Source organism: Dipodomys merriami, unplaced genomic scaffold (assembly GCF_024711535.1).
Source record: "Dipodomys merriami isolate MVZ:Mamm:240054 unplaced genomic scaffold, mDipMer1.0.p SCAF_427, whole genome shotgun sequence".
Classification (NCBI taxonomy): Eukaryota; Metazoa; Chordata; class Mammalia; order Rodentia; family Heteromyidae; genus Dipodomys; species Dipodomys merriami.
The window spans coordinates 129,631-252,755 of NW_027205904.1; the positions used below are offsets into that span (position 1 = coordinate 129,631).

Consider the following 123,125-nt stretch of genomic DNA (forward strand, 5'->3'; position numbering starts at 1 on the left):
GGGGCGGAGCTGACGGCCGAGTTCCTGTATGATGAAGTACACCCCAAGCTACACGCCTTCAAACAGGCCTTCGCCAAGCCCAGGGGCCCAGGAGGCAAGCGGGGTCACAAGCGCCTCATCCGAGGCCCGGGAGAGAACGGAGAAGACAGCTAGGCATCCAGGCCTGGCTGTGGACTATGGAGTTGTCTGTCCCCATCCCCCTGATCCCCCTCCACCCCCCATCTCCCTCTTCCCAACCTGGCTTTCAGGAAGTCCCGCCTTTGGGGGCGGGGCCAGGAGGGCTGGGGGCCACTGGGCTGGCATCTGTACCCTATCTCTGTCTGCGCTGTCCCCTGCTTGTCATCTGTGTGCCCAGCGCGTCTGTGTAGGAGCCCTGCTGGCTGACTAAGGAGCCTGGTAGGGGTGAGGTACAGAAAGCGGGGAGACTCTGACATCCAGGGGGAGAAGGGATGGAGAATGGAGTCTGGGGTCCTGGTTCAGGTTAGAAAGCCCAATTTGGCAGTGGTGGGGTGGGGTCAGTTAAGGGCTGGGCAAGGTCCTTGCAGGACAGGAGGATGGATTGAATGCTGTATTTTCTAAAGAATAAAGTATTTTTAAATCAACATCTCAGCCTGGCTCTGAGTGGTGGGACCGCACCTCTGGCCCTGAGAATTAGGGGGGACGGGGGGGGGCCTGTGTGACATTCCCCCAACGCACCCCCCCACCCCCGAAACACAGCCTGAACGCAGACCTGCCCAGGTCCCGAGGTTAGTGGGAAATCTATCCCGGAGCACCTGTGCACTTCCCGCTCATGTCTTAGTTTTCTGTGATTACGGTTTAAAACAACAACAACAAAAAAAAAAAAAAACACATTTAGAAACTTTTTTTTAAAAAAAGCCAGGGGCTGGGAAGGTGGCTCAGTGGTAGAGCGCTTGCCTTGCATGCCTGAGGCCCTGAGTTCAATTCCTCAGCACCACATAAGCAAAAAGAAAAAAGCCGGAAGTGGCGCTGTGGCTCAAGTGGTAGAGCGCTAGCCTTGAGCTGAAGAGCTGAGGGACAGTGCCCAGGCTCAGAGTTCAGGCCCCACGACCGGACCCCAAAAAAAAAGCCAGGTACTGGTGGCTCACGCCTGTCATCCTAGCTACTCAGGAGGCTGAGATCTGAGGATCGCGGTTCAAAGCCAGCCCAGGCAGGAAAGTCTGTGAGACTCTTATCTCCAATAAACCACCCAGAAAACCAGAAGTGACGCTCTGGCTTAAGTGGTAGTGCTCGCCTTGAGCTGAAGAGCTGAGGGACAGAGCCCAGGCCCCGAGTTCAAGCTCCATGACTGACAAAAAGATAAAAAGTGGGCTGGGAAGGTGGCTCAGTGGTAGAGTGCTTGCCCAGTATGCATGAAGCCCTGGGCTCGATTCCTCAGTACCACAGACACAGAAAAAGCCTGGAGTGGCGCTGTAGCTCAAGTGGTAGAGCGCTAGCCTTGAACCAAAGAAGCCCAGGGACAGTGCTCAGGCCCTGAGTTCAAGCCCCAGGACTGGCAAAAAAAAAAGGAAGGAAGGAAGGAAGGAAGAAAGAGAGACAAGTATGCCAGGCACTGGTAGTTCACAGCTGTCATTCTAGCTATTCAGGAGGCTGAGATCTGAGGATCCCAGTTCAAAGCCAGCCTGAGCAGAAAAGTTCATCAGCCTCTTATCTCCAATTAAAACTACTTAGAAAAAGCCGAAAATAGGGCTGCCTAGCATGCAGGAAGCCCTGGGTTTGATTCCCCTGTACCACATACACAGAAAAGGCCAGAAAGGGCGCTGTGGCTCAAGTGGTAGAGCACTAGCTTTGAACAAAAGCAGCTCAGGGACAGTGCCCAGGCCCTGAGTTCAAACACCAGGATTGGCAAAGAAAAAGAAAAAGCTGAAAATGGTGCTATAGCTCAAGTAGTAGAGTGCTAGGCTTGAGCTAAAGCAGCTCAGGAACAGCGCCCAGGCCCTGAGTTCCAGCCCCACCTCCGCCAAAGAAAAGAAGAAGCCACACAGAGTCAGAGGATGGAAAGGGCAGATGTCCTGACAATATGAACAGACCAGAAGGCCATAGAGTCCCTTTGGGGACAGGGGAGGGACCCAGTATGTGCTTTAGCACCCAAGTCCCTCCGAAACCTGATTTTCAGTGAAACCTAAGCGCTTGTTCCTCTCCAGACTTCTCCCCTTGCCCCCAACAGATGTGTGAAGCCTTCTTGGGGCATGGGCTATCTGAGGGGAGGCGGGACGGGGGGGCGTGCATGTAGAAAGAGGAAGGGGTACCGAGAGTATCCCTGAGCCAACTAGCTATGCAAATGGCCCTGTGATTCATCATTGTAGGACACCTGCTCTGTCTGCCAGCCTATGTGTGTATGGCGGGGGGTGGGGGGGTGCGGGGGGGGGGGGGCCAGGCGGCTTGTGGTAGGGAAAGCTAGCGTCTCAGTTTATAAGAGAAAGTCTCACTTCCTTTATCTGAGGGACCCTAGTGGAGGAACCAAGTTTTCTGTCACTGCTTAGCCAGCCTGCCAGCCGGACCCACCATTATCACCTCTCTCTCCACTACTGACATGGTAGGTGGGGCTGCCCCTCTCCCCCCGGATGATCGTGGTGGGGGGACTGGGGGAGGGAGGGAGGAGATGGAGTTGGAGAGTTGATCTGGCAGCGGAGGACAGGAACATTAGTGACTGTCGCCTGCCTCCCTGATCGCTGAGACTCTGCGCAGTCAGAGGCCTGGGATGTTCGTTGGTGATGGGATCCGGGGTTCCGTGGCCAGATGTGGCTGCCCAGGGCTAGTTGGGGGTGTGTGTGTGGGGGGAGACTCTGCCTTTTGCTGCCCGTGGAACCCACCCTCTGTTCTCTTCTGGCCCACAGTAGATTGGGGCCTGCTCTGGGCTGGGGACAGGAAGGGAAAAGCCCAGTAAAGTGCTTCTAGCAAGAAACACCTGCTTGTTTCTTGGTCAGGGGGAAGGAACGCGGAGGGATGAGAGGCTGGGGGCAGGGGCGGAGGATGGCAGTAGAGAGAGGATTTCAGGGGGGCCCTAGAGAAGGGAAAGGTGAGGGGGACCTGGCTGCTTTCCTCAGGAGGAAAGAGAAGCTGCCGTGAGGAGAGAGACGGAGCCTGGAAGAAGCCAAGACCTAATTCTTGGGATAAGGGTTTGAACTCAGGACCAAGAGGTTGTCCCTTCGTTTTATTTGTTTTTGTCAGTCCTGGGGCTTGAACTCAGGGCCTGGGCGCTGTCCCTGAGCTTCTTTGGCTCAAGGCTAGCGCTCTACCATGTGAGCCACAGCGCCACTTCCGGCTTTTTCTGTGTATGTGGTACTGAGGAATCGAACCCAGGGCCTCATGCATGCAAGGCAAGCTCTCTACCACTGAGCCACATCCCCCAGCCCCCTTTAGAAGGTCTTAAAGCATGGGAAAGGGGTTCAATTGCCAGGAGGCTCAGTGGGGAGGAGGGACAAGATTTATTTAAAGACACCCCCTACTTCCCTAGGAGATGGTGCAGGTCCAGGTGGAGCTAGGCTGGGTACTCACACAGTCCCTGGCCCTGGCAGGATTCCTGCTATGGGGTCCAGTTCCCCTTGTCTCTCCTAGTACAGGCTGCAGTGCTGGCACAGGCCCTGGCTTTGGGGTCCCTGCCCGCCTTCATCCCCTGTGAATTCCAGCCCCAGGAAGGCCTGGTGAACTGCAACTGGCTTGTCTTGAAGTCTGTCCCCCGCTTCTCTGCCACAGCCCCCCGCGACAACGTCACCAGCCTCTCATTGCTCTCCAATCGAATCCACCACCTGCACGACTCCGATTTCCTCCACTTTCCCAGCCTGCGCCGGCTGAACCTCAAATGGAATTGTCCCCCGCGGGGCCTGAGCCCCATGCGCTTTACCTGCCATATGACCATCGAACCCCACACCTTCCTGGCAGTACCCACCCTGGAGGATCTCAACCTGAGCTACAATGGCATCACCACCGTACCCGCCCTGCCCAAATCCCTGGTGAACCTGACCCTGAGTCATACCAACATCTTGGTGCTGGATTCATCCAGCCTGCCCGACCTACCAGCCCTGCGCACCCTCTTCATGGATGGTAACTGCTATTATAAGAACCCTTGCAGTGGGTCACTCGATGTGGCTCCTGGAGTCTTCTTGCGCATGAGCAATCTCACCCAGCTGTCGCTCAAATACAACAACCTCACCCAGGTACCCCGACTCCTGCCCCCCAGCCTGCAATCTCTCCTGTTGTCTTACAACCGCATTGTCCAGCTGGGACCCCAAGATCTGGCCGGTCTGACTGCCTTGCGCGTCCTGGATGTGGGGGGCAATTGTCGCCGTTGTGATCACGCCCGGAATCCTTGCATTGAATGTCCCCATGGGTCTCTCTGGCTGCACAATGACACCTTTAGCCACCTGAGTCACCTCGAAGGCCTGGTGTTGAAGGACAGCTCTCTTCACAAATTGAACCCCCAATGGTTCCAAGGGCTCCCTCGCCTCTCCGTGTTGGATCTGAGTGAGAATTTTCTCTATGAATCCATCAATAAGACGACGGCTTTCCAAGGCCTAACGAAACTGCGGAAGCTCAACCTATCCTTTAATTACCGCAAGAGGGTATCCTTTGCCCAATTATGGCTGGCTCCTTCCTTTGGGAGCCTCACATCGCTGCGGGAACTGCACATGAATGGCATCTTCTTCCGATCGCTCAACGAACACACCCTAAAGCCTCTGGCCCAGCTCCCTGACCTCCACACTCTGAGTCTACAGATGAATTTCATCAAACATGCCCAGCTCAGCATTTTCCAGCCTTTCCGACACCTGCGCTTGGTGGACCTGTCAGACAACCGGATTAGTAGCACGAACAAGATGGTAGCCACCACTGGAGAGATCGAGGCTGGAGAGCCATTCCAGCGGGGGTCTGAGAACTTCCTTCCAACCCCGCTGGACACCCTCAAACCTAAAACCTTTATATCCAGCTGCCAGAAGTCGAGATTCACCTTGGATCTCTCTCGAAACTATCTGGTGACAATCCAAGCCGAAATGTTTACCCACCTGTCTTATCTCCAGTGCCTGAGCCTGAGTCACAACTCCATAGCCCAGACAGTCAATGGCTCCCAGTTCACCCCTCTGGTCAATCTACGAGTTCTCGATCTGAGCCATAACAAGCTGGATTTGTATTATAGCCAGTCCTTCAAGGAGTTACCCCGATTGGAGGCCCTGGACCTCAGCTTTAACAACCAGGCTTTTGGTATGCAAGGCATAGGCCATAATCTTAGCTTCCTGGCCTTCCTACCCCATCTACGCATCCTCAGCCTGGCATACAACGACATTAACAGCCGTGTGTCACCCCAACTGCGCAGCACCTCGCTCCACACCCTGGATTTCAGTGGCAATGTCGTGAGCCGTATGTGGGCCGAAGGAGATCTGTACCTCCGATTCTTCCAAGGCCTGAAAGTCCTACAACAGCTAGATCTGTCTAAGAACCAGTTACACACCCTCCTGCCCCGTACCTTGGACCATCTCCCCAAAAGCCTTAAGGTGCTACGTCTTCGGGATAATTTCTTGGCGTTTTTCAATTGGACCGGCCTGGATTGTTTGCCCAATCTGGAAGTTCTAGATCTAGCAGGGAACAAGCTGAAGGCTTTGTCAAATGACACGCACCTGAATAGCAGCCATCTGCAAGTATTAGACCTCAGCAACAACTTAATCACGTCTGTGGCCCCCGGCTTCTTTGTCCTGGCTGTACAACTTCAGAAACTCAATCTCAGCCACAATTACCTCAAGACGGTGGAGGCTTCCTGGTTCGGATCTTTGGCGAAAAACCTCCAAACCCTTGATGTACGCACCAACCCTTTGCACTGTGCGTGCGGGGCCTGCTTTGTGGAGTTCTTATTGGAGATCCAACACGCTGTCCCGGGCTTGCCCAGTCAGGTAAAATGTGGCAGCCCCAACCAACTACAGGGTCTTAGCATCTTCGCGCAGGACCTGCGTCTCTGCCTGGATGAGACCGTCTCTTGGAATTGTTTTGGCTTGTCCCTGCTGGCTGTGACTCTGGGCATCACAGTGCCCATCCTCCAGCATGTGTACGGATGGGATCTCTGGTATTGTTTTTACCTCTGCCAGGCCTGGCTTCCCTGGAAGAGGAGATCTGGCGCTCACGCCTTGCCCTATGATGCGTTCGTGGTGTTTGACAAAGCCCAGCCCGCCGTGGCCGACTGGGTGTACAATGAACTACGGGTCCAGCTAGAGGAGCGGCGTGGACGGCGGGCCCTACGCTTGTGCCTGGAAGAACGGGACTGGGTCCCCGGCAAAACTCTCTTTGAGAACCTCTGGGCCTCCATCTATGGCAGCCGCAAGACCCTCTTTGTGTTGGCCCACACCGATCGCGTCAGTGGCCTCCTGCGTACCGGCTTCTTGCTGGTCCAGCAGCGCCTGCTGGAGGACCGCAAGGACGTCGTGGTATTGGTCATCCTGCGTCCCGATGTCCACCGCTCCCGTTACGTGCAGCTGCGTCAGCGTCTGTGTCGTCAGAGCGTCCTCTTCTGGCCTCATCAGCCCAGTGGCCAGGGCAGCTTCTGGGCCCAACTGGCCACAGCGCTGACCAGGGACAACCACCATTTCTATAACAGGAATTTCTGCCAGGGACCCACGGCGGAATAGTTCAAGGCAGGTGACGATCAAGGGACAGTCACCCTTCCATGCTGGGACACGTGCAATGTCCAACTTACCTTGGCCAACTGCTCTACTATTTTCCCTTCCCACCCCTGCTCATGCTTAGTATACTGCAGGTGCTTAATAAATGCTCCCAGACTGCTAGCCCTGAGTTTCCTGGAGGGCTGGGTAGGAGGAGGGAAGGGAGAATTTTTTCGGAGTGGAGGGTCGTGGGGTCTTGAACTCTGGGCCTGGGCGCTGTCCCTCAGCTCTTCAGCTCAAGGCGGGTGCTCTACCACTTGAGCCACAGCGCCATTTCCGGTTTTCTGGTGGTTCATTGGAGATCAGAGTCTCACCGACTTTTCCTGCCTGGGCTGGTTTTGAACCGTGATCCTCAGATCTCAGCCTTCCTGAGTAGCTAGGATGACAGGGGTGAGCCATTGGCACCTGGCTAGGCTGTGGGGCTTGATCTCAGGGCCTGGGCGCTGTTCCTGAGCTTCTTTTGCTCAATGTTAGCGCTCTACCACTTGAGACCCAGTGGCACTTGTGGTTTTCTAGTGGTTCATTGGGGAAGAGAGTCTCATGAATGGCTGAGAAGTGCTTGCCTAGCAAGTTCAATGTCCTGAGTTTGATCCTCAACACCCAAAAAAAGAACAGGCAGAAAAAATATATAATAAAACAAGGGGGGGGAGGCTGGGAATGTGGCTCAGTGGTAGAATACTTGCCTATCATGCATAAAGCCCTAGGTTCGATTCCTCAGCAGTACCACAGACACAGAAAAAGCTGCAAGTGGCGCTGTGGCTCAAGTGGTAGAGCGCTAGCCTTGAGCCAAAGCAGCTCAGGGACAGTGTCCAGCCCCTGAGTTCAAGCCTCAGGACTGCCTCCCACCTCCAAAAAAAAAGTCTCATGAACTCTCCTGCCTAGCCTGTCTTCGAAACATGATCCTCAGATCTCAGCCTGCTAAGTAGCTAGGATGAACAGGCATGAATCACCCGTGCCTGGCTTCAGTACCCAGATTTGAACTCAGGGCCTGACATGTATCTGACTTTCTTGCTAAGCTGTTGCTCTACCAATTAAGCCATGCCTCCGGCCTAGCTTTGTGCTAGTCATTTGGGAAAGAGTCTCAAGGACTTTTCTGTTTGTTCTTTCTTTTTTTTTCTTTTTTGGTCTGGTCGTGGGGCCTGAACTCTGGGCCTGGGCGCTGTCCCTCAGCTCTTCAGCTCAAGGCGAGCGCTCTACCACTTGAGCCACAGCGCCACTTCCGGGTTTTTTTCTTTTTTGCTTATGTGGTGCTGAGGAATCGAACCCAGGGCCTCATGCATGCAAGGCAAGCGCTCTACCACTGAGCCACCTTCCCAGCCCTGTTTGTTCTTTCTTTTTTGTTAGTCATGGGGCCTGGGTGCTGGGCCTGAGCTCTTCAGCTCAAAGTGAGCACTCTACCACTTGAGCCACAGCGCCACTTCCGGTTTTCTGAGTGGTTCATTGGCAATAAGAGTCTCACCAACTTTCCTTGCCTGGGCTGGCTTTGAACTATGATCCTCAGATCTCAGCCTCCTGAGTAGCTAGGATGACAGGTATGAGCCACCTGCAACTGGCTCAAGGACTTTTCTAATCAGGGCTGGCCTCAGAACTGTGATCCTCCATATTTCAGCTTCCTGGGTAGTTAGGATTCTAGGTGTGAGTCAGAGATGGAAACGCAATGTGAACTTGGTCTTGAAGAGAGTGGGGGGGGGGGAAGCAGAGGGAGGGGGGCTCTTGCCTCACCCGATTTTTTTCCCTCCCTTAGCCTCTCGGGAAGAACCAGACAAACATTCCAGGGTTGGGTCTGGAAGTCTGGTAGCAGCTTCCCTTCTTCATGGGACAGAATATCCTTTGAGGGCGGAGAAGCTGCCATTCTAGTTCATTTGTAGCCATGAAAATCCCAAGAGGGCTTGGTTCAGGACAATGTTGACTCCACAATATCAAAAAAGGAAAACAAAGCTGGACTGGATGCTAGTGACTCATGCCTGGCATCCTAGCTACTCAGGAGGCTGAAATCTGACGATCCCGGTTCAAAGCCAGCCTGGGCAGGAAAGTCCGTGAGACTCTGATCTCCAATAAACCACTCAGAAAACCGGAAGTGGCGCTGTGGCTCAAGTGGTAGAGCGCTGGCCTTGAGCTGAAGAGCTGAGGGACAGCGTCCAGGCCCTGAGTTCAAGCCCCACAACTGATTTAAAAAAAAAAAAAAATAGAAGAAGTCCTGGCATTATGGCAACTTGTTGGCCATGTCACACCTGGATCGTGAAGACACCTTGTTCTGGGATCGCTGTCTTGGCACCACCACCACCAAACCTGCCCTTGGAGCAGCAGAGGGCAAACTGGTCATCTGCCTCGCTGGGCAGGAGAGTCAAACCAGTTTGTCTGGACCAGGGAAGCTTGGAGCCTGGGGCCATTTATGGCCACCAGGGCTGGAATTGACCACAACATTGTAGCCTGGATACTGTATTTCCCTCTGTGTGTGTGTGTGTGTGTGTGTGTGTGTGTGTGTGTGTGTGATTTTGTCTTCCTCCCTCTTCTGAGGAAACAGTTGGGAAATATTAGCCATCTTCCTCTTTCTGTTTTAGGCAGCCGGGGCGGAGCTGGGGGAGGTGGGGATCATGAAAGAACATAGAGTGTATGTTTTCTTTCTCAGATGAAAGACAGCAGGATATGCACCAACCTAAGAATCACAGGAAGGCCCGCGTGGACTCTGACCTGTTGTACTTCTTTGGCTCACCTGGGAGTCAAACCAAACACGAAAAGACCTTTCCCCTAGGCTGGAGGCCTGGGAGGAAGGGGAAGAGGGATGAACTCTCCCTGAGATTGTCCAGGCCACGGGCAGAAGCAGGAAGTGGAGGCCCTGGCCAGTACCCTAGATTTGTCTTTGTAGGAGACACAACTGGCCACTCCCTCAGGACCCCAAGTCTACCCCAGAGCAATCCATTGTCAATCCACTTTTACAATACATGCATGTATGCATCTGTCCATTAATGCATTCATCTATCCACTCACCCATGTATTTATCCATCTATCTATTCATGCATCCATCTATCCATGCATGTATACATGCATCATCCATCCATCTATACATGCATCTACCGTTCATGCAGGTATGCATCTATCCATGCATTCATTCACCTATCCATGCATCTATCCGTGCATGCACACATTTATCCATGCATCCATGTACCATCTGTCCATGTGTGTATCCATGCATCCACACATGCATCTACTCACCCATCCATGCATGCATCTACCCATCCATGCATGCATCTATCTATCCTTGCACCTGTCCATCCATGTATGGATCCATGCATCTAGTCATCTATCCATCCATCCACACATGCATCTATCCATCCATCCATTTATACTTGCATACCTCCATCTAGCTATCCATCCATCCATCCGTACATACATCTATCTACCCATCCATCTATCCGTGCACACATGCATCCATTAATGCATTCATCCATCTATCCATGCATCTATCCACCCATCCATCCATCCATGCATCTATCCATGTATCCATGTATGCATCTATCCATTAATGTATTAATCCATCCATTCATCCATCCATCCATCCATGCATCTACCCATCTATCCATGCATGCATGCATCCATCCTTCCCTGTCCTGGCCACTGGTAGCACTTGGTGCGGGGCTGATGGTAGAATCTGGTCCTAGAGGTGTTGGGATCTGGGCCACAGTGGGGCACGATGGGGTGTGCTGTACACATGGGGCACAGTGGTTAGGAAGGGAGCTGACAGCTGGCTTTGGGCCTGGCCTCCACACTACCACTCATTCTAATTAACATGCCATTGGCTGTACCAGGACAAGAAAGAGGAAGGACTCAGGGCAGAGCACCAGCAGCTGTATTCTAGCTCTGCTGTTTGTCTCTGATTGTCTTGCACAAGCTGGCTTTGAACCATGATTCTCCGATCTTCAGCCTCCTCTTGAGCAGAATAGCTAGAATGGCAGATGAGAGCCACCAGTGCCCAGCTTTATTTTATTTTGCCAGTCCTGGGACTTGAACTCAGGGCCTAGGCACTGTCCCTGAGCTTCTTTTGCTTAAGGCCAGCGCTCTACCACTTGAATCACAGCGCCATTTCCGATTTTCTGGTGGTTCACTGGGGATCAGAGTCTCACAGACTTTCCTGCCCAGACTGGCTTTGAACCACAATCCTCAGATCTCAGCCCCCTGAGTAGCTAGGATGACAGGTGTGAGCCACCAGCGCCCAGTCCCAGCTTTATTTGCTTAAACCGTTTGAAAGGCCCATGGAAATTTCCACATACGCACCTTTTCTCCCAGTTAACTCTTCACCCAGTGTCTCAGGCTTGTGAATATTGTTGGAAAGGCCTTGTGACGTGGCAGTTTGCCATTGGACTTGCTTTTTTGTTTGTTAATGGTACCAGGCCTGAACACAGGACTTCACAGATACTTGGTAAGCACTCTGCCTGGTGAATGAGGATCCCGCAACCTTTGCCTTTTCAGATAGATAAGGTGTTCACTTTGCTCCACTCACCTTGAACTCCTCCTGAGTAGCCAGGATTACAGGAGTAGACTTGTTTGCTCAAGGCTGTGTGTAAACATGCCAGTCCCTGGGCTTGAACTCAAAAACCTGAGTGCTGTCCTTTAGCTTTTATTTGTTGTGGTTGTTGGTCGTGGGGCCTGAACTCTGAGCCTGGGCGCTGTCCCTCAGCTCTTCAGCTCAAGGTGAGTGCTCTACCCCTTGAGCCACAGTGCCACTTCTGGTTTTCTGGTGGTTCATTGGAGATCAGAGTTTCACGGACTTTCCTGCCCAGGCTGGCTTTGAACCGGGATCCTCAGATCTCAGCCTCCTGAGTAGTGAGGATTATAGGGCTCAGCCACCTGTGCTTGGCTAAACTCCTTATTTCTAAGCATCTTCCGTCTACTTTCTGCAGCTGTGGCCTGTGTTCGCCTAACCCCGTGAGGCAGGGAGGGAGAGGCGCATGGGGGGGGGGGGGGACATTTTGACCCTGCAGGCTCTGCTTCACAAAAGAAGTGTGTGGGGGTTCCTTCCCAGCATCCAAACACTGTCCCCACCCGAAGCAAGCCCTCACCAATCCCAGTGGGAGGTGGAGGATGTTCCAGGCATGGGAATGTGAGGGACAATGGAGAAAGTTCTGGAAGGAGGCCGGGAACGCTGAGCAGGAAGAACCATTTCCTGGCTCCCAGATGATGTGATTTCCATTCCACCACTGGCTGCCTTCGTGAGTGGGTTTTATCTGATGGGAACAAAGCTCTGTGGAGGACTGAGTCTTTCTCAATACCATTCCCCCCAAAAGGCAAATGACCCAGACCATCTCAACCAACAAACCGAGTGTAGTGGCTCATGGCTGTAATCCCAGCCACCCCATGCATGTAACTCCTCGGCTCCAGCTGCTTGGCATGTCTTTGGCCCACTTGTTCTCTGGTAGGCTCGGAGGGGGAGAAACACGGGGTCCCCTTTCATTCGTTCAACTCTAGTGGTGCTGCGCCTGCCTGGCAAGTGCCAGGTCCTGAGTTTGAATCCCAGCACCACCAGAAAGGAATAATAGGAATTTACAAAACTGAATTAAAGTAAAACCAGATGCAGGGGAGGGGGGGGACCATATTGCAGGGGTGCCACAGGCTGCTCTGGGCTCAGGAAGGCGGTCCTGGCACCCCAGTGGGTCTGGGTATTCTTATACACCCCCATAATAATAATAATACCATCAATGCTTTCTCATTCAGTAGGCAAGAGCAGCAAACGTCCATCACTTAAACAAGAATTTATTTCCAGGACTATGTTATTCACTATAGATTAAAATTTAATATAATTTAATTCACATATAAAGACAACTGTGGGGACTGTGTGGATATGATAATGGCCTGGGGTCAGGTGGGATAAGAGGGTGGGGGGGGGAGGTCAGGGTCAGGCCTGGGCAGATACCATCTTGCTCATGCCTGAGAAATAGGCTTTCTCTCGTTCACTCATCACTTCGAAATGCAATGGTCTCCTGCAGAAGTTGCACTCGGCCGAGGAATGTGGCTTGAGTTCCAGGCCTACTCGCTTCCACGTGGCCAGCAGGTTCTCTGTCAGGAGAGACAGGGCTGCCGTGTTACAGGGAGTAATATTTCCTGCACCTATGACCTGCACCAGGGACATGGTAATGTTACGTCCTAAGCAGAACACTGGTAGCTCAGTCTTGTAATCCTAGCCACGCAGGAGGCTGAGATCGGAAGATCATTGACGTTTGAAGCCAACCTGAACAGACGGATCTATGAGATTCTTTTTTTTTTTTTTTTTTGTCAGTCGTGGGCCTTGAACTCAGGGCCTGGGCTCTGTCCCTCAGCTCTTCAGCTCAAGGCGAGCGCTCTACCACTAGAGCCACAGCGCCACTTCCAGCTTTTTCTGCTTATGTGGTGCTGAGGAATCGAACCCAGGGCCTCATGCATGTGAGGCAAGCACTCTACCAACTGAGCCACCTTCCCAGCCCCTCTGGGTCTTAACCACTTGGAATAAGAAACTCATCTAATGGCCTCTAAGGGCGCCATGGGCCTCCCGTCCCCAAGAGACCCCTGCTACTAACTCTGCAGAACTCACCCAGGAAGTAGTTCATCATCTGCGGTGTGTGGTGGGGTGTAGGGGCAATGCGCAGAAGCTCATCTCCTCGTGGTACCGTGGGGTAGTTGATGGCTTGGACGTAGATGTTATGCCTGCTCATGAGCTCATCACAGACTTGGGTGTTTTTAGCTGCGTTGGCGACCTGAATTGAAAGGCAGCAGGAGAAAAGATCAGAACAAGATCAAGATCAAAGGGCGGGGCAGGTGGCTTAGTGGTAGAGTGCTTGCCTTGCGTGCATGAGGCCCTGGGTTCGATTCCTCAGTACCACAGACACAGAAAAAACTGGAAGTGGCGCCGTGGCTCAAGTGGTAGAGCACTCGCCTTGAGCAAAAAGAAGTTCAGGGACAGTGTCCAGGTCCTGAGTTCAAGACCCAGGATTGGCAAGATCAACATCAATATTGCCAGGTGCAGGAGGCTGAGATCTGAGGATTGCAGGTCAAAGGCAGCCCAGGCAGAAAAGTCCACAAGACTCTTCTCTCCAATGAACCACCAAAAAATCGGAAATGGAGCTGTGGCTCAAAGTGGCAGAGCATTACCCTTGAGTTAAGTTTAGTAAAGCCAGGCACTGGTGGCTCCCGCCTGTAATTCTAACTACTAAAGAAGAAGAGATCTGCACAGTTCAAAGCCAGCCCAGATAGGAAAGTCTGTGAGACTCTTATTTCCAATGAACCACTCACAAAACTGCAAGTGGCGCCGTGGCTCAAGTGGTAGAGCGCTCGCCTGGAGCTGAAGAGCTGAGGGACAGCGCCCAGGCCCAGAGTTCAAGCCCCACGACTGACAAAAAAAGAAACAAAAAAAAATACCAGTAGTGGACAGCTGTTAGGCTGTGAGTTCAAATCCCAGTCCTGGCACAAAAACAAAACAACTAAGCTACACTATGCTCAGGCTTCTGGAGTGTTCTGGGGCCTAGCTGTGTGGTGAAAGTCGGTGTTTGGGGAAAGGCTGGACCATCACGGTGCCCTGTCCCCTCATCTGTCCCCCCCACCCCCACCCCGACCCGCAGACCTTACCCGCACGGGGATGATGTGGCTGGGGCAGTGGATGACCGGCAGGCCAGCGTCCATCAGCATCTGCCTCATGAGTTTGACGTTGCGCTGGTGTTGGCGGCGTAGTGTCTGGCCCTCGGCGCTCTTCAGGACCCGCACGGACTCCAGGGCTCCGGCCAGCAACATGGGTGGCAGCGACGTGGTGAAGATGAATCCGGCCGCGTACGAGCGCACCGTGTCGATCAGAGAGCGGGTGCTGGCGATGTAACCCCCCACGCAGCCAAACGCTTTGCCTGCGGGGAGACAGCGGTGGGGTAGGTTCAAAGCCAGCCTGGGCAGGAAAGTCCCAGTGACTCTCATCTCCAAAGAACTACCAAAAAGCCAGAAGTGGCGCTGTGGCTCGCGTGGTAGAGTGCTAGCCATGAGCACAAGAGCTCAGGGACAGAGGCCAGGCCCTGAGTTCAAGCCCCAGGAGTGGCACAAAGGAAGAAAACTGAACCTGTTCAGAGTTGGTCTTGAGCTACAGTTGTTTTTCACTTATAGAATGTGTATCTCGGGTTTCAAGAGGAATGACTGAAGAAATTCAAGAGAGTCCCACATGATCGTCTCTAGTGACCAATTCATATGGGCCCAAGTGGAAAATTCATCCCAGCCTTTTTGAGCAAACAAAGTGCCAGAGCCATATCAGCCTCAGATTTTTTTTTTCTGTCAGTCGTGGGGCTTGAACTCTGAGCCTGGGCGCTGTCCCTCAGCTCTTCAGCTCAAGGCGAGTGCTCTACCACTTGAGCCACAGCGCCACTTCCAATTTTCTGGTGGTTCATTGGAGATAAAGAGCCTCATGGACTTTCCTGCCTGGGCTGGCTTTGAACTGCGATCCTCAGATCTCAGCCTCCTGAGCAGCTAGGATGACAGGCGTGAGCCACCAGCACCTTTTTACATTTCTTTAGGGGTTCTAACAGGCCAAGGCGATGTCTAGAGTAATGATGTACGGATGACTCATTTAATTATCTTCTTAATGAGAATTCACATGTAGATCTGATGGCTCTTCCCAGTGGACGGATGAGGAAACAGAGGTGTAGAGAGATTAACTACCAGTTGAAGGGCGCAGGGTGGGGGTGTGGCCTGTTGAAGGGTGCAGGGTGGGGGTGTGGCCTGTTGAAGGGCGCAGGGTGGGGGTGTGGCATGTTGAAGGGCGCAGGGTGGGGGTGTGGCCTGCATGAGGGGTACGCTCAGGCCGCAGGACGGCTTCTGGTCACCATGAGACACGGGAGCAGAGGAAAGCAGGAGGATCTGGAATATTAGGATTTAGCAACTGTGTTGGAAGATGAGTACTGGCTGCTTCTTTTTAGTTTAAGAGGACAATCAGAGACTTTTATCCCAGCCTGTCAAGTTAGAGCCAGAGCTACGTCTGAAACCAGCTAAACAGCAGTAAGTTACTACTGTCATTTCATTCCAAGAGGTTCTGCTTAGGATGGCCTAACCACTCACTGGGGCATAAAAATCCACCCCAAGAGAGCCGGGCGCCGGTGGCTCACGCCTGTCATCCTGGATACTCAGGAGGCTGAGATCTGAGGATCGTGGTTCAAAGCCAGCCTGGGCAGGAAAGTCCATGAGACCCTTATCTCCAATGAACCACCAGAAAACCGCAAGTGGTGCTGTGGCTCAAAGTGCTCGAAGAGCACTAACTAGCCTTGAGCAGAAAAACTCAGGGAGAGCATCCAGGCCCTGAGTTCAAGCCTCAAGACCAATCAAAAAAAGAAAGAAAAATTCACCCAAAGACAAAGAGGCCTGGGCTTATGGTCCCTGAACATGATGGCAATCAGAACGGCGTGTCCTTGGCTGTGCGAAGGGAACAAACTATACTCACCAAGCGTTCCGGAAATGATGTCCATTTTTGGCATAACTCCATCCCGGTCGCCGATTCCTCCACCTCGGGCTCCGTACAGCCCCACCGCATGGACCTCATCCACAAAGGTGATCGCTCCAAACTCATGGGCCACATCGCACAGCTCTTCCAAGGGACACACTGCGCCTGAGGGAAGACCAAACGTCAATCCCAGGGGCTGGGAAGGTGGCTCAGTGGTAGGGCGCTCGCCTTGCATGCATGAAGCCCTGGGTTCGAGTCCTCAGCACCACATATACAGACAAAGCCGAAATTGGCACTATGGCTCAAACGGTGGAGTGCTAGCCTTGAGTAAAAGAAGCTCAGGCTGGGCGCTGGTGGCTCACGCCTGTAATGCTAGCTACTTAGGAGGCTGAGATCTTGAGGATCCCGGTTCAAAGCCAGCCTGGGCAGGAAAGTCCGTGAGACCCTGATCTCCAATAAACCACTCAAGAAAACTGGAAGCGGTGCAGTGGCTTACCATCCATTGAGTGTACAGTCTCGAACGCAACGATCTTGGGGACCGAGGGGTCGGACCTCTGCAGCAGTTCTCTGAGATGGCTGACGTCATTGTGCCGGAAGATGTACTTTGGCACCCGGCTGTTCCGGATTCCTTGGATCATGGAGGCATGGTTCCCAGAATCCGAGTAAATCTCACAGCCTGATGTGAGGAAAAGCTATTTTATTGCCATCTGCGTCAAAGACGACTGACTTTTCTTGACAGAGACAACAGACCTTTTTCCTGACAGTACTGCCTTGAATAATAAAAAGGTTCACTAATAAAAAAAGCTTTCTTGCTGGATGCCGGTGGCTCACGCCTGTCATCCTAGCTACTCAGGAGGCTGAGATCTGAGGATCGTGGTCCAAAGCCAGCCTGGGCAGGAAAGGCCATGAGACTCTGATCTCCAATAACCCACCAGAAAACTGGAAGTGGTGATGTGGCTCAAGTGGTAGAGCGCTCGCCTGAGCCAAAGAAGCTCAGGGACAGCACCCAGGCCCTGAGTTCAAGCCCCAGGACTGCCACAATACATAAATAAATAAATAAAAGGGATATGCACCCAGACAAGATCATTACTCTCATCTCTGAGGTGGTGTTTGGCCCTCATGATTAGTCACCATAAAGAACCCCAAGCCCCCCGAGACAATCATATACCAGGCTTCCTTACCTGGCATCATCTTGGCCAGGGTGAAGAGGGTAGAGTCATTGGCCACGAAGCAGGAGGAGAATAAGAGGGCCGCGTCTTTGCCATGGAGGTCGGCCAGCTCCTGCTCCAGGTCCACGTGGAACTTACTCGTTCCAGAAATATTCCGAGTGCCACCTGCTCCAGCACCATGTTGTTTCAAAGTCTCCCTGTTGGGAAAAACAAAACAAAACAAAAAAAACACATAAAACTCCAACTCATAGTTCTGAATGGGTGAATGGCTCCGCTGTGTAGGATAGAGAAGACTGCAAACGGGCATGGTCCAGCCCCGCTCACTGTGAGACAGGAGGGCAGGAATGGCCGCTGACCTCAGCGTCAGGCTGGGTAGAGGAGCTACCGCCCACGGGAGAGGAATCTCTAGGGACCAGCAAGATCGAGAGTTTAGAAGGGGCTGGGAAGGTGGCCCAGCGGTAAGAGCGCTTGCCTCCCGTGCATGAGGTCCAGGGTTCAATTCCTCAGCATCATGTAAGTAGAAAAGACCAGAAGTGGCGCTGTGGCTCAAGTGGTAGAGTGCCAGCCTTGAGCAAAAGAAGCTGAGGGACAGCGCCCAGGCCCTGAGTTCAGTCCCCATGACTGACCAAAAAAAAAGACTTTTTTTTTTCCATAGACTTTCCTGCCTGGGCTGGCTTTGAACTTCGATCCTCAGATCTCAGCCTCCTGAGTAGCTAGAATGATAGGCGTGAGCCACTGGTGCCCAACTTCAATTGTCTTTTTATTTAATTTAATTTAATTTATTTATTTTTTGCCAGTCAGGGCCTGGGCAGTGTCCCTGAGCTTCTTTTGCTCAAGGCTAATGCTCTACCACTTGAGCCACAGTACTACTTCTGGCCTTTTCTGTGTATGTGGTACTGAGGAATCGAACCCAGGGCTTCATGCATGCTAGGCAAGCACTCTACCACTAAGCCATCTTCCCAGTCCTCAAATGTATTTTTTTTGTCGGTTGTGGGGCTTGAACTCTGAGCCTGTGCTCTGTCCCTGAACTCTTCAGCTCAAGGTGAGCACAGAGCCACTTTTCAGTTTTCTGGTGGTTCACTGGAGATAAGAGTCTCACAAACTTTCCTGTCCAGGCTGGCCTTGAACCGTGATCCTCAGCCCTCAGCCTTCTGAGTAGCTAGGATGACAGGTGTGAGCCACTGGTGGCAGGCAATGGTCTTTTTAACATGTCCCATTTAGTAGCTTTTCCTGAGACAGCTTACAGTTGTCTTTCTCTACCTACAGCCACAACCCCAGATATCTGCACAAGGCTGCATATTGTTCAAGCACATTCATGGTTGTACTGAGGGACGGGAAATGACGCACTTCATCACATGCACTCTACCACTAAGCCACCTTCCCAGCCCTGCGATTGCACACTTTCCTTGCTCAATATAACCCCCATAAAAGAGCCGACCCATATAAATCATCCATGCCTTGCCACACCATGCTAGTTATATGTGAAAGCTAAGCACTACTTACACAACTGCCCCACACACCCGTGGGTGGCGACTCATGCCTAGATAATCGTTACTGCACCACACGGACACCTGCTTTTTGGTAATCAGGGAATCCGAGTAGTCGTCCGCCATGGGGAAGATGTGTGCCCTCCGGTTCACCGTCTTAAAAACCCGATAGGTGTGGTCATTTTTCTTCTCATCGATTTTCTTCTCGAAGAAACGATCATACTGAAAAGTGGAAATGGCTAAAAACCAAACAAAAGCCGGTAGGGATGATTATTGGGGAAGGATGAGCCTAAGTTTAATTTTTTGCTTTGCCATTTTCTAGCAGGGGGAGTCTAGGGGAGTTTCTTTTCTTTTTTTTTTCTTCTTTGCCAGTCCTGGGACTTGAACTCAGGGCCTGGGCACTGTCTCTGAGCTTCTTTTGCTCAAGGCTAGCACTCTACCAACTTGAGCCAATGTGTCACTTCTGGTTATCTGGTGGTTAACTGGAGATAAAAGTCTCACAGACTCTTCTGCCCAGGCTGGCTTTGAACCTTGATCCTCAGATCTCAGCCTCCTGAGTAGCCAGAATTACAGGTCTAAGCCACCAGCACCTGGCTCTCTCTCCCTCTTTGTTGTTTTGTTTTGTTTCCTTTCAGGGTCTTGTGCTCTTGTTTTTCTTGCTCATGGCTGGCACTCTACCACTTGAACCATACCTCCAGCTTTGAGTCTTCAGTCATTTTCTGTCCTAACTGGCTCTTCACACCTCACCCTCCTGAGACGCTGGGATTATAGGCATGAGTCACTGGAGCCTGGCTTTAGACTAGTTCCTTGATGTCCTCATATTACGTGTCAAGTACCTGGCACAAGGCCCAGTATGTAGGCCAACAGTATTAAAAGAAAAGGCCCAGGGTTGGAGGCGTGGCTCAGATGGAAGAGCGCCAGGCAATGAGCAAAAAACATTAGGCACCAAGTTCAAGTCTTGGACCAAAAAAATAAAGAGAAAGGCCAGCTATCTAGGGCAGCTATAGTCGCCGAGACTTAAGTGCACCTGCTTGGTAAAGCAGGGGGCGTGGTTTCAAGTTAACTCACAATGAATCTTCTATTTGATTGGATGAACGCTTCAGTGACAGCCTATCACCTGCCTCAGGCAAGGAACAGGGAGACTCACTCTTGGGCAAGTTGTCCTGGAGGAGGTGAGACACTCTTTCCGGCCTTTGCTTTCGCATCAGATCTTGAAAGTTCTTCAACAGCCCACTCGGATCCTCTCCCTCACTCTTCACCGAGACCACATCGGTGTTCACAGAGGCTTGCTCAACTTCTGTAACCAAAATGACAGGAGGCAAATGAGATGGACGTTCTATTCTGAGTTCACAATACCTTCCAGGCAGGGGGTCAAAAATAGCTCATTAGCAGCCTCAAGGAGCCAGTGGCCTTGCCAGTCCTATTTGTAAATGGTCATCATATAGACACATAGCTACATCTCCATAGGGATCCCAGACAGCTCGCTTGCGCTTTCCACTGAAAATACATGTTGTACTCACAACTCTGAGATCAAATAATAAATGTATGCATTGAAATAAAGCTGAGTGCCGGGCACTGGTGGCTTACGCCTGTCAGCCTAGCTACTCAGGAGGCTGAGATCTGAGGATCATGGTTCAAAGCCAGCCTGGGCAAGAAAATCCATAAGACTCTTCTCTCCAATGAACCACCAGAAAACCAGAAGTGGCGCTGTGGCTCAAGTGGTAGAGCATTCGCCTTGAGCTGGAGAGCTGAGGGACAGTGCCCAGGCCCAGAGTTCAAGTTCCATCACCGACCAAAAAAAAAAAAGGAATAAAGATGACTGTATTAAAAGAAAAAGATGGCACTAGGCACTAGTGGCCTGTAATCCTAGCTACTCAGGAGCCTGAGATCCGAGCACTGTGTTATAAACCAGCCCATCAGTAAAGTCCCTGAGACTCTTATCTCTAAGGGAGTGTGTGGTTCAAGTGGTAGTGCACTACCCTTGAGCAAAAGGAGCTCAGAGTTAGTGCTCAGATCCTGAGTTCTAGCCCAAGGAATGACACCAAAAGGAAACAAAGGGGCTGGGAAGGTGTCTCAGTGGTAGAATGCTTGCCCTGCATGCATGAGGCCCTGGGTTCGATTTCTCAGCACCACATAAGCAGAAAAAGCTGGAAGTGGCGCTGTGGCTCAAGTGGTAGAGTGCTTGCCTTGAGCTGAAGAGCTGAGGGACAGCGCCCAGGCCCCACGATCAACAATGACAACAAAAAAGCTCATGGACAGGCCACAAGATCAGCTATGCACACACATGCACACATCATACATCTCACTTACACACCACATCCACACACAAATGGCCTGTTAGAGCCAGACATAATGGTGTACACCTATAATCCCAACAGTTAAGAGGCTAAAGTAGGAGGATCTCAAATTTGAGGCCAATTTGCAATTAAAAAAAAAAAAAAAGGCTGGGAATATGGCTTAGTGGTAGAGTGCTTGCCTAGCATGCATGAAACCCTGGGTTTGATTCCTCAGTATCACATACCCAGAAAAAGTCAGAAGTGGCACTGTGGCTCCAGTGGTAGAACACTAGCTTTGAGCAAAAGAAGCTCAGGGACAGTGCCCAGGCCTTGAGTTCAAGCCCTAGGACTGGTTTAAAAAAAAAAAAAGCATATCTAAAATACCATAGTAAAACCCCTTGGTACGATACACACACGTGCATGCACACACACACACCAACAGAAAAGTAAAGCAGGCTCTATTAAGAGTAGTACCAGCAGAAGAAGGGTGAATGAGAATAAATAGGATCAAAGTAGTCTATTCACCTGGACGTAAATACAATGAAACCTACTGATACTGTTTTAGAAAAGGGGGCAGAAGGAAGGGAGAGGAAGGGGGACAGGGGGAGGCTGACTGGGGTACCTTGTACGCGGGTATGGGAATGCCACAATGAGACCTTCCTTGTCCAAAAACAAAAATGAACAAAAAGGCAAGTGAAATAATACAAAGAAGGAAGGCTTATCACCTAGTTCATTTAAAAAAAAAATGATTTATGACTAAAGCAAGTTGTAACTGAGTACTCTCTTTTAGTTTACTTATTGCTACGTTTTTCTTTTTTTCCTCTTTGTCTTTCTCCTCCCAATTCCCCTTTCCTTTTTTTTTCTTTTTGCCAGTCCTGGGGCTTGAACTCAGGGCCTGGGCGCTGTCCCTGAGCCTCTCTGTGCTCAAGGCTAGCGCTCTACCACTTGAGCCACAGCGCCACTTCTGGCTTCTTCTGCTTATGTGGTGCTGAGGAATTGAACCCAGGGCTTCATGCATGCTAGGCAAGCACTCTACCACTAAGCCACCTTCCCGGCCCATTATTGCCTTTCTTGTTGGCCTGTTGGAGGGCCAGAGGGCGGCTCAAGGCTGCTGGTATTTTCAGCCATTAAGCAGGTGACATCTTACCCAGGGAACAAGGGAAGTCCCACATTTTGCAATCCAGCTAGCTCTCCCTTGGGGATCTTGCCCGTTGGCCCGCAAAGGGGAAGGCGTTTACATAACTACCGCCCTAATAATAGCTCCTCACACAAGTCTGAGGGACCTAGGGGGCCCAGGGGATTGTGGGTCTTTCCTGGGCTTACCTTTCCTCACGGCATGCATTTCCTGCACGTCCTCTTGGAGCTCCAGGCTGGCTCTGCGAAACACGCCGCTGCTGCCCTGCTGCTTCATCTGGGCTGCCAGGAACGGGCACCTGCTCACAGAGCCCTGGTTCGGGGCAGGCAAGGGGTGCCCGGACGGCAGCTGTGGGCCGTCTACACTCAGCTGGCATCCCTCAGGAGCTGGCTGCTCCTTGGCTTTGGTGGTTTTGTCAGCTGAGGGAGAAATGGAAAATGTGAGCCATCAGTTCTGGGTGAACAGGACACTGACTTTTTTACTCTCTTCTTGACTTCATGGATAAACTTGACATCTATTCCACCCATGATCACGACCCATTGTTTACTTTTATTAGGTTCTGGGAACCTAACAAAAATATTTAGGTTAGCCAGCCACCGGTGGCTTACACCTGTCATCCTAGCTACTCAGGAGGCTGAGATCTGAGGATCATGGTTCAAAGCCAACTGGGGCAGGAAAGTCTGTGAGACTCTAATCTCCAATAAAACCATTCAGAAAACCGGAAATAGCGCTGTGGTTCCAGTGGTAGAGCGCTAGCTTTGAGCTAAAGAGCTGAGGGATGGCGCCCAGGCCCAGAGTTCAAGCCCCATGTGTGTCTGCCAATCCTGGGACTTGGACTCAGGGACTTGGTGGTGTCCCTGAGCTTCTTTGCTCAAGGCTAGTTCTTTGCCACTTGAGCCACAGCTCCACTTCCTGTTTTTTGGCGGTTAATTAGAGATAATAGTCTTATAGTCTTTCCTTCCTGGCTGGGCTAGCCTCAAACTGCAATCCTCATATCTCAGCCTCCTGAGTCACTAAGTAATTAAAAGTACTTATTGCACTCTTTTTTTTTTTTCCCCCTCTGATCATGCTTTCTAAATGGAGTAATAAAGCTCGGTGTTGCTTAACATAGAAACTACTAGTTTTCTTCTAAACAAAAGAAATCAGACTGGGCTGGGAAGGTGGCTCAGTGGTAGAGCATATGCCTTGCATGCCAGAGGCCCTGGGTTCGATTCCTCAGCACCACATAAGAAAAAGAAAAAAGCCAGAAGTGGCGCTGTGGCTCAAGTGGTAGAGCACTAGCCTTGAGCTGAAGAGCTGAGGGACAGTGCCCAGGCCCAGAGTTCAGGCCCCACAACCGGACCCCCCCCCCCAAAAAAAAAGAAAGAAATCAGACTAATACTTAATCTTTAGATTCCTGTCTAATAAGGTTCAAACTATTGGTATACTAGAAAAAAAAATACCACAAAATCACAGGTAAATCATATCCACACACCACCCTACTTTCTCCCTCAATTCTACTAAGAAGGTTGCCTTGTAATTATGTTTCTAGTTTCCATGAGTCTCCTCTCCTCTCCAATAAGCAGGTTTGTTCACCTTTCTTCTAGAAAAGTCTTTTGTCATTTTAGAATCCACCTGTGAGTCACTGGCTTGCCTTTCTTACAATGTGGACTCATGAATTTTCTTCAAGGTGATTCAACACAGTTTTTCCTATTTTTTTTTCTAATTTTCTAATGGAAGTTCCATACTCACTAGATACTTATTCACTAGAGAAAGAGCAACACAAGAGTCTTAGATTGGGCTGGGAATGTGGCTTAGTGGTAGAGTGCTTGCCTAGCATGTATGAAGCTCTGGGTCTGATTCCTCAGTACCACTTATACACAGAAAAAGCCAAAAGTGGCGCTGTGGCTCCAGTGGTAGAGTGCTAGCTTTGAGTAAAAGAAGCTCAGGCCCTGAGTTTCAGCAAGCCCCAGGACTGGCAAAAAAAACAAAAGTCTTAGGATTTAACACAGCACCATTGCAAGCATGCCTCTGAAGACAACTTACTCCTAACCCAGGAATAAGTCCTTCCTACTTCAAAGAAAAATACACCCCTTTCTTACAGGCCCACACCTAAGCAAAGTCTGTCACATGAAATGTTCTCTGGGATTAAGTGGAAAAGGAAACACCTCCTTTCCTGGCAGAACCAGACCTTGACAATTCCCCTCTGATCTGCTTATTAAAAACAAACAAAAGAGCTAATGTATGAAATTGATCCCTGAGACTTACAAAACAAACAACCAGACACATTCAATTTACAGGAAGCCCCTCTCCCTGACCCCGGTGGTGGAAAGAACTGAAGAAAGAAAATGGAAGTTAATGTTTAAATGTGTAGAGTCTTAGTTTGGGGAGACACAGAACATTCTAGAGCTGGCAATGGTGGTGGTGGTAGTTGCTTCACAATTTAAATGTACTTAACCATGGAATGATACACTAAAAAATGGTTAAGATGAAAAGATTTTGTGTTGTGTGTATTTTTTTTTACTGCAATGAAAACCAGAACAAATCACTCTGCCTAGAAAGCATGAGGCCCTGGGTTCAAATCCCAGTATTGCAAAAACAAAAAAAAAATGAACAAAGAAACAAAACAACAACTCCCACAGTATTTTCAAAGCAAAGGTCTAGCCGGTCAAGGTAGTGAATGCTTGTAATCCCAGATACTTGGGAAGAAGGAATTGAAAGAAAGATCTTGGTTAGAGACCAGCCCGGGCAAAAAACAAAAACAAAAACTTATCTCAAAAAAGCAAACTGGGTGTGTGTTGTGTGTGTATGTGGTGATATGTATCTATAATCCCAGCTATTTGGGAGGAGTTAAGAGTGTAGTCAGAAGCCCATGCAGGGGGGAAAAAAAAATCACAAGACCCCATCTAAAAAACAATCAAAAAGGGCTAGGAACATGGCTTTAAGTGGTACTTGCCTAGCAAGAACAGAGTTCTGAGTTCAAACCCAGCATTGCCACCAAAAATAATAATAATAATAATAATAAAGTTCCCCTTGATCCTTTGCTGCCAACACTACTTACTGTCTTTAGTCGGATGAGTCTCTTTGATCTGCTGGCCCTGTACTGCTGAAGTGGACAGGGCCCTCTGGACTGGCTGGACCCCAACTTCCATCATCTTGGGGCAGTTTTGGGCATAGAACAGCAGCGATTTGCCAGCCTTCTGTAGAAAGGCTTGAGAGACACGAGATAAGAAGGGGCACCGGCGAACTACAGTCTCCATCTCCAGAAAATGTGTTCGTTCCTGCGGAAAGAGGAAAGATCTTGAATGACAGCCCACAATTTTTGTTTTGTTTTTTTGGTCAATCCTGGCACTTGAACTCCGGGTCTGGGCGCTGTCCCGCAGCTCTTCAGCTCAAGGCGAGCGCTCTACCACTTGAACCACAGTGCCACTTCTGGTTTTCTGGAGAGAAGAGTCTTATGGACTTTCTTGCCCAGGCTGGCTTCGAACTGTGATCCTTAGATCTCAGCCTCCTGAGTAGCTAGGATGACAGACATGAGCCACTGGTGCCTAACCCAGCCCATGATTATTAATAACCAGGCCTAACACCACCACAAGAGGTTTCAAGGTTCTGATGGCTCTGGCAGCTTTATATCTAATGTAACTAACATGTCACTTAAATCAATCAATCAATCAAGGACAGCTCTGATATCTACCTCAGTGAGGGCATGGTGATTTATCCTCTACCTAGCTCACCAACTTCATTCTCCTGCTCCATAGAAAAACAGCTATAGGGCTGGGAAGGTGGCTCAGTGGTAGAGTGCTTGCCTCACATGCATGAGGCCCTGGGTTCGATTCCACAGCACCACATACACAGAAAAAGCCAGAAGTGGTGCTGTGGCTCAAAGTGGTAGAGCGCTAGCCTTGAGCAAAAGCAGCTCAGGGACAGTGCCCAGGCCCTGAGTTGAAGCTCCAGGACTAGAAAAATAAAGAAAGAAAAAATGAAAAAGAAAATAAAAACTCCTATAGGCCAGGTGCCAGTGGTTCACACCTGTAATTCTAGTTCCTCAGGAGGCTGAGATCTGAGGATCGAGGTTCAAAGTCAGCCCAGGCAGGAAAGTCCGTGAAACTCTTATCTCCAGTAAACTACCAGAAAACCAGAAGTGGTGCTGTAGCTCAAGTGGTAGAGTGCTCACCTTAAGCTGAAATGCTGAAGACAGTGCCCAGGCCCAGAGTTCAAGCTGATAGCTGAGCACCCAGCTAATCAGGGGGGGGTGAGATCTGAGAATCACAGTGTCCAGACAGACTGGTTGGGCAGGAAAAGTCTGTGTGACTATCTCCAAATGTCCCACCAGAAGCCAGATGAGAAGCTGGGGTTCAGGTGGTCAAACACTAGCTTGGAGAACAACCACCTGTCAGCGACAGCGCCCAGGCCCCCCTTAGTTCAAGGGCCAGGATTGCACAAAAATAAATAAATACACTTATATAAGCAAATATAATGTCCCCAAGTCGATATGGACCATTCACCTTCCCCCCCAAGGGGAGGTAGAAGGGACAAAGGACAAGTCAGAAACAGGTCTGGGAGCCCAGAGGCTCCCGCCGAGATGCACAGTGTAGTTAAGAACCCTTACACACACACACACACACACACACACACACACACACACACACACACACACCTAGGTGGACAGAAGTGAGGCTCAGTTCCACACACACACACACACACACACACACACACACACACACACACACACACACCTAGGTGGACAGAAGTGAGGCTCAGTTTCCCAGAAGGCAGTGTGAATGTCCCTCCAGGCGGCTGGACCAGGTACTGGTGGGGGGGTGTCGGGGAAGGGGTGGCTTTCTCCAGGGTCACCATGCTTTGCCCCCCCCCTCCACCCTGGGAGAGTCCCTGAGGCTTGTCTAGAGAGAGGTCTGAGCCCCTAAGCTCAGGGTGGGGGGGGGGTAGGGGAGGGCAGGAAGAGGGCGATGGAAATGTAGGGGTGTCAGGTAAAAGGCCAGGTTGAGGGGAGAAGGGTGGAGGGAGACGTGTTGTGGCTCATCGGACACATCCAGGGGCTGTGAAGGACCCCCAGACCCTCAGGAGAGCCTGGATGGAGGTGATGGGGGGGGGAGGAAGGGTTACAGGGGAGTGGGGGGGGGGCTCCCCAGGAATGGAAGGCAGGAAGAAGGGGAGGGGGGGAATGGGAGCTGGGGAAGGATGGACGTTGGGGAGGGGGGGGTCCGGGGCGGGATGGGGGTGGGGTCCCCCCCCCCGATCCCGGGGTGTATGGGGTGGGGGGAGGGGACAGAGGGGTCCGGGCTGGGGGGGGATGTGTCTCAGGCTATCCCTTTCCCCCCCCCTCCTCCTCTCCATCACCCACCACCCCCCCGGGGTAGGAAGTGCCTCGCCCCCCTCTCACCTGCACGGCTGAGACGGCGACGGGACGACCCAACCGTTCGTCCTTGTCCTCGAGAAGCCTCCTCAGGCCGCGACCCCGCCGGCGCCTTAATATACAACCCGGGGCGACCGGCTGCGCATGCGCGGCGGCGGGTGGGCGGGGGGAGAGAGGAGGAGGGAGGAACAGGCTTAGGGGGGTTGTGGGCGGGGCCCGGCTTTGCGCCTGCGCACGGCGCCACGGGCCAAGTGGGCGGGGCGGGGCTGGCTGGCTGGCTGGCTGGCTGGGAGCTCGGAGCTGTGTTGCACCCCCAGCAGATTCTGGTTTTCAGAATGTAGCCGAGGCCTGGGAAGGGCGGGGTCAGTGATCGAGGGGTTTAGCCTAGCATGCATGCAGCCCCGGGTTCGATTCCTCAGCACCACAGACACAGAAAAAAAGCCAGAAGTGGTGCTGTGGCTCAAAGGGGACCATGCTCACCTTGAGCACCAAGTAGCTCAGGGACAGTGCCCAGGCCCTGAGTTCAAGCCCCAGGACTGGCAAAAAAGAAAAAATGGCTTGCACATGCAACAGGTTCCCTGGCCAGGGTCTTTTTCTGTGCTGCTGGATGTGCTGAGAATGGAGTGGTCCTGGTAGTTTTTGTTGTTGTTTGGTCACGGGTGCTGAACGCAGGGCCTGGGCGCTGTCCCTCAGCTCTTCAGCTCAAGGTGAGCACTCTACCACTTGAGCCACAACGCCACTTCTGGTTTTCTGGTGCTTCATTGGAGATCAGAGACTCACGGACTTTCCTGTCCAGGCTGGTTTTGAACTGTGATCCTCAGATCTCAGCCACCTGAGTAGCTAGGATGATGGGCATGAGCCTGGCTTTTTTTTTTTTTTTTTTTGCTAACTTTTTAAAGTCAAGTTATACAAAGGGGTTTCAATTCTAAGAGTCATATGATGAGTATAATGCATTTTGATCCATATCACCCCTTCCATCTTTCTCCCCCACCTTTTCCCCATCCCCTCCACTACCCTCAAGTTATATAATTCCAGTTTTACACCATTGACTATAATGACTGTGGAAGGAGAAGAGCCAGGAGCCCTAGGTTTGGTATTTTCTGGTCCAAAATTGAGATATACAAAGAGGATCAAGGAAAACAGCTAGATGGAACCCACTGCTCTGAGCTGGGGGTGGGGTGGCGGCATGCATCCCTACAGTTTAACACTTATATTATTTTTCTTTTCTATCATTCGTTGTCCAAAGTCTTTGCTGGCTACCCCGGGAACCAGTGAGGTAGCTTAGAACTCCAACCCAGAGTTCAGAATTGAGCCCAGGCCTTCTTGGGAGTCTTCCAAGATCATACCTGGACTTGGTAGGGCCTGGCAAACCCCTCTCAGGAATGCCAAACTTGGCCTTCTTGCTTCACACCCTTCCCAGCTTGGCCCAGACTGGGCTCGATTGGGCCTGTGCCAGGCTTCAGAACTGCCCTCCTCCACCTGGAGAAAAGAGAGAGTTCAGATTGTCTCCTTCCTCGGCTAGGCATTAAATAAGAGGAACAAAGTCCAATGTAATGGAGATCAAGTGCCCAAGTCCTTCCTGATCCCCTCCCTCTGAACTCCAGCCACCCGCAAAGCTGGCAAGGTGAGTCTGCACCTGTGGAGCAGGTCCCTGAGGTTCACAGTGACACTGAGATCGGTCCAGGATGAAGGATGTGGAAGTCTAGACCATTGCCCTCCCCCATCTTTCGAAAGTGTCCTGGGCAGTCACCACTCACCAGAGGGGAGGAGAAAGGAGGCAAAGGTCACCACTTGAGCTCAGACTCAAAAGCAGCTAGAAGTGGGAACAAGATAGGATAGTGTAGAATGCTCTGCTCTGTGCCTTTTTTTTTTTTTGTCAGACATGGGGCTTGAACTTGGGGATGGAGTGCTGATCCTGAGCTCTTTTGCTCAAGGCTAGTGCTCTACCACTTTGAGCCACAGTGCCACTTCCAGTTTTCTTAGTGGTTCATTGGAGGTTCATCATAGACTTTCCTGCCAAGGTTGGTTTTGAACCAAGATCCTCAGATCTCAGCCTCCTGAGTAGCTAGGATGACAGGTGTGAGCCATCAACTCCAGGCTGCTTTTTTTTAAAAATTTGAATCTGGGCAATGAGGCCTTTAATATCCGGCTACCTTCCTTATAAGGCTGTTTTATGGGTGATGATCAACAAAGCAGAAAGAGAAAGAACTCAACAACTGAAGTGATATGGAACATGAGATGTAAAAGGTCAGCAGTAGGGGCTGGGAAGGTGGCTCAGTGGTAGAGTGCTGGTCTAGCATGCATGAAGCCCTGGGTTCAATTGCTCAGTATACCACATACACAGAAAAAGCCAGAAGTAGCACTGTGGCTCAAGTAGTAGAGCGCTAGCCTGGAGAACAGAGAAGCTCAGGGACAGTGCCCAGGCCCTGAGTTCAAGCCCCAGGACTGGCAAAAAAAAGTCAACATTAGATTTTGCTTGGGCAAGTTACCACTCCCAGACCTGTCACTCACTGGTCACCGGCAGGATGAAGTCATCGATTACAGAATCTTATTGTTGATGTCTCCAACCCGTTGGGAATTTCCTGTTTAATTGTAGGGAAAGGCTGGGGGTGGGGAGAAGTCCGACTCAAAAGGAAACTGAAATCGAATGTGGGAAACAACTGCAGATGAAGTTCTCTAACAAGAACTCCGGAGGGAGATGCTAACCAGGGAAGACATCCAGAAAAGATACGGATGCTATCTGGCTGGAAGGGTGGATCCAAATAACACTGGGAAACTTCTGGATGCTGTGTGGAGAGGGAAAGGCCCAGGTCTGCAAGGGTGGAGTAGGGGATGGAATGAGTCAGCTTCAACAGCTGAGTTAAAGGAATCCAGCCAGAAGCTGGGGCAGGAAGTCAGACCAGAGAGGCAGTACATGAGTAACACAGGCTGGTCCTGAACTCACAGAACCATTGCCAGGATGGTACACATCCAGCCAAGGTACTGTGGCCTGGTACCTCAACCTGTCATCCTAGCTACTCAGGAGAATGAGATCGGAGGATCATGGTTCAAAACCAGCCTGTGCAGGAAAGTCTGTAAGACTCTTTATCTCCAAATGATCAACAAAATCCAGAAGTGGAGAGGTAGCTCAGGCAGTAAGAGTACCAGCCTTGAATGGAAGAGAACACCCAGGTTCTGAGTTCAAACCCCAGTACCAGCATACAAAAATGCAGATTCGGGGCTGGGAAGGTGGCTTAGTGGTAGAGTGCTGGCTTAGCATGCATGAAGCCCTGGGTTCAATTCTTCAGTACCACATACACAGAAAAAGCCAGAAGTGGCGCTGTGGCTCAAGTGGTAGAGTGCTAGCTCAGGGACAGTGGCTAGGCCCTGAGTTCAAGCCTCAGGACTGATTAAAAATGCAGATTCCTGGGCCATGCATTTATTATTCTGGCCCTGGAATCTATATTTTCCCCATACTACTTTTCTTCTGGTATAGTAAAGGTAAGGTATCTTTTTTTTTTTTTTTTTTTATGTCAGTCCTGGGGCTTAAACTCAGGGCCTTGAACTCAAGGCTAACACTCTACCACTTGAGCCACAGTGCCACTTCTGGCTTTTTAAAATTTTTAATATATTTTTATTGTAAATACGCTGTACAGAGAGGTTACAGTTACATGAGCAAGGTAATGAGTACATTTCCTATCAAGCATTGTTGTCTCCTCCTTTGATTTTCCCCTACCATCCCTTCCCTCCCACCTCCACAACTGTACTCCCCCCACCCCCGTTTTCCCCCTTTCTGGCTTTTTGTGTGTATTTGGTACTGAGGAATGGAACCCAGGGCTTCATGCATGCTAGACCAGCACTCTACCACTGAGCCACCTGCCCAGCTCTCTGCTATATTTTGGGATCTTGAGGAAATGACCCTGTCCCCCTTAGACTTTGTATCTTTGGAAGGAGCATTGTGAGTCTCCTCTCTTGAAGACTGAGAGGGGAGAGGTATGTAGGGACCAATTGCAATCCCTCCCAGGACTGTTGCTTCTCCTTCCCCTCCTGTCTTCTTTCTTGCTCTCCCTTTCCTTCCCTCTCTTCGCCTCTCTGTTTCTCCCTCCCTCCCTCCCTCCCCTCTCAGAACTGGAGCTATAAACTCATCTGATTGCCTCTTTGACCCTGGGCAGGGGAGTCCAAACTACTGGGGTTCAATCAAGGTTATTCTTCTTCTAGGAATGATACTGTGGGTTCTTTCTCCCTCTCATCCGGTCTGCGTCATCATCTCGGTCACAGCTGGTCAGTCAAGGCAGATGGAAAATGTCAAGCCTTGCTCCACAAAAGCTATTTCTAGCATGGTGTGTGTGTGTGTGTGTGTGTGTGTGTGCGCGCGCGTGCGTGCGTGTGTGTGTTCTCAAATTCAGGGCCTGGGCACTGGCCCTTAGCTTTTTCATTCAAGGCTAGTGCTCTCTACCACTTGAGCCACAACTCTACCTCCAGCATTTTTGTATGTGGGTGTGGGTGTGGGTGTGTTCATTGGAGATAAGAGTCTCACAGGCCACATGCTGATGGCTCATGGTGTAATCCTAGCTACGCAGGAGGCTGAGATCTGAGGATCGCAGTTCAAAGCCAGCCCAGGCAGGAAAGTCCATGAGACTCTGATCTCCAATAAATTGCTCAGAAAACCAGAAGTGACTCTGTGGCTCAAATGGTAAAGTGCTAGCCTTGAGCTAAAGAGCTGAGGGACAGTGCCCAGGTCCAGAGTTCAAGCCCTACAACCAACCAAAAAAAACCCAAAAGTGATTCTTGCAAAGTTTCAAAGCAGAGTCAGGATTCAAGCCAAGCCAGCCTTCCCACGTCCAAACCACTCACTGCATCTTTGTCTCCTTGCCTCCTGATCAAAGTATCCAGTGAGCCATGAATGTCTCTCCTCCACCCCCATTTCTGTTTCCTTTGGGTTTAATGAAAGCCTTTAGGCCCTAGTGCAGGACGCAAGACAAGAGGCCCAGCTTCTTGTGCAAGAGCAGTTGGTTGAGACATGCCAACTGTTCTCAGATAATCATGGTCCTAAAGCGGGCTTGGAAATATAGCTAATGTGGTTGGGCACCAGTGGCTCACGCCTGTCATCCTAGCTACTCAGGAGGCTGAGATCTGAGGATTGAGGTTTGGAGCCTGAAGAAGACAAATCCTAGAGACTCTGATCTCCAATGAACCAGCAAAAAAGTTGAAAGTGAAGGTGTGATTCCAATGCATCAAGTGCTAGCTAGCCTTTAGCAGAAGAAGAGATTAAAAAACAAAAAAGCTAAGCAAGAGCACAAGGTCCTGAGTTCAAGTCCCAGGACTGGCACAAAACTAAATAAGACATATTAGCTAAGTCATGACTTTTTTTTTGGGGGGGGGGGTGTCAGTTGTGGGTCTTGAACTCTGGGCCTTGGCGCTGTCCCTGAGTGCTTCAGCTCTAGGTGAACGCTCTACCACTTGAACCACAGCGCCACTTCTGGTTTTCTGGTGGTTTATTGGAGAGAAGAGTCTCACAGACTTTTCTTGCCCGGGCTGGCTTTGAACTGAGATCCTCAGATCTCAGCCTCCTGAGTAGCTAGGATGACAGGTGTGAGCCACCAGCACCCAGCTAGTCGTGACCTTTAACCTTTGGGTTTCCTTAACCTGCAGTCTTCAGCAAGCTAAACGCTTGGAGTCAGACTGGGGAGAATGCACATGGGGAGGTGGTGGGGTGGCAGGTTCCTGGGAGCACCAAGCTTCTGGCCTCAGAGATCGCAGAATCTCGCATGGCTGGTGGAAAGGAAACAGAGGACAGCAAAAGGTAAATGTGGGACCAAGGAAGAAATGGGAGAGCCAGCCAAGAGGTAGGCTGACGTTCTGTGGGGTTTGAGATGCCCGGACCATTCTGAGATCTGGGGATTCAATCTTGGGCTTCTGCTGGAAGATGATGGGATCCATTCCTGGAGTCTCTTTTGGTGGTGAACAGCCACAGATTTACCCAACTTTGAGAGTCCATCCGGCTTGGTGCAGTAGCCTGGTTGTGACACAAGTTCTGCTCCACCCCCCCCCCCCCCCCCAGTTAACGGCTACCAGCCTACTGGGCCTAAGGTTCCTCTTTGATGAAGCCGTTCATGTGAGGTCTGTTGAGACTCTGACTTGGGGAACAAAGAGAGGTCAACAGGACTGGTGAACCCCACAGAAGGAGTCAAAGAGCACTTACTGAATGCATAAACGAAGGCATGAAAGTTACCTGCAGAATGTGCAGGAATCAATGTATAAAGAAGTGAGCCTAGGTTGGGCGTGGTGGCTCACACCTGTCATCCTAGCCACTCAGGAGGCTGAGACCTGAGGATCGAGGTTTGAAGTCATCCCGAGCAGAAAACATTCCAAGAGTTTGTTTGTTTTGTTTTGTTGATGTTGGTACTGAAGCTTGACCTCAGAGCGTCATGCGCTTTGCTTTATCTTTCTTGCTCAAGGCTGAAGCTCCACTGAGCCACAGGCCCAATTCCAGCCTTCACTGATGGAGATAAGAGATAAGAGTCTCTAGAGTTTGCTGGCCTCAAACCAAGATCCTCAGATTTCAGTCCTCCTGAGCAGCTAGGATCATAGGCATGAGCCAGCAGCACCCATAGGCTCTATGCTATCTGAAAAATCTGTCTGTCTTCCCTGCCTGCTCTGTAGCTACTCTGCTCAGGGCTGTCTGTCAGCCCTCCTGAGTAGCTAGCATGACAGGCATGAGCCCAGCTTTCCATGAGACTCTTAGTCTCCAATGAACCACTAGAAAACAGTAAGTGGTACTGTGGCTCAAAGTGGTAGAGCACTGGCCTTGAGCAAAAAAGCTTAGGGATAGTGCCCAGGTCCTGAGTTCAAGCCCCATGACCAACAAAACAAAACTTCCAAACTAACTACAGTATAGACCCAGCGGTATTAATAGTCAATTTGACCTTTTTCCTTTCTGGGACTCAGTTTCTCTCTTTTGTTATTGTTGATGTTGATTGTGGGACTTGAACTCAGGGCCTGGGTGCTGTCCCTGAGCCTCTCAAGGATAGCAGTCTACCACTTAAGTCACAGCATCACTTCCAGTTTTTGAGTGATTAATTGGAGATAAGAGTCTCATGGACTTTTCTGGCTGGGCTGGCTTTGAACCCTGATCCTCAGATCTCAGCCTCCTGAGTAGCTAGGATAATAGGTGTGAGCCACTGGTGCCTGGCTCTCTACTTGTCAACGGGGCCGTGGAATTGGTGGTTCCAGGTTTCTTCTAGACACTAAAACAGGACTGCAGCCAGATGTTTTGGGGCAAAGGAAATGAACTATTTTCAATTCCTCAGGACTCACCCAAAGCTTCTGTAAATGACCTATCAGCTCGGCCTGCAAGATAGATCTCAAGGCAAGACAAAAACAAAAATGCCTTCTAGAGAAGGTATCTTGGGCTGGGAGGGTGGCTCAGTGGTAGAGTGCTTGCCTAGCATGCATGAAGCCCTGGGTTCGATTCCTCAGTACCACATACACAGAAAAGGCCAGAAGTGGCACTGTAGCTCAAGTGGTAGAGCACTTGCCTTGAGCACAGAGAGGCTCAAAGACAGTGCCCAGGCCCTGAGTTCAAGCCCCAGAACCGGCAAAAAGAGAGCGAGAGACAGAGAGAGAGACAGAGATAGAGAGAAGCTGTCTTGTAGCCTGACATGGGCTCACACCTGTAACCCTAGCTACTCAGGAGGCTGAGATCTGAGGATTTCCGTTGGAGGCCAGCCTGGGTAGGAAAGTCTTTAAGACTCTTACCTCCAATGAAGCACCAAAAACAACAACAACAAAAAACACTGGGAGGTAGAGGTGTGGCTCAAGTGGTAGAGCACCAGCTTTGAGCCAAAACAGCTCAGGGACAGCGCTAAGACCCTGAGTTCAAGCCGAGATATCCCCTGTTGGGTTAAGATCAAGGCTTCCCTTTCTCATTTCAGAGTGTCAGCATTTGAGGGCCCGTAGCCAAGTCCCTCCAGAGTTTGGGGAAAAGGTCAGTTGGTTTGAAAATTACGCAAGCTTATTCTGCAATAGGGTGGAGGAGGGGAGATGTGGACATTCTTCAAAGGACAGTGGTTGAGGGGGCCACACAGTGCCCGGGACGGTATGGTACTGTACCCCAGCCAAAGCAAACACACACAAACATTCTGAGTTGGCATCTGTTCAGCGCGACCAGATCCTTCTAAGAGTGTTCTAGAGCATTCCATGATCAAGTTCGGAAAGTATATTATGTAACGCACCTGGGCTGGACAAAGGAGAGCTGGTTTTATTTGTGTGGCTTTTGGCAGGAGTCTTAGGCTGTGTGCAGGGGAACGTTTAGGGGTATAGCGGGGAGTGAATGAGCGAATTGAATATGCCTGGTTGTTCATATGCACATATGCAGCTGAACCTTGAAGTGTGTGTGTGTGTGTGTGTGTGTGTGTGTGTGTGTGTGTGTGTGTGTGCGCCTGCCAGGACTAGGGCTTGAACTCAGGGCCTGAGCTTTGTCCTTTAAGTGCATTCAAGGCTGGAGTTCTACCACTTGAGCCACAGCCCCCGCCTTGCAGTGTTGTTGTTGTTTTGCTGGTTAATTGGAGTCTCACGGACTTTCCTGCCTGGGCTGGCTTCAAACTATGATCCTCAGATCTCAGCCTCCTGAGTAGCTAGGATTCTAGGTATAAACAAAACGGCAAGAAAACCAGTTCTTTTTTTTTTAATTTTTAATTTTGGCCAATCCTGGGGCTTGAACTCAGGGCCTGGGCACTGTGCTTGAGCTTCTTTTGCTCAAGGCTAGCCCTCAACCACAGTTGTGCTCACTCTCGAGACCCCCGAAGACCACCAGAGACCAGAGTCAATGTAATAGCAAAAGAGTCATTGATGGCAGGCTCGAACCTGGACTTAGAACCTTCACCGATGCAGTGGTCAGAGTTGAGAGCCCCAACTTCTGATTTGGAGGGGTTTTTATTGCTAGTACATCAAGGGTAGGGATTTTCAGTTTGACAGATTTATGATTGGTTGATATTTACCAAGTAAACATAGCTTGGTCTCTTTTGGCTATGGACCTGGGCCTAACTGCAACCTATTAGGAGCATCTGAAACTTTGGAGACTTTCCACCTGCTGATTTGCTGTTACTGGGGTGGGTTGTTAGTAGAACATTCTGTGTTTTTTTCTGGGAACTTATTGTTGCACACGGGGTCACTCTCCAGTGATGCCCACAGAATGGCACCTAATCTTTAAGATGGGGTCAGTCTGATTTTTCTCCCCCCCCCCCCCACTTCTCTTATGTTACTTAGGAGCCAATCATGGGCCCTGTGGTTGCATCTCTATGTCTGAATAGGAGTCTTTCAGGTTCTCATTTTGCAGGGGCTGATATGGGGTTCGTAGAACCATTAATTGCTCACTATTTACCCGTTCCTTAACCAATGCAGAACCTTGGATAAAGGGAACTGTACATCATAACACATCCAACAGGATTCTGTGCTGTCTAGGCTAGTCTGATTTAGGACCACATAGGTATTAACTAACAACTTCCATACAGGGAACCCCAAGGGTTGGTCTGGCTCATTTTCAAGCTCTGGCCTATGTCTCCAGGCCTGTTCGGGCTTGAGTGTCAGAGGTTTTTGGTAACCGTGGGCTGTGGGTAGGGGGGCTGAGTTTTCAGGCTTTCTGTCTGAGGCGGTCTCCAACAATATATTAGGGCCTACCACGGCTGGGGCATGACTTGGTAATTTAAAAAAACCTAAAGAGTCGGGAGGATCCCTTTGTGGTTACCACCAGGTCTGTGGAGCCTGAGTCCCCCAAGATATTCCTAGGTCCCATCCTCCAGTACTCTTTGCTTTGGATGTAAATTGGGCTCTGATCTTGGAGTCCTGAGCGTTGGGTTTGGTAAAAATAACAAGGTCTCCTCCTTTCCCTGGCCCAATAGGTATATGTACTTGTCTCACACCCCCATTTCTTACAGTAATCATCAGTGGGGTCCCCGCATTGTTCCGTCCATTTCCCCTCCCCCCCGCACCCCGGATATACGTACCAGCTTCTCCATCTACACTCTGGGTAGGAGTCTTGTCTAGTCCAGCTAGTGCAGGACCAAGATCCCTCTGCTAATTGGCATAAGTCAAAAACCAAATCAGGAAACCAAAGCAATAGCCCTATTTTAGAAGCCAGGATCAACCTGTTTCCTGTCTCAGGATTGCTGGCAGTCCAAGTCTAGTTATATGGGTGGTGGGGGTTAGGACTGCTGTAGTCAAGGAGCATAGCTATTATCAACAACATTAGCATTCTAAGTTTTTCTGTGGCATAATTTAAGGTTAAAGGATGGTCTCTATTGCAGCTAATCTGCCACTGAGATAGGTAGTCTTCTCTCGCTGGGAAAGGGTCCATTGGTTTGACGCGAGTGAAGTGCATCCAGGTGGCAAAACTCTGTTGATCTTGAGCGTGGTGGGCATTGTCAGCACCATGATGTAAATAAAGTCTCTTCCAATGGGCTTCCAGGTTTCCCTGTCAATGGCGCTTCACATAGACCCAGTCTCCTGGTGGGAAGCGGTGAGGCTCTGGTCAAGGTCCCAGTCTTGTAAAGGGCCTTTAGTTTTGGCCAGATCTCCTAGTGGACCACTGCAGGACTTGGAGGGAAGATAAAAGTTCATCATCAGCGTACTCAGTCAACAGGTGGGATTGCAGGTTAGAGATAATAGAAGGGGGAATTCCAAACAGAATTTCAAAGGGGGGGTCATCCCAGGTGGGCGAACATAACACTATTTAAGAGAGAAAGTAAATCTTTTGGGTTATCTGAAAATCTGGCATTTTGGTTTTTGCAATTATACAGGTCACTGGTAGCAAAGGGCCAGTATTGGAGCTGTGGATTGCTGGTAGCATGGTGGGGGGGGGGATCCGATCTCCTCCAGTGGTAAGGCCATGGTTGGATCAACCTGTGATGGACTTAATGGCCCGTTGCGCCCTCCCTTTAGTCCCCCCTCCCCTGCCACTGCAAACTCCCTCCTCCTGCAGATACTCCTTCATCTGATGAGGGAGGTGTTCCTGGCTCAAGAGGGGTTGGGGGAGGTGGTTGACATAGAGGGGGAGTGAAGAAAAGTTCCCCCAGTGTTCCTCCCTGTAAAACAGGATACAGAGGAGCAGAGGGATGATGTACCAGTAGTTTGGCTTCCTTAACCACCAAGATTTTTGTTTCTGATGCCTGTAGGGTCAAAAAAGAGGTCAGCCACAAGGGTGATTCCACTATCAGGCCCTGTCAAATCAAAATATATGGAATGTGGTCCTGATGTCCACTTCATTCTGGAAAAAAGACCTCTGTTTGAACTTTCAGTATGGTATTTCTATCTAGAGTGCCCTGCGGGGGTCACCCTCCTTCAAAGGTGGTCCACTCAGACCTACAAAAAGTAATACGTTTTTCCCTTTGTAATTTCAACACTGAAATCGTGATCCCTTTCCCTCACATCCCTGAAATTGGTTACCAGGTGGGAGAGGGGGGTAGTTTGAGTCTGTCCCATGATTACATCAGTCTGAACAGTCGCCCCAAGTACAATTTGACAAACAGCAAAGACACACGGAGACATGACGTGAAAAGCCAAACCAAAAGTAACAGACACCCAGGGAGATCTACTCTCATAGTTAGTTCCTCCTGTGTTGTCAAATCGAAGAAGAATAAGAGGAGAATAAAAAAATAATCATTACTTGTCAATACTTTAGGGCGGTTCGGTTCCCAGGAGATTTGGGAATGTCTCCCACAGACCCCCGTTGGCGACCTTATAGTGCATCTGCCAAGGTTTCTATGCCAACTCAAAATCCAATCCTGCAGGACACACAGACACGAAAAGGGGACAAGGGCACCTACTCACCAGCCGGTTCCCGATTCTGACCATGGTGTCAGGGTGGGCTTAGGAGGGTATCCCGGATGAGCCCCCCAAAATGTTGTGGTCGCTCTTGAGTCCCTGGAAGACCAGAGACCAGAATCGATGTAATAGCAAAAGAGTCATTTATTGCAGGCTCGAGCCTGGACTTACAACCTTCACCGACGCAGTAGGTCAGAGTTGAGAACCCCGACTTCTGATTTGGAGGGGTTTTTATTGCCCATATATCAAGGGTAGGGGTTTTCAGATTTATGATCGGTTGATATTTACCAAGTAAACTTAGCTTGGTCTCTATTGGCTATGGACCTGGGCCTACCTGCAACCTATTAGGAACATCTGAAACTTTGGGGACTTTCCACCTGACTGCTAATTTGCTGTTACTGGGGTGAGTTCTTTGTGTTTTTTTTTTTTCTGGGAACTTATAGTTGCACACGGGGTCACTCTCTGGTGATGCCCACAGAATGGCGCCTAATCTTTAAGATGGGGTCAGTCTGGCTCTTCACCATTTGAGCCACAGTGCCACTTCTGGATTTTTCTGTTTCTGTGGTACTGAGGAATCGAACCCAGGGCTTCATGCATGCTAGGCAAGCCACTCTACCACAGAGCCACCTTCCCAGCCCCCAAAACCAGTTCTTCTCAGAGCATTTGGTGGGGTCTGACAGGGTTTGTGTCTTCTAGAAGCACTTGAGGGTTGGGGATTATAGTTGAGTGGTGCTTGTTGACCATGTGTAAGTGATACCCTGGCTTCCTAGCACTATAAACCAAACAAAAACCAAATAAAAACCACAGCATTGTTGCTATGTCCTGTGAGCGATCTCTGGGGGAGGAAAGGGCCTTACCTCATAGCTCTAATGTCCACCCCCAGGGTTTCTGACTAATGAAAACTTCTCAGGTTGTTCTGTTCTACACTCAAGAGATCACTGATCCTATTTCAGAGCAGCTGGAGGCCCGTGTGTGTGTGTGTGTGTGTGTGTGTGTGTGTGTGTGTGTGTGTGTGTGTGTGTGTGTGTGTGTGTGTGTGTGTGTGTGTGTGTGTGTGTGTGTGTGTGTGTGTGTGTGCTGGTACTGGGGCTTGAACTCAGGGCCTTGCATTCTTGGTGTTGTTTTTTTCTTTTAGTTCAAGGCTGGAGCTCTACTCCTCGAATTACACACTTCTTCCAGCATTTTTGCTGGCTAGCTGGAGAGAAAAGTTTCTACCCTATGGGTTTGTCTGCTTTGAACCCATGACCCTCAGATCTTAGCCTCAGTGAGGAGTTAGGATGATAGGGGTGAGCCCCTAGTCCCGTCCTGACTCCCCTCTTCGTCTCTGTTCCCTGCAGAAAGACTTCATCTTGTTGACTGTGGGCTTGAAATGCTTTTTCAATGGGTGGGGGCCTTTCAGGGTTGAGTAGCCGGGACAAATGCACAGGATAAAGCAAAGGGGGCGGGGACACTGTGGTCCCACGCCAGAACTAGCACCCTTCTGTCTGAGGACCGACTGAGGCAGAGAGGAGTGGGCCTATAGTCTTCTAGAATGTTATCAGTGCTGAACTGAGAGACCTGCCCTGAGCACGTCCTGTTCCCCATTCAGAGGTCAAGGCAGAACAGGATGAACTCAACTCACCCAGCTTTGCATCAGGTGACCCTGAGGGCTTCCTAGGTTATCTCATGACCGAAGCTAGAAGGTTCTGAGAAGGGTAGGTCTACCCTCCCCAACCCCCCTTCCAAGGGTCTGGGGCCCGATTTCCAAATGCCTCAGAGTTATAAAGAAGAACACTGGGCACCCATAGCTCACTCCTGTCATCTTAGCTACGCAGGAGGGTGAGATCTAACAATCACATCAAGGTTCAAAGCCAGCCCAAGCAGGATAGTTCATTTTTTTTTTTTGTCAGTTGTGGGGCTTGAACTCAGGGCCTGGGTTCTGTCTCCTGAGCCTTTTTGCTCAAGGTTAGGATGTACAGGCATGAGCCACCAGCACCCAGCCATGAGATTCTACCCTGTCGCATACAACCCACTGCTACTGGGGACAAGCTAGTAATGAACACCAGACTGTGGGATTGAGGTCTGGGGCCCCAGGGGCCTGAAGCCTTGCTCTAGCTTCAGGTCCCCAAATTCCATTTTACAAGGTATTTATTGAGTAGGGTACTGCAGCAGAAAGAGAGGTCACCATATCCTTGAAGTCACAAGCACCAATCATGAGGCACAACCTTAATCAAGTGATGAATAACTTCTTTATCTTTGCCTCTGTCCCAGAGCCTCTCTGTGCTCAAGGCTAGTTCTCTGTCCCTGGAACCACAGCGCCACTTCTGGCTTTTTCTGTGTATGTGGTACTGAGGAATCAAACCCAGGGCTTCATGCATGTAAGGCGAGCACTCTACCACTCAGCCACCTTCCCAGCCTTAAATAACTGATTTATCTTAAGAAACAGATAGATGTAAGCAGTAAATGACATATAATTTACATAGGCTTTTTGTCCATCCCAAAGCTTCCAAAAAGTCTGGGGTAGAATTAGCCTACATCCAGGATAGAAATCTGAATTCCTATCAAACAAACCAGGACTGATAAGACCTTTTCAGGAAAACTCTCAGTATTTGGAGAGTTCATATGGGGAGGAGACCTTCCAAACTCCCAATCTTTTTGGGTCTCAAGGCTTAGCTTGGTATGTGTGTGTGTGTGTGTGTGTGTGTGTGTGTGTGTGTGTGTGTGTGTGTGTGTGTGTGTGTGTAGCACACTTACCTCCAATTAACCAGCAAAAGAGTTAGAAGTGAAGCTGTGGCTCATATGGTACCACACTAACCTTGAGCACACACACAAAAAAATCCTGAGTTCAACCTCCGGACTGGCAAACACACAAAGTTACCCATTCTTCTGAGAGCCCCAAATCTTCACTGAGGTTCCCCCAAACCTGTTTGATCCTGTATCCTGATCCCAGCTCTCTCCCTCCTTACAAGTGGCCATGTTGGCTGTATTACACAGCCCTCCCCTATGGTGCCAAAATTGCGGTGTAAAATAGCCTTGGGTACGGAGATGCTCGGGTGCCCTGTTTAATTTACGTATGATGTCAGTGGTAACCTTGCTTGAGGTTGCCAGGAATTTTCTGATGTACCAGGGTCGGTTGGTTTGACCTTGATGGCCTTTTCCACGTAGGAATTTGACATGGCTCTGAACCTGGAGAGGTCCAGCCAAGTGGACAGCAGATTGAATTTTGAACTCAGGTGACCCAGTACCCATGGTGCTTTGCTTCCTGGATCTGCCTGGGGTACACACACACACACACACACACACACACACACACACACACACACGTGTGAACCTGGCCCAGGGGCTGGTATATGACTGCCACCCCATGAATGGGCACATCCCAGAACAAGAGCTGGGGACACCACTATATCCCACAAACAAGTGTGTGTATATATGTGTGTGTGGTCCTGAGGCTTGAACTCAGGGCCTGGGTTCTGTCCCTGAGCTTCTTTTCTCTGGTGGTTCATTGGAGTTAGGAGTCTCATAAGCTTTCCTGCCTGGGCTGACTTTGTTTTATTTTTATTTTTGTGTGTGTGGGAGGGTCTTGATTCTTGAACTCTGGGTCTGGGCACTGTCCCTCAGCTCTTCAGCTCAAGGCCAGTGTACTACCACTTGAGCTACAGCTCTACTTCTGGTTTTCTGGTAGTTCATTGGGATAAGAATCTCACAGACTTTCCTGCCCGGGCTGGCTTTGAACTGTGATCCTCAGATCTCAGCCTCCTGAGTAGCTAGGATGACAGGCGTGAGCCACCAGTGCCTGGCTTAAAATTCAGTTTTCTAAAAGTATAAGCTCCTGAGACCAGGGATGTTTGTGGAGAGGGGGCTGTACCTGGAACCAAACCTACTCCATGTTGTGTGCTCTGCTTTGGTTGCCTGTGCAGAGGGAAACATATCCGCCTGTGAGCTTTGCCAGGGGAGAGAAACTTCCCTGGAAAACGCAGCTCCCCTTCCAGCCCCCTTCGTCATGAAGGAAGACTTGAATGACACTATATCTTTTTTTACCCCAGGCCTGGGGCTTGAATGCAGGGCTTGGATTCTGTCCCTGAGCCTCTCTGTGTTTAAGGCGAGTGCTCTACCACTTGAGCCACAGTGCCACTTCTGGCTTTTTCTGCTTATGGGGTGCTGAGGCATCGAACCCAGGGCCTCGTGCATGTGAGGCAAGCACTCTACCACTGAGCCACCTCCCCAGCCCTTCTACATTTTTTTTGGTCAGTAGTGGGGCTTGAACTCTGGGCCTGGGCACTGTCCCTGAGCTCTTCAGCTCAAGGTGAGAGCTCTCCCACTTGAGCCACAGCACCACTTCTGGTTTTCTGGTGGTTTATTGGAGATAAGAGTCTCACAGCCTTTCCTGCCCAGGCTGGCTTTGAACAGTGATTCTCAGGTCTCAGCCTCCTGAGTAGCTAGGATTACAGGCGTGAGCCACAGATGCCTGGCTCTATGTCTTATTTATGCAGGCGAACCACCACAGTGTGTCCAGCATATACCATGAGACAGACTGAAAACAACAACTTATTTCTGCAAATAAACGATTACTACTATGAATTTGTCAAATTGGATCAGAAACACAAGAATATACGGGCCGATCAAAATATCTGAGCCAAGCACTGGTGTGTCATCCTAGCTACTCAGGAGGCTGAGATCTGAAGGATCATAGTTCAAAGCCAGCCCAGGTGGGAAAGTCGGTGAAACTCTTATCTCCAGTGAGCCACCAAAAAGCCAGAAGTAGAGCTTTGAACCAAGTGATGAGTACCATTCTTGAGAGAGAAAGAAAAAAAAAAAAAAAAAAGCTAAGGGGCAGCTCCCAGGCCCTGAGTTCAAGCCCTTAGTACCAGCTCCATCCCCAAGTATATCAGAAAAACCAAGCCCATGAGCTTATCAAACGATCCAGACTAACAAATGATACCAGTTCCTCACCTGGCTGATATGAAAGGAGTGTCTAATGCCAGCATGACGTGGCACACACACACCCCACCTCACAACAAAACAACTCAAGTTAAATGGATAGCTGGGCTCCAGGGGCTCACGCCTGTCATCCTAGCTACTCAGGAGGCTGAGATCTGAGGATCACAGCTCAAAGCCAGCTTGGGCAAGAAAGTCTGTGAGACTCTTATCTCCAATAAACCACCAGAAGACTGCAAGTGGTGCTGTGGCTCAAGTGGTAGAGCATTCGCCTTTTGAGTGCAGAAAGCTCAGGAACAGTGCCCAGGCGCTGAGTTCAAGCCCCATGACCAACCAAAAAGAAAGTTTGGTGGCAAAACTTGAACACTGTCCTTTGAATAGAGTTGAACAACTGCAGTCGAGTTTTAAGGATTCTCTAATGTGGAAGGTAAATTAGCCAGAACACTTGTAACACAAAGGAACCAATTGTGTGCCAAACCACGATTAAACTGGGCATGACTGTTCCTTTGATCTGTTCACATTCTAATTCCACACGAGAGAGTCTTCTTCCATACCAGCTCTTCCCACGTTCCAGTTTCTGAGTTTACCATACCTACCTGGTTGGGGCTCGCCCATCTAGAAACATAGTTTGTGGTGAGGCTTAGGTATGCCTGTGGTACGAAATTTCAGGGAGGGCCTGTCCAGATCCTAATCAATGTTGGAGACGGGACAAGTCAGCCTGGCCAGGACGAGTGATGGGAGGTCCTTTTTTTTTTTGGTCGGTCGTGGGGCCTGAACTCTGGGCCCGGGCGCTGTCCCTTAGCTCTTCAGCTCAAGGTGAGCGCTCTATCTCCTGAACCATGGTGCCACTTCCAGCCTTTTCTGCTTTATGTGGTGCTGAGGAATCGAACCCAGGGCCTCATGCATGCAAGGCAAGTATCCTACCACTGAGCCGCCCCAGGACCAGGACCGTTTCTTCTTCTCCTTCTCCTCCTCCTCCATCATGATCATCATGATCATGATCATCATCATGATCATGATCATCATCATCATCATGATTCTCCTACCTCAGCCTCTAGAGTTGCTGGGATTTCAGGCATGCCCCTTGGCTGTCCTTCTTTTGGACATACCATTTGTAAGTTTTTCAGGGCTGCATCGTATTCCCTCAGATCACAAAGGAGCAAACTGGTCCACAGAAGCAGAGGCATTTCATCCCGGAAGTGCCAGGAAATCAGGCGAGAACTGAGATTCGAACCTAGAGATCTTTTCCCCACTCCATGGTTGAGATTCTGGACGGGTCGGATTCAAAGGAACGCTCCTCAGTAACCCTGGGTGTTCCCCACATCTTCCGGATCCTTTAACGCTGAAGCATCACTCTCGCCCTCCACAGCCCCCCTCCCGAGGCATCTCGGGAAATGTAGTTCCACAAGACTGGACCTCCAGCGTGTGGACAACAGGGACTACATTTCCCAGAAGGCTATGCTCCCCATGACGTAAGTAGGGCGACGCGCCGGTTGGGTGAAACCCTCAACAGGGTTTGTGGTTGTTGTTAATTAAGTTCTCAGAAAGAAATGAGTGACAGCGAGCAGAGGCCTTTAGCCTCTCAGGTTGTGTATCTCCTGGCTTGGCGTAGCTGGGTGCAGAAGCCAGAGTGTCCGCTGTTAGGTGTTCCGTTTCCCGTCGGAGGCCCAAAACACAGCGAAGGCACGTCTCCTTTAATTGCGGTGGGCGGGGCGAAGCGGCGCTTCCCGCGTTGCTATTGGCGGCGGTTGGGGGGGCGCGGAAACTGAACCGGCGCAACTGCCGCCGCCGCCGCCGCCGCCCGGCCGGGCGTCCCCCGGCGGCGTCTCCGGCGCCCTCAGCCCCGTCATGGCCGCGCCGGGTCAGGTAAGCCACCGAGGGGCCGGGTCGCCGGGGGCCTTCGTCGTGGTCTTGGGGCTTGGGAGCGCCGCGGGAGGGAGGGGTGGCGCGGGGTGAGGGCGGCCCGGGGCGGCGAGGCCGGGCGAGGCCGGGCCCAGGGCGGCCTGGTGCGCCTCAGGATCGGGGTTAGGCCCCGGGCCGGGGGCGGGGGGGGGATGGCTGGGATGGAGGTGGGCCTGGAACCCTCCAGCCTCCCTCCCTCTCTGAGTGCCAGGCCCCCTTCAGAGGGGTGGGGTGGGGGGGGAGAGGTCAGAGGGGAGGGGTCAGAGGGGAGAGGTCAGAGGGGAAGGAGTTGGGGGGGGTGGGAGAGGAGAGAACCCCAAAACACGCACACACACACACACCACACTTGCCAGTCAGAAGGGAGGGGTCAGAGGGGAGAGGTCAGAGGGGAAGGAGTTGGGGGAGAGAGGAGAGAACCCCAAAACACACACACGCACATACATATACATATATACATATATGCACACACACATATATACATATATATATATTCATATATATATATATATATACACATATATATGTATTTGCCAGTCCTGGGGTTTGAACTCAGGGCCCGGGCCCTGTTCCCTGAGCTTGCTTTTGCAGTTCAAGGCTAGCGCTCCACCACTCGAGCCACAGGGCCAGCCACTTCTGGATTTTTCCCCCCGTGTGTACGTGTGTGGCAGCGAGGAATTGAACCCAGGGCTTCACGCATGCGAGAAGAGCACCCTACCACGAAGCCATCTTCCCAGCTCCCCCCTTCCCCCCCCCCCCAAAAAAAGGAAACACCTTTAGGAGAGTTTGGTTTTTATTCTGTGGCCCTGTTAGGTTTCTGGGAAACCTGGGCCAGAGATCATTGACTTTTTGTTTGTTGTTTTTTTTATTCCCCCTGGTGTTGGGGCTTGAACTCAGGGACTGAGTGCTGTCCCTGAGCTTTTGTGCCCAAGGGGAGAGCTCTACCACCTGAGCCACAGTACCACTTCTGGCCTTTTTTTGGGGGGGGGGTGGGGGCCTGTGTGTCACAGACTTTTCTGGCTTTGAACCGTGATCCTCAGATCTCAGCCTCCTGAGTAGCTAGGATGACAGGCGTGAGTCCTCTGGTCCACCCCACCCCCATCCTTTTTTGACTGTTAGACTGATGTCCTTCTGCACGCTGGGGAGTGGGGAGTCATTGGTGAGGTCCATAAATAGGGAACTCCGGAGAGAAGACCACTGTTGCAAACATCCTGGACCTGAACCTGCTTCTGGCCCACTGAGCCTAGAGCTGGCACCCTGTTGCACTCCTTAGCTGAATGGGGAATTGGTGGTTTTGTTGGAAGCCCTCTCTGCACACCTGCCGCTCCACCTGCTGTTGGGGAGGGAGGGGCGGGACTCCTGCAGGTGTTAGGGGGTGGGGCTGGGCGGAGGGCCCTGGGAGCTTTTGTTCTCATTGCTATCTCTGGATGGAGTGACAGTGGCTTTGCTCTGCTTCAGGGATTTTTTTTTTTTTTTTTAAACCCTCAAGAAAAATCGTTGCTGGGTTCTCTGGAAACCATTTTCTGAGGTTGCGGAAGATCATTGTATGGCTGGGGGTCATAACTCCTAAAGGGCTGAAATACAAGCTTTTGGTGGATGGGAGAGTCTGGAATGTTCTGTCTGTTGGCTTCCTAAGCAGTGTTCTCTAACAGGTCTACTGTTTCTCTTTGGATAGAGCCCAAAGATAAGGATGATGTCACCAGAGGCCTCCATAGAGCTGGGGAATCATGTGCATAGTTCTATTTTTAGTTTAGTTTTTTTTTTTTTTTTTTCCAGTCCTGGGGCTTGAACTCAGGGTGTGGGCACTGTCCCTGAGATTTTTTGTTGTTGTCGTTCAAGGTTTATACTGTATTACTTGAGCCACAGTGCCACTTCCAGCTTTTTCTGTTTATGTGGTACTGAGGAATTGAACCCACAGTTTCATGCATGCTAGGCAAGCACTCTACCACTAAGCCACATTTCCAGCCCATTTTTTTTCTCATCTTTGCCAATATTTTTATTACTATTATTATTATTATTATTACTTGGTTTAGGGGGACTGGCTTGGAATTTACAGTCCTGTAATCCTACCTGGATTACAGGGAGGTGACATCCTGCCCAACCTGAGTACTTTTTTTTTTTTGGTCAGTCATGGGGTTTGAACGGGGCCTGGGCGCCGTCCCTGTGCTCTTCAGCTGAAGGTGAGCAATCTACCCCTCGAGCCATAGCTCCACTTGCAGTTTTCTAGTGATTTATTGGAGATGAGTCTCACGGACTTTCCTGCCCAGGCTGGCTTTGAACTGTGATCCTCAGATCTCAGCCTTCTGAGTACTTTATTATTTATCATAGATGGGGTAGTTTTCCTCACTTTCATTTTTCATGTCACCCGTTGCTAATTTATGGAAATTTACTGCATATTTCCTGTATTGATTTTATATCCTACTGCCTTGCTGAACTCATTTATTCTAGCAGTTTTTTTTTTCTTTTTTCTTTTTTTTTTGTCCATCGTGGGTCCTGAAGTCTGGGCCTGGGCACTGTCCCTCAGCTCTTCAGCTCAAGGCCAGTGCTCTACCACTTGAGCATCAGTTCCACTTTTTTTTTGTTTATGTGGTGCTGAGGAATTGAACCCAGGACTTCATGCCTGCAAGGCAAGCACTCTACCACTGAGCCACCTTCCCAGCCCTATTCTAGCAGTTTTTAATGGGATCCTTAGGCTTTTTCTATATATAAGATCACATGTTGAACTTTTTTTTTTCCTTTTGTCGGTTGGGAGGCTTTAACTAAGGACCTGGGCACTGTCCCTTAGCCTCTTTGAGCTCAAAGCTAGCGCTCTACCACTTGAGCCACAGTGCCACTTCCAGTTTTGCAGTGGTTAATACGAGATAAGAGTCTCATGGGGATTTTTCTGCCTGAGCTGGCTTCAAACAGCGATCCTCAGATCTCAGCCTCCTGAGTCGCGTGGATGACAGATGGCCCAGCTTACATGGAACTTCCTTTTTTCTGAAACTGAGTCTTGCCATGTAACCTTGCCCTAAGGCATGGGATCTGACTGCTGGGCTTACAGGCATCTGTGTTATCACCTCTAGTATACCTTGAACGGTTTTTTAACCTCTCCTGGTTGTTGGAGGAAGAGTCTTGACCCTAGGAAAGCCCTGTCCTCTTCCATTTGACCTTGGCTGTCCTGCAGGAGGACCCCTCCCTGGAGAGACATTTTAAAGGCCACCGCGATGCAGTCACCTGCGTGGACTTCAGTCTCAACACGAAGCAGCTGGGTAAGAGAAGGCATCTTGGCCCAGGCCCTTGGCTAGGAGCTGAGAAGATAGTTTCTCTCCCTGGGAGGTGTGGTGTGGGGGAGCAGAGCCTGGTGCTTTGTCTAGATCTCATCTTGTTTCCACCTGCCAGCTCTCGGGGCACTGGCCTTCATGGGCATCATTTTGTATACCAAAAAAAGTGCGAAACTCAGAGAGATCAGGGATGCCGCGAAGGTCACACAGCCTTGGGCAGTAAGGGAAAGGTGTGGTGTGGCGTGGGCTGTCCAGTGGCCACATAGATTCCCTTGCCCACAGTGAATGTGGCACCGAGCGAGCGAGCAGGATGCTGGGAAGACCCAGGACCCTCCCCCCTCCCCCCACATCCTATGGCTGTGGCTGGGGGAAGGGCACCCCTTTATTGACCATGGGAAGGCTCATACTGGGCTTTCTGGTTCCCCTAGTTCAGTCTCACCCCTTTACTCTGTGGTCAGCCAGAGGCAGACCACATCTGGAATCGGCTGTAGACAGCGAGGGGAGCAAAGTCGCTTTTTGCTCTGCGTTGGGTGCTCTCCAGCTGCTGACAGACGACTGGGCCATTTTTACTTTAGTTTTTTTTAGTGGTACAAGGCCCTCTGGGTCAGGCTGGCTCAGGGTGTTGGGAGAACACAAGAGAATTGTGTTCTCCTGCTATCAGTTGTCACCCCCCCCCCCATGAGTGTTTTCCTGGGTGTCGGACTGGGGGTGTGTGTGTCACCGGAAGTGGGCTGCCCTCGGGAAATGTGGAAGGGGGCCTATGGCCCGCCCTGTGGAAGCCTAGTGAAGCTGTCCCCAGAGTTCTACCGAGATCGGGGACCCCAGATCCAAGAGTCATGGCAGCTCCCACTCTCCTCAGCCAGCAGTTCCATGGACTCGTGCCTTATGGTCTGGCACATGAAGCCCCAGTCCCGTGCCTACCGCTTCACCGGCCACAAGGACACCGTCACCTGTGTAAACTTCTCCCCCTCCGGACACTTGCTTGCCTCAGGTTCCCGGGACAAGACGGTCCGCATCTGGGTACCCAACGTGTGAGTTAAAGACTTCCAAGGGAGCCGGGCGCCCGGGGCTCCCGCCTGTCATCCCAGCTACCCAGGAGGCTGAGATCCGAGGGTCGGCCTGGGGGCTGGGAAGGTGGCTCAGTGGTAGAGCGCTTGCCCAGCATGTGTGAAGCCCTGGGTTCCATTCCTCAGTACCACAGACACAGAAAAAGCCAGAAGTAGCGCTGTGGCTCAAGGGGTAGAGCGCTAGCCTTGAGCAAAAGAAGCTCAGGGACAGCGCCCAGGCCCTGAGTTCAAGCTCTATGACTGGCAAAAAAAAAAAAAAAAAAAAGCCAGCCTGGGCAGGAACATCTGTGAGACTCTTATCTCCAATTTACCACCAGAAGACAGAAAGTGGTGCTGTGGCTCAAGTGGTAGAGTGCTCACTTTGTGCTGAAGAGCTCAGGGACAGCGCCCAGGCCCAGAGTTCATGCTCCACAACTGACAAAAAAAAAAAAAAAAAAGACTTCAGGGGAGCCGAATGCTGGCTCACCCCTGAGGAGGCTGAGATCATGGTTCAAAGCCAGCCCAGGCAGGAAAATTTGTGAGTCTCTTGTCTCCAGTGAACCACCAGAAACCCAGTATGGTGCTGTGGTTCAAAGTGGTGGAGTGCTAGCCTTGAGCAGAAGTAGCTAAGGAACAGCGCCTTAGGACTGGCAAAATAAAAGACTGTGAGGGTCTTGATCATTGTCTAGGACCTTGGGGCCAGAGCTGTTTGCAGCGAGATCGAGGGCATGCGCCCTACCACTAAAGAGGTGCCTCCAGAGGCCGGGGTTTCAGTGGGGGCCCTCCTCTCTGCTGGGGACAGGGATTCTGGCTGGCTCCAGTTGCTTCCTGGTGCTTGGCTCTGTGCTTTGGCTTCCCTGGGGACGTTCAGGGGTTTAGGCCTGGACTGACATTGGGAGGGGCTCGCAAGGGTGGGGAGAGCTTTGATGAGTCTCTGGGTGTTTGGTCACCACCACGAGTTTCCATCCTTGTAGCAAGGGCGAGTCCACCGTGTTCCGTGCACACACAGCCACAGTGAGGAGCGTCCACTTCTGCGGTGACGGCCAGTCCCTGGTGACAGCGTCTGATGACAAGACAGTCAAGGTGTGGTCCACTCATCGCCAGAGGTTCCTCTTCTCCCTGAGCCAGCACATCAACTGGGTCCGCTGTGCCAGGTGAGCGCTGCCCTGTCTGGAGACCCTGGAAGGAGCTGCTTGTGACCTGAGGCTGTCCCTTAGCTGGCCTCTAATCTTGCCAATCCTTGGTTTCCTTATCTGTAAAATGTCAGCAGCAATTGTGGTGTGTGTGTGTGTGTGTGTGTGTGTGTGTGTGTGTGTGTGTGTGTGTGTGTGTGTGTGTGTGTGTGTGTGTGTGTGTGTGTGTGTGTGTGTGTGTGTGTGTGTGTGTGTGTGTGTGTGTGTGTGTGTGTGTGTGTGTGTGTGTGTGTGTGTGTGTGTGTGTGTGTGTCCAAAGGACTTTTCAAGGTCCCAAAATTGCCTGCACAGATAAGCCTACTTCAGCGATTCCAGCTCCTTCAACAGAGCTTCTTTGTGTCCATTCTCGTTGCTCCAGAGGAGGGGGGTTCCGATGTCCTGGGGAGCCAGAGGTTTGGGGGGCTATTGAGCTGTCTTCTTTGGAGATGCAGGTCAGGCTCATTGTTGCCTACATAGCTCCTTAGTCCTGAGATGTCTTGAGGCTTCCGAATGGTGTGATAGGCCCACAGCAGGCTTTGAGTGGTGGGTCCCCAGGATCTCCATGTCTCCCGGGGCTGGGGGTGACAGCCACACCCCTCTGCTCTTAAGCTTGGCCTCTTCCTGTGTAGATGGAGGATACAGGTGTAGATGGAGGACCTCAGGCTGATACTGCCATCAGGTGGTACTGGCTAGGTATTGCCACTTGCTGTGCCTGCTGGGGTTTGGGGTACATTGTGCTAGTCCATGCTTACTGTAGGGTGGCCACTGCTGCCTTCCTGTCTCATAGACAGAAAAGCCGCCTGTGCACTCAGGGCATCAGAGCCAGGGGTCAAACCCCAGCTTGTGAGTGAGGCTGGCACTGGGCCTGCCAAGGGAAGGTGGTTGAGGAAAAGGGGTGTGGGGGACAAGGGGGAGTCGGCTAATGGGCAGTGTGACCATCGGCTCAGGTTCTCTCCTGATGGGCGGCTCATCGTGTCTGCTAGTGATGACAAGACGGTCAAGCTGTGGGACAAGACGAGCCGGGAATGTGTCTACTCGTACTGTGAGCATGGCGGGTGAGTCTCCCAGGCGCCCCTGCCTCCACAGGTGACCAGCACCGGTGTGAGGAGTCCCAGGAGCCTTCGGGGCTGGAACTGTGGGGGCGGCAGCCACGGCTCCTGCTGCGCGTTAGCTCTGTGGATGGAGAGTTCATCCCTCATCTGTATCCACAGATAACAGGGATGCTCAGCGTCAAGCCATCTCATGCCCTGCACCTCGTCGCTTTGTAGTTCTTAGCGCTGCGGGTGTCTGTCTATGAGCAGTTGAACTCAACAAGAAAGGGAAGGCGTTTTCCTGGGTTCCTAAGTGGATGCCAGGCTCTGCCCTCCTTATCTAGGCTGCGACCCACAGGCCAGGGTCCTTCCTGGGAATATCTCCTGTGGGCCCATGGAGGGCACTTGGCCTGTCTGGAGGTAGATGGGGCCAGCAGCTCTGGAACCCAGAGCAGCCCTCTGACTTGTAGGTCTGAAGACCAACTTTTCCACCTGATTTTTGTTGTTGTTGTTGTTTTAAAATGAATAGTAAATCCACCTTTGCTAGCTACTGCCCACTATTTTCACCAGCTTCTTGCTCTCCATCGCCCACCTGGCAAAGCAACATGGCAGAAAGGGGGTGCTCAGGGCTCAGGGACCCATGGGTGTGTGTGTGTAGGTGGGGACGGGGGTGGGGGGATGTGTGTCCCTCCTGAGCTGGGGCTGACCTCCTAAACTGATGCCAGGCTGTCTTTCCAGCTTCGTCACGTACGTGGATTTCCACCCGAGCGGGACGTGCATCGCGTCCGCGGGCATGGACAGCACAGTGAAGCTGTGGGACGTCAGGACTCACCGGCTGCTGCAGCATTACCAGCGTGAGTGTCAAAAGGGCCACGGGGGCACTGCGCATGTGCCAGGCGTTTGGGTCATTACCACGGGCCTTAAGCGGGGAGGAGCCTGGGGCCGACTTTCCAAGGCCGGGGAGAAAAATCCAGCATGGAGCAGAAGATGGGCTCTGTTGAATGTGGCATTGGCAGGTCACTCCTAGGATGGTGATGGCGGGGGGGGGGAGAGGGGGGTGTCTGTGAGTTGGTTCTTGTCAAGAACAGAGAGCAGCTGGCACAAAGTGGGAACAAGGTACCTGTTAACCGGGGGCAATGCTGTGCCTCCATTTTCTGCTGTCCCAGGTTGGTCCAGACTTGTAGTTCCTGACAACCACCACCAGGTGGCAGGGCCCAGCTACCAGAAGCAGGTCTTTCCCACATGGGGACCTCCGCCCTGGGTCACCCCATGCTCTGAAGAGGCTGCAGAACAGAATAGCCTGGGAGACCCTCTCCACTTGGAGAGGCCGTGGCCTGTCTCTTCCTTCAGGCTTACAGGCCACTCTACCCTGGTCCTGGTCCCGTGTGGGGATCAGGCGCATCGATTGGTGACATTGGATGGGTTCCAAGCAGGAAGGACTCTGGCGGTGATTTGGACAGGCACCGGGCACTTGTTTCCCAACTGCTTTCTAGTGCCCTTGGGCTCTAATGTGAGCATTTAGTTGATGATAGGGTGGTGCGTGTCCTCGCCTCCCCCCTTCCATGCCAGCGGAGGCATGGCTGGTACCATTTGTTTGTCTAAGGCTGAGCAGTGGGTCTTCCCAAGCAGGGTGTTTCTTGGCTCTGGCTTCTTGTGTAGAGAATCCTCGTGATTTCCTAACCCACAGAGGTGGGTTAGGCTCCATATGCTCTGAGCCCACGTTAAGACTGTTCAAACATCTGAGCAGCAGCCTCCGTCCCAGAACCCAGAATGCTTTGTGGCTGACAGGCTCTCATGGGTCCATGATCCAGTGACAGGCCCAGTGGCCAGCAAGCAGGGCTCCCACCCACGTCACCAGCAGCGTATACGAGGCTTGCCCAGTCAGGCTTCTGGGAAGCCAAGAATCTGGGTCTTCAGCTCAGGGCCTCTGAGTCTGTTCTTCCGCCCATCATTCTCACACGGGAGTTGCCTGTATTGTTATACCTTGAACGTCCTTTTCCCCAGGCTTCTGGGAGTGGCAGTCTCCTCTCAGCTGGCTTTTCTGCAGGCTTGGCTTAGTCTTTTCTAGAAGCTTGATTTGGAAATGGAAGCTCTGGGTTTCCAGAAAGCTCTGCATCCAATGGAAAGTAGGTTGTTCAGGATATTAAGATAGGAGGCTAAGCCAGGCACTGGTGGCTCATGCCTCCCATCCTAACTACTCAGGAGGCTGAGATCTGAAGATCACAGTTGAAAAACAGCCCGGGCAGGAAAGTTCCTGAGACTCTTATCTCCAATAAACCAATCAGAAAACCAGAAGTGGAGCTGTGGCTCCAGTGGTAGAGCACTAGCCTTGAGCTGAAGAGTTCAGGGATAGCACCCAGGCCCAGAGTTCAAGCCCCATGACTGACAAAAACCAAAACAAACACAAAGACAGACTAGTCCCTTCCCCTCCCCACCCATGGGCGGTGGAACCCCTGTGGGAGTACTGTGCAGTGATGGTTTTTTAAAACCAGGACCCCCTGGCTGGGAATGTGGCTTAGTGGTAGAGTGCTTGCCTAGCACCCATGAAGCCCCTAGGTTCGATTCCTCAGTACCACAGAAACAGAAAAAAGCCGGAACTGATACTGTGGCTCCAGTGGTAGAGTGCTAGCCTTGAGCAAAAGAAGCTCAGGGATAGTGCCCAGGCCCTGAGTTCAAGCCTCAAGACTGGCAAAAAAAAAAAAAAAAAAGACCAGGACCCTCTTCTCCCCAATCAGTCCCTCTCTACATCTCTACAGAGACAGGGAGGAAAGCCGGGGGGCAAAGAGAGCCAGTGGCAAAGTGTGGCAAGCTAGGAGTAACAAGTCCCAGAGATATTCTTGGCATTTATGGAGGGGCTGGAGGTGCGGTTCAAGTGGTAGAATGCTTGCCTGGTCAGCACTAGGCTCTGGGTTCAAACCCTGGTACTGCCAGGAACATTAAAATATAGTGGAATGGGGGGCGGGGAAGGTGACTCAGTGGTAGAGTGCTTGCCTTGCAAGCATGAGGTCCTGGGTTCGATTCCTTGGCACGACATAAACAGAAAAGGCAGAAGTGGCGCTGTGGCTCAAGTGGTAGAGCGCTAGCCTTGAGCTGAAGAGCTGAGAGACAGCGCCTGGGCCCAGAGTTCAAGCCACATGACTAACCAAAAAACAAACAAACAAACAAAACAAAATATAATGCTAGTCGTGCAGCTTAAACTCAGGGCTGGGCACTGCCTCTGAGTTTCATTTGCTCAAGGCTAGCAACTCTACCACTTGAGCCTCAGCACCACTTCTGGCTTTTTTTGTTTATGTGGTACTGAGGAATCGAACCCAGGGCCTCATGCATGCAAGGCAAGCACTCTACCACTGAGCTACCTTCCCAGCTCCTCCTCCTTTTTTTTTTTTTTTTTTTTTTTTGTTGGCTGTGGGTCTTGAACCCAGGGTCTAGGCGCTGTCCCTCAGCTCTTCAGCTCAAGGCGAGCCCTCTACCATTTGAGCCACAGCGCCACTTCCGGCTTTTTCTGTGTATGTGGTAGTGAGGAATCAAACCCAGGGCTTCATGCATGCTAGGCGAGCACTCTACTACCAACCCACATTCCCAGCCCATCAAGTAGGGTTTCTGTGGCCCTTCAGAGGGAAAGTTTCTCCATGTTTGGGCCTGCCCAGCTGCGAGGCCAGTGTGGTATCCACACACTGACTCCCTGGTGGTGCTGGGGAAATCCTGGGGCTCCTAGAGCCCTCCCTCCCAACCCCCAGCTCCTTGGATGTTCCTCTGTTAGCCTGGTCTTACTGGTGAGTGGAGGGGGTTGGCTGTCACCGCAGTGCGGGCTGCGGGGTCCCCACGTTCTGCCTCCTCCAGGAGCCGGAGACCCTCGCAGCGTCTCCTGGCTGCCTTCTGAAGCTGCTGGCATGGGAACTGGTTGTGCAGATATAAATACCGTGTTACATCAGGTTTTGGCTGGCTCTGCTGAGTGTCCTTGGGAACACATCTCCACACTCACCCAAAACCCAGCGGGGTCGGCGTCGGTGGGGCTCCGTGCACCCCTGTAGGGCTCTGTTGAGCACTGTTTACTGGTCCCGCAGTGCTTGGTCTAGCATCTCGCTGCTAGGCGGAAGGCTTGGGGCCTGCCCTTAACATTTCGTGGTAGTGCCAGCTTGGCAGAAGTCACGGTTACCCTTAGCCAGACTGGTTTCCCTAACCAGGCCTGTGCCAGTGGATACAAAGGCCCTGGGATCTTTTGCTCCAGCAGCGCTAAGGCTGCGATGGGCAGGTTCACAGATTGGCAGTGGTACAGCGCTATGCCCTGTGGATTGCAGGGGTCTGCCCCATTCCATGCACACAACAGGCCCCTGGCCCTGAGGAAAGGCTGTGGAGCCCACGGGAGATTGTGGGTACCCAGCAGCAGCACGTGCTCCCCAGCTACTTTCTTTTTCTTTTTTTTTTTTGTCAGTGGTGGGGCTTGAACTCTGGGCCTGGGCGCTGTCCCTCAGCTCTTCAGCTTAAGGCCAGCGCTCCACCACTTGAGCCACAGCACTCACTTCTAGCTTTTTCTGTGTGTGTGGCACTGAGGAATCGAACCCAGGGCCTCATGCCTGCAAAGCAAGCGCTCTACCACTGAGCCACCTTCCCAGCCCTCCCCAACTACTTTCTGAATCCCACTCCTGTCGGTGCCAAGCCCCTGCCTGATGGAGCTCACGCTTCTGTGGGTGACGCAGGCGTGAATGTGATTGCTTCACTGAACCGTGGGAGAGTGACTTGGTGGGAGGCTGGGGTGCTTTGCAAGGACTAATGAAGGGCGAGCCAGGAGGGAGGTCACAGGAAGCGCCTCTTCCCTTGGGAGAAGAACAGACGGTCAGGGGACAGGGGGGCAAGGGAGGCACTTAGACCCAAGGGGTTGAAAAGGCTTCAGGCTGGGAGAACCCACAAAACTGGGATGATGGCCATGTCTTGGAAAATGAGGAACTCCAGAATAGATGGCCAGGAATTGGCGGGGGGGGGAGTGGGGGGGGGAGGGTGGGGGGTGGGGGTGGGGAGGGTGGGGGTGGGGAGATGGGTTTAATGGGTTTGTAACAAGACTTAGAGTTGCAGCCAGGCACTGGTGGCTCACTCCTGTCATCCTAGCTACTCAGGAGGCCGATATCTGTGGATCTCAGTTCAAAGCCAGCCCGGGGAAGAAAAGAAAGTCTGAGACACTATCTCCAATGAATCACCAGAAAACCGGAATTGGAGCTGTGGCTTAAAGTGGTAAAATGCTAACCTTGAGCAAAAAGAGCTCAGGGACCATGCCCAGACCTGAGTTCAAGCCCCACGACCAACAATAACAACCAGGATTTCAATCCTGACAGTAAAATAAAATTAAAAACAAAACAATGAAAAGATTTCAGGTTGCATGGGACAGCTCCAGGGGGGAAGGGAGAGGGACGTCCCATGCTGGTACTGAGTTTTAGGGCTCACTTTGTGAGTTTAACTTGGTAGCATGCACACAGCACCCCTAACATGGTGGAGAAACAGGCTCACTGCAGTCAAGGGTTTTGGTTTTGTTTTTGTTGGTCGTGGGACTTGAACTCTAGGCCTGGGCGCTGTCCCTGAGCTCTTCAGTTCAAGGGTAGCGCTCTACCACTTGAACCACAGTGCCACTTCTGGCCTTTTCTGTTTCTGTGGTGCTGAGGAATCAAACCTAGGGCCTCCTGCATGCGAAGCATGCTCTTCCGCTGAGCCACCTTCCCAGCCTCAGTCAAGGGTTTTGTTGAAGGCCTCCTAAGGTGAGCCCGTGAGGAGGTTGGGGTGGGAACCCAGGCCTGACTGGCTCTGAGAGCATCTTAGCCTTTGGCCACCCTGTCCCTCACGCCTCCTTTCCTGAAGGCCAATGCTACCATTGAGCATCTAGTTTTCCTAAAATGCCAACGTAAATGACATGTCTCGGCAATGTTGGGGTAATTGCCCCTCCAGCTTGACTGCTCAGCGTTGTGGGAAAGGGTGAAGAAATCCCCCGATTTCCCCTGGCTTGCACATCTGTGTCCTCATCCCCTTGTCTCCCTCTGCCTGCCTTCTGCTGACCAGTCTTCTCCCAACCCTTGGTGGTGTTCTTCTGCTGGGATATCCACCTGGGGCTCCCCACAACTCTTCTGAGCAACCCTGACAGACGTGTGCCAAGGGCCCGTTAGCTCCGATTGCCTGTCTCCACATCTGCCATCACCTGAGGGGCCTCAGCCAGCACCTGACCCCATTGTCCACCCTTCCAGTGCACAGCGCAGCCGTGAATTCCCTCTCTTTCCACCCATCGGGAAACTACCTGATCACAGCCTCCAATGACTCAACCCTGAAGATCCTGGACCTGATGGAGGGCCGGCTCCTCTACACGCTCCACGGGCATCAGGTGAGCGGCACTGCCCCGTGCTGAGTGGCACAGAGCCAGGCACGGCCTCCAGGCCAGTGTGATCGCTGAGCTCCAACTGATGGGTTTTTGTTTGTTTGTAGTCCTAGGGCTTGAACTCAGGGCCTGAGCACCAGCCCCTAACTCTTGTGCTCAAGGCTGTTCCTTGCTCTACCACTTTGAGCCACAGTACCATGTCCAGCCTTTTAGTAGGTAGTTGGAGATAAACATCTCCCAGACTTTCCTGCCCAGGCTGGCTTCGAACCATGATCCACAGATCAGCCTCCTGAATAGCTAGGATGACAGGCGTGAACCACCGGTGCTCAGCGAGGGTTGTCCCTTTTACCTGCCATTGCCCTCTACAGCCTGGGCATTAGAGGGAGGTGCAGAGATGTGACCTCCAAGAGGCAGGGAGGATGGAGGTCTTCCCATGACCTTGGCTGGTGACCTTGGCTGGACTGGCTGAGAGGAATAAGGAAGTCAAGTTGGGAGGGGTCTGAGCATGGTTAGCAAATTTTCTCTCATGGATTAATCCTTCCTCCAGAGGCCCAGGCATCCTTTGGTCTACTGGTTATTCCCAGGGTCATCAGGCCCGTGTCCCATTGGGATAGAATCACCACACTCAAGTAGGGCAGGGGGAGTGGAACCCAGAGATTTCAGGTTTGTCTCTTCCTCCACCTGTGACCTGGAGACAGACCTCACGAAGAGCAGGTCAGGCCGCCAAGAGCTGAGGGCGGCCCTGGGAGTATTCGTGTGTCCTGAGCCAGCAGCCTCTGTGAGCCATGTATGGTTTGGGGTCCTGTGGCCTTCTGAGTTAGGGAACTGAGAGCTGGTTGGCCAGACCTGTGGGGTGGGGGCGGGACCTTTTCTTCTGCTTCCTTGGAGTCTGGAGCATCTCAAGGGTGTTCTCTCCGGACCAGCACATCCAGCTGCAAAGTGCAGCCACGCTGGGCTGGGGTGACTGTGGCGGCCGCCTGAGGGCTACTTCTGTTAGTCCTTCCGACTGATGAGTTAGATTGACACATAGTCAATTTTGTACTTAGAACCAGGAGGGCAGTTCAGACCTTGTGAATGCTGCTACCTCTTCTGCCTCCCCTGAATAGAACAAAAGCACTTCTGAGAAATCTGCTAGCAGGTGCATGTCGAGCCATCACCCAGGACTTTCCCTCCCTTTGTGAGGGTCTTTTTGTGTATGTGTTTGTTTTTTTCTTTTCTTTTCATTTATGAGGGCCCTTTAAACAGCTGATGCCCCTCTTAGCCCAAGGACCCTTCCCTGTGGGTTGTAAAATATCATTCCTGGTGTTCTGGTGCATTACTCAGCGCGTAAAGACAAAGCAATGACAAAGGAATGAAATGGGGACCAGGAGCCTCTCCTTGTTAAACCGGGACATGTGAGGACTAGACTGAGGGACAGCTAAGGGTTTGGGGGGTATGGAGAACAGGAAATGGCTCCTTGGAATCATCCGACCCCAAGTACCTATGCCTGAGGCTCAAGGCCTAGGCAGTAGGAAACTCCATGAAGAGGTCAGCAGAGCTGCGGGCAGGGTGCCATGAGTTAGGAGTCTGGGAAATGTGGTTCTTGGTGTGTTGGGTGACTGTGGGTAGGCTCTGCCTTTTTTTTTTTTTTTTTCTTGTGCCAGTCCTGAGGCTTGAATTCAGGGCCTGGGCACTATCCCTGAGCTTTTTTTTTGGGGGGGTGGGGGGGGGGTCGGTTGTGGGGCTTGAACTCTGAGCCTGGGCGCTGTCCCTCAGCTCTTCATCTCAAGGTGTGCGTTCTACGCCTTGAGCCACAGCGCCACTTCCAGTTTTCTGAGTGGTTCTTTGGAGATAAGAGTTTCATGGACTTTCCTGCCCAGGCTGGCTTGGAACCATGATCCTCAGATCTCAGCCTCCTGAGTAGCTAGGATGACAGGCATGAGGACCAGTGCCCGGCTCATCCATGAGCTTTTGTGCTCAAGGCTAGTGCTCTATCACTTGAGTCACAGCTCTACTTCTGGCCTTTTTTGGGGGTGGAGATAAAGAGTCTCATGGACTTTCCTGCCCCAACCTGACTTTGAACCAGTGATCCTCAGATCTCTGCCTCCTGAGAGTAGCTGGGATCATAGTTGTGAGTCACTAGTTCCCGGTCTCTCCTCCATTGTCCTCCTCTCCCCTGAGTTCTTATTCTATCATTTCATTTTGGAGGGTTATTCTGATGTCCAGCAGAGTGAGAGTTAGTCTACATGGTTGAGCTCTTCTTGGAAAAGGGTAAGGGATGAGAAGAGAGAGAAGAACTCATTTTTTCCCCCTGTCTCCTGCCACGCACACAGAGTCAAGAGCTAGGAGCAAGTGTCCTGGGCTGCTGGGGCAGCCCAGGCGCTGTCCCGGGGCAGCCCGCACTGCCATTCTGTGTTCATGGGATTGCAGTGGCCCTGCTAGGCTCCAGTTAACTGCAGGAGCCTCCTCTAGGGCTGGAAGAGGAAGCAGTCTGAGCACATGTTCCCATGGGTCTGATAGTCACTAAGCTTTTATCTCTGACTCAGGGGCATATGTGTGACATCCTGTTTGTTGGCAGGGTGTGTGTGTAAATCAACATAAAGCTTTTTTTTTTTTTTGTCGATCATGGGGCCTGAACTCTGGGCCTGGGCGCTGTCCCTCAGCTCTTCAGCTCAAGGCAAGCGCTCTACCACTTGAGCCACAGCGCCACTTCCGGTTTTCTGGTGATTTATTGGAGATAGGAGTCTCACGGTCTCTCCTGCCCGGGCTGGCTTTGAACCTCGATCCTCAGATCTCAGCCTCCTGAGTAGCTAGGATGACAGGCGTGAGCCACCGGCACCCAGCTTACAAATCTCTTTGAACCATGTCTCCCCTTCCCTTGCTCTTTTCCCAGTTTTTCCCTCCTGTCCCCACCCATATGGCATTTTGATAGTTAATTGGAGACAAAAGTCTCAAGAGTTTGTCTGGCCAGTCTGGCTTTGAATCATGATCCTCCAGGTCTCAGCTTCTTTAAGTAGCTAGGATTACAGGTGTGAGCTGCTGGCATCCAGCTGTTAGGAGTTGGCGGGTGAGGTCACCTCGCTGGGCTTGTGCCAGGGTGGCTGTTGTGGTCACTGTTGTCAGAGGTTAGGCATTCAGCAACATCCTTGCCCGAAGCAGAGACCTGATGTATTAACATTGCATCGTAGAAACTTCTTGGGTCTGAAGTCATAATCAGAGATGATTTATAGCCTTAAATGAAGGTACTTAAAGAACAACAACAACAAAAAATCACCAACTTAAGAGCTCACTTGAGGCGGACACTACATAGAGAGCCCGGAGAAAGAGAAGACCTTTGCGAAGCCCATGTGCCTGCCGTCTGGTGGGCAGGAGCATTGGAGAGAAGAGCAGGTGGACAAGGGCCTCACTTATCTGGGTCTTCAAAGGCGTCACCATTGGAGAGTCCAATCTGTAGAGTCATGCAGTGCTTAGCAAAGCTGACATGCTCTAAGAAATTTGTCATGGGGTGATTTCATCCTTGGGCAAACATCATAGCAAGTACTTGTACAAACAGAGGGGAACAAGGACACTGGTGATCCGATCCGATGAGACTGCTCTTTACTGCTGCCCTCTGAGTGCTCTAGGCTGCTGGGGTGGGGTCTGCGCAGAACACTTTTGTTTGATGTCTTAGTTTACTCCATAAAGACAGACAGGCAAAGGGCCATCTTTTTTGAAACTCTTATATACTGGTTTTCTTCCCTTCTCTTTGTTCCTCTTCTATTTTTCCTCAAGGTTAAAATCATTTTGTTGTTTTGCCTGCCTGCCTGCCTTCCTTCTTTCCTTCCTTCCTTCCTTCCTTCCTTTTCTCTCTCCTTCCTTCCTTCCTTCCTTCTCTCCTTTCTTCCTTCCTTCCTTCCTTCCTTCTCCTTCCTTCCTTCCTTCCTTCCTTCCTTCCTTCCTTCTCCTTCCTTCCTTCCTTCTCCTTCCTTCCTTCCTTCCTTCCTTCCTTCCTTCCTTCTCCTTCCTTCCTTCCTTCCTTCCTTCCTTCCTTCCTTCCTTCCTTCCTTCCTTCCTTCCTTCCTTCCTTCCTCCCTCTCTTCCCCCCCCTTCCTTTGTCAGTCGTAGGACTTGAACTCTGGGTCTGGGTCTGGGTCTGGGTCTGGGTCTGGGTCACCAGCTCCTGGCTTGTTTTGCTTTTGTCTTAATATAATGCCATATACTCATTTAAGAAGCTAAAGGGTAGCTGGGCACCAGTGTCTCATGTCTGAAAATCGTACCTACTCAGGAGGCTGAGATCTGAGGGTCATGGTTCAAAGCCAGCCAGGACAGGCAAGTCCATGAGAAGAGTCTCAATAAACTACTCAAAAAAAAAGCCAAAAGTGGAACTGTGGCTTACCTGGTAGAGCACTAGCCTTGAGCAGTTAAAGCTCAAAGACAGTACGTAGGCCTTGAGTTCAAGTCCCAGGACCACCAGAAAAAAAAAAAAAAACTTAAGGTCTGAGCATGACACAGATTTCCAGGAATCGAGTAAAAGTTACCTGAGATTCCACCTCCTCCATCTGTCCGGCCTTTATTGTCCACCTGCAAGGGTGTCTGCCCCACGCCCTGGCCCAAGTGTTAGTGTTACGCAAAGGGAGTCACATGGCGCATGGTGTCCCGCACCTGGTATCTGACTCTCACTGATGTTTAGTCGGCATTGTTCTCCACCAGTAAAAGTGGATCCACTTTATCCTAGTTAATGGCAGCTTAAGATTCCTGGGGCTGCTAGGATGGGGCGTGCCCAAGCCTGGGGCTCCCCCTACATCGAAGGGCGGCAGCTGGCAGGCAGGCAGGCATAGGCCCACGGCTCTGTTCCCCGATTCATGAAGACTAACCGCATGAATTGGCCTCTGATGAGGTGGATTAGTTGCAGGCGAAGTGGTGTTGACTGTGTCTTCTTTGTCATCCTGTTCTGAGCATAGCTGGATTCCAGAAGCATGGGCGGGCATGTGCCTTCCTGTCCCAGGCGATGCCTCTCCACCTGCCCTGCTCCAGAGCTGGCAGAAGCTGCCTTTGTTCCCTGGCCTCCACGTCCCTTTTCTGGCTCAAGCCAAGACCGGGTCCTTTCTGACATTCTGTACAGGAGCTTCCCAGGGCTCCCCTTGTCTCCAGGTCCAGCTCTCTTGCTGGAACCCATCTTGTGGGCTTCTGAGCCCTTGCCTCTCCCTGTCCTGCTCTTTGTCACAGTAGTGGTGCTGTCCCTCACCTAAGAAAGAGCTCTCCTGATCTGTCCTGGGGAATGCCGGCTACTGCTTATAATGAAATTTTGACGGGGAGGAAAAGAGGGGTACAGGCGTGGAGGGGTGGCCAGTTCTTGCTTGGGGCATTTTTCTGGAATGGGTTTCATTTCCTCTGGGGAAGAAATGGCTTTCCCTTCCCAGTCGGGACATGCTTACTGGCCCTAGCATTCCTCTTCAGATGGTCATGCTGTCCTGAGCCCCTGCGGAGGGGGAGGTTGTGGAGCCTGGGCGCTGTCCCTGAACTCTTCATCTTATGGCGAGCGCTCTGCCACTTGAGCCACAGCTCCACTTCTGGTTCTCTGCTGGTTCATTGGAGATAAGAGTCTCATGGACTTTCCTGCCTGGGCTGGCTTTGAACCTTGATCCTCAGATCTCAGCCTTCTTAGTAGCAAGGATGACAGTCGTGAGCCACTGGTGCCCGGCTCAGATAGGCACATTTTACCCTCCCCCCCCCCAAGGCCTGATTACAAGGAAAATGGCATGTATGTCACGGGACTCTGTCATATTGGTCCACTGCCCAGTACCTTCCTGCCACCTCTACCCCATATTGTACCTTGTCCCGTGAACCATTGGCTTCTGAGGTCTGCCAGCAGTAGGGAAGTATTGGTCCTGAGTCAAAGGGTGAGTTCTGCTCTCAGGGCTGTGTTCTTGGCAAAGTTGGTATGCATCTCTGACATTCCACATTGTGTGGGCCGGTCCTGGGGCTTGAACTATGAACCTAAGTACTGTCCCCAAGCTCTTTTGCTCTAGAGTAGTGCTCTGCCACTTGAGCCAAACCTCCACTTCCAGCTTTTTCTCTGTGCTTAATTGGAGAGATGATTGGACTTTCCTGCCCAGGCTGGCTTTGAACCACTATCCTCAGATCTCAGCCTCCTGAGTATGATGACAGACATGAGCCACCAGTGCCCAGCAACATTCTAGTTCTTGTTTGTCAGTTGTGGGGCCTGAATTTGGTCTAGGTGCCAGTCACTGAGCTGTTGAGAGTGCTCTACTACTTGAGCCATAGCACCACTTCTGGTTTTCTGGTGGTTTATTGGAGAGAAGAGTCTCATGGAGGGGGGCGGAGGGAGGATAGGATGGGAAGGGGAAACAAAGGAGGAGGCTACAATGCTTGATAAGAAATGTACTCATTATCTTGCCCATGTAATTGTAACCCCTCTGTACAGTATATTTACAATTAAAAAAAAAATACGGACCAAAAAAAAAAAAAAGTCTCATGGACTTTCCTGCCCAGGCTGGTTTTGAACCTCAATCCTCAGATCTCCGCCTCCTGAGTTCCTAGGATGACAGGCGTGAGCCACCGGTGCCGCAGCCCCTGCTGCCCCTTTCTGAATGAGCCATTCGGCAGTAGACTAACCTACCTGTTCACTTTTGTATCTTCTGCTAGGGACCTGCCACCACTGTTGCCTTCTCAAGAACAGGGGAGTATTTTGCTTCTGGAGGCTCTGATGAACAGGTAAGAAAAAACGTCAAGGAATCTGAGCTGATGCTGCTGAGGACCCAATAGAAGACTAGAGGTTGCCTGGGGGTGGGGCAGGCGGTACTGGCTCTCTGTGACTCCGTTGGAGTTCGGGGTAGGAGTATCTTTGCTACCCAGAGCAGGTCTCCCGCAGCCTGGTAACAGTGTCTCGGAGCCTTTCCTGTTGAAACCAGCAATAGATGGGAAGGAGGCTGGGTTGTGGTTACCACAAAAAAAAAAGCCGAATTTTTTTTTTTTTTTACTTCTTTGTTTATTTTTTTTCCTGATTATAAACAAATAAGGTTTTGGCTATGCCCTCAGGCTTGGTAATACAGTCAGCATGTCCTTACTTAATGCTCCTGACTGCCTTATGATACAAACCCTCATCTCCTCACTCTGCAAGTGAGGAAATTGGGTCCTAGCAGGTGGTACTGCTAGGATCAGCACCTGCCTGCAGCTCCATTGCTCCCCAGCCCTCGGGGGAACTGGTCAGAAGGCCAGCATTTTCTTTTTTGTTGTTGTTGTTGGCCATGGGGCTTGGACTCTGGGCCTGGACGCTGTCCCTCAGCTCTTCAGCTCAAGGCAAGCGCTCTACCACTTGAGCCACAGCGCCACTTCCGGTTTTCTGGTGGCTCATTGAAGATAAGAGTCTCAGGGAGGTTCCTGCCCAAGCTGGCTTCAGACCACGGTCCTCAGATCTCAGCCTCTTGAGTAGCTAGGATGACAGGCGTGAGCCACTGGCGCCCAGCTTGTTTACTTATTTGTTATGGTTCTGGGATTTGAACTTGGGGCCTTGCACTTGCCAGGCAGGTGCTTTGCCCCTTGAGCTATGCCCCTGCCCTCCTGGCTGCCTATGTTAGTTTGCTTCCAGAGCTTTCTGGAGTGACTTTGGGCATTACTCCTTCACATGCATGCCAGCCACTCTGTGGCTAGGAATTTATTCAGCCTTCGTTCTGCACAGTGTACGTGTATGCCAATGTGCTCTTTTGTAAAGTGACAAATGAGAGCCCCCCTAGGTGGCTGTTTTTTCTGGGGTGCTTGGCACTGAACAGTGTTTCTGGTTGCTGGGGGGGGGTTGGGGAGGGTGGTTAGCTGTGCAGTCTCAGGGATGGTGGCCAGGGCACGTGGAGTAGTAGGTTTCTGGGTTGCTGTGGCCTCCCACGATTGCTTGGCCACAGTCCACAACTCCTGTTGATGGCCTAAGGCAGCCGTCCTGGAAGGGGTCCTGCAAGTTCCCCCGCTGGCCATGGCCCCAAGCCTCCAGCAGGGGGTGCTCTTGCTCCCCAGCAGGGCGGCTCCCAGCAGCTCTTGGGGAGGAGACTCGAGCGACTCAAGAGTGGGGTGTTTATGGCTCAGCATACTAACTAGCCTTAGGATACCAGGTCTCTGCCACGCTGGGTCCTGGGGCCCTCCCAGCCCCTTGTGAAGTAGGACTTGGGATCCTTTTTTCACAAAAGAGGGCTCTGTGGCAATGGGGCCGAGTTCCTTGGCCAGGGCCTCACAGTAAGGGATGGAGCCAGGACCTTAACCCATCTGGTCTGGTGTCCACCGCCTCCCCCGTTGACAGGGACGATGTACTGACTTGGTGCAAATAACCGCTATCTGTGCCACCCCAGACAGAGCTGAGGCTAGAGGTGTTCACAGGGGCATGCCATCCTGGTGGTGCAGCCAGGGCCTCAGCCAATGAAATAAGTCATTGGAATCTTGAACAAACAGCAAAAACAAGAAACATGAGCATAAAGGGGAATCCTTCCCCCTCACCCCACCCTGCTGTCCCTGGGGCTTGATCTCAGGGCCTTTGCGCTGTCCGAGAACCTCTTTGTACTCAAGGCTGGCTCTCTAACACTTGAGCCACAGCACCACTCCCCACTTTCTCTGAGTAGTTTATTGGAGATAAGAGTCTCACAGACTTTCCTGCCTCGGCTGGCTTCAAACCATGATCCTCAGATCTCAGGCTCATGAGTAGCTAGGATGACAGGTGTGAGCTACTGGTGCCCGGCAAGAGGGACTCTTTTTGTTGGGGCAGGGGGAACAGGCAAGAGAGGGGAATGTGATGGTGGTGTGTTTGTGAAATACACCCAAAGTACATTGTACACTTATATGAAAATGTCATGATTAAACCTTTTTTTTTTTTTTTTGCCAGTCCTGGGGCTTGAACTCAGGACCTGGGCACTGTCCCTGAGCTTCTTTTTGCTCAAGGCTAGCACTCCACCACTTGAGCCACAGTGTCACTTCCAGCTTTTATTTGTTTATGTGGTACTGAAGAATCAAACCCAGGGCTTCGTGCATGCTAGGCAAGCACTCTACCACTGAGCCACCTTCCCAGGCTAAACCCATTATTATTTTTATTTTATTTTTTATATTTTGTCAGTTGTGGGGCCTAAACTCTGGGCCTGGGCGCTGTCCCTCAGCCCTTCAGCTCATGGCAAGTTTTTTGTGCTCAAGGCTAGTGCTCTACCATTTGAGCCACAGCTCCGCTTCTAGGCTTTTGGTAGCTCATTGAGCATAAGAGTCTCGTGAACTTGCCTGCTCGACTAACGTTGAATCGTGGTTCTCAGCTCTCAGCTTCCTGAGTAGCTGAGGATTATAGGTGTGAGCCACTGATGCTCTGCCAGTTTTGTACCACTTTTTAAAAGGCTATTTTTCTCCCCTTATTCTCTGTACCTTGGCAGGTAATGGTTTGGAAGAGTAACTTTGATGTTGTTGATTATGGAGAAATCATAAAAGGGCAGAGGCCCCCAGCTGCACTGGCCGACTCGGCAAGGAATCTGGTAAGTAGTTTGGCTGGTATGTTACCTTGGGCTCTGTGATTGGGTGGGCACCGGAGGCTTGGACTGGTTACTGGTAAGATCTAATCACGTACCAAATACTATTTGGGTCCTTGTGCTTGATTTGGATCTAGAACGAACAAGGGAGACATAAAAGGCTGGCGGGGGGTGGGGGGAAGGAGGGTTGGGAAGGTGGCTCAGTGGTAGAGTGCTTGCCTCGCATGCATGAGGCCCTGGGTTCGATTCCTCAGGACCACATAAGCAGAAAAAGCCAGAAGTGGCGCTGTGGCTCAAGTGGTAGAGCGCTCGCCTTGAGCTGAAGAACTGAGGGACAGCGCCCAAGCCCTGAGTTCAGGCCCCACGAGAGACAAAAACAAAAAAAAGGGTGGCAGGGACCTAGCGGGAACTCCCCTGTCCCCAATTTGGGTAGGGGCGGTATTTCTGTGGCACAATCTGTTACAACATTTAGACCTGAGGAAAACAATGCCAAGCCACAGGACCTGAGCAGGGGGTTCCTAGAGGGTTCAGGGCCTAGTCACTGTCAGGGGAAAGGAGAAAGGGCTCCCCCCACCCCCCTTTGCTTTTACTTCTCCCTTTTAAAACCATGGAGAGGAAGTTCCTCAGCCGCAAGCCATTTTTAGTTACCCTCTCTTGCTAGAAGGACATTCAGTGTTCTTGAATTCAAACGGCGAATATATTTTGACAAATATCTAAGAAAGTTGCTCATGGGTACGGCCTCCTTACGTAAAGTCACGTTCGTCGGTAGCTGAAATGAATGTTAAGGGGCGATGGCAGAGCCCTGAGAGTGGCAAGTGTATGTGGTCTCCGGCTGTGGTCTGCGACTCTCCCCTATTGGACCTCACGGGCAGCCTGGCCTCCCCCACAGGCGGAAACTGGCCTGAACAACAGGAAGTGACCCGCCCAAATCCACCAGCAAGTCAAGGCTGTGGCCCAGAATAGAGCAAGGAAGCCTCCTCAGCCTGCCCTTCCTCCATGCCCTGGGCTGCCTCTAGGAATAGATCCAGATGGGTCTTAGAGCCATGTCCAAGCTTGGGCCTTCTAGTTGACAGCCATCGTTGGGAGGGTTTATTCATCCTTGGCACTTGCTAATTAGCCCTCGGCTTCTGTGTCTGTTGAAATGACGGGCCTGCGCGGTGATCTTGCTGCCAGTTCATCGTCCACCTGCAGAAGCCTTTCCAACCATAAGGTTAGGCTCTTCCAGCGTCCCCGCCCTCTCCCCTACACTTCCTAGTCTGTGGGGCACTTGAGCGGAGCCAGGCACGGCAGAGCCGCCTGCCTGTGCTGCTCCTCCGCTCCTCCTGTATCGTAGTGAATGGATAAGATGCAGCTCCAGTCTCTGGGGGTGGGGGGGTGGGGAACACCTGTGCTGGCCCCCCTGAACAGGGCTGAACAAAGTCCCCACTGCAGGTGGCAGCATGCGCTAATGTCTGCCTCTTGGCAGTGCTTAGCAAACACCAGGTGGGGTAAATTCCATGCTCTTTTCCTTACAGTTTCTAGGGAAATAACCTTTCATGACTTGCCTCTTGTTCTTTCAGTACTGGTTCCGAGATGGGGTTTGGGGCATCCTTGTGTCTCAGAAGCTTTGGGGTCCAGAAAGTCGGGATGAAGTCATGGGGTGGTGGGGTGAGCAGAGGATGGGCTTTAAGGCGTGGGTGTGTGAACAGCTCAGCTGGCCTTGAAACAGCCATTTGTCCCCTTTAGACCCAGATCAGAGCCAGCGTCACAACTCTGCCAACTGAGCATCTCTGTGTAGGGCTTAAATGGGGGACCAGATATGGGCTCTGGAGTCCGGGAAGTAGGTTTGAACCCTGCCATGTGCCCCCCTGCAAAGTACCCTCTCTCTCTCTCTCTCTCTCTCTCTCTCTCTCTCTGTCTCTCTTTCTCTCTCTCTCGGGCCTGGGAGGGTGGCTCAATGGTAGAGTGCTTGGCCTCACATGCATGAAGCCCTGGGTTCCATTCCTCAGCACCACATAAGCAGAAAAGGCCAGAAGTGGCGCTGTGGCTCAAGTGGTAGAGCGCCAGTCTTGAGCTGAAGAGCTGAGGGACAGCGCGCAGGCCCGGATTTCAGGCTAAAACAAACAAAAAACCCCCAAAGTACCCACTCAGTCCTAAGTGTCTGCAGGCTCTGAGGACCTCATGTCTATGTAACATCTGCCATCCCTGCAGCCTCCCAAGCAACCCGCGACTCCTGCAGTCATTCCGGGCTGGCGTCGGGGCTCTTTGCTTGTTTGTCATAAACCCCTTTGTCTTTCCGTGTATTGTTTTATTCTTTGAAACAGGCTGTCAATGATAGGTAGGCTGTAGGGGTCGTTAACTTGCCATCCTCCTGCCTCAGCCTCCCAAGTGCCAGGAATACAGGTGTGCACTACCATACCATCACCCTGGCCCTTTGAAGGGCCTGAGTGGATGTGCGGGGCTCCTCTGGACATGCCACAGCCAAACATACATTGTGTGAGACTCTCTGAAGAGGAAAGAGAGCTAGGGGTGTGTTCTATGTTATGTTTTGTTGTCAATATACATAACTCTAATATAAAATGGGCCATTTTAGCCTTTTTTTGGGGGGGGGATCAGTCGTAGGGCTTGAACTCTGGGCCTGGGTGCTGTCCTTTAGCTCTTCAGCTCAAGGTGAGCGCTCTACCACTTGAGCCACAGCGCCACTTCCGGTTTTCTGGTGGTTCATTGGAGATAAAGAGTCTCATGGACTTTCCTGCCCCGTCTGGCTTTGAACCATGATCCTCAGATCTCAGCCTCCTGAGTAGCTAGGGTAACAGGCGTGAGCCACCTGTGCCCAGCTCCATTTTAGCCATTTTTAAGGGCATTGTTCAGCATGACCTTAAGCAGATGCAACTGTCACCAACCAGATCTAGAACTTTCATCCTCCCAGACTGAGAATTTGTTTTGTGTGTGTGTGTGTGTGTTGGTCCTGGGGCTTGAGCTCAGGGCCTAGGCACTGTCCCTGAGCTGTTTTTGCTCAAGGCTAGCACTCTTATCACTTGAGCCACAGCTTTACTTCTAGCATTTTTGATAGTTTAGTGGAGATGAGAGTCTCATGGACTTTCCTGTCCAGGATGGCTTCAAGCCATGATCCTCACACCTCAGCCTCCTGAGCAGCTAGGATTACAAGTGTGAGCCACCAGCACCTGACTACAGTTTTCTTAGCATCTATTAGTAGTGCGAGGTTGCCATGACAATTGCAATTGATGTATATACTTGGAGCAAGTTTACCCTTCAGGACTTGGGTTTTCTTCACTGAAAGCTGGGGTGTGTTTTTGCCTTGCTGCCCAGCGGTGCCCCAAGCTCACAGATAGCATCTGAGGTCTAGTGGTTGACCCAGGATCACCTGATTTCTCAAAGAGCCCTTGAACACCACACCCATGACCCCAAACTCATGGGTATGGATGTCTCTCTCTGCCCTTTCAGCTCCTTCCGGACCTCTGGCACTGAAGCCTCACACAGCACGCTTAGGCATTTCGAGATTTTTAGGAGGTCCATGGGGTAAAGCATGGGTGCTCAATTCATGGCCAAGAACTTGTTCCGCCATGGCCATCAAAAGCTAGGGGGCGGGGGGGCTGGGAAGGTGGCTCAGTGATAGAGCGCTTGCCTCGCATGCATGAGGCCCTGGGTTCCATTCCTCAGCACCGCCTAAGCAAAAAGAAAAAAGCCGGAAGTGGCGCTGTGGCTCAGGTCGTAGAGCGCTAGCCTTGAGCTGAAGAGCTGAGGGACAGCGCCCAGGCCCAGAGTTCAGGCCCCATGACTGGACCCCCCCCCCCCAAAAAAAAAAAAAAAAGCTAGAGGGGACCAGGTGCCAGTGGCTCACGCCTGTCAGCCTAGCTAGTCAGGAGGCTGAGATCTGAGGATCAGGGTTCAAAGCCAGCCCAGGCAGGAAAGTCTGAGAGTCACTCATCTTCAGTAAACTACTCAGAAACAAGCCAGAAGTAGGGCTGTGGCTCCAGTGGTAGAGCACCAGCCTTGAGTACAAAGAGGCTCAGGGACAGCACCCAAGCCTGAATGGAAGCTCCAGGACGGAGGGGTGGTGGCGGGGAGGGGGGGGGGGGCGCACAGAGCCATAGGGAAGCAGTGGATCACGCCTGTAATCCTAGCTATAAAGGAGGCTGAGTGCCAGCCTAGCAAGCCCAAGGCCCTGAGTTCAAATCCCAATATTGCCCATGAAATAGGCTAGAAGGGAGAGCCCTTCCTGGATGCCCCCCCTCCCCCCTTCCCACTGTGCTCACTCACCAGCGGCCGTGGCAGAGGTGACCCTGTGTGCCTTGACAGCCCCTTCTCTCCAGAAACCTCCCAGCCCCTGACCCCTCTTCCCCCCTACCCCCCCCCCACACACACACACTTCAGCTCTCAGATCTTGGATTGAAGGCTGCCCTTGAGCCCACTCGGCACGGTCTGCTCACTGCCGAGCTATTTTCAACTCCTGCTTGAGATTCACAGGCTTATTTTTAGGCACATTTCGTGTTGAAAAGCAAAAGCCATTTCCCCCAGCCATTCAGAACGAGAATAATGGGTTCCATTTTTTCCCTCTATTCCTGGCGGAGCAAGGCTCGTGGCCAGGAACTTTCTCTGCTCGCAGGGCTGCGGGTGGGTGGGGTGGGGGGGGGAGCCCCACATTTACTCCCGGGGGACACACCGGTGGTGAGGCTGGAGGAAGGTTGGAAGGGCTGCTTAGGGATGTAAGTAGAGCAGGGAGGTGGAGAGCTCACGCCAACCAGTGTGCAGCAGGTGCTTGAACGGATGTTTTCAGAGTCTGCTGCTTGACCCTCTAAATCCTTTCTCCTGCTGTCTGTGCCTTGCTGGGGGGGGGCGCACCCCTGAAACCAAAAAGACCCCAACGTCTTGGTTGACCTTGGAGTTCACATCCCACCCAAAACCTCACCACACAGAGGTCAGATTTCTATCAACCACAGGAAGCACTTTTAGCAAAGCTGCTTTTATTTGTGACGTGCTCTTATTTGAGGCCTGTGGCCCATTATGCAATTGGGCAGGAAGGTTGGACGGGGCGGGGCGGACGAGGAAGAACGCCGAGTTCTAGGTAATTCAATGAAATTGGAAGAAGAAGCCAAAAAAAAAAAGGACCAAAACCACTTCCTGAGTTCTCAGGGTTGGCCGTTCTCCTATTCCGACATTAACCTTGAGGGCTTTTCTTTGGCTCCCCTCAACAGTGAGCTTGAAGGAGCAGAGCTCACGTGTGGTTAAAAGAGCTGGGCTTCTGGTTTCCGACCAACCTGAGATTGAATCCTGCCCCAGACCCATGCGGCCTGTTGACCCCCCCCCCCCGACCCCTGGCTAGGTCTCCCAGGCCCCGGTTTCCTCTACTCAAATAGGGAGAAAAGCCGGCCCCCTCCTTCATGAGATTTCACGAGTGGCATGCCAGAGCAGTACTTGGCATGATGCCTGGCACATAACATGGAAGCACTCACCAAGCTGTAGATATGTTAAAAATGTTCCTTAGTTGTTTTTTGTCTCCTCTGCTGTCCCACTGAGAGGCAGTCAGTGGTGACAACACCACCAGGAATGGGAAGATGGGGACACTTCTGGCTCTGAAAGCTACCTGAAGAATGTCCACAAGAGCTACATAGGCCCCTCAGCCTGCTGGGCTGAGCTGAGTGGTGCCAGCCCAGTGCAAAGCTGCTCTCCTGCCACTGCAAGTGGGAGGAGTTGTGATTCCCTGTCGGCCTGCATTACATCCTCGGGGCCTTTTCTGTTTTATGGGTTCACATATGCCTGGCAGCCAGGGTGCTCAGAAAATCCTGGGCTCAAAGCCAGGCACCATGGCTCACGCCTGTCATCCTAGCTACTCAGGAGGCTGAGATCTGAGAATCACGTTCAAAGCCAGCCCAGGCAAGGAACATCCCCTGAGTCTCTTATCTGTAATAAACTACTCAGGAAAAGCCAGAAGTGGCACTGTCGCTCAAAGTGGTAGGGCAAAAAAAAAAAAAAAAAAAAGCTCAGGGATAGTGCACAGGCCCTGAGTTCAATCCCCAGGACTGGCAAAAAAAAATTAGTTCAAAGGACATGGGCCAAATTCTGCGGATGCTCAGATTGAGAGGCAGGCTCTGACTCTAGGTGTTTGTTGTTGTTTGGTCTGTTGTGGGGCTTGAACTCTGGGCCTAGGCACTGTCCCTGAGATCTTCAACTCAAGGTGAGCACTCTGCTACTGGAGTCAAAGAACCACTTCCAGTTTTCTGGTGGTTAACTGGAGATCAGAGTCTCACAGACCTTCCTGCCTGGGCTGGCTTTGAACCACAATCCTCAGATCTCAGCCTCTCCTGAGTAGCTAAGATTACAAGCCTGAGCCACCAAGCACCCAGCTCCTAGGGTTTTGTTGTTGTTATTGTTTTGTTTTGTTTTCACATGTCAGTTTTGCAGCCCCTGAAATAGAGCAGCGGGCAGGCCACAAAGGGTAGTAAAATCTGCATGTCTGGACTAGAATTCCAGAACTTCTTTTCATTTGAAATGGGGGAAAATTTAAAAAAAAAAAAAAACCCTTTGCAGTTTCTATTTTCCAGATTGGATAGAAGTAAGGCCTATGTGGCATAAGTGTGTTGGATAACACTTGTGTTTATCTTCTCACTGGTTACCATGAGGGGGGAAAAAGTCAGAGTAGATGGTTTCCATGGAGATTATCTTACAATTAGATTCTTTGAAGGTCCGGACATTGCTAGAGGGTTCCATGAACACTGTGGCTGCCATAAGGGGCTCTCGGTGGCAGCCAAAGGCTGGGGACTTGGGGAGTCATCTGCCGTCTGTGTTGGGAGGTTCCCCAGTGACCCTGGGGCTCAGCTTCCTGTTGGGGGTCTCCCTAGCGTGGCTCATTCCAGTCACTGGGAAAGCATATTTTATTAAAACAGAACCAAAAACAAACAAAAGATGTTCAAACTAGCACAAAAGGCAATAATTTTAGAAAGGCAGAATAAATGTAGAATGTGTAAATGACCCTGGATAGACTTGGGGGAGATGTATTGAATACCAACCAGCCAATAATGCCTTACATACTGGAGGCTTTAAACATAAATATGCATTAATTTGAAGAGGAAAAAAAAGTAAAAATATAACAACCCACCACATACTCCTCACACATTTCCCAGTCTTATTTCCATCTTTCTTCCCCACATTTTTTAGAAGTTAGTGGTGTTGGGGTTTTTTTGTTTTGTTTTGTTTTTATTCCAGACACATCACTTTACCTTAGATAAGGATTTTTCTTGGTTATATAATAGCAAGGCATTTTATCCCTCCCAGCAAAATGAACAATTCAAGCCGGGTGTTGGTAGCTCACACCTGTCATCCTAGCTACTCAGGAGGCTGAGATCTGAGAATTGTGATTCAAAGCCAGCCGGGGCAGGAAAGTCGGTGAAACTTCTCCAATAAACCACCAGAACACCGGAAGTGGCACTGTGGCTTAAAGTGCTAGAGCACTAGCCTTGACCAAAAGAGCCGAGGGACAGCGCCCGGGCCCTGAGTTCAAGCCCCAGGACGGATTGACCAAAAGAAAAAGAATTAGGAATTGCTTCATATCAGATAACTGGCATATATGGTAGTCACCTTTGCCTACATGGGGTCAACGTTGTCATTTTGTGCTTTTTGTTCAAATAAACACAGGAGAAGCTTTGGCAGGTGTGTGTCACTCTGTCACCTGTGCCAACCGCCCCCCCCCCAGCCCCATAGTTCTTTTGCACAGCCGCATCTTCCAGAAAAGAGGCTGTGAGACATTCCTTTCCCCCCACCTGCCCCCCTCCCCCTGGTTACAGCCTGGTCCCTGGGAAAGCAAAGGGTCACAAGAAGAGGACAGGCCTCAAATTGGCAAGTTGGGCAAGAGCCAGTCTGGCTACCTGTCTTGACCCAAGAGTATGAATTACTGAGCTTCAGAAGTGATGCCCAGGGTACAGCCCCGTGGGCTTCTAACCCTCTCCATTGAACCAAGAGCAAGGAGAGTTTAAAATAGCCGGCCTTTGTTCCCCGGGGTTTTCAAAATTCAACTCCAGTAGTTACAATGAGCTGTCTTCAAGTGGATCTATAAATAAACCGCTACTGTTCCTCCTCGTCACCCAGAGCCTCGGAGTCTCCCCGGGACATCGCTCAGCCGCTGGTTCGCAAGCTAGGCTGACCTGCGGAGGGAGTGAGTAGGGGCAGCAGGCACTGTGTTCATTCCCCTTTAAAAATCCAGTGCCCCAAATATTAAGCCCTCAGGGAAAGAGGGTAGCTTTACCTTGGGGGGAAAACCTGGCTGAGATCCCTGGCTCGAGGCCACACCCCTAGCAGTAAGTCCTGCCTGCCTGCACCCCATGAGATCCTGCACATCACATCGCTTTTCCATTGACAAAGTTAACAGATCAGTATTCTTCCAGAGTATAGAAGTCATTGCTGAGTGCCACCTGTGATCACACCTGTGATCCTAGCCACCAGGAGATCTGAGGATCACTGTTCAAAATCAGCCCTGGCAGGAAAGTGTATGAGACTTTATTTATTTATTTTTGTCAGTTATGGAGCTTGAACTCTGGGCCTAGGCGCTGTCCCTCAGCTCTTCAGCTCAAGGCTGGCGCTCTACCACTTGAGCCACAGCGCCACTTCTGGCTTTTTCTGCCTATGTGGTGCTGAGGAATCGAACCCAGGGCCTCATGCTTGCAAGGCAAGCACTCTACCACTGAGCCACCTTTCCAGCCCTTGGAGACTCTTATCTCCAATTAACCACCAGAAAACTGGAAGTGGGGCTGTGGCTCAAGTGGTAGAGCGCTCGCCTTGAGTTGAAGAACTGAGGGACAGCGCCCAGGCCCAGAGTTCAAGCCTCACGACCAACAACAACAACAAAAAGGACAAAGGAACAAATACACTACAAGAGGCCAGATCTGGAGTGAAATGTGAATGAACCCCCAGTAGGCTTCTGGATCCCCACAGTCCCACGGACTCTGGCAGGAAGAACCGAGAGAAGTTCACATAGGGTACTTGGTTGCTGGTATTTCCCAGTGTTCATTTCTGATCATTGTCCTCTGCTTATGTAAGACACTAACACGGGAGGAGGAAGATATGGAAATTCTCTGTACTATTTTCTGCTACTTTTCTCCAAGTCTAAAATTAGTTCCAAGCGGTTCTTTTTTTTTTTTTTTTAATCTACAGTCAACCCTTGGGTGGTTGTTTTTGATGGGCTTTTTTGTTTTGTTTTGTTTTGTGTTTTTTAATCAGAATCCTTGATCTTCTCCCTCCCTTGTTATCTTGGGTAAGGTGTTTGCTGTGGGGAGGGGAAGGGGGTCAGTTTTTTGTTTGTGTGTTTGTTTTTGGCCTGGGTAGGGCAGATACTCAGACACACTCGGCTGGTCTGGAAGGTTTGTGGAACTGGACCACACCAGACTCCTCCCTACTGGGAAGCCCTAGCCTGTTCCTCTTACCTGGGGGTAAGAGCCATTCCCAAATCCCCCCCTCTTCCAGGGCAGGGCTAACTGCTGGCCATCCTTCCTCTTCAGCCTTCTATAGAGCAGGTGGCGGGGGGGGGGGGGGTCCTAGAACAACCCCCCCTCCCCAATCCTGGCCCTACCCCACCCCCCTGCTCTGCCTTGCTGCTCTCAGTGTGTGATTGTGGCTATGGCAAACGTGGTGGTCTGGAGGGCTCCAGTCCCAAAAGGCTACGTTTGCCACGTGGTGGTGGCTTTCCTGATTACTGAGACCCTCCAGGGAAGAGGGCCAGAGGTCCCTCTGCAGAGGGAGCTGACTCCCTCTATGGTCTTGCTGTCTTCTCTTCCCAGGCTTTCCTCCTCCATCCCTCTACCCTTTCACTAAGTCACATCTCCCTCCCAGCCCTTCCTGAGGGCATATGTGGACATAGAATAACTTTCCATTTCCTGCCCACCAGCACATTCCTTTTGCTCTTTTGAAGAATCGGGGGTGTGTGTGTGTGTGTGTGTGTGTGTGTGTGTGTGTGTGTGTGTGTGTGTGTGTGTGTGTGTGTGTGTGTGTGTGTGTGTGTGTGTGTGTGTGTGTGTGTGTGTGTGTGTGTGTGTGTGTGTGTGTGTGTGTGTGTGTGTGTGTGTGTGTGTGTGTGTGTGTGTGTCTGTGTGTCTGTGTGTGTCTGTGTGTGTGTCTGTGTGTCTGTGTGTCTGTGTGTATCTTGGAAATGCTTGCCAGTGAAGCACAGATTTAGTTCGTGAGGCAGGAGGAAGCAGCCAGAAGCGAGGCTGTGGCTCAAGAGGTAGAGCACCAGCCTTACCCTAAAATTTAAAAAATAACATAAAAATAAGGCACTAGGAAAGTGCGCGGGCCCTGAGTTCAAGTCCCAGGACCCTGCCCACGTTGCCTGTAGGCTTTGGGACCCTCATGGTGGTAGGTCACTCTTCCTCTTGTCTTGAGGATGCCTTATCAGTTTCCCAGGGTCAAAGGGCAGCCCTGGGGCCTGCGATCTGTGGTGTGGGGTAACTGACTGGAGTTTGGAGACTGCCAGCTGTGGTCCCAGGCTCTGTCTGTGGCCCTGGGCTCCCACTACCGCACTGGCCCACCACCTCATCCTCACCAGGAATGAGAGAGGCCCTTCTCTATGATGTTCATACCCCAAGATCAAAGGCAAGCCCAGTCCAAAGCAAGACACAGCCTCCCCTGCCAGCTGGCGAGAATGTGATAGCGTTTGCCAAACAATTAGGCGATTTTGAGAAGCCAGAGTTCCTGGTTGGGCTTGAGGCTATGTTTAGAAGCAGAAGTTTCTTCTTCCTCATGTTGGATTCCAGAACCGGAACCCCAAATTATAGGGCAAATAAAACTGGTAGTGTATTTAGTCTGCAAATATGTATGGGGAGTCCAGTCCCGGGGATTCTTGGGAGCTTTGATTTGAGAAAAGGGCCCGCCTCTTCCTGTTGAGAAGCTGAATGTGAGGCCGTGTCCTTTGCCCACTTTGCTCAGCAAGGCCTCGGTTGGCTAGCAGGGGAGCGGCAGCCTCGCGGCCCCAGCTCACCTCTCTTTCCCATCTCTGGCCTAGATTCAATCCACCAGTCACTTCCAATATGAATTTTGCGTGTGTGTCAGTCCTGGGGCTACAAGTCAAAGGGCCTGGGCCCTGTCCTTCAGCTCTTCAGCTCAAGGCTAGTGCACTACCACTTGAGCCACAGCTCCACTTCCTGGTTTTTTTTTTCCAGTGGTCTCAAGGAAATTTCCTGCCCCATCATCTGGTTTCAAACCACGATCCTCAGATCTCATCCTCTTGAGAATAGCTAGGATTACAGTTGTGTGAACCACTGGCACCTAGCTGGCCAATAGTTGGTATCAACTCCAGAGTTTCTGTTTTAGGAGCAGAGGACCAGGGTCCAGAGTTAGAGATTTTAAAAAAAAGAAGAGAGAAACTTCCATCTTGAGTGTTGATCAGCATCTATCTACTCTACCCACCGGAGTGGGTGTTACGTCAAATCAGCTCATGACGGCGTATGGTCAGTGTCCAGCCATGTACCTGAGTGGTTCAGGCCGCTCTGCCTATGTCTTCAGCCTGGGGCTTGGCCCACTGGAAATGCCCTAAGGGCAGGTGTTTTTCAAGAGTAGCAGAAGTGGGTAGGCATCTAGGGCGGCTATAACTAGGCTTCTAGATGCAGCTGTAACTGCACCCTCAGACTACTTCAGGAGAAGCTTCTAATGTGTGTGCATGCACCAGTGCTAGGGCTTGAACTCAGGGCCTGAGTATTGTCCCTAAGATTTTTTAATTTATTATTATTATTATTTATTTTTTTTTTTTGCTAATACTACCATTTGAGCCACAAGTTCCTCTTCTGGTGATAAGCGTCTCAAAGACTTTCTTGCCCCAGGCTGGTATTGAACCGTGATCCTCAGATCTCAGCCTGCTAAGTGATTAGAATTGCAAGCAGGAGCCACCAGCACCCTGCTAACCATCCCTCTTTTTTGTTGTTGTTGTTGTTGTTGGGGGCTTGAACTCTGGGCCTGGGCTCTGTCCCTCAGCTCTTCAGCTTAAGGCGAACACTCTACCACTTGAGCCACAGCGCCACTTGCGGCCTTTTCTGTTTATGTGGTACTGAGGAATCGAACCCAGGGCCTCATGCATGTGAGGCAAGCACTCTACCACTGAGCCACCTTCCCAGCTCCTATTTTAAAGGACCATCAAGTGTTAATTACCTGAGTCTCACATTGACCTCATAGTCAAGTTCTCCTTTAGCCATCAGGACCTGTGTTTTTCCCAAGTTCAAAGTCAGTGTGCCCTTGAGAGTTTGTGGTTTATGAGATTAAAAGTCTGCCTTGCACTCCGCCACGGTCATCCGGGAATCTCCTTTTCAAGACTCTTGAGGTGGCCAAGGTGAGCATGCCCACAGCAGAGCATCCACCCAGCGCTGGGCTCCTGGATCCATCTTAAGAGCTGGGAGATTCAGAGGAGATGCAGGCCATCTGGGTCGGGGCTAGCTAGGCGCTCGTTACAGCCAGTACAGTTCACCAGCCATGGCACTGGGGGGCTTCGGAGCTTCAGAGTTAAAGGATCCTTACCTCTGTGGCGCATGGGTGGTTGGTAGTGTTTGAGCCCTGGAATTGAGAGGAGTGGTGAGCAGAGAGAGGAGGAAAGGAGCCTTGCACATGCATACGGGTTGGTCCGTAGGCCAGCATTGACTCATGCGGTCACGTGTCCTGGCCCTTTGCTTGGAGAGCCAGGCTCAGGTAGATAGGGGCACAGAGGAACACTGATTAAGAGTAGTGAGAGAGGGAGGGGAGGAGAGGGCCAGATGCTTGGAGCAGGGAGAGGAAGGCAGCCCACGGAGAGGCGTGCGAGATCTGGATGGGAGGGCCAGCTGGATCCGAGTGTCTTGCCAGAAGGCTCAAGTTCTCCCCCGAAAGGTGGTAGAGAGAGCCCCAAGGGACTGGCAGGGCTAGCCATGGCATCACATTTGGAATACCCATTCATGAGGCATAGTGGTTTAAAAGCCTAGTCCCCTTAAAAAGTTGGGGTCCCTCGAGGCTTTGGTGCTAGCTGGGGAGTGTGACGTCCCCGATAGGAAACAAACCCACAAAGGAGTTTGTGGCCTCTAAAACCAGAACCTGGGCATCTTGTTGGCCCCGCCCCAAGCTCAGCTCAGCTTGCAAATCAGGAGAGACTTTTCTCCTGTAAGCTTGGGAGTGCAGCTTTGGTGATTGGGGGAGCTGAAGAGCTGTGGGCCCGAAACAACCAGGTGTCACACATTCCTGGAGTTCTGTTGGCAACGGCCCAAGCTGTGGATTCCCGCTCCTACCACACCATCCGACCAGGAACATTCCCCAGACATCTTTTGTTTTCCCTGGGTTCTAAAGCACCCCTTAGGCAAACATCTCGGGGTTCTGAAGCACCCATGGGCCCAGCAGCTCATCTCCCCCCCCCCCCATCCTAGACCCCTTCTAACCTGGGCTGCCAGGTACCGATTCCACCTCCTCACACATGGGCTTTGAAAGGTTGGGTCACGTGGATCTGGCCTTAAGGGGAACTTGTCACACTGCTATCACTCGTGCGTGGTTTTCTCAAGTTTTCCTGGTGGCTTTCTAGGTCATCTTTTGGAGAGGATATTCTTTTATGTTATCCTCAAGGATTTGAATAGACCGAAGGACTTTGTTGTTGTTGTTTTTCCTCAGCCAGAAGTGGATTTGCCAGCCCCGTCAGGCAGAGTCAAGAGTCTAGAGTCGGTACACAAACCCCAGGAGCCCAGCAGCATGCCCCAGACGCTGACCAGCACACTGGAGCACATTGTGGGCCAGTTGGACGTTCTCACTCAGGTAGGCCACCATGTGAGCCGTCCCCCACCCCCACCCCGGCCGTCGACAGCATCTGGACCATTGGAAGGTGACCCGTTGGATGCTGGCTTTAGTTTCCAGCCAGAGTCTCACTGTGTAGCTCAGGTCATCCTGAAACTCCTGATCCTCTTGTCTCTTGGAGGGCTGAGATTATAGGTGTACAGCACCACACAGGGCAGATTCTAGAATTACTTACAAACCTAACTACCCTGGACTTATTTTCCAGCTGAATTTAATGAACTAGCAGTGCTTATCTCTGGAATCCTGGTTGTATTTCTCTTTTTTTTTTTTTTTTGGCCCATCATGGGGCTTGAACTCAGGGCCTAGGCGCTGTCTCTGAGCTCTTCACCTCAAGGCTAGCGCTCTACCACTTGAGCTACAGCGCTACTTCCGGTTTTCTGAGTGGCTTATCGGAGATAAGAGTCTCACAGGCCTTTCCTGCCCTGGCTGGGTTTGACCCTGATCCTCAGATCTCAGCCTCCTGAGTAGCTAGGATGACAGGCGTGAGCCACCACACCCAGCTTGTATTTCTTCATCCTATGCAGCAGTCCCTGGAGCTGGGGCTAAGTGAGAAGACTTCCTGCCCCCTATCACAGGTCAGCAGCCTGTCCAGGGTCCCACAGAATGGAGCCCATGGGGAGATGCCAAGTGTCGGTGAAGGGGGGCTGCCGTGGGAGGGGGAAGGCTCCAGGGAATGAGGTCCCACCATTTTGGAAAGCCTGTGAACCCCTGGGTGGGGAGCCTGTGCTAAGGGAGAGCTTGTGAGCAGCATGGAAAGACTTTTTTAAAAAAACCCCACTTGAAACCCATCAGAAAGCCGCCCAGTGTTCTTCACAGCCTCGTCAAGTGACAGATCAAGAAAGGTGGAATCAATTAGAACTTTATAGGATAAAATTGGGAACTAAGTCTGAGAAGACAGGTTAAAAATAGCTTCACTGGATCCAGAGAGAATATATAAGACTTTAAAAAAAAAAAGAAAAGAAACACACATTTCCTGTCGCTGGTGGGGGGGGCGGCGCAGGGAAGGTTTGTTATGTGTTAGCAATTAGGATGGTAGTAACTGCAAGCAGCCCGTGTCTCGGCCTCAGCTAAGACTCTCCTGTGACACCCCACACCCGACTATCCCCACCCCCTCACTCACCTGTCATCATGATCTCGTGAGATCAGCGTAGGTCAAGCATCTCAGGAAGGGCCAGGCCTTCCCTTGGCCCCCCATCCCATCTGCCTTGAACCCAGACGACAAGGCCCCTGTATTGTGGCTCCAGGCTGAACCCAGGCGTAGCTGGGTGCCACCAACCAATCTAGACAGAGGTCGTTTTCATAGATGCTAGAAAGCCAGCAAGCTACCTAAGCTGCTCTCTCTGCATAAGCTCATTTCCCCATCGGCGTCTTCCGCGGCTTTCTCCATGATCGGTCAGAGGCCAGCCTTTCTGCCTCACGAGTGACCGGTTCTGGTGGTGTCTGCGAACTGGAAAGGTCCTAGGCCTTCCTAAACGGGAAGGTTTGGAGTGTGGCAATGTGGACAGTGTCCCAGAGCCCCGAAGGCCGCCGTGGGGCCTGGCGCAGACCCAGCTAGCAGCTTGGCGGTTTGGCCTCCAAAGCCCACAGCAAAGTTATTTTTGACTCCGGTTTCACATCTTGCTTGCTTTTTAAAAAATACTGAGCCATGAAATCCTTGCTCCAACTGCTTTTTTATGGCACCCAGCGCTTTTCAGGCTGGCCCCAGCCTGCGTGTGATGTCACATTCAGGCTCCTGTGACTCATGGAAACTTCTGGGCTCCGGGACTCGAAATTCACGGAGTGGCAACAAAGCCCACCCTCGTTGGGGGGGGGGGGGTCTCTTTAACAAATGTCTAGGTCACCAAGCTCTGTTGACATAGTTGATCAAGGTCAAGGATTTTGCCTCCCTTTCTGAGATTCTCTCAGTATCCCTATTAGAAGGGGGCTGCCCACGCGAGGTAGCCAGCTCCCCATCAATGGGGAAGCTGGGATTGCTGCACCCCAGGCAGCTGCGGCCAAGCTGGGGACCACTACTTGGGGCTCTTCATGTCCTATGCCAGGCCAGCATAACCATTGTTTTATTTACTTATTTATTTACTATAGGTCGTGGGGCCTGAACTGTGGGCCTGGGCGCTGTCCCTCAGCATTTCAGCTCCTGGTTAGCACTCTACCACTTGAGCCACAGCGCCACTTCCGGCTTTTTTCTTTTTGCTTCTGTGGTGCTGAGAAATCGAACCCAGGGCCTCAGGCATGCAAGGCAAGCGCTCTACCACTGAGCCACCTTCCCAGCCCATGGCTAGCCATTGTCTATGGAAACACACTCCAGATTTTAAAGTAATACCCGGTTTTTGACCCTCCGAGGTGCACCAAAACATATAGGATAAGTCCCCCCTTGTGGCCTTCCCCATTTCTCTACTTGGGAGGCTGAGATCTGAGGATCACGGTTCAAAGCCAGCCTGGGCATGAACATCTGACTGTTATCTCCAATTATCTGCCAAAAAAAAAAAAGGAAAGAAAGCCAGAAGTGGAGCTGTGGCCCAAGTGGTAGAGTGCTGTAGCCTTGAGCAAAAGAAGCTCAGAGACAGCATCCGAGCCCTGAGGTCAAGCCCCAGTACCAGCACCCAGAAAAGAAAAAGAAAAGAAAAAAAGCCCTGTGTCCAGATCAGCACTTGCTAGCTGGGATGGACCGCCTCCATCCAGAGTGAACTTAGCCAGTCAGCCACAGTCAAGTTCACAGCCACAGAACCCTCCCGCTTTGGGGTGTAGGGATGAATGACCGATTTTCCCCTTTATCAAAGAGACCGCTTCCATATTAGCATCTTACGCACGGGCTCGTGTGGCTCTGCCCTAGAGAGGTACATGGGAAGCTGTACCTTCCCAAGTAGCAGGGCAGGGGAGCATGTGGCCACCCCTGCTCACCACGCTCCAGAGCCGGCTCGTTTGCTACTGCACAGGGGCCGGGTGGCGGCTCCCACGGGGGAATCTGGCAGAACACTCGTGCTTTCCATTTTCTACCCCGTCTGCGGTTGTGTGGCGGGAAGCACACCACCTCCACCCCCTCCAACCAAGCCCCCGCCTTCCAGCTGGGCCCCAGCAGCCGCGGTTACCTCTGGAGCCTGGGAATATTCACGGTGGGTCGTTGGAGATTACTGGAGGTGGAGGGGGGTGGGTGCTGGAGGATGGGGGCGTGGAATGAGGCTCATACAGGAACAACTCACTTGTGAGAACTTGAGGTGAGGGAACTCTAGGAAAGTGCCAAGAGATCACAAGGGGCCTGTGAGTACCTCTACGGGTGGCCCCCAAACAGGCCTAGGAGGCCCGGTGCTCTCCCCCCCCTGCCCCCCCTCCCGCTCCCCTCAATCAAGCACCTACAGCCAAGTCAGGCCTGAACTTCCCTCTGCTCACTCTGATCCAGAAAGCACTCCTGCGGGTATAGATGCTCATCAAACCCACATCAGCCTTGGCTGAAGGGAAGAAAGAGAGCAGGATTATTGAGTTTAACACAGCATGGAGTTGGGGGAGCAATTCTAATCTAGACCTAGCTGGTGATTCCAGAAAACTGGATCACAGAGCACCTAGCAGGGCAGAGGAGGCCTGTGCTGATTGTATGGAGCAGAAGGCAGCAGCCATATCTGCTCAGATCCACAGGTGTCCCCCGGCCTAGGACGAGCTGTCTGGCCTGGGGTAACCATGTTCCTTGGGGTCTTGGTGTGGATGGTTCATGAGATCAGCCTCTGAAGAAATGGGAGGCAGAGCCAGGTACCAGCAGCTCACGCCTGTCATCCCAGCTACTTAGGAGGCTGAGAGCTAAGGATCATGGTTGAAAGCCAGCCAAAGCAGCCAAGTCCATGAAACTCTTCTCTCCAATGAACCACTAGAAAACAAGCGATACAGCAGTAACCTGGAGAGAAAAAAGCTCAGGGACAGTGCCTAGGTCCTGAGTTTAAGCACCATGACCAACAAACTAAACAGAAAGAACAGGAGGCAGAAGGTGGTGTGGGATTGTCACCCCACACTTAGCTCTAGAATCAGAACCCCGCAGAACACTAGCATCACACACTTGTTTCCCCGTCACACACCTGGCTAGCTCTCAGGCCTGTGTTGGCCGTGGCCTGCTTCAAGTCCTCTCTGGATATGAGCTGCCACTCCGCAGGTTCCAGAAGCCTCTGGTTGTTACAAGTGGTGGTGCGGTCCCACATTTTTTTTGGGGGGGGGGGGTGGGGGCCCGTGGTTGGTCTTGAACTCTGGGCCTAGGCGCTGTCCCTCTGCTCTTCAGCTCAAGGCGAGCGCTCTACCACTTGAGCCACAGCGCCACTTCCAGTTTTTCTGAGTGGTTTTATTGGAGATAGGAGTCTCACGGACTTTTCCTGCCCAGGCTGGCTTTGAACCATGATCCTCAGATCTCAGCCTCCTAAGTAGCTAAGATGACAGGTGTGAGCCACTGGCACCTGGCTTTTACACACACACACACACACACACACACACACACACCAGTTTCTCCTTTTAAGGAAAGCAGTGTGCTATACAAGCTGTGCTTATTTATTTAAAAAAGGATTTATAAAGAAGGCAAATTAGGCAAGATTCCTTAATCCGGTAGTAATCTACTGGTAGAAAATACTGTTTTATGTACTTCCCAAAGAGAACTAATCCTCAGCCCGGGGGAGGAGGGGGCTGGGGAGGCAGAAATGGCAGGGAAATGTTATCTCCCTGAGATAATGGGAAACAGAATCTGGGACCCACAAGCTCAAGGAGCACAAAGCTTCCTTCGGGTTTTGTCCAGCCGACTGCGGGCTCCTAGGGAATGCTTAAAGATGAGCCCCAGGATTGCAAGGAATCTCTCGAGATATTTCCGTTGTGTGGCCCAGATGGGTGCCCTCCCAGGCTCTGTCAGTGTACAGGATCCGTCGTCAAATCAGACCTGAGATGGGAAAGGGCGGGGCCAGGGCTCTTCTCCATTCTCAACCCACTTTGATCTGCACTTCCGGCTGAAGCCAGGGGGCCTGGTCCCTCCCAAGGCTAGCTGTCCAGCTCTGGTCCCTCCTGGCCTCAGTGAGGGTAACTGCTCCTCAGAAGCCAGGCTCTCTACTTATCCTCTGCACCCCTCCCCCCCCCCCCCCCCCCCCGCAGTGTTCAGGTGTTCAGGCCCCAGCGTTCCGTCCGTCAGCACTGGGCGCGCACACTGGTGCACGCGCATACACCAGGGGACAAAGCATCCACTGCCATGTCTTGATAGCTCCCAAGACCCCACCAGCCAAGAGACTCCCCTTTTCGTGCATCTGTTTTGGATCTTTAGAATCCGAGTGAAGTCAAAACCAAGCCACGAGGGAGATGGATTCCACATTTTCCCCTCTTTGCAGTGAAGCCAAACGCAAGTTAGGCTTTGCACAAAGCACCATGGAGATAAGTATGTTGAGCCCATGGCCATTTCCAGGGACGTGTTCCCCAGTGGTGGAGTAAGGTGACTGTATCCCTTCCCTTTGACCCAGAGCACTTGGGGGGGCCCCTACCCTTTGTTCCCTGAACTTTGATTTCCTGTGTTTGTGGGGAAGGGAGCTGGCAGACCCCAGCTCCTCCAGGAGGCTCAAATCAGCCACAGTCCTGGAAATGATTAACAGCAACTTTCCATCACCAGAGAACTAAGAAGCAGCCAGACCACCATGTGCCCCAATGGTTCAGACCCTCCCTCCGACAGGACGACAGGCCTCCCTTTTAGGGACTTCAGTGAGCCCTGTCTATGCCCAGGCCTTTCCCCTTTAGCTTAGATCTCAGCACAGCCAGGGCAACAGCTGGGGGCGTCACCGTTGCCCACAGTTGCTCCGAAAAAAGAGACTGGAGACAGGCCAGATAAAACTTGCCCAGGGCTGAGTCTGCTAGGTTCATAGTCAACTTCAGATTTGAACCCAGGCCATGGAGCGTGAGCTCTCGCCCACTAAGAATTGCTCTGGCAGCATTTCTGAGGTCTCGTGCCCGTGCTGGGGAAGGGGGGGGGTGTTCCCAGGCCCCGTGCATGGGCTAGGGTACAGGGGGCATGGTGGGTGGGGGCGGGGAGCCAGAGTGGGCCCTTCGGAGATCAGTCGGGGAGTCTGACTTGGACAAGACAGGGGAGAAGACACAGAAGAAGCAGAGTGGGGAGTGGGGGGATGTGTGTTCTCTGCCTTCCCAGAGTGCTCAGTGCCCAGCATTTGCCCAGACAGCAGGAAAGGAGGTGACCCAGGTGGAAGGGCAGGCAGCAGGTACACATGGTACTGACAGGGCAGCCTCCCAGCTCACATGCTGATTGGACAGCGGGTGTCCAGACGTAGCCCAATGAGGCAAGGAGTCTCCGGCAGAGCCCCACCTCCACCATTGCCCTCTCCCAGGCCCCTCCCTGGCTTACCATCAGAACTGTGCCTAGGCGGTCTGTGCCAGCCCAAGGCAGCTGGAAAGCCCCCCCCCCCGCCATGCCTCTGCCCCCCAGCCAGATCCTCGTGAACATGTGTCTGGATGTCAGCTCCCTGGTCCGGCCACCCCGTCTACCTCCATGCCATCTTCCCTCCTGGGGTAGAAGGAGGGGAGCAGGGGCTGCTGGGAAGTTCTGCCCTGGGCCTGGGCGGGAGTTGGGGGTACATGGGAAGGGGAGGGGTTGAGGTAAAACCAGCACACAGGGAAGTATTTGTGAGGATTTAATTGGGTGTCCAAAGTGGCCCAGGATCTCAATTCCTAGTAATTTGGCTTCTGTCTTTCCCCTAAGACATCATTCACCATTAAGAGGTGCTTGAGCAGCCTCTCCTCCACCATCTTTCCCTGCCCAGCCACGCTAGGCCAACCACACTGCCCTCAGGGCCTTTGTACCTGCCGTCCCTGGGAACCCACTTCCGATCCACCCACCTTGCCTTGTCCCTGTTGCTGCCGGAGGTGGCACTTTGCTGATCTGCCACCCCAAAGCAGGTGAGCTCCGTTGGGGGCTCAGTCCCCATGGGCCTGACACACACCCGGTTCTGTTCCCCTCACCTCCTCCCCACACACCGAAGCGTCAGAAGGAGCAGGTGAGACTCAAAAGGGTTGGGAAGCAGCGCAGGCAGGAAGGGAAGCAGCTGCTGAGGTCTGAGGGAAGTGAGCCAGCAGGACCACGGGGCAGCTCAGCGGAGCGGCCCAGGGGGTGGATGTCCCCCAGACCCCAGCGTAACCAACTTGCTGATTTGACTTTGGACTTGATTTTTGGTTTGTCAGGCTTGGGGCTTGAACTCTGGGCCTGGGTGCTGTCCCTCAGCTCTTCAGCTCAAGGCAAGCGCTCTACCACTTGAGCCACAGTGCCACTTCCAGTTTTTTGATGGTTCATTGGAGATCAGAGTCTCATGGACTTTTCCTGCCCAGGCTGGGTTTGAACTGCGATCCTCCAGATCTCAGCCTCCTGAGTAGCTAGGATGACAGGAATGAGCCACCAGTGCCGGGCCCTTTTATTTTTTTTGGGGGGTCAGTCTTGGGGCTTGAACTCAGGGCCTAGGTGCTGTTCCTGACTGAGCTCTTTCGCTCAAGGCCCTTGTACTTTGACCCACAGCACCGCTTCCAGTTTTCGGGTTTTCTGACGGTTCATTGGAGATAAGAGTCTCACAGACTTGGCCTGCCCAGGCTGGCTTCAAACCATGAGCCTCAGCCCTCAGCCTCCTAAGCAGCTAGCATGAGCCACAGGTACCCAGCAGCTTTGGACCCTTGTCCCCTTCCCTGTGACGTGTAGAGAGAGCGCATCCCAGGCCCGGTACCAGCTAGCTGGGACCAACACCGGGCAGGAGCTGGGCTTGGTTCCCAGAATCCTTCATGACCCGGTGTAGGAAGGGGGTGCAGGGCAGAGTGGGTCAGAATAACCCCATGCTATGTTTTGCCACTGCGGGGGGGTGGGAGGGTGGGGGTCTCGCGGGAACTCAGGATGAGTCATGACGGAGCCCCACCCGGCCCCCAGCTCATGGACCACTGGAGCTGCCCAGCCACGCTCCCAGGTTTCCTCAGTTCCTCCATCTTGGGAGTTCATCTGGGCAGAGCAGTCTCTCCTTTGTGCAGGGCCCCCCTGGGCTCCCCTTCCCCCCGATTCCCCAACATACACCCACCCTGTGCTCTGGGCTGTGACCCTGGTATACAAGCCAAACCCAGCCAGGCATGAGCTTTCCGCATTGGCACCTGTACTCTGACCCGGGCGCTTCCCGGGCGCCACTTGGAGAAGGGCCTTTCTCGAAAGTTCCCCCTGACTGGACAGTGCAGGAATGGCAGGCTCTCCAGCTTAGGCCTGTGGCAGAATTCCCTAGGTGGTACCTAAAAGGGGAGGGGAAGAGAGTCAGGGGCAGCTGACATTTTGAGGCCCGGCTGGGACCCCTGGGTCATGCTGAGCCCTGGGGAGATCAATGGCTGCCCTGGTCCTCTGGTTTGGTATGGACACGTGTTTACCTGTGTCCTTTATATTTGGGGGACCCTAGAGTTTCAGCCCGGGGCCTTGCACTTGGTAGGCAGGTGCTCCACTACTTTCCCTGTAGTTGTTTGTTTGTTTTTTTTTTTTCAGATAGAATCTGGCACTGGCCGGGCGCCGGTGGCTCACGCCTGTCATCCTAGCTGTTCAGGAGGCTGAGATCTGAGGATCATGGTTCAGAGCCAGCCCTGAGACTCTCATCTCCAAAGATCCACCAAAAAAAAAAAAAAAAAAAAAAAACCGGAAGTGGTGCTGTGGCTCAATTTGGTAAAGCGCTTGCCTTGAGCAAAAAGAGCTCAGGGACAGCACCTACACCCTGAGTTCAAGCCCCATGGCCAACAAAGAAAAAAAAATACCACAGAGGAAAAGAAACGCCACAGGCTGAGCTCCTCACAGCAGCCTTGAGTCCTTTGTCTGTCTGTCTGTCCATCCAACCACCATCTGTCCATCTGAGAGGCTGGGTGGAGAGTGATTTTGGCTTGTGAGTTTTGCAGCAGCTAGTGGAAACTTCCAGAAGTGCTGCTTGGCCCAGCTAGGCATGTGCGGTGGGCACCTTCCACCTGGGCATGGTTGGCCTTTGATGGCAGAGACCTCACTGGGCTCAGGGGACTCGGAGCCCAGCCTGGAAGTGTATGTGGGGAGGCCCGAGTCGTATACCCTGGGATACACGTGGTCTCCAGTTATTCACCCAACAAAAAAAGCTGGTTCTGGCCGGGCGCCAGTGGCTCTAGTCTGTCGTCCTAGTTACTCAGGAGGCTGAGATCTGAGGATCACGATTCAAAGCCAGCTCTGGTAGGAAAGCCCGTGAGACTCTTATCTCCAATGGAACCACTCAGAAAACTGGAAGTGGCGCTGTGGCTCAAGTGGTAGAGCCCTCCCTTTGAGCTGAAGAGCTGAGGGACAGCGCCCAGGCCCAGAGTTCAAGCCCCACAACCAACAACAACAAAAAAGCTGGATCTGTGCCAGTCTAATGCCAGGGAATGACCAGGGGCTGAGGGGCTTGCCACCTGCTTTCCCTTGCCCTGCCCCCTAGAGACCAGGAGAGCAGAGGCCAAGGTTTCCCCTAGCATCCTGTTTAGAACCCAAATTGGCTCACACCTGTCATCCCAGCGACTCAGGAGTCTGTGATCTGAGGAATCACAATTCAAAGCCAGCCCGGGCAGACAAATCTGAGAGACTCTTAGGTCCAGTTCGCCAGCAAAAAGCTGGAAGTAGAGCTGTGGCTCAAGTGGTAGAGCACTAGCTTTCAGAAAAGAAAGCCAAGGGAAAGCAGGAGGTCCTGAGTCCAAGCCAAAGAAAGAGAAGGGGGGGGGGAGGACATGTGATGGGAGGAAAAGCTGGCGGGGGGTGGGGGGGGAGAAGCTGGGTCCTGATTCAGACGTCCATCTGTCTTGCAGACAGTGTCCATCCTGGAGCAGCGGCTGACGCTGACAGAAGACAAACTGAAGCAGTGTCTACAGAACCAGCAGCTAATCATGCAGAAGGAAACACCGTGATGGGGCAGGGGGGAGGGCACGAATCAGGAGTTCACTCGATTGGGGGAGGGCGGGGGGGGGGGGGCGGCAGCCGGCCAGGGATCTGTACCAGGAGATTGGGGTAAAAGAACAAAGGGAATGGGCTCTGTGAGGATCACCTGCAGGCCCGGGATCCCACAGCTCTGCCTGGCCCTGGAGAAAGGACGCTGGAGGCGGGACCGTGCCTGGACGTAGGCTTCTCATTGGCCTGTGTTCCCACGCGCCTCCCGGCCCTGCCCCCTGGCCTTTCCCACGGCTTGCAGAACCCACGGCTCTGTCTGGAGGATGGGCCAAGTTAGCTCCACTTCTGACAAAGCCCCACTCCCGTGGGCCCATCCATCCCAGTGGAGTCTGTTGGAGCCCCACACCACGGCCTTGCTGTCCCCTGTGCGTGCCGTGGGGCCTGGCGACGGAAGGTGGACATTAAAACGGACTTTACGGATCTTGTTGCAAGAATGGCTGGTTCTGAGCAAGACCTCACCACTGTCCCCAGGGCCTGCTGTTAGGCTGTGTGGGCAGAGCAGCAGCGTGAAGATTGTTTTTGTTGGTTTGGTTGCCAGTCCTGGGGCTTGAACTCAGGCCCTGGGCGCTGTCCCTGGGCTCCTTTTGCCCAAGGCTAGCACTCTACCACTTGAGCCACAGCGTCACTTCGGCTTTTCCTGTGTCTGTGGTACCGAGGAATCCAACCCAGGGCTTCAGGCATGCTAGGCGAGCGCTCTACCACTAAACCACTTCTCAGGAGGCTGAGATCTGAGGATTGTGGTTCGAAGCCAGCCCCCCTGGCAAGAAAAATCCATGAGACTTTTTTTTTTTTTTTAATCTCCGTTGAACCACTAGTGGAGCTGTGGTTCCAAGTGGTAGAGTGCTAGCCTTGAGCTAAAAAAAAAACAAAAACTCAGGAATAGCTCCCAGGCCCTAAGTTCAAGCCCCACTACGGACCAAAAGCAACAAAACTCTTAACGTTAGAATATACATATATGCATATCCAGTTTAACTTGCTGATACCAAGTCCTCTGCCAGATCTTAAGGGCTTCAAGAGACACATGGGGGGGGCGGAGAACAGCCCATCCCCACCCCTCCTCCCCAAGTGGCCACGCCCACCCACAGCTGGCCTGTTCAAGGGTCTCTGTCAGGAAGCCCAGGCTGCCGATCCTGGGGCCTCTTGTATGTGACTCATCTGGCTGGTTCCCTTCCCCGCCACCCCCCCCTTCGCCCCCTCCCCCCAAGCTTCGTCAGGCCCAGATTAAGGGCATCCTGTACTGGTGTCTCCTGACGGATGGGTCGGTGACCCCTTGGCACAGACAGGGAACTACCTGAGCTGTCAAACCCTGTCCCTGGAGCCAGCACAGACTTGGGGGTAGGTGTCAGTGATTACCCGGAATCCCGGAAACCCAGCCCACTGAGCAATCCAGAAAGCCCATGAGTCACCCCAGCCTCGGCCCCGGCTCCCCCATTAACCCTCTCTTCCCCACCTGCGCCGGCTCCAGCCTTTACCACTCGTGTGTGTAGCCATTTAGAAGGGACCAGAAGCTTCCCGGTGGTTCTCAAAAGTCCCCCCTCTTCCCCTTGACCCTGTCCTGTCCCCACCAAGCCCCCAGTCATGTTTCCCTGGGCACTGTGGGCTCAGCCTTTCTGGATCATGTCTTCTAGAAGCTTCTTCCTGACCCATGAAAGGTCAGAATACAAGAACCCTCCTAGGATCCTATCTGTAGAGCAAGCCCAGGAGGCCACCGGGGACCCCTCTGTCCTCACCCCTGCCAGCCATGAGAAATCTGTGCTAGGACCCGAAACTATGGCAGAAAGGAAGTGGTGCTTCCTACAACTTCCTCTTGTCAGCCTCCTCTTTCTGTAAGTAGCGCTGTGGCCCAAGTGGTAGAGCGCTCGCCTTGAGCTGAAGAGCCGAGGGACAGCGCCCAGGCCCAGAGTTCAAGCCCCACGACTGACAAAAGAAAAAAGCTTGTCTCCACTTTGAAAGCTACCCTAACGTTTAGACACTACTTTCACCCTCCACTACCCTTTCTACTCCAGCCACAATAGCTCTTTACTCTTCCCGCCCCAGGGCCTTTGCACCTGCGGTTTCTGCTGCAGGGAATGCGAGACTTCACCTGGGAGGTGTGGTGTACTAGCTGATAGCACGGGGTGCCTCAGGGCTGCCGGAAGATCAGAGACAATTCTCACTTAGCTCCAGAGCTGTTCTTGGCGCCACAGGGCTGTGACCTTTGGCCCAGGAAGTAGGTACTCCCATTGCTTCGGAGAGGGAGGTCCGTTGTACCTGTGACACGCTCAGACTCTGCTTCCCCAATTTCTCTCAGTGGACCACCATTTACCACTTGAGCCACACCTCCACTAATGGCCTTTTGGTGTTTCCTTGGAGAGAAGAGTCTCACGGCCTTTTCTTGAGTAGGCTGGCCTCGAACCCACAATCCTCCGATCTCCTCCGCCTCCTGAGTAGCTAGGATGACGGGCCTGAGCCACCGATGCCCGGCTTTGCTTGACCTTTTCCCCTAGGAGATGTCTAGCCACTAGAAGCTGACCCAGGAGCCTCTGCACACACAGCCCCCCCCCCCGACTTTCCCAGCCTTCCTGTCCATCTGCAAGCTGGGGGAGGGGGGAGCAGGTTGGGGGGAGGGGGTGGAGGGCTGATCTCCTGACTCCCACCTGCCCAGCCCTGCCCTGCCCTACCATGATTCAGAATTCAGCCACATAGAGCCAGGATTTGGGGGAAAGCAACAGGCCTCAAAGGGGCCTCTTTCCTGTCCCCGCCTATCTACCCCCCCCCTCCCCAGAGCTGGCCAATGACCTGGGGCCTCCTGCAGGGAGTGGCCTCAGGAGTCTGGCTGCCATACTGGGAGGTTGCCCAGAGATTCTGGGGAGAAAGCCTTGGTTGGCCTGCCTCTCCCTCCTCCCCTCTTCCCTGCACATGTTTCCAATCCCCTCTCCCCTTCCCCGGCCCCTTTCCCATTTCCTCTCAGAGGCATCTGTGCGCATGTGGAAGTCATTAAAGGGGGGGACCCTCAGGGCCCGTAACATAACTCTGGCCTGGGCTTGGAGAGGGGGCCCTGTCCACAGCACCCCCATGCTGAGACGTGGCTGCCTACCCCTTTGAGCCTCTATCCCGGCCCTTTGCTGGTGATGGGCAAGAGCCGATGGGCGCTGCTGCTAGAAAAGAGCCCCAAGCAGACAGCCAGGCCCCTCCCAGCTCCGATCTCTGGTGGGGGAAAGCGAGAATGGGAAGGATGTCCAGAGCAAGCGTCCTGAGGATCGTGGTTCAAAGCCAGCCTGGGCAGCAAAGTCTGTGAGACTCTGATCTCCAATGAATCACCAGAAAACTGGAAGTGGTGCTGTGTGTGGCTCAAGTGGTAGAGCGCTGGCCTTGAGCTGAAGAGCTGAGGGACAGCGCCCAGGCCCAGAGTTCAAGACCCACGATTGTCCAGGCCCTCCCCGCCCCCAAAGGTTTGAGCACAAATTGTCTGCTGGTTTCCCAGGCAAAGTGGGAATTGAATATGAAGCAGATCACCATCTGGCGGGATGCTGATGACTGCAAGTTGGTCCCTAACCTCCTTTCTTCCTCATGGTCAGACAGGCAGGTGGCTGAGCTGGCAGGGCCAGAGGCCCGGGCCTTTCCCATACAGTGGGGCCTGCCCAGGCAGGCCCAGGAAGTTGGGAGTTTCCATGGTACCATCTTGCCCTGCCATCCAGCACTGCCTGGAAGACGGGGCACACACCCACTGGAGGGTCAGATCTTTGTTCAATCTGTCATCCTACAGCAACTCAGGAGGCTGAGAGCTGAGGATCGTGGTTCAAAGCCAGCCTGGGCAGGAAAGTCCATGAGACTCTGATCTCCAATGAACCATCAGAAAACCAGAAGTGGTGCCGTGGCTGGCGTGGTAGAGCGCTGGCCTTGAGCTGAGGGACAGCGCCCAGGCCCAGAGTTCAGGCTCCACAACTGACCAAAAAGAAAGTGAGGGGTAAAAGAGGAGGCGAGGAGATATCTGACAGATCTGGCCTCTTATGTACCCTGCCCCCACAGCAGAGGCCCTCTCCCCCATCAGAACCCCTCCCTCAAGGATCCAATAGCACTTCAGTCTTCTCCCAGGGGGGAAAAGCCTTGGGGTGCATGTAGCAAGAACAGGGGACCCTCCCATCCCCCCCAAACGTTCATAGTGAATCCTAGTAGCTGGACAGCGGTGATGGTTGTGTGGGATGATGGCACTGGGTGTGAGACTCGAGTTGGGGTTGTAGGGGATGAGGCACCAAGCTTTGGTTCCCAGGCTATTTCCCCAGCAATCCCATCACGAAGAAGGTCATTGTCACCAGCTCACAGGAGGGATTCCTGAAAAACAGGGCTGTGTGGGCTGGCAGGGAGGGGACCAGACAGGCCCAGGCAGGCAGCAGCAGGATATGAATGAGGCAAGTAAGCCCCTAGCAGCTACCCAGAGACCTGCCCATCAGAGACAGGCCTAGCCCAGGCCCCGGGCACATCCGCCTGCCAGGTGTCCTGGGAATTCCTGTCTTCCTCCACTCACCCGGCCTCAAAGCCTGGACTGATTTCATTATCAAGATTTCCTTTATTATTTTTTGTCTTTTAATTTCCACCTCTCTGAATCCTAAAGCTTAGGGGCAGTAAAGGTTCACAAAGATAGAACCAAGGTATCCCTACCCCCAACTCCATTGCATTTGTGTGTGTGGGGGGGGGGGGTTGTGGGGCTTGAACTCTGGGCCTGAGTGCTGTCCCTCAGCTCTTCAGCTCAAGGCGAGCGCTCTACCATTTGAGCCATGGTGCCACTTCCGGTTGTCTGGTGGTTCACTGGAGATAAGAATCACATGGATTTTCCTTGCCCTGGCTGGTTTTGAACCGTGATTCTCAGATCTCAGCCTCCTGAGTAGCTAGGATGACAGGCGTGAGCCATTGCTTGGGCTGAGAGAGTATGTGTTGTGGGGTCTCCCCTTCCTACCTCCCCACTAGTGCTGTTCAGCGCATATGGACTTCCAGACCCTTCCTGGCACAAGTGGCTTTACAAAGATAAGAAGGTTCACGTAGGCTGGGCACATTTGTAATCAACATTTGTAATTCTAGCTACTTACTCAGAAGGCTATGTATGATCTGAGGATCATGATCCAAAGCCAACCAAAGGCAGGAAAGTTGTGAGACCCTTTATTTCCAATTCACTGACAAAAAAAAAAAAAAAAAAAGCCAGAAGTGAAGCTGTTGCTCAAGTGGTAGAACACCAGCTTTGAGTGAAAAATGTAAGGGACAGTGCCCAACCTTGAGTTGAAGCTCCAGGACTGGCACAACAAAAGGAAGAGGGCTGGGAAGGTGGCTCAGTGGTAGAGTGCTTGCCTTGCATGCATGAGGCCCTGGGTTTGATTTCCCAGTACTACAATCACAGAAGAAGCTGGAAGTGGTGCTGTGGCTCAAGTGGTAGAGTGTTAGCCTTGGGCAAAAGAAACTCAGGGACAGTGCCCAGGCCCTGAGTTCAAGACCCAGGACTGGCAAAAAAAAAAAAAAATGAAGGAAAAGAAGAAGAGGAGAAAGAAGAAGAAGAGGGAGGAGGAGGAGGTGGAGAAGAGGGAAAAGAAGAATAGGAAAAAGGAGGGGGAGATGGAGAAAGGAGAAAAGAAGAGGGAAAGAAGAAGAAGAAGGAGAAGGAGAAGGAGAGGAAGAAGAGAAGAAGGAGGAGGAGGAGGGAAAAAGAGGAAGGAGAGGAAAAGAAGGAGAGGAGAAGGAGGAGGAAGGAGAGGAAGAAGAAAGAAGGAAGAAGAGGAGGAGGAGGAGGAAAGAAAAGGAGAGAAAAAAGAAAGGAAAGAGCAGAAGCAGCACCTGGTGAGCAGGCCCATGGGATGTGTGGGAACTCCTCACTCCAGCCCCAGGCTAGCCTCCACCTCCCCTAGATCTCCTTCCCCACCTGCGGTGTTTGTGTGTTTCCCTTCCATCACCTGGACCACAGTGACTCACCCCAGGCCTGGTAACTGACTTGGGCCCAAAGCCAGGCCCTGGGGCAAGGCACTTCCCTTCCCGGGCCTTAGCTTTCCCATCTGTACAAGGGTCAGCTGAAGGAGCTCTGGCTCGGCCTACTGGGGCAGGAGGGCCAAGGCAGAGTTGAGGCTGTGAGACCACGTGGTGCCATGGCTGTGGCTTACCTGAAGGCCTTTAAGCCCACCGTTCCACCTGCCCCAGGCTGACCATGGCGCCGGTGGCTCATGCCCGTCACCCTCAGCTACTCAGGAGGCTGAGGTCTGAAGATCACAGTTCAAGGCCAGCAGGAAAGTCCGTGAGACTGATCTCCAAGCAAATACCAGAAATGGCGCTGTGCCTCAAAGTGGTAGAGCACGAACTAGCCTTGAGCCAAAAGAACAGCACCCAGGCCCTGACTTCGACAACAAAAAAAGTCAAACGTTCCTGTCCAGGCTGGCTTCGAACTAGGATCTTCAGATCCCAGCCTAGGGTGACAGGCGTGAACCACCAGCAACCCAGCTGACTCAACCTTGATGATTAGGGAGTCCACCATCCTCCATCCTTAGATTGGAGGGAGGGTGTGTGTGTGTGTGTGTGTGTGTGTGTGTGTGTGTGTGTGCACCTTTGAGTTCATCCTCCATCCTTAGATTGGAGGGTGTGTGTGTGTGTATGTGTGTGCACCTTTGAGTTCATCATCCTTAGATTGGAGGGTGTGTGTGTGTGTGTGTGTGTGTGTGTGTGCACCTTTGAGTTCATCCTCCTTAGATTGGAGGGTGTGTGTTTGTGTGTGTGCACCTTTGAGTTCATTCTCCATCCTTAGATTGGAAGACGCGCATGTGTGTGTGTGTGTGTGCGCATCTTTGAGTTCATCATCCTTAGATTGGAGGGTGTGTGTGTGTGTGCACCTTTGAGTTCATCCTCCATCCTTAGATTGGAGGGTGTGTGTGTGTGTGTGTGTGTGTGTGTGCACCTTTGAGTTCAGAGGTCAGCCCCTGGCCCTGAGTTGAAGCCCCAGGACTGGTATAAAAAAGGAAGAGGAGAGGAAGAAGAGGGGGAAGAGGGACCCTCACCATCTTCAAGCCCTCCATCCACCTGGAAAGAGGACCAGGTAGATAACCCCCTCCCAAGGGGCGATCACCCTGGGTGGGGATGGCTGGGGAGGAGGAGGAAGGTGAGGGGGGGGTAGGAAGAGTGCAGGGCAGCTCTGCGCACGCGCACTACACTTGAGTCGCTTTGTTCGCAGGCCTACCTGCGGGATCCATTCACCTCCACGGCCCGGCCCGGCCCCGCCCCGCTGGAGCCGTCCAGACACCGCATTGGCTGGAGGAGGCCCCGCCCACTTCCCCGCGCTGGGCGGAACCCACGGTGGGCCCCGCCTCCTCCCCCCACCTCATCGCCTCCGACTGTGATTGGCTATTTGCTCAGCGCGTGCCCGCCCACCGAGGACAGTGATTGGTGGCACCGCGAGGAGGTGGGGCAGGAGAAGGAAAGCTGATTATAATGAACACACACTTGCACGCGCGCACACACACACTCACCCGCTGGTAAAGCTTTCTTAAAGGGCTCGCGCTCCGCCTGGAATGATGGGGGGGGGGGGGTCACCTTAACGGTGCCGGGCACGTAGTAGGCGTTCAGTTTTTCCATTTTGTTGAATGAACACCGGTTTGAAAAGAATGAATGAGGATGGCCCTTCCCTTCCTCCGCGTAGGGATATGGGGGAGTCCCAGCCAGTCAGGGGACGGCTGCTGCTGGGTGGGGCTGGATCCCCCCCCTCCCCACCTAATGACTCCCGCCCCGGGTGGGGAGCGGAGGGGAGTGAGGGGGACAATCTTCAAAGAAGACAGTCCGCGGGCGGCGCCTTTAAGGCCGGCGGGTGGAGGGAGGGGGGGAGGAGGAGGTGCCGCCGGCGAGGCCACGCCCCCTGGCAGCAAACCACGCCCTTCCCGCAGGCCCCGCCCCTCCCGCAGGCCCCGCCCCTCCGTGGAGGACGCCGGGGCGCGCGGCCGGCCGGGCCGCGGTTGAATCGGGGCTGTCAGGCCGCGCGGGGCGCGCAGGCGCGCGGGGAGAGACCGAGAGGGGAGGCCGGGGTCGGGAGGGGAGCCAGGGGTGGTGGTGGTGGTGGGGTAGGGGGGGGGATCGGGCGCCTTGGCGGAGGTGGAGGGGGGGTGGGGGGTGAGGGAAGGCTGGGGCGGCCCGCGCGCGCGCGCTCGGGTGCGGGAGCTTGGTCGGGAGGGCTCGGGGTGGGGTGGGGTGGGCTTGAGGGGGTGCGTGTGGGTGGGTGGGGGGGGAGAGAGTCAGAATCCCACCGCGATCCGGGCGCCCCCCCTCCTCTCCCCCCCCCCTCCTCCCCGGCTCTCCCTTCCCTTCCTCCCGGGGGGGGGGAGGGGGGCCGGGTGTCTGTCTGTCTGTCTGTCTGTCTGTCCCCTCCACACACACACACCTTCCATCATCATCATCATCATCATCATCATCATCATCCCCCCCCTCCTCCTCCTCCCTCCATGAAAAACCAGCTCCGCGTCCCCCCGTGGAGGGCGGCGCACATGTCGGCTTCGGGGACGGCGGGGATCGGGGAGGGCCGGGCGGGCTCGGAGCCGGGCGGCGGGCTGGGGGGGGGCCCGGGCCCCGGCGGCGGCGGCCCCGGGCCGGGGTCGGGGTCCCCCGCGGCCGCCATGCCGTGTAAGAGCGCCGAGTGGCTGCAGGCGGAGCTGGAGGCGCGCGGCGGCGCCTCGCTGCTGCTGCTCGACTGCCGCCCGCACGAGCTGTTCGAGTCGTCGCACATCGAGACGGCCATCAACCTGGCCATCCCGGGCCTCATGCTGCGCCGCCTGCGCAAGGGCAACCTGCCCATCCGCTCCATCATCCCCAACCACGCCGACAAGGAGCGCTTCGCCACCCGCTGCAAGGCCGCCACCGTGCTGCTCTACGACGAGGCCACGGCCGACTGGCCGCAGCCCGAGCCCGGCGCGCCCGCCTCGGTCCTCGGCCTCCTCCTGCAGAAGCTGCGGGACGACGGCTGCCAGGCCTACTACCTCCAAGGTGAGCGCCCCGCATCCCCCTGCCTCCTGCCCCCCTCCAGCACACCCCCCACTGCCCCCCTCCACCCCCTCCCCCACCACACACCCCCACTACCCCCCTCCACCTCCTTCCCCCACCACACACCCCCACCACACACCCCCTCCACCTCCTTCCCCCCACCACACACCCCCTCCACCTCCTTCCCCCCACCACACACCCCCACCACACCCCCCCTCCACCTCCTTCCCCCCCACTACCCCCACCACACACACCCCTCCACCTCCTCCCCCCCACCCCCACCCCCACACCCCCTCCAACCCCCCACACCCCCCTCCACCTCCTTCCCCCCCACCACACACCCCCCTCCACCTCCTTCCCCCCACCACACACCCCCCTCCACCTCCTTCCCCACACACACACCCCCCTCCACCTCCACCTCTCTCTAGATTGGAGGTTTCCCCAGTGCTCAAGACCAAGCCCCCCCCCCATCACCATCACCACCACCACCAGGCCACGTCGCCCCTTTGGCTGGGCATCCGCCTTCCCTCTCTTCCTCTTCCTCCTCCTCCCTCTCCCCTGCAGGGTTTTCCTTCCCCTCCCCTCCTCTCTCTCTCTCTCTGTCTTCTAAAGAGGGAGAGAGGTGAAGGGGGTGTGGGGGGGAAAGGCCTCTTCTTGTAAACCTTCCCCAACCATCAGGGACCTCCCTTCATCCCCGTCCTCCTCCTTCTCCTCCCCCCCCAAAGAAAAAAGTCTAATCTGGAAGTGGTGCCCCCTAAAAGGTGGTGGTGCCCACCCCCCCTCTCTCTGATCGTCCCCAATGCCTGTGTCCTCCCCGTACAGCCCCAGGGATTGCTCCTGTTTAGTGGCACTTGAGAAGGATCTAGACAGTGCCCCAGTGGGCACCCCCCCCTTGTCGCTTCGGGCCCAGGTTTCCTCGTGGCCTTCAGATTTTCAGCTGCTCTGGAGCTTGTGGAAAAGGGGGTTGGAGGGAGGTTGGGGGGGGTGGGAGAGGCAACAGACCAGGAATGGGGCGAATGGCTACAGCCGGTGTTTCCAATTAACATTCCAAAATGGCCTCTCGCTAGCAGCAGCCAAGCAGGGCAGGCAGGAGGCAAGGGGGGAGCCGCCAGGGCCCGTGCCTAGCTGGGGCGCTCCCCATCTTCTCTGTCTCCCCCCCCACACACACACACACACTCCCGGCCATGGCCAACCTCCTCTAGGGGCTGGAGGGTGAGGGAGTGTGAAGAAATGGAGCTATGGGATGAATGTCACAAACCCACTGCTGCTCCGGGGAAAGGGAGCAGACGGTCCCTTCCTCCCCCCCCAACTTCTCAGGGGTGTGTTATGGGCATGGCCCCCCCCAAGTCCTTCCCGGATTGATCCAGATGTGTCTCATCTGGAAGAGGCCTTTGCAGCCTGCCAGGTGTTGTGTGTGTGTGTGTGTGTGTGTGTGTGTGTGTGTGTGTGTGTGTGTAAAAAAGAGAGAGAGAGAGAGAGAGCTGGGCCCTGTCCTCAAATGCCCTGAAGCCGGGCATTTGTGGCAATGGGAGCGAGGCACCGGGCTTCAGGCCTCGGTTTCCTCATCTGGAATGTGGGCATGGTTTCGATGGACAGAACACACTGAGAAGCCCCCCCCCCCCGTTGGTTGGCCCTGGTCGTGGGGAGGGGGTCAGGGGGAGGGGTTTCTACAGGAGATCGCTGGCCCCGGGTAACCTCATGCCACCCATCCTAAGTTAGACTTGGACCAGTCCTCTTCCCCACCCCGGGGACCCATCCATCTTTTTTCCCCTGGCCACAGGTGGTTTCAACAAGTTCCAGAACGAGTACTCAGAGCACTGCGAGACCAACGTGGACAGTTCATCATCGCCCAGCGGCTCACCGCCCACCTCGGTGCTGGGGCTGGGGGGCCTCCGGATCAGCTCAGACTGCTCGGACGGCGAGTCAGACCGAGAGCTGCCCAGCAGTGCCACCGAGTCGGACGGCAGCCCCGTGCCCTCCAGCCAGCCGGCCTTCCCCGTCCAGATCCTGCCCTACCTCTACCTTGGCTGCGCTAAGGACTCCACCAACCTGGATGTGCTAGGCAAATACGGCATCAAGTACATCCTCAACGTCACCCCCAATCTCCCCAACGCCTTCGAACATGGCGGCGAGTTCACCTACAAGCAGATTCCCATCTCTGACCATTGGAGCCAGAATCTCTCCCAATTCTTCCCCGAGGCCATCAGCTTCATTGGTAGGTTGTCTGCGGGGTGTGCCTGGGCTGGGTGGGTGGGTGGGTGGGTGGGTGGGCGTCGAGGTGTGTGCAGAGTTGCTGGGTGTCACCCCTGCCCATCTGGGTTACCTGCGAGCCTGTCTAGACCTGTGTGCCCCTGGCATGTGCTAGCACGCGCCCCCGTGGGTGGGTGTGCGCTTCTTGTGACTCACAAGCCCTCAGGCCTCTACCTGTTGGGGCCTGACCAGACCTCCCCCCTTCCCCACTTTTCCCCATGAGCAGCCTTGGGATCCCCACCTTCCAGCTGTGGGGAGATGCCTCATGGCCGCTCAGTGGTCCAGCTTCTGCTTTTGTTTTTGTTTTTTTCCTGGCTTTGTTACTGTTTGGGGGTGGTGGGGAGGTGGGGGGGGACTTCACACGGGTCTCGTTCGTTTGCTTGCTTGGTTGCAGTGTGCATCACGCCTCCGTGGATGTATATGTATGCGTCTCTCTGCAGGATGGGGGCTGGCGTGGTATCTCTCTTTGGGGCTTCATTTTATCTTATTGATTGATTTGAGTCGGTCGTGGGACTTGAACTCAGGGCCTGGGCGCTGTCCCTCAGCTCTTCAGCTCAAGGCGAGCGCTCTACCTCTTGAGCCACGGCGCCACTTCCAGTTTTCTGAGTGATTCATTGGAGATCAGAGTCTCATGGACTTTTCCTGCCCTGGCTGGCTTTGAACTGTGATCCTCAGATCGCAGCCTCCTGAGTAGCTAGGATGACAGGCGTGAGCCACCGTTGCCCGGCTTGGGGCTCCATTTTATAGCTGAGGGAAATTGCTAGAAATGAAACCCCAGTGGGCATCGATGGGAATAGGTAGCCCCCCCATCCCCCCCTCTCTCTGTAGGACCCCAGCTAGGCTTAGCAGTTTGTGGGCCTTGCTTAGAGTCAGGGGCAGGGTTGGGGGGGTGATATGTGGAGAAAGTCGGGGAAGGCTGAGAACAGTTAGGGTTCCCAGCCTCAGCTGGCTTCTTGGCCAACTGAAGGCGGTTCGGCCATCTCCCCTGGCCTGTGGGGTTCCTGAGGCTCTGGGGAAAGGGACGCAGGCCCAGGACCAAGCGTGCACCCCTTCCTCCCCGGGCCTGGTACCCCAGTGCTTCTGCCCAGCCTTCTGTGGCAGAGTAGGGGTGACCTGAGAGCAAGCCTCTTCCTGATGGCGGCCGGCTGGCTGGCCGTGTCCAGCGGAGGGCATTTGGTGTCAGCTGGGCCGGGCTAGCTTTAATAACAGGAAGTGGGAGGCTTCCTTAGCCTCATCCGCTTACTGAGAAGCAAAATGAGGTGCCTGGGGCGGGGGGGGGGCAGGGGAGAGAAGGAAGGGGTCTGGGGGAGGGGACGCCACTGGGGTTGCTTAGAGCTTCCAACCCTGCCGTAAGAGTACAGCCAGAGGCATCTGAGCTGTGCTGGGAGGGGGGGGGGCGGGAGGGGGAGGAACGGGCTGGGGGGGGGAAGGCGGATTTTGTTTGTTTGTTTGTCAGTCATGGGGCTTGAACTCTGGGCCTGGGCACTGTCCCCCAGCTCTTCAGCTCAAGGCCAGCGCTCTACCGCTTGAGTCACAGCGCCACCTCTGGTTTTCTGGTGGTTTATTGGAGATAAGAGTCTCATGGTCTTTCCTGCCCGGGCTGGCTTTGAACCGTGATCCTCAGATCTCAGCCTCCTGAGTAGCTGGGATTACAGGCATGAGCCACTCTTTTTTGTTGTTGTTGTTGTTTTGTCAATTGTGGGGCTTGAACTCTGCCCTGGGCGCTGTCTCTCAGCTCCTCAGCTCAAGGCCAGCGCTCTACCACTTGAGCCACAGTGCCACTTCTGATTTTCTGGTGGTTCATTGGAGATAAGAGTTTCACGGCAGGGCTGGGAAGGTGGCTCAGTGGTAGAGCACTTGCCTCCCATGCATGAGGCCCTGGGTTCGATTCCTCAGCACCACATAAGCAAAAAAAAGCTGGAAGTGGTGCTGTGGCTCAAGTGGTAGAGCGCTAGCCTTGAGCTGAAGAGCTGAGGGACAGAAGAGTGTCTCGGACTTTGCTGCCTGGGCTGACTTTGAACTGCGATCCTCAGATCTCAGTCTACTGAGTAGGTAGGATTCAGGTGTGAGTCACTGGCATCCAGCTTGTTGTTTTTTGTTGGTTGTGGGACTTGAACTCAGCCTGGGCGCTGTCCCTCAGCTCTTCAGCTCAAGGCCAGCGCTCTACCACTTGACCCACAGCACCACTTCCGGTTTTCTGGTGGTTAACTGGAGATCAGAGTCTCACAGACTTTCCTGCCTGGGCTGGCTTTGAACCACAATCATCAGATCTCAGCCTCCTGAGTAGCTAGGATGCAGGCGTGAGCCACCAACTCCTGGCTGCTTTTATAGTTCTTTTCTCATGGGGGGTGGGGAGAGATGAATGACTGAACAAGATGCAGAGATAGAGGAGACAGGATCAAGCCACACCCTGAAAAGATCCACTGGGGTTAGGGGCTAGCCTGCCTGCTTCCCTGTGTCAGCCCCCTTCCCCCAGGCCTCTCCCCAGGACCCCCCCTTCCATCCCTCCCTCCCACCTCATCCCAGATCTCAAGGTCAGACCCGCAGGCCTCCACCTAGGGCCGATCTGCCTTCTCCTCTGCCAGTTCTGCCATGGGAACACCTTTCAGTCCCTCAGAGTACATTGAGCAACTATTATGTGCTTACGCCTGGGATGAGCGGAGATGTGGAGAAATGCTCTTCTCGAGCCTTTGCAGCCTCATCTTATGGGAGAGCATTAATGGAGTGCCAACTGTGTGCGTGGCTCCCAGCGGGCTTGGAGTCCGTGAAGATCTCAAGAACCCCGGTGGCTCACCCCTGTAATCCAAGCTCCTCAGGAGGCTGAAAGATCTGAGCATGTCACTTTGAAGTCAGCCCTGGGCAAGAAAGTCTGGGAAACGCTTTTTATCTCCCTCCCCCCCCAAAAAAAACCCCAATGTGGAGGTGAAGGTCAAGTGGTAGCACGCCAGCCTTGAGCGGACATCGTCTAGACCCTGACTTCAAGCCCCAGAACCGGCACCAAACACTAACAAAAGAAATCGGGCTGTCCCATCCTGATCCAGCCAGGTCCTGGAGGGGTTAGCAGCTCAGACAGTGCTCACTGAGCTTCTGTATCCTAGGACAGCATTGGGGGGGGGGGGGGGGGGAGGCTGGAGGAGGAGGATCCAGGACTGGCTAGAGCCACGTGGCCATGCTGGGAGCCGGCCCAGGCATCACTCAAGTGGGCGGGGCTTAAGCAAGGCCCCTTGACAAACCTCAGGCATGGCCAGCAAACATCCTGTTCCCTGGAGATCAGGGCAGGGGCAGCGCACACATGCTGGTGTAGCCAGAAAGCAGGGCCAGGCCTGCCCCACTTCCTTCCGGAGCAGCAGCCTGGTGGGTGAGGGGGAGGGGGGCCCTTCCCAGGGAACTCTGGGAGAATCCCATGGGAACCACATCAAGAACACAAGCATCCTCCCCCACCCCGGCCACCAGGCTGTGGGTGCTTGAGTTGGCTGTGGCCTTGAGACTTGTCACTTTGTCTCTGGGCTTTTACTGGCCACTGGGACAGAGGACCCCGAGAAGGATGTGTGGGTGACACCAGCGCCGTGCGTACGTCGCTTGTGCCACCGGTAGATTAGCAGCGACAGTGTCAGGCCCACGGGCTCCTGCTACTCAGTGAGGGAGGGCCGCGTGCAAAAATAAGCTCAGGAGAGCCGGGCACCCGGTTGGCTCACGCCTGTCATCCTAGCTACTCAGAAGGCTGAGGGCTGAGGATCAAGGTTCGAAGCCAGTCCAGGCAGAAAAGTCCCAGTGAGACTATTTAATTATTTAGTTATTTAGTCAGTCGTGGGACTTGAACTCTGGGCCTGAGCACTGGTCCCTCAGCTCTTCAGCTCAAGGCGGGCGCTCTACCACTTGCGCCACAGCACCACTTCTGGTTTTCTGGTGGTTTACTGGAGATAAGAGTCTCCAGGCCTTTCCCGCCCTGGCTGGCTTTGAACTGCAATCGTCAGAGCTCAGCCTGAGTAGCTAGGATGACAGGCGTGAGCCACCAGCACCCGGCTCCGATGAACCACTCAAAGACGGGAAGTGGTGCTGTGGCAGAATGCTAGCCTTGAGGAACAAAAGCTCAGGGACAGTGCCTAGGCCCCAAGTTCAAGCCCCACAACCTACCTTATTAAAAAATGCTCGGGACAGGCAGAGATGAGGAAACTGAGGCAAGTGTGGCAGAGCCCCAAGTTGCCAGCTCTACCACCCTGGGTTTGACCAGATATATCACACAAGAGTTAGTCAGGCCCAGCGCTGATGGCTCACGCCTGTCATCCTAGCTACTCAGGGGGCTGAGATCTGAGGATGTAGGTTCAAAGCCATCCCAGGCAAGGAAAGCCCCCAGGAGACTCTTATCTCCAGTGGACCACTAGAAAACCAGAAGTGGCGCTGTGGCTCAAGTGGTAGAGCACTCACCTTGAGCCGAAGAGCTGAGGGACAGCACCCAGGCCCCGAGTTCAAGTCCCAGGACTGACAAAAGAAAAAGATGGGGGGTAGGGTGGGGAGTGAGGCACCAGGCCGCGATCGGTGGCCCCTGTGCCCACGCGTGTCGATCCCCCTGACCCTCGCCCCCCACGTGTCTTCATTCAGACGAAGCCCGCTCCAAGAAGTGCGGGGTCCTGGTGCACTGCCTGGCCGGCATCAGCCGCTCGGTGACGGTCACCGTGGCCTACCTGATGCAGAAGATGAACCTTTCCCTCAACGACGCGTACGATTTCGTCAAGAGGAAAAAATCCAACATCTCGCCCAACTTCAACTTCATGGGACAGCTGCTGGACTTTGAGCGGACACTGGGGCTCAGCAGTCCCTGCGATAACCACGCGCCCAGCGAGCAACTCTACTTCTCCACGCCCACCAACCACAACCTGTTCCCCCTCAACACGCTCGAATCCACGTGAGGACCGCACCCCGGCCTGCTTTTTTTTGGGGGGGGGAGGGAGGGGAAAGCACCCCACACACATCGATCGGCCTATGCTCCAAGAGACCAGGCCCACGCAAAGGCTGAGCTCACTGGTCAGCGAGCGTGACCATCGGCCGGACGTGTCAAAGACACCGTGGCCCTCAGATGACACGTGGTTTTGAGGGAGCCAGAGAAAGGGGACCCCCATTTCTTACCCAGGACACCTGCATTCTGCTGATAGGCCAGTGAAATCTGGCTCTTTTTGTTTTTGTTTTTTAAAAAAGACATATCCACAGATGGGAGTTTTACTTTTTACTTTTGGCAGGTAAAAAAATCTCAAGCTCTGGGGAGCCCAAGGAGTGTTCGAACTCTTCTAGATTTTTCTTTTTCCCTTTTCTCTCTCTCTCTCTCTCTCTCTTTTTTTTTTTTGTAAACAAAAAGTATTATTTTCCAGGCACCATGCTACATCGGATTATATTACCCCAGTATTTCATCCCTTTCTTGATGTAGGAGAGAGAGAAAGAATATTCTTCTGTTTCTTTCTTTTCTTTCTTATTTTTTTTTCTTCCTCATTTTGGGAAAAAAAAACAAAAGGTGATGGATGTGTTTTTGTTTTTTTTTTTTTTTTGTCTTGGGTTTTTTTGTCGTTGTTGATGATGATGTTGTTCTTCATGGAAGAGACAAACTCCCGTGTTGATCTTGACCAAATGTATTTTTTTTTTTTTTGGTTTTTTTTTTTTTTTTGCACATGTGTGGAAAGCCTCCATTTCCTCCCGGCAGATCCTTCTGGAAGAACGAGCTTGATCACTCTTGGCTTCTTCCCCACTGGGCCTGGCCGAGCCTTGGCCATGTGCTGATTGTGTGCTTATGGGTCGGACTGATGGTCTTGGCATGGTCTGATCTCTCCCTCTTGCTGGGAGTCCTGCCCTGGGACAGAAGATGGCGGCGGAGACATCCTTTGCCATGTCCTGGTAGAGGGGCCATTGCCAAAACAGTAGCATGAATCCTCGGGGGCTCAGTGGCCCTGGGTCCTTTGACACCCGTATCCACAGATTCTATCTCCATCTCTAGAGCTAAGCGTCGGAGGGGGCAGAAGGGGAGCTGGTAACTGGGCCGGGGCTGCTCCCCATGTCAGCCCAAGGGGGTAGAGCAAGTAAAAAGACAGGCTGGTGGGGTGATTGTCCCCCCACCCCATCCCACCCCAGCCCTCCCACAACACAAAGCCACGGATTCCGTTTACACCCCCTCCATAGGTTTCCTCCTCCAGCTTCAAACTGTCACCAGCGGTCTTAGAGACCTGGGGGGGGGGGTTGGGGTTGTGGGGGGGGGTGGGAGGTAAAGGGGGGGGCACTGAGCTAGGGTTCCCTGAGGCAAGCCCAGGACTCAGCACGCCAGCAGAGGCCACGGAAATCCTGCCCCTACCACGTCATACCTCACACCAGGTGTGGTTTTTCAGGGATCCTTTGGGGGCCACGGGTTCAAATCTTGCCACCATTGAGACGTGAACAAGACTCTTCCACGCTGTATATGGTTCTCTCTCTCTCCTCTCTTTTATTTTTAAAATGAAAAATCCCAGAAAGACGCGTCGGCATGGGATCCATGAGGTTATGCTATCAGGGTGGCCAGTTTTGCTTTGTGATCTGAATGAAGGAAAATTTGTGACCCTCCATCTGTACACACACACACACACACACACACACACACACACACACACACACACACCACACACATCTATCTATATCCCGAACCAGCAGCGGCGGGACTTTGTTTATATTGCAAATAAATATTATTTTTTCTTTACACCGAGTCCTGGTATTCAAGTTCAGGGGGAAGTGCTGTGGTCTAGCACCCCAGAATCTGCCTCTGTGGGGGCACAGGTCAGTCCAACCGAGGGTTTGCCAGACCTTTAACTTCCGTAGATCACCGTGACTTACTCTTACACAGCCAGCTCAGTATGGGTCTGGGCAGGTACGGGGCGTGAGTGGGGTGAGGGAGAGACTGGGGTCTGGGGCTACCTCTGGGGAAGAGGCTAGTGTCCGTACCCCAGGGGCATCAGAGACTCCTGCTATCACGGGGTGATAGCAATCTGGGTGCTGACTCAGTTTCCCCTCTTCTACCTCCGAATGATGCCAGCTCTAGGCCTTGGTGTAGCACTCAGAATGGAGGCGTGGCTATGCAGGGGAGAGGCCGGGGGAGTGGAGTGTGTGGTGGGGGTGGGGATAAGAGGCAGGGTACTGATTCTGTACCCAGGCTTCCTCCCTCCCTCGTCTTTCTGTGCCAGGGGTGGGCAAGAGGGTGGGGGTCACTGGGCAGGCAGAGACTGAGCCTTTGTTTCCCCCACTGCTCCTTCTTGCTCAGGCTGGGGAAACCCACGGGTGCTGGGCCTTTGATAGGCCGAGTAAGTGCCAGGCAGTGCCAGCCTGCCCAAGTACAAGCCAGTGGGGGGGGGAGTACCAGTCATATCCTCAGATGACTCCTCACATGAACCGGGGAGAGGTTTGGGGGTGCATGAAGCAGGGGGGGCCAACGTCACCCCACTGTACCTCCGATGCAATATGGAGTCAGGCTTTTCTAGTGTATTCATCTAGGAATTTCTTCTATTTGTCGATTGCTGGGCTTGAACTCAGGGCCTGGGCGCTGTCCCTGAGCTGCTTTTGCTCAAGGCTGGAGCTCTGTCACTTTGGGCCACAGCGCCACTTCCCGTTTCCTGGTGGTTCACAGGTGGTAAGAGTCTCACAGGCTTTCCTGCCCAGGGTCCCTACCTGGGGGGTACCCTGAGTTCCTGTTCATTTATCATCTTGGGCCCTGGATCAAGCCACACCAGACAAATGACCACGATACTACTGCTAGTGTCCCCTGTGCTTTGAGCACCCAGAGTCCATCCCAGCTTGTGTCTGCTTTGTCTCTGCATTCTAAATCCTGTCCCTTTCCCCCTGACCCTCTCTTACCCCCCCTCCCCTTTCTGTATCTGCCTCTTTTCCAGCCCCAGACCCAGCTTTTTTGTGTGTGTGTCGGTCGTGGGGCTTGAACTCTGGGCCTGGACGCTGTCCCTCAGCTCTTCAGCTCAAGGCGGGTGCTCTACCACTTGAGCCACAGCACCACATCTGGTTTTCTGGTGGTTTATTGGAGATCAGAGTCTCACGGACTTTTCTGCCCGGGCTGGCTTTGAACCTCGATCCTCAGATCTCAGCCTCCTGAGTAGTCACTGGTACTCTGGTATTGTCACTATCTCCTTCAGTGCCTCTGAAGTTTTCCCTGCATCTCGAATTATTTCCGCCTCTTCCCCCTCCCCCGGGCCTTATGCCCAGAACTGGCATTTCTGGGGCAAACACCTGTGCTCCATTTTGTTCTAGCCCGGTTTCCAAAATGGCAAAACCGGGACTATGTGCCATTCCCGTTGGACTATTCCTGTCATTGATTTAGGGAAGCTGAGTGTTTGTCTCATGGCTGGTCTTTGCCTGGGAGTAGCGCTGACATTTCAGCTTCTGTGTCTGTAACGCCAGCTAGAGTCATGAGAAGACCAACACAGCCCTTGCTCCTGCAGTGTCTGCATGATAAACATTTCATCTGGCAGCTGCCTCCATTTGGGAGGTTACAGAGCTGAGGCCGGCAGGGAAGGCTCCTGTCAGGAAGGGGGTGGGGGGTGGGTCACATTGGCTGAGCCCCGATCTTGCTGATCTGAGCCCCGATCTCTCTGGCAGAGCCCCCCTATTTTCAACTCCTCCAAGCCTGAGACACTAAAGGGACCTTTGGAGCTTTTACATTTTTGTTCCCCCAAACTCTCGATTCCCAAATGTGCCAGCCCCTGGAAAGCTTGCTTCTCGCTGCATCTGTGGGGGGCCGGTAGAGGAGGAGAGCTGGGAACAAGCCTGGAAAACCTGGGTAGAAAGGCCTAAGCCAGGAATGATGGAGAGAGGCCGGACATCTTCCCGTGCAGATGAACCTGTAGCTTGTGTGCATAGCCCTTCCTCTTCCGGGAGCAAAGGTCACCAGGTGGCTCACACCGGTCCTCTTAGTTTCCTCAGGAGGCTGAGATCTGATTTTCTCAGTTCAAAGCCCAGCCCGGGCAGGAAGGTCCATGAGACTTTAAAAAACAAAAACCTCCCATCAGGGCTGGGAAGGTAGAGCGCTTGCCTTGCATGCATGAGGCCCTGGGTTCGATCCCTCAGCACCACCTAAGCAGAAACAAGCCAGAAGTGGCGCTGTGGCTCAAGGTAGAGCGCTCACCTTGGGCTGAAGAGCTGAGGGACAGTGCCCAGGCCCAGAGTTCAAGCCTCATGACCAGCAAAATAACAACAACAAAATCTCCAATCAAGAGAAGGAGACCCTGAGTTCAAACCTCAATACTGGCACCTAAATTCATTCATTCACTCATTCATTCAAGCCCCTACATGTCTATTCTTTCCCTGAGCCTCCTCTTCCAGGAAGCCTTCCTTTACTGTGTCCCCTAGCTACTCTCTCCCCTGAGGATCTGGGGGCCACCACTTACTACCTCTGCCCACCCTGCTTGCCGCCCTCCACTGGGCCGTTTTCCAACCAGAGAGAAAGGTCTGGCCGTTCCTGTTTAGAAAGCCATGACTCGGCTAAGTGGAGGGGTCCGAGGCCATGCTAATTGATTCATTAAACCCTTTCAGTTAATTAGCCGCAGCCTTCCAGAGAGGTGCAGCAAAGAAGCAGGTTGGAAAACAGAAAAATCTAGCACAGAGCCAAAAACCTCCACTAGACCAAGAGGAAAGTTTCAACTAAGCCCCGATCACACGGAGCCTGATACCGGCTCCTAAGAGCAGGTGGGATCCCAGGGGGGAGAAGAGGTCTAGGATTGGGAACCACTTGGGCTACTTGGATGGGGAGCAGAAGCCTCCAGCTTGTGCCTAGACCCAGCCATTCCTGAACACGCCACACCCCAAAATCTCCAGGCCAGAGGTAGCTCAGATTGGCTACCACCCCAAGGTTTCCATAACATCCACAGGCATCCTGCCTAGCCCAACTCCCCCAACCCCCCCCCCTTCTTCAGGATCAGCCATATTGTGATTCAGAAAACAGGATGTGTGTGGGGAGGAACCTTTGTACCCAGCTGTTCCCAGGCTAGCCCTCAGGGAGTGGGAGGCTCAGAACCCAGAACACCCAAGCAGAGTCTGCGGCCTTGGCTCCAGGCCCAAACCTGTCCTCCTGCTCCCTGAGTAGCTGCCCGAGTGGGAAGAATAGGCCTTTTCACGTCACGCCTCCTCCAGTCACAGCAACTTTGGCGCCCCGGGACAAAGGCCCTTGTTTCATTATTGTGGAGCTATAACCACGGCCCTCCAGCCACCCCCCCTGCCCCTCACCTCCCCCGCCCGGCCCCGCCAGCCTACCACCAATGGGAGGCCCACAGCCCAGCCCTGGTCACAGCCCAGAACCATCTCTCCAGATGGACCAGCCACATCAGTCCCAGACACCTTCCTTCCCTTCCTTTCTTCCCTAAATTTCTGTGTGTGTGTGTGTGTGTGTGGTGGGACTTGAACTCAGGGCCTAGGCACTGTCCTATTAGTGCTCAAGGCCAGCACTCTACCACTTTGAGCCACAGCACCACCTTTGGTTTTCTGAGTGGTTCATTGAAGATCAGAGTCTCAGGGATTGTGCTTCCTGAGCTTAGCTTCTGTGTGTGTGTTTGTTTTGCTTTTTTTTTGGGGGGGGGTCGTGGGGCTTGAACTCTGGACCTGGGCGCTGTCCCTCAGCTCTTCAGCTCAAGGCAAGCACTCTACCCCTTGAGCCACAGCGCCACTTCTGGTTTTCTGGTGGTTTATTGGAGAGAAGAGTCTCATGGAAAGCCAGGCGCAGGTGGCTCACGCCTGTCATCCTAGCTACTCAGGAGGCTGAGATCTGAGGATCATGGTTCAAAGCCAGCCCATGCAGGAAAGACCGTGAGACTCCGATCGCCAATAAACCACTAGAAAACCAGAAGTGGTGCTGTGGCTCAAGAGGTAGAGCGCTCGCCTTGAGCTGAAGAGCTGAGGGACAGCGCCCAGGCCCTGAGTTCAAGCCCCACGACCGACCAAACAAACACAAAAAAGAGTCTCCCAGACTTTCCTGTCCAGGCTGGCTTTGAAACACGATCCTCAGATCTCAGCCTCCTGAGTAGCTAGGAGGATAGGCGTGAGCCACCGATGCTTGGCTCCTCCCTTCATTTCTTCCCTTTCCTTCCCTTCCTTTCCAGCCCTAGAGGATGCCAGCCTCTGTTCCTGGGCCTCCATCTGCTGCCAGGCTTCATATGAGTCTCTCTCTCTCTCTCTCTCTCTCTCTCTCTCTCACACACACACACACACACACACACCCTTTGTGCTAACGGAATGGAATCACAGAAGAGATCAATTCATCTGAGTCCTCAGCTCAGCTTTCCCCTCACAGGCCAGCTTTCCCCTCTCACGGACCTTCTACAAATATGAGCTAGCCTAAGACCTTACCTTTGGGCTAGCCTCAGACCCCCACCCCAGATCCAGACACCTGGCTGGCTATTCAGAGACCACTCCCCCTCCAACCCCCCCTCACCACATGCAGTCACTCTTTCTGCCCCCCCCCAGCTCCTCCGGTTAAGGTGGGGGTTGGGACACATGAGGATGGGGTGCTAGCTGTGTTCTTCCCAGCAGGCTTGGCAGTGTGGCAGCCGGGACACCCATTTTGCCCGGCCTCACTTCCTCTGACTCAGACTGAAGAATGAGCCCCGAGGGAGCAGAGCCCTGGCACCCTGGGCCCGGAGCCTGCTACCCTGGCATTGCTCATAGGAGCACTTAGAAGCTTGTTGGACTGCAAGACAAGAAGGCGGGTGCGGGGCCCGGGTGGGCCAGTATTCAGCGGTTGAGGGAGAATGTGGGAGAGGTATCCCCTCCCGCCCCGCACCAGCCTGGTCGATTGCTCCTCTCTATCCCAGATGCCAATCGTGCAGACTCTAGCTTCAGTTTTCTTTCTTTTTTTTCTTCTTTGCCAGTCCTGGGCTTGAACTCAGGGCCTGGGTGCTGTCCCTGAGCTTCTTTGGCTCAAGGCTAGCACTCTACCACTTGAGCCATAGCGCCACTTCTGGCTTTTTCTGTGTATGTGGTGCTGAGGAATGGAACCCAGGGCTTCATGCATGCCAGGCGAGCACTCTACCACTGAGCCACCTTCCCAGCACACACACTCTCTCTGTCTCTTTAATTTAAATTTTTTGGTGCTGGTCTGGGGCTTGAACTCGAGGCCTGAGCACTGGCCCTTAAGTTGTTCACACAAAGCTGGCGCTCTACCATGTGAACCACAGCTCCGCTTCTAGCTTTTCGGTGGTTCACTGGAGATAAGAGTCTCTTGGACTTTTCTGCCAGGGCTGACTTCGAACCGGGATCCTCAGACCGAAGCCTCCTGAGTAGCTAGGATGACAGGCGTGAGCCACCGGCACCTGGTTTTTGGCCATCAAAGGCTGAAGCTAAGCAACGGGCTGGTGGCTCACGCCTGTCATCCTAGCTACTCAGGAGGCTGAGATCTGAGGATCACGGTTCAAAGCCAGCCCAGGAAGAAAAGTTCCCTCAGACTCTTATCTCCAATGAACCACCAAAAAAACCAGAAGTGGAGCTATAGCTCAAGTGGTAGTGCAAAAGAAGTTAAGTTGGGGGGGCTGGGAAAGTAGCTCAGTGGTAGAGTGCTCGCCTAGCATGCATGAAGCCGCCCTGGGTTTGATTCCTCAGTACTACAGACACAGATAAAAACCAGAAGAGGCGCTGTGGCTCAAGTGGTAGAGTGCTAGCCTTGAGCAAAAGCAGCTCAGGGACAGTGCCCAGGCCCTGAACTGGCCAAGCAAGAGTATGAGGTCCTGAGTTCAAGCCCCAGTACCAGCACACAAAACCAACAAGGAAACCTGCCCATCCATCCATAGACGTGCGCCCCTCCTGACCCCCCTGAACTCAGTTGGGATCCCACAGGGGAGGGGCTAGGGTATCTGCTTTGCTCCCCCCTCCCACCCCACCCCAACTTCACCCCCAGGCCGGCCACACACACTCTGGTGTCTCCCCATGTGCCTGGAATTCCGACACAGCCCGGAGTCATTGCCCAGAACTTGCCAGGACCAGGCAAAGCTGATCCTCCCTCCCCCCCCCCATCTCCCTCCCACCCCCCCGCCTGCTGCTGAAACTTCTGCCCAGCCTCATCCCAAGTCCTAGTTGAGGTGCTGAGGATAATGAACACCCCTGCAGAGCTGGTGGGGGCTGCTCAATTCTATCCCCACACACCCTCCTCCCCTGCCCCCACCCCAACCAAGCCTCCGAGCTCTGTCAAGCAGGCATGGACATCCCAACATTGAACACAAAGGACACCTCTGTAAAACAGGCTCCCTAAGCGCCGGTGGCTCACGCCTGTCATCCTAGCTGCTCAGGAGGCTGAGATCTGAGGATCGCGGTTCAAAGCCAGCCCGGGCAGGAAAGTCCATGTGATTCTTATCTCCAATGAACCATGGGGTGGTGGGTCATGGGGCTTGAACTCTGGGCCTGGGCGCTGTCCCTCAGCTCTTCAGCTCAAGGCTGGTGCTCTACCACTTGAGCCACAGCTCCACTTCTGGTTTTCTGAGTGGTTTATTGGAGATCAGAGTCTCACGGAGTTTCCTATCTAGGCTGGCTTTGAACCACGATCCTCAGATCTCAGCCTCCTGAGTAGCTCGGATGACTAGGCATGAGCCACCGGTGCCAGGATTCTTCTAGAACAAAGCTCCTGGCCAGAGGTGCACCGAGAGCAAGGGAGAAATCGCCCTAGAGTGCATCAGCCTGGCCTAGGGCATGCTCTAGGCTCAGGGATTAGCGAGGCTCTGAAGGGCTGGTGAGGGATTTAGCCCCCACGGGCCTCCCTGTACAACGGGGATTAATAATTGTCCAAACCTCAGGGGGTCACCAGAATTAATTAAACCAGAGCGAGTGCTGTAGGAAAGCAGAGCTCAGTCAGTGTCCGGGCCAGGGCAGAATAGAAGGAGAGGTTATTTCTGAAGCTTTGGTGACTGTCATGTGGTCAGGAGGGTCATGTGACTTGTCCGTTCTCTCAGCACAGGGTGCTAGGCCTTCATCCATTCCTAATGGTGGGCTTTGCTGTACAGGAACCCGAGCCTGGCTTCTGGTTCAAGGGACAGCTAGGTGCTGTGTCTCAGGCCCCTATAAAGTCCCTGTAGAAGAAGCCAGGCATTGGCCTGGGAAGGTGGCTCAGTGGTAGAGTGCTCGCCTAGCATGCAGGAAGGCCTAGGTTCGATTCCTCAGTACCACAGACACAGAAAAAGCCAGAAGTGGCGCTGTGGCTCAAGTGGTAGAGGGCTAGTCTTGAGCAATGGAAGCTCAGGGACAGTGCCCAGGCCCTGAGTTCAAGCCCCACGACCGACAAACAAAAAACAAAACAAAACAAAAAATCATTCCAAGGATTCTGGATCTATAATCTGGTTAATTCCACTCTACCAGTGGCTCAGTATCCCACAGACAGTGCTGATTGCTGTAGGGCTATGTCTATGGCCAGTAGGCCTAGAGACAGCGTATCTATGGGGCAGGGTGGGTGGGTGCTATTCCTTCGGGTGCCCTCTGAATGATCCCAAGTTATCTCCCGCAGACAGCTCCTTCACCAGCCTGCCCTCTGCTTATCTCCCTGCTAAATGGCCCAGTGTCCTGCTGGGATGGGGGGGTGGAGAGGGTTGTCAATGTGTCCTTCAGGGCTTGGCGATCTGTCCAGGAATAGCTCTGTAAAGCCCTGGGTCTGCTCACGTCAGCATGGAGATGCAAGATCCTAGGGCCTTGGACCTAGGGACAGGGACTCGGGTTCCCGAAAGGCTTTCTGTCCTACACTAGCATCCATCTTGCTGCTTAAGGCCCTTGGGGTCCCTGATCTAAAGTGGAGAGCGGGCTGGGTGCCAGGGGCTCACGCCTGTCATCCTAGCTAGTCAGGAGGCTGAGATCTGAGGATCATAGTTCGAAGCCAGCCTAGGCAGGAAAGTCTGTGAGACCCTTATCTCCCATGAACCAACAGAAAACCCGAAGTGGCGCTGTGGCTCAAGTGGTAGAGTGCTCGCCTTGAGCTGAAGAGCGGAGGGACAGCGCCCAGGCCCAGAGTTCAAAACCCATGAGACACACAGAGAGAGAGAGAGAGAGAGAGAGAGAGAGAGACAGAGACAGAGACAGAGACAGAGACAGAGACAGAGAGAGACACAGAGAGAGAGAGAGAGACAGAGAGAGACACAGAGAGAGAGAGAGAGACAGAGAGAGACAGAGAGAGACAGAGAGAGACAGAGAGAGACAGAGAGAGACAGAGAGACAGAGAGAGAGAGAGAGAGCTCCATGCCAACACAATCACAACACAGTCTTGGCTCCTCAGGACACTGCTACTTTCCACCTGACTTTATTTTGTGTGTTGCCAGTTCTGAGCGAGACTTGTGCTCAGGGCCTGGCACTGTCCCTGAGCTTTTCTTTTTGCTCAAGGCTCTACTACTTGAGCCACAATTCCACTTCCGGTTTATGGTGGTTCATTGGAGGCAGTTTTCCTGGACTTTCCCTGTCCAGGCTGCCTTTGATCCTCAATCCTCAGATCTCAGCCTCCCGAGCAGCTAGGATGACAGGCGTGAGCCACTGGCCTTTTTCTTGTCCTTCTCCTCCTCCTCTTCCTCTTCCTCTTCTTCCTCCTCCTCCTCCTCCTCCTCTTCTTCCTCCTCTTTCTCTTCTTCTTTCTTCTTCTTCTTCTTCTTCTTCTTCTTCTTCTTCTTCTTCTTCTTCTTCTTCTTCTTCTTCTTCTTCTTCTCCTCCTCCTCCTCCTCCTCCTCCTCCTCCTCCTCCTCCTCCTCCTCCTCCTCCTCCTCCTCTTCCTCCTTCTCCTCCTCCTCCTCTTCCTCCTCCTCCTCCTTCTTCTTCCACAGGTACTTGGATTGACACTCTACCAAAGTGGGTTCGGGGGGGCCCTGTCCTAGTCTTGAGGGCCCCCGGAAGAGGTCGTGAGGGGGATGGAAAAGCTGGCTCTTCAGAGTAAGCATGAGGCAACAGGTAGAAGAGGGTTGGTTAAGAACATGTTCCTTGGGGCTGGGAAGGTGGCTCAGTGGTAGAGCACTTGCCTTGCATGCATGAGGCCCTGGGTTCGATTCCTCAGCACCACATAAGCAGAAAACGCTGGAAGTGGCACAGTGGATCAAGTGGTAGAGCGCTCATCTTGAGCTGAAGAGCTGAGGGACAGCGCCCAGGCCCAGAGTTCAAGCCCCAGGACTGACCAAAAAAAAAAAAAAAAAAAAAAAAGAACACGTTCCTGGAAGAGAAAAAATCCTGGGTAAACACCAGATAGCCAGAGGGACCATCAAAACCTGAGAATGTGGAGTAGGTTTGCAGGGGGGAGGGAGCGGAGGTGGAGGAGGGCCGGATGGGTGACATGGAAGGGCGGGGAGGTAGGTTGGGAAGGATCTTGCTGGCTGCTATAGTGAAGGACAGGAATTCTTTACTAGGCCTGGTTGTGTCTAGACCTTGAACTTCCAAGGTCAGAGATTGGATCTGGGTGTGTCTAATTCTTGTCTAAAGGGCCAGACACATAACACCGTGGGGGTGGCCATTACATGCTGAGCCCGGTGCTCAGCGCCCTGCCTGTCTGTCCGGCCTTGCTTCTCGTACTGCCACATGGGTCAAGGCCAAGCAGCACATACAAGATGACAAGGCCGAGTGCGCAGGAAACCGGCTGTGTGTGTATATATGTTTATAAAAATACTAGTGCCAGGGGCCGGGAAGGTGGCTCAGTGGTAGAGCGCTTGCCTTGCATGCATGAGGCCCTGGGTTCGATTCCTCAGCACCCCATAAGCAGAAAAGGCTGGAAGTGGTGCTGTGGCCCAAGTGGTAGAGCATTGAGCTGAAGAGCTGAGGGACAGTGCCCAGGCCCAGAGTTCAAGCCCCACCACCGACAAAAAAAAAAAAAAAAAAAGAAAGAAGATGATACCAAAAGGGTCCGTGTACTCTGCCTAGGGTCCAGGGATTCCCTCCACCTTTCAGGACAGCAGCCCCCCACCCCCACCCCGGCCCCCCAAACCTCCCACACACAGGGATGGTAAAAACTTCTGCTTTGCTCTATCCATCTGTCTGTCGCTGGGGCTGGTGATTCACACGCTCCATTCTGCTTTCCTCTTCCTAGCTAATTATAGCTCCTGCGTGTTTTCCCCTCGAAGAGGAAAAAAAAAACTGTTTTCTTAATATATCTATCTACCTCGATCTATATAGATAGAGATATTCCCAAGCCATTAGTATTTCATTTGGTGAGCATCCCTGTGTACAATTCAAATGGGCTTTGAGGAGGGGCAGGGCTCAGTGTGAGAGTTAGTGTTCTCACTAGAGCTCAGGAAGGAGTGATTTGTGGGGTACACATGGGGCTAAGCAGATGCTAAGATCAGCCCCTACCTGACAGACACATTGGGGTTCTATAGATCAGATGGCCTTACTGAGTGCTACCATAAGCTGAGTCCCCAAGCCAATTTCTGCCATGGGTGTGGACAGCGATCCTCTCTCTCTCCCTCTTTGCTCTCTCTGCAAAAGGGGAAACTGAGGCTTGGAGTCATCCAGGACCACATAGCTAATCAGTGGTCTGAGCAAAGGAAGCTGGGATGGTTGATATGGCTCTCAGTTTTAAGGTTGTTTTCTTTTTTGGGGGGGGGTTATTTGTTTGTGGGTTGTGGGGCTTGAATTCTGTCCCTGAGCTCTTCAGCTCAAGGCAAGCGCTCTACTACTTGAGCCACAGCGCCACTTCCGGTTTTCTAGTCGTTCATTGGAGATAAGAGTCTTATGGCCTTTCCTGCCCAGGCTGGCTTTGAACTGCCATCCTCAGATCTCAGCTTCCTGAGTAGCTAGCATGACAGGCGTGAGCCACCACCCCCGGCTGGCTCTGAGTTTTGTCTCTTCTCTTACCTGTCTCCTGGAAATCACACCAGCAGCTCTGAGATGGCCCAGAACAGAGATCAAAGCATCACGGGAGAGCTTTTCCCAAGTCTAGTGAGCAGAGATTGGAGCAGATATTTGAGCAGGTGGCCAAAAGCAAAGCTTCTAGAACAACACGGAAGGGGCAGGCCTGGTGCCGGTGGCTCACGCCTGTCATCCTAGCTACTCAGGAGGCTGAGATCTGAGGATCACAGTTCAAAGTCAGCCAGGGAAAGGACTTTTTTTTTTTTTTTTTTTTTTTTCAAGTCCTGGAGCTTGAACTCAAAACTTAGGGCCTGGGCACTATCCCTGAGCTTCTTCTACTCAAAGCTAGCACTCTACCACTTGAGCCACAGCGCCACTTCTGGCTTTTTCTGTGTCTGTGGTACTGAGGAATCGAACCTTGGGCTTCATGTATGCTAGGCAAGCACTCTACCACTGAGCCACCTTCCCAGCCTCCAGGAAACTCTTTATCGCCAATGAGCCAACAAAAGTGGAACTGTGGCTCCAAGTGGTAGAGTCCTTGAGGGGGGAAAAAAAATTAAGCTCAGGGACAACATCCAGGCCCTGAGTTCAAATCCCAGGACACACACACACACACACACACACACACACACACACACACACACACACAGAGAGCCTACCTCCCATTCATCCCTCCTCCACCCCAGATCTTCTAGGTCAGGGCAGGACCCCTCCCCCAGCCCTGGCTGGCAATAGAGGAAGTGTTGACGGCTTGCTAACCACAAGCAGACTGCCCTTGGCTCCCCCCAAGTTTTCTAGATACCTGACACGGGGGCGCCCCTCCCCCCCACGCCCCTGGCTGTCTGCCCTGGGTCAGGGCTTAGTGCCCAGGGCCTGTTAGCCAGACAGACAGCTGTTGGGATTTCCGGTGCAGGTGGAGGAGGGTAGGCCTCTCAGCCACTTTCTCGTCTGGAATCTCTTGGCCGAGTCTTCACACTCTTCTGGGGGTCCGTGTCTGGACCTTGGGAGCATCTGTCAATGGAAAGAAGGGGACCCAGCTGGGAGCAGGTGGCTAGGTAGGTGTGGCCTTGAGCCCAGAGGTCCAACCGGGAGACACGCCCACAAGCCACAGGAGTGGTGGCTCTGGTTCTAGGGGGCGGAGCTTCAGCCTGTGCAGGGGACCAATCCAGGGCCTGGGTTACTGTTGACTCAGTAGGTCCAGCAGGCCTACGTCAACAACCAGGGGATTTTGATGGAAGCATTTGGTTTTATGTCGGCCCAACACATCAGGGCATCTCTTTTTGGAGTGTGTGTGCATGCACACGTGTCTGTGTGTATGTATGTGTGTGCACAGGTGTGTGCTTGAACCCAGGGCCTATGACTATCTCTTGGCTTTGTTGTTGTTGTTGTTTGGCTTAAGGCTAGTGCTCTACCACTTGAGCCACAGCTCTACTTACGGCTTCCTTCCTTCCTCCCTCCCTCCCTCCCTCCCTCCCTCCCTTCCTCCCTTCCTTCCTTTCTTCCTTCCTTCCTTCCTTCCTTCCTTCCTTCCTTCCTTCCTTTCTTTCCTTCTTTCTATAGTTAATTGGAGATAAGAGTCCCCTGGATTTTCCTGCTTGGCCTGGCTTAAAACCACAATCCTCAGCTCTCAGCCTCTTGAGTCGCTAGGATGACAGGCGTGAGCCACCAGTGTCTGGCTCTTTATTTTGGTGCCAATGTGGGGCTTGAACTCAGGGCCTGGGCACTGTCCCTGAGCTTCTTTTTGGCTCAAGGCTAACACTTTACCACGTAAGCCACAATGCCACTTCCAGCTTTTTCTATGTCTGTGGTACTGAGGAATGGAACCCAGGGCTTCATGCATGCTAGGCGAGCGCTCTACCACTGAGCCACACTCCGATCCCCCACCCCTGATTCCTTCTCCCCACTGCAACCTGGTGACCCATCCAGATCCGAGGA

The 123,125-nt window shown here is 52.9% G+C and overlaps 5 protein-coding genes across 9 annotated transcripts in view; 4 read left to right on the forward strand and 1 right to left on the reverse strand.

Annotated features, from left to right (window-relative positions):
• The window catches only part of LOC138807659 (twinfilin-2), a 12,132-nt gene extending 11,528 nt beyond the window's left edge, over positions 1–604 (forward strand). The window contains exon 9 of the mRNA XM_069993419.1: positions 1–604. This exon is cut by the window's left edge and continues 15 nt beyond it. Within this exon, the coding sequence (XP_069849520.1) occupies positions 1–153 (153 nt within the window). The 3' untranslated portion in view covers positions 154–604.
• A 1,867-nt stretch (positions 605–2,471) lies between these two features.
• On the forward strand, positions 2,472–6,767 carry LOC138807660 (toll-like receptor 9). 2 transcript variants are annotated; one of them, XM_069993421.1, is made up of 2 exons: positions 2,472–2,554; positions 3,715–6,767. In XM_069993421.1, the coding sequence occupies exon 2, from the start codon at positions 3,852–3,854 to the stop codon at positions 6,624–6,626; it is 2,775 nt and encodes a 924-aa protein (XP_069849522.1). In that variant the 5' UTR covers positions 2,472–2,554; positions 3,715–3,851; the 3' UTR covers positions 6,627–6,767. The 2 variants fall into 2 exon arrangements, with proteins under 2 accessions (XP_069849522.1, XP_069849521.1); XM_069993420.1 differs by having other exon boundaries at positions 2,476–2,554; positions 3,537–6,767.
• A 5,624-nt stretch (positions 6,768–12,391) lies between these two features.
• LOC138807661 (5-aminolevulinate synthase, non-specific, mitochondrial) lies at positions 12,392–27,625 on the reverse strand. The gene is made up of 11 exons (XM_069993422.1): positions 27,543–27,625; positions 25,203–25,422; positions 22,351–22,581; positions 19,899–20,048; positions 18,768–18,990; positions 17,277–17,461; positions 16,592–16,771; positions 16,096–16,260; positions 14,253–14,521; positions 13,222–13,384; positions 12,392–12,710 (listed from the first exon to the last, which is right to left on the reverse strand). Exons 2-11 carry the CDS (start codon positions 25,399–25,401, stop codon positions 12,550–12,552), a joined length of 1,926 nt encoding a protein of 641 aa, XP_069849523.1. The 5' UTR covers positions 25,402–25,422; positions 27,543–27,625; the 3' UTR covers positions 12,392–12,549.
• Positions 27,626–45,849: 18,224 nt separating this feature from the next.
• LOC138807662 (POC1 centriolar protein homolog A) lies at positions 45,850–92,175 on the forward strand. Of its 4 annotated transcripts, none has more exons than XM_069993423.1 (11): positions 45,850–46,097; positions 49,297–49,381; positions 50,253–50,424; positions 51,414–51,593; positions 52,559–52,666; positions 53,381–53,496; positions 58,867–59,000; positions 65,619–65,687; positions 68,363–68,461; positions 82,055–82,195; positions 88,944–89,322. In XM_069993423.1, the coding sequence occupies exons 1-11, from the start codon at positions 46,080–46,082 to the stop codon at positions 89,142–89,144; spliced, it is 1,323 nt and encodes a 440-aa protein (XP_069849524.1). In that variant the 5' UTR covers positions 45,850–46,079; the 3' UTR covers positions 89,145–89,322. The 4 variants fall into 4 exon arrangements, with proteins under 4 accessions (XP_069849524.1, XP_069849527.1, XP_069849525.1 ...); XM_069993426.1 differs by lacking the exon at positions 88,944–89,322 and adding an exon at positions 90,741–91,191 and having other exon boundaries at positions 45,859–46,097; XM_069993424.1 differs by lacking the exon at positions 88,944–89,322 and adding an exon at positions 92,045–92,175 and having other exon boundaries at positions 45,864–46,097.
• Positions 92,176–100,416: 8,241 nt separating this feature from the next.
• On the forward strand, positions 100,417–109,628 carry LOC138807664 (dual specificity protein phosphatase 7). The gene is made up of 3 exons (XM_069993427.1): positions 100,417–101,156; positions 102,934–103,368; positions 108,003–109,628. The coding sequence occupies exons 1-3, from the start codon at positions 100,619–100,621 to the stop codon at positions 108,308–108,310; spliced, it is 1,281 nt and encodes a 426-aa protein (XP_069849528.1). The 5' UTR covers positions 100,417–100,618; the 3' UTR covers positions 108,311–109,628.
• Positions 109,629–123,125: the final 13,497 nt, after the last annotated feature.

Bases quoted from the DNA above. Each gene is read 5' to 3' on its own strand.
- LOC138807661 (XM_069993422.1), bottom strand. From the start codon at position 25,401: ATGGAGACTGTAGTTCGCCGGTGCCCCTTCTTATCTCGTGTCTCTCAA. The intron at 18,991-19,898 runs GTGAGTCTCCCT...TTTGGTTTTTAG, and splicing joins CCAGGACAACTTGCCCAAGA to CCATTTCCACTTTTCAGTAT. The intron at 17,462-18,767 runs GTAAGTAGTGCT...TTTTCCCAACAG, and splicing joins CGGGTGTGTGGGGCAGTTGT to GGAGACTTTGAAACAACATG.
- LOC138807662 (XM_069993423.1), top strand. The intron at 52,667-53,380 runs GTGAGTCTCCCA...CTGTCTTTCCAG, and splicing joins TCGTACTGTGAGCATGGCGG to CTTCGTCACGTACGTGGATT. The intron at 53,497-58,866 runs GTGAGTGTCAAA...CCACCCTTCCAG, and splicing joins GCTGCTGCAGCATTACCAGC to TGCACAGCGCAGCCGTGAAT.
- LOC138807664 (XM_069993427.1), top strand. From the start codon at position 100,619: ATGAAAAACCAGCTCCGCGTCCCCCCGTGGAGGGCGGCGCACATGTCG. The intron at 101,157-102,933 runs GTGAGCGCCCCG...CCCTGGCCACAG, and splicing joins CCAGGCCTACTACCTCCAAG to GTGGTTTCAACAAGTTCCAG. The intron at 103,369-108,002 runs GTAGGTTGTCTG...GTCTTCATTCAG, and splicing joins CGAGGCCATCAGCTTCATTG to ACGAAGCCCGCTCCAAGAAG.